Raw genomic sequence first — 144179 nt, 5'->3', positions numbered from 1 at the left:
ATTACAGTGAAAAGTGAATCAAAGAGAACAGACCCAGAATGGAATAAAGAAGGAACCAGCAGAATTAATTCCCTCTCTCAGATTCCAAAATCACTTTTCTTGCACTGTACATAATAAGTCTCAGCTAAATCAAAATGCGTTGCCAAGTCTATTACACTGAGGATCTCTTGGGGCAAACCTCATTTCAGGCTCTTCAGATCACTCAAGAAACCATTTTCTTCATCTAATGATAATGCTCTTCATTTCAGTTAATTTCTCAATTAGTTTGGTAATTTCAGGTAAGTGGTTTCAGTATGTTTTAGGATGCAAAGTGTTAAATGCATTAGTTAAAAAAAAAAATAGAAATCTGCTCCTCTGTTTAATTCAATGGCTCTAGCATCAAAGAGATGGATCACAATGAACCAAATATTTGGAAGTGTAGTTGTCCTTTGAGAGGCAAACATTTAAGAAAAAAAAGTCCAAGCTTGAAAATGTCAAGTGTTACTCATCCTCATCAGAGCTGTGTTTTTCTGAAGATTCTTTTTTTTTTATTCTCTTTGGCAGCTCCAGCAGGTATTACATGTTATTTGAACCTCAATGCCCAGGCACACAAAAGATGACTAATAGTATTTACTGGAATTTTACTTTTTCCATTAAGGCCCTATTTCCTTTTCAAAGTTTTCAGTAAAAGCAAAATAGCAACTAATTCTCTTTTATGGATTAACATGGTAACAATTTTGCCTCCAAAGAGAACATTTTGATGTCTGCTTTTAAAGTCAGTGGAAACTATGGTTCATCCAGCCCTTATTACTCTGTTCAGGCATTACCTTCATGTGTTCAGTCCAATATTCATGGAGTGGTGAACAATCCTCCCCCTTCCATGGTTGATATGATAATGTAAGTGAAGAGAAGGCTAGCTCTAAATACAGTTCTTTGCATGGGCGCTGGAATCTTCCTGATCTATTTCTGAAGATCTCAGACCAATTGGTTGGAGTAGAGAATCTGTGGTCTACCAGACCATTACAGACTCCAGACAATGGTAGCCTATCGAAGAGAGGACGATACAATAGAAGTAAGAAAAGATAAGCAGATCTGGGTCTGATCTCTTCCTGGATGAAAGAGTCCCAGCTCTTCCATTTATATTTCCTTGACATCCCAGGAAAAAGATGAAACAGCAAATTAAGCATCATTTCCAATGGTTCCTTCTCTATAGTCACCATTGGGCTTGCATATCAAACTCAGCTGATGGCCTGTCAGGTGGGAACGCTCTGTATTTTTTTTACTAACAGCAATCTTCAAATAATGATTGGTGCCCAGCCCAGTTGTTAGAGTCTAAATCACTTGGTTGACCCCACCCTCTGTCCTTTAAACTTTCCCACAATGGCTTGGATGCTTATGTCATCCTGAAACATCAGGAAGAAATCAATAGAGCAAGCAGCTTTGCAGACCTACTTAGAAGACCAATAGAGGACTGGAAAAGTGCATCGGAGGCACTGATATAAAAGATACTTCAAAATGCTTTAGTACTTTATTACATACTGTAGAGCAAAATTAATGTTTTAAAAATATTTATACTCTTGATGTTTCAGCAGCGTATACAGGAGAGATCCAAATTGGCAAGATGGCAGATGGAACCTTGCAATGCAAACCCCACTTCTTTTGTACGTGTCTGGATACACACATTTAGAAAGGACATTAGCCATCTAGCCAATTTTGACCCCATAGCCACTCTGTGGATGTCACTATTGTATTTTTACTTTAATTTATAGAATTAAACAGCAGTTTTTACAAAGGAATTTTTAGCTTCCCTCTAATTTTGCATACCTTTTTGAAATTGGGATTTGTCCACAAATTATCCTTTCATTCTTTTGGCTTTTTTTGGCTCTTGCCCTGTATAAGAGTATTTCAAAAACTTTTTTTTTACATGCAGCTTTCTTAACTGATAGTACTTTCCTTAGATTTCTCTCTAAGCTGCCCCTTCTTTCATTTCCTCCCCACTGTCCTTTCTTTATGTCTCTTCTCTCTGAGCAACTGTAGAGGACAGAGGAAATGGCTTTGAAGGACAGGAGGAAGAGCTGCATCCAAGGTAATGGTCAGGTAATGGGCCAAGAAAGTAATTTGAGTAAATGTCTCAGGCCCCTCCCTACTTCACACTAAGATAAAGTGAGGGAGGGGAAAGCACATTCAGACTTCTAAGATTCTGTTACTGTAGTTTTACAATAAAAATAGTACTGACTGACATGGCATTGAATTCCTAGTCCAGTCTACCTTGAAAGGCTGATAATACACGGGCAACAGCCTCCATTCAGTCCCCAAGTCTTCTGGTCTCTGGGGACATTGCTAATTTAAGCATCTTGGGTCCCAATCTCCCTCTTGCCATCACCATCTCTTTCTGCTCTTCTAACAAGTTTGAGAGAGGCATTACGCTCAATTGGCTCTGTTAAAAATGAACTTTGGCTGCCCTCAGAAAAATTGTGAGCATAGTATTTTTTGGACTGATTTTTCTCCTTGGTTATTAGAATGTTTATGATCATTCTGTGAGGGTGCAAGGATATAATCAATTCTGTCAGGAATTCACTACCTAAGTTAATTTTATCTCTTATGTAAGATTTGGAACAATAACAATCAGCTTTGTGGTCTGTTTATACTGTATAAATGTCTTTCTAAAATAAAGTACTCAATTTCATGCACTCTCAGAGACTTTCAGTTAGCTGCTATTTTTGGAAAACTCCCTGCCATGAGTTCATGGTGAAGGCAATGACAGGCACCAGTTTAACTCTAAAACTTAAAATCTGCTTTTTTCACTGAACACCTCTGAAAGCAGCCTAGACCCAACTGAAAATACCCTGTAAAATCACCCAGTCTGCAAATACCATTTTCAAGAATTACTTTTGTCCCACCACTGCCAAATTTTAATGCTAACAATTAAAATTAATCTCAAAATCTAACAAGACTAAAATGACAACTTCCAGCAGTAAACTAGGGATCCAGTTTCTTAAATTTTAAAAATAGTGAGAAAAATTCTAGTGTTTCTGTGCAGAAGGGTTTTACTGGGGAAGGAACTGAAGCTTTTTGTTCCATGGTGCATCTCCAACCACTGGAAGTTTTAAAATGAAGGACCAGTGCATTTCCTCAGACATCAGGCATGCCCCTTTGCCCACCCTTTGTTTGCATTCACTACAGCGGTGTTTCTCAACCTTGGCAACTTGAACATGTGTGGACTTCAACTCCCAGAATTCCCCAGCCAGCATTAATTCTGAGTGCCAATTCTCAGGGCAAGCTTCAATGAATTGATGAAACTATCTTTTAAGAAGTTGAAAGCAGGGTTATGTTTCTATCAAGAAGAATTTAACAAAGAAAACTGGGATAAAAGAGAGGGGTAAAAATACCTTTCAGAAACCAGGGTTTATTGCTGCCTAAAAGAAGGCAAAAGCCAGCAACTGATACTGTTTACCCTATTTTAGGATAGTTTCTCATATTTTAATATTATGGCCCATGTTCTTGGGCCTATGCCTGTGGGTGATTATGTTGTTTGCCCAATGCTGGTTCTAGATTTTTTGGGTTGTTCAGCAAGTTCCATCTCTTCTTTTTACCAGTCATCACAGCCATCCTTTCCCATCTGGATGTCCTCCACATGTGCCTGGAGTTGGAACCTAACACTTGAGAAATCATTCTATTAAATTTTACACAAGATTAAAAAAAACTACAGTATATCCAGAAATCACCAGTTCATTTTTATCCATTTTTCAAAAAAATCCATAAAGTGTTTTCAGTCTTTTATAAAAGTAATTATTGTTCCCTCCTTAATCATACAAGTCAGTTTAGCCATTTCTGCAACAATCCATTCCTCCATCCTGGGTGTTTCTGTATTCTTCCATCTTTGTGCATATAATAACCTCACTGCCCTTTTCCTCCATTTTTCTGAAGTTCAACAAGACCAAGGGCCAGAAGGTCCAAGCATCAACATGTTGATGTTGTTGATTTACTTCCCTCTGGCAACTAGGCATTCTTTAAATAGAATGGAGTACTTCTTCCATGGTGATCTTCTCAAAAGCAAGACACACAGATTGCTGGTGTTTCAGTTTCTAAAAGTGGTATTAGTTTGTTGCAGCAAAAATCAGCCAACGATTTTTATCTCAGGTTTATTTAGAAGGAAGAAAAATGTTCCCCGTTAAGCAAATCTGGTATCTCTTTTGCTGCTATACTTTCTTACTTAAAGCTGCTGACATTAAAACAACAACTGAACCTTGCTCTTTAAAGGAAAAGCTGTTATATCAACTCTGTTTTTAAATCCTTCTGAGTGTTTAACTCAGCATCTGGTTCATTTAACAATATTCACAAATTGGAAATTAAATGAAAGGAATCCTTTCTCTTGATGGCTACTTATTAACGTACACAAATGGATTACAGGACTCAGAATAGAAATGGCTTAAATAAAATAGAACTGTTTTTATCCTTGGAAATTGCCAACAAAACAAAACAGCTTTTGGTGCTGTGGAGTACATTATTTTGAACTGTGATGTAATTTTTTATCTGCAGAATGCTTAGGATCGTTATTAAAGTTGATTCTCTCCACTGTCCCTATTATGAAGTGATATTATGTCTATTTTGAGGAATGAGTGTGGTTGACCAGACCAGTTATGACCGAACCTTGAGTTTTAGGTCTGCGCTGCATTTCTCTGTATGTATATATGAGAGGCACATAAAATTTAAAAGAACAATGTAAAATTAAAAAGAACAATGCCTGCCATTGTTAAAGCAAGGATATATACTTACAGTACAAGCTGTGCCCATTCTTAATATGGGTCCCTTGAGTTTTCTAGCTGGATTTACAAAGGCACCATTTTTCCTACCACATTTCCTCCACAGTGTTATGGCTGTCCTTGAAATGCTTTTGTCGCACAAAATGGAAGGTGATTGGAACCTTGTCCTGGTGCCCTTAGGCAGGGCTGATAGCAACATGGCTCGCTAAGTCTTGTACCCCTGCAGGAGGCCCATTCCTGACCATCAGTGTGCTTGCACCCTTTGACGTTATCAGTGGCACAGTCTCTCTGTCCACTTGGCCTGGCAAGAGAAGAGGGGAATCCCAGAAAACAAAGCAATGCCATGAAGGCATACTGTAGTACTTGTCACGGCTTGCCTGGCTCATTCTTCTGCCTATTCTCTCTGAGTCACAGTTCATTCTGGGGCCAGAGGCACAGGTTCAATTTCCCCAATGTCATCAGAATGTACCCAAAACATATGGCTCTGGTTTTCCACAGCTGGTTAAAGCATGCATATTCTTTACGAACTATGTATAACGGGTAAACTGGATCCAGTCAAAGTCACTTTATTTCAGTCATTGGCCAGCCTTATAAACTGGACCTAAAACTCATTATTGTACGAATTCTCATTTTTGCACTTCTTCACTAATTTGGCATTGGGGGTCATTCCTTTTATTAGGGTTATCAGATCTGGGCTGCATAACCACTAGATAGCAACAACCAGATACAAAGAACTTTAAGTCTTTGCTGTCCCATATTGGTGGTTTAGAATTTGCAAGTCAGTCTTTGTTTGTTCGTTTGTTGTCATGATGTTATATATCCATTGTTGTTCTTTAAAGACAACCCAGAACTTTATATGTGCCTCTCTGTGATCTCTTTATTCAGTTCAAGACTGTGAATTAGAAATAAAATTTAAACAAAATAATGGCATATAATGGCCAGTATGCCTTTGGTGTTGTAACAAAAGAATGGAGAAATTCTTTTCATTCAGAATTAGCATCATTCTGGATATTCCAGTAACTCTGAAGGTTGTTTTGGAATACTGAACTTTATAGTCCCTAGAAACTTGCTTTAAAAGAATAGCTTGGCAGCTATAGTCCAGACAATTTGGGGGTGCGTGGTAATTGAAATCAGGGGAAAGCATTCCTTTGCAATGGTGGGGAAATCAGTTTAGTATTCCAATCACTGCCACCTATTCCATACTGAATTTCTTCAAATGATTAGTTCAACTAATTATCTTGTAATTTAAGTAAAGAACTCCATATCTCTTAATCCTGTTAAAAAGGAATGGTGATTATTTTTTTAAAGAGCTCATTTGGAAAAAATGATCTAAAGCTTGCCCTGAATCATTAAACAAAGCTCATAATTGAATTATGCAATCCTTGGAAAGAAGGCTCGCTTGCCAGCTAATTCAGTTGGTTTCCTCAGAGCTGCATCATTAAGCTAGGAGCATTAGAATTCAACTCTGAAAGGTATTTGTTACCACCAAAATAATGTACAGTTTGCATTATTTTGCAAACTTAGGGACCTTCTGAAACCTTCAAAGATCAGTACTGAACAACCACAGTGACCACCAGCCACACTTTTGAGGAGTGAGTCCTCCCACTTTCTGCACAACAGACTATTGACTAAATAAAGTTATGCAGAAAAATTCTGCAGTTTTTCTGTCAGGTTCCAGTCAATCTGATGAAAGAAAATTTGCCTTCAAATTTCTTTCAAACAGAAGAGGATTTCAGGGAAATTATGAAGCATGCAGTTCTTACATTTATTTAGCTATGGGGTGGCTGAGGGGTCCACGTGAATGTCTTGTCTCTCACAGTATAATCCAGTGGTCTGCACTATTTCTGATTTACAGATGTAGCTTGGAGTTTTGAAGGCAAGTGAGTCTTTAGTGAGTGGGCCTCCCTCCTTTCATTCAGATAAGGTACAGCAGCCCCTTCCCTGTTCCTTACTTTCAACCAGATACCCCAAATACATGTCCAAGACACTTGAGTGAACAGGCAGGAGAATTCATAATGGCTTTAAATGCAAACATATATTTTGGAAGGGAGGGAGAGATCTTGGGAAATTTAAATGCAGCAGGTGAGAAGGACAAGGACGAGGAGGAGGAGGAGGAGGAGGAGGAGGAGAAGGAGAAGGAGAAGGAGAAGGAGAAGGAGAAGGAGAAGGAGAAGGAGAAATAATGATTATTCTTGGTCAGTTTAAAATCCAACCATCATGGATATATTGTATAATATCATGGTAGGCCATGCAATGAATCAGTGGTAGACAGTTTTCCAGTAAATTTTGATTAATTATATGAGTCAATCAGGATGATTCCTAAACGTTACATAGCATTTTATTTGTATTAATCTATTAAAACATCTCATCATCAAAATAATTCTAAAGACCTTTTAAAGCACCTTGAGAATGAGGTAGAAAAATAGATACAGCATCAGTTGCAGGAAATTGGAATGGAGATTTCAGAATAGCATTGTTAAATTAAGAATTCTTCCTTTACTTAAGGCAACTATCTTTACTATTAAGTATAATGTAGCTGTTTCTTTTCTATTTATCATGCTTGCTACATGTTCTTCATTATTAATTCATTCCTATCCTTTCTCTTTTTGATCATATATCCACTGGAATGCCAGTAGCATATTATTATAGAAATATTTATGTAATGAAATACTGTAATTACTTCTGAGATAGTATACACACTGATTGTGAAATGCTTGTTGACTGTAGTGTAGTACTACAAATCCCAGAAGACACTGCATCAGGCAGGAAGAGAGAAAACTTAGGTAGAATAGGGAAGAAGACAACATGGAGGTCCAAGTTGGTGTTTCATCTCCAAATTTCATAGGACAAAGAGCTTTACTTCAGAGTCAGTGTTAAGAATCCTCAAAGAAAGAGCATGACACTAACAATGCTTACCCAGACTTTTTCACTGGTTAATTGGGAAATTACTATAAAATAAATACTATTACTAGAACATTGTACTGTTTGCTCTTAAGTCTCTTCTTGTGTGTCAAGTCTGAGACCATAATTCTGAACCTGTTCCTTTCACTTTAGAATTGCTCCTTTATTAAATGGAGGAGGTGAAATTGTTACAGCCCATTTTACTAGTGAAGGCCCTTAGGACTGATTTCTCAGAAACAGTTCTGCCAGTTCAACACAACAATGTCAGATTCAATACATCTAATAAGCTACTGTGAGTTCACTCATCCAGAGCTGCTGCTGTGTATTCCTGGTTTCTGAAGTTTGTTTTCTTTTGAAATTTGGATTGCTTTTCAATCCAATTTGACATGCGTTATTTAATTTGGATGGAAGGCTTTGATCATTCAGGGAAGAAAAAAAACATTTTCAGTTATATTAGAGAGTTGCAGGGTGATTTGATAATAAAATATGTATGTGTGTGTATATATATACACACATACACCACAGAATGAAAGTGGTAATTTCCTGCATTATTCCTTCAAAATGTCTAGCTTTTGGAAGATAATTGTTCTTAATAATGTTGTTTAAGATTAAAATAAGCATCATACAATAAGAGAAAGAGAAGAGAGTGGATATGCCAACTGCTCAATCAGGATAGCAAAATGCTAAGAGTGAACAAACAAACAAAAGGCAGAAATACCCAACTCAACTCAATTGTGATTCACATATTTCCAGGCACAGGATGTGTAATTCATCAGGCAATTGTGAAGAGTAAAATACAGGGCAGGGATTAATTGAGATTGATAAAAGCATAGTGAGGCATGCTGGCTGGGGAATTCTGGGAGTTTAAGTCCACACATCTTAAAGCTGCTGAGGTTGAGAAACATTGTCCTAGAGTATTGAATAATGTTAATGAAGTCTCTTTTATATATGATTTTCGAGGCATTCTGGAGCAGGGGTAAAGTGCCATATGATGGGAGGAGAACAAATATTGTCCCTATATTCAAAAATGAGGAACAAGGCAGACCCAGGGAAAATGTCAGACAAACTGAACAGATTCACAGAAGGAAAAAACAAAACAAAACAGGGGACCAGAAAAGAGACTGAATAGGAATGTTTAGCCTGGAGAAGACTGGTAAGAAATACGATAGCATTCTACAAAACGTGAAAGGATATCAAACAGAGGAAGGTCAAGAATTCTTCTGTATCATCCCAAACAGATTTTAATGCATTTAATCAGATTCCAATGGAATGTTAGAAGAAAACATCCAACAGAGAAGTTTAGCCATGGAATCAGTTGCCCAGAAGATGGTGGGCTCCACTTCCTTGGATGTGTTTAAGTGGAGACTAAGTGGATTCCTGAAATGAGACGGTGTTAGATTCAGGAGCCTAGATTACCCTTTCCAGTTGTATGAAATTATCATGTCTCCAGTGTGATGGAAAACTTCAGCTGTTCAGGATATGAATGGATGTGAAAAAAGTGACATGTAAAAATGCAGAGAGAAGCAACTGAGGTGCTGATTATTTATCCATGAGCAGTAGCAAAAAGAGTCATACGTGCTTTTTCAGAAGCATCTGTAACAGCTCAAAGAAGTGTCTCTGTGTACTGCATGGAGCAAATTGTTTACCCTCTTAAAAGATGGTATATGTATAAAATGATATAATAAATTCTATAGTTACATTATTATACACTATTATATAATATGATGCATCACATTTCCTCTTATAAGATATTATAATAATTATAAGATATTTTATAATGTAATGTGATGTATACACACACACACATACAGTACATACACACACGGACACATAAAACAATGAACGGTTACAAATAACTAAAATGAAAACCATTAGAAAAATTAAATTAAATAAAACATATAATTATGAACTACTGTTGGTCTCTACTATTGCTCTCAATGACCAGTAGCCAAATGGGAATGACTTTTAGAAGAAGGGAAGAACAAGAAGAGCTATTTGTCAAACAAATCATGATACCAAGCCTGAACTATGACCAGCAGTATGCCAATAAGAAAAAGGAAAGCTTTTGGTTGCCTTTTAAGAAATATTTCAGGCTTTCTTTGTTGTTTACACTGAAAGTATCCTCTGGAGAAACAGTTGAATTGTTTCTTATTTCCTTATTTAAAAATATTTTATTACACTGGAAAATGATAGAACTTTTGTTCTGTAAAAAGAAACCCCCGTTAACCACATTCTACCACATCTTCTGGAGTAAGCAACCCACAATAAACAAATATGACCCATAAAATTATTTCTGGATGTTTCCATTTTTCTTCAAAATAAGAGCATGAGATGTTTGCCAAATGTATGGATGCATTCAATAGCCTGTGGAACAGAGAAACATGTGCATACTTTATCTGGAAAAAAAGGACATGACATTAATCCAAAACTTTAATGCTGCTGGATAAACTAACCGTTCTGAACCCAACATACAGTACAGTGGTCCACATGGTATGTTATAGCACATTTACTGTATCCAAATGCCTATAATTTTGGCTTTCTGGAAAATTGACATGAGAAACCTCAGCTAAATACCATACAGTACTTGCTTTGCCTTATACAGGAAGCATGTTTAAGGCCAGCCAAAGACCCCCTTCAGCTCCTCCAGTCAAGCTGAGCTTTTTTACTGTATTGCAATCAAACACAGCCCTCTACAGTGAAGGGCAAGGGACAAATGATACCTGGGAGATTATAGCCACTATTCTTCAGCCCTGTGTACTGCTGAGACAGATTATTCCATTGTCATGTGCTGAGTACTATAGATCTATGGAACTTTTTTTTATCTGAGTTCACAAGACACGTTTTTGTAACCTGTAGACTGTTTTCTTTCCACATTTCCTAGCTAGTTCCCTACAGCAAATTTCTAAGGCTTTCTGACCTGAACTATACAACTAAGTGCTGAATTTTAAGTGGAGGATAAAGATCAGCATATTTTTAACTGGAGAACTGTAAATCCATTGCAGTTTTATTGAAAAATGTGTTAAATAAAGAACATCTTTCTATCTAGGATATTTTGTTGATTTCAGGGATCACATAAACTCTGACATGTTATTGTTTTTTGCTAATCCCTATTTCTCCTTGAACATGTATCATGGTAAACCAACTGATCTTTGGAAGGGAGGTAAGGATAATTTTTTTTTAATGATGTGGTAGAATAATTTGTACTATTATTTATAAGTACTTGCTATTTCTTGTAGAATATAAACATATATTTAGGTATTCTAATACATTGGCAAAAGGTTTAGTGGCTAGCTAAATTTCCTGGACAGTTTTAATACTGCTTTCATATTATAATTATACGTTTATAAATAATTATAAACATCAGCTTTTCTTTTGTAGCTATCCTTGGTAGATGATGGTATGCTGTTGTTGATGAACAAGTCTTTCTCGTTTTGGGTTTATTCTTGTAGCTTCCTTTTGGCAAAACAACACACTTATCATGATAAATGGAAATGTAACTATGAAACAGAAATATAATCAGCTCCTTAGACAAGTGTTTCTCAACCTTGGCAACTTTCAGATGTGTGGACTTCAACTCCCAGAATTCCCCAGCCAGCAAGGGGGAGTTGAAGTCCACACATCTGAAAGTTGCCAAGGTTGAGAAACACTGCCTTAGACTAACAGACTCAGCACAACCTCCCCCTGTTGGTATCTGAGGATTGGTAGTATTATCAGTGTTCTGAGGGGTCTAAGTCCATGAGGCCTAGTGTCTGGGTAGTCCCTCAGCTTCTCTACGGCTCCCAAATTTGCTCCCTTGCAAAGCTTAATATTACTGAAACCCTTCAAAATAAGTTCATTAAAGCCATATTGATGCTACCAAAAAGTATCAAAAATGCCATTCTATGGGTAGAAACAGGTATAGTTTCACTGGATGCCAGAGCATGGTTCCTTCTTCTGACCTTCTAGCTAAAGTTATTTCTACTTCTTATAGGTTTATCCCCATTAGTATTTAGAGATTGTTTTAAATCATCGTAGCTAAAAACTACTGCCTTCGCTCTCAGAGTACCTGTTGGGCAATGGTTCTCCTGCCATGTCTCTTTCCACTCTGAAAAAAAAAATTACATTGGCTCCAACAAGAGAAGAATCACTTCAAAGAATCTTTCATTTATATGATTTATATTCACATTTATTCCCATAGATAGCGTCTGGTCCACTGTTTAGAACCGGGGGGGGGGGAATTGGGGGAGATATTGCTTTGGAAAGTTGCTTCAGAAGAGTGCTGCGCACGAAGCTTTGCTGAAGTGAAGCATCCTTTGAAGAACTGAACAGCCTGATTATTGTGGCTGGGTTCATTCAACTTGCTAAACCAAAACCACATATTGTAGCTTAGCATGATATATGAACCCAGTCTGTATGCTGGAAACCCTTGATTTTTTAACATAGACCTAGACGGGTATTTTTCTCCCAATAAGCAAAGAAACATTCACCAGTCTGTGTCACTTTATTCACATTAGTGTCTTACTTATTACTGTCGTTTAAGGCATACAGTATCTGGTTCATCCTATTTACTTAAACTTCATCCACTCAGATAATCTTGTATGATCAGGTGACTTTTTCTAGCTCTCCATTTTAAGTATGTGTGAAGATGTTAACACAGATAATTGCTTTTATCTGCAGTGTTCAGTAGCAAACCATATAAGTCAGTTAAATAATACACTGGAGGAAAGAAAATTCCATTTCTTTACTTTGGAGTGTGTTTCTAGAACTATCAACTGGAGTATTTTAGGATTTTTGCAAGAAAAGAGGTTTTGCTTTTTTTTCACTCTCTTCATACTTTTTGCATTTGTTTCAATTGCTTTTGTTTTGTTTTCTTTTTTTAAAAAACCCCTCACCCAGTTCTTTATGCTTTTAATGTTTTGTGTTTCCTATCTAAGTGGTCTCAGAAGTTTTAGCTGAGGTTATCTAAAGAGATTTATGCATTCAGGAAGTCCAAAAATGAAAATATAGTTAATAGCCAGCTGATAGAATGTATTAAATAATATTTGGGCTAACCATATATACAGTTACTTGGTATTCACTAGTAACAGTTTGCAGGATAATGCAGAGATCTTAGGATAAACAGAAAATAATGGTCACTAGATTGATGGTAGGAAGACAAGTGGCTAAGGAAGAAGAAATTGAATATTAGGGGGGAGAACATGAAGCTTCAGCACTGGACTTACAAATTGTTCCTCTATTTCAAGATTAGTCTACTTCTTTCACATTCAACATCTGGGTATGCGTAATTGATCCCTTTCTTTGGACTTAAATAGGATTAAATAGAAGTTACTACTTCTATAGTTCTTGTTCTTAACCAATGTTTGTAATTTTATAAGTGAAAAAGAGAAGTGAAGCCTTAATACAGGTCACTAGGATGCTTGCAGATGCTTATGTACACGACTTGGGATATGCAGGGCCGCAACTAGGGGGGGCAGCCAGGGCATGTGTCCCGGGCGCCGCGCTGGTGGGGTGCTGCAATGAGTGCTGGGGGGGTGCCAAAATGGGCGTGGAATCCATGTTTGTCCCGGGTGACACAGACCCTAGTTGCGGCCCTGGGGATATGTCCGGCCTTGGTTTCAACAACGGAGAGGCTTCTTCTGTTCCTTTGCTGGAAGGGTGAGTCTTTAACAAGATTTATGGAAGCTTCTTAATAATTCCCTGTTTTGTTGGGAGGGGAACATAGGCATAGGGCAAGTGTTGCCATCATGTCTTTCTGCCCTGGATTTCATGCACTTGATGCTTCATCCATCAGGCAAAATTTATCCATCTCCTCATCTAATCACTTGCATGGCCAATACTGCCACGATGGGGTTCAGTGCAAGAGAGGGTGGGCTATTCAATGAAAGTTTAAACTTAAATTTAGATTAATACAAATCTCAAACTGCTCAGTGGCCAAAGCTATTTGCAATAAAACTCACTAAAAATACCATTTAGGTAAAAACATATACAGTAAAATCACATAGAGATTTTGGTGTAGTGGTTAAGGCACCGGGCTAGAAACTGAGATTCTGTGAGTTCTAGTCCTGCCTTGGGCACAAAGCCAGCCGGGTGACGTTGGGCCAGTCACTTTCTCTCAGCCCTAGGAAGGAGGCAATGGCAAACCACTTCTGAAAATCTTGCCAAGAAAACTGCAGGGACCTGTCCAGGCAGTCTCTGAGAATCGGACATGATTGAACTGATTAAAAAAAAATCAAATAAAAGGCAAAATGAAAACACCATGCAAACTAGATGGCAGCAAGGCAGTCATTCAAAGTCTAAAACAACATGAATTAAAAACCCATTTAAAACCAATTTAAAAACCTGGGAAAATAAAGGGGTCTTCACCTGGCACTGAAATGATGTCAATGTGAGTGCCAGATGAGCTTTTCTGGGGAGGGAATTCCACAAACAAGGTGCCACCACAGAAAAAGCTTGCAGAGACTCCATATCATTTCCTTTGGTGGGAGGACCCTATGTTACATATTACAGTACCTACAGTACCTTCTAGGCCCAGCCAAGAAGTTATCTTCTACCAAAAAAGATCAGCAGCTTTGGCTAAAATATGATTGCTTAATGATTGCTTTATGATTTAATCATCTTCTAATATTGTCTCTGCTCCTAATTATTTTAGCTTCAGTAGCTTTTGCCACAAGGATGGTTGAGAAAGATTTTAAGGGGAGACAAAGACCAAAAGCAAATGAGACCAGATATGGAGTATTTTATTTATTTATTTATTTATATTTATTTATCCCACCTTTATTTTTATAAATAACTCAAGGCACTGAACATACTGAATACTCCCTCCTCCTGTTTTCCCCACAACCACCACCCTGTGAGGTGATGGGCTGAGAGAGAGCGACTGGCCCAGGGTCACCCAGCCGGCTTTCATGCCTCAGGCAGGACTAGAACTCACAGACTCCTGGTTTCTAGCCTGGCTCTATTGAGGAAAGGTTGTTCTGTGATGTGTTGGCCCATTAGCATTTAGAAGTTTTTTTAAAAAAAACCATATTGTAGTACAAAAACAAGTACAAAAAGAATAATTAACAAAAAGAAACATAAATTGAATGGTCATATCCTGGGGGTACACAGGAGAATTCAGTGGCTGGATCAGTTAATTGCTTTCTTGCTGGCAGGAAAAGATAAGATGGTATTTGCTTACTTCCCTGAGTGTCAGTGGGAATTGCCACAAATCATTGATGTAGGACTGTTTCTGTTAAATCTGTCATTATTTTACTACATTCTGAGCAACTGCTGTTCTTCTATTTATACTGTTGATTATTTTACGTTTTGTAAACAGTCAATGGTTGAGTATTTTCTGCCAAATTTCAGGGAGATAGGAGAAAGTATACCCTTATATAAGCAATTTAAAAACAAACACGGGCTTTGTGGCTTCCAGACCTGCGGGGAATTTGGAAAATTGTAGACTTGACACATCTCATCTATGTCCCAAGCTGGTGTAGGCTTTTTCTTTGAGCTGTAAAATAGGGATCCGATGCATAAATCCAATGCAACTTTCTGCAACTAGCTGAACTTTCAATGTAAAGCAATTTAAAACACATAGAAACAAGTGAGGAATAGTGCTTTTTTTGCTTCCAATTTATTTTCATCTTAAAATAAAGGAAACTCGATGGAATTCCTTTCATTTTTCATTTTGTTAAAAATTTTGAAGGTATTGCATGCCTGATTTTACTGCATGTCCTTGTCAATGCAGGTCAAAGCAGTCTGTGCGTGTTCCAGGAAGACAGTGTGTGGATGTATTTGATAATTTTGAAATGTGAATCTGTCAGCAATAAAATTAACTATCTGCTTGTCTCCAAATCTTTTGGCTATCTTTTTTCTAGCATTTATGAGCTATCACAAATGCCTTCAATATCCGTGTTATGCCAGAGGAGGTTTCTGAATCATTTGTCTTCTCTGAGTTAAAAGCAAAAGCATTTTTAAAAATGGCCTTTATTCTCTTCCTACAAGGCATTTTAAAAGAATGTCTGTAATTTACTGAATTTAGATAACCTCTTGTCTAATTAAAATGACTTTGACTTAACTTGGAACTGAAGGTGGTGATTATGAAATGAGGCACCTTCAAGATTCTTATCTACGCTTTACAAACTGAGTAGCAGGAAATGGATACCCTTCAGTTTCCAGTTTTGCTGCTTCTTGTTTATCTCTTATCCAAATTTACTTGTCTACAGGTATCCTGGTCATTTTGACCTTGATTTTGCAATTTAGGTGGCTCAAATCCTGTATGTAAGCAGCATCCACTTCCTGCCTCCCAGCTGTGGTTCCTTTGTCTTCCCTGCCACTGCAGCCAAAAGAACTAGAAAGGACAACTGTTATTGGAGTCCATGGAACAAATACAAATATCTGCTTCAAGTATTTGGCCCTTTTAAAACATAATGTATGCAGTTGGAGAGAATCCATAATAAGCTAAACACAGTGTTGGGAGTGTTCCACTGGTTTCAATTTCATAACATTTGGAAACAAAAGCAGATGCTCAAATACTCCACTGCAGTGATCACTGCAATATTGTCTGCCTTCTCATGATATAAAGAGAAAAATAAATATCCACCAACACTTTTCTAATGTGCTTTTTCTTTTCTATTGCATTATGCAAGGGCTCTGTGAACTTTTCTCTCTCTCCATGGTTGTAAGCCACACAAGAAAAAGAAATTTGAACACAGGTAAAATTTCACAGGAAAATATTGCTTTACAACCCCTTTCTCTTGATTCAGTAAGATTATAAGGGAAATCTATAGATGCTCCATTTCTCCATTCTGTATTTTACTTACTTGTAAATAAGTAAGGGAAAGGAGAATGCAATACTATTCTGAACATGCATATACTCCATGGAGTGACTTTGCACTATGCCTGAATCAGTTCCTAGTAGTTCATTTAATGTCATCTGTGTTTGGCAGCTGAACTGATTTTTTTACCCAGTTAATTTCCATGTTAGATTTCACATGAAATTGGATACAGAAATGGCATTTCCATTTTCAGCATTGAAGCCCTGCAGGATTGCAGGTTTTCCAACTGGCGAAAATGCATGCCTTGGCCCAACTCCAGACTGAAGGCTGCCAGACTTCAGTTGACACAGTACTCTGTTTTCTTCCTGGGAGTATCAGATTGGGTCTTGGTGCTGAGCCTATGCACTCATTCTGGGCAGCCTGAGCTTGCTGGTCTCCCATTAAGAGGCACTGGTTTCCTGCAAGAAATGGAAGAGGTGCACTGTTCAAGCTCACTGTCATGAACCAGTGTGATGGCCCCAGGAGAAGCCCAGGAAGAGCCACGTAGAAAAGTGGGGGAAGGTGAGCCAAAGCAAGGACTACTTGATTCTGGCTGGATCATCTTGAGCAGCACTCAGGAGTGAGTTGGAGCTAAAGCAGGAGCTGATGCTGTGAGTTCAAAGGCCATAAAGGGAGAACAGATTCTGACAGTGATTTGCAGTGTTCCTGCTCTGTCTGGACAACTGAACAGGAACCCTGTCTGATGGTAGGAGGCCTATCAGAGGTCACAAAAATTAATTACACTGCAAAGATTGAGGACCTCACTTTACTGGGATATTTTAGGATTGCAACTGGGACCAGACAGGGTGCATAGCACCACTTGTCCTGGCGGAGATCAGAAAACATCCCTTCCTATGTGGAGCAAAAAAAAGGCAGTGGAGGTTGCCTGTATGCTGGGTTACAGGCCAGTTCAGAATAACATTGAGCATTTGTGTCTTGGAGAACAGTGGTCCATCCTCACACGAAGGACATATGAATGAGCTCTTAAATTCCCACCAGGTAAAATAAACTCAAGCATTATTTTGTTTCTACTTCAGTTTGCCTTTAGCAGATTTCGGTGGATGTAACCATGTTGCATACAGCCTCGTGTGGCGCAGAGTGGTAGGCGACAGTATTGCAACCGAAACTCTCTCCACTACCCAAGTTCGATCCCAGCAGAAGCTGGATTCTCGGGTAGCTGGCTCAGGTTGACTCAGCCTTCCATCCTTCCGAGGTTGGTAAAAGGAGTACCCAGCTTGTAGGGAGGTGACAACTGGGGAAGGCAATGGCAAACCACCCCGCTATAGTCTGCCAAGAAAAAGTTGCAAAAGCGGTGTCTCCCCAAAGGGTAAGACATGACTCAGTGCTTGCACAGGGGACCTTTCACCACAACCATGTTGTGCCCAACTGGGCTTTAGGATACAGTCCCACAGTTTCTGCTTGTACAACCTTTTGCAGTCTTGCATGGGATACATCCAGTCACCCAGCATCTAGGAATGTTCCTCTGGGTTTCCCACATTTAGCACCTGTGCTCTTACATCAGCTCTAACCTTCAGGCACATCCATCAGAATCAAGCAAATGAAGCCCAAGGATGTTTCTGCCATATCTGTGCTGAAAATACCATGAGAATTCCACTAGAAGGCTGATCCCCTAATACCCTACTTCTGTTTGGATATTTCTACCAAATGTAACCCTGGGAAATTTACAGTGATAATCACTGTTAATCTGGGCCCAAGATACCATGCATAGCTTGTCCAGTCCTCAGTTCCATTCCCTCTCAGCATGGTCATGCCATAACATTTAAGCCACAACCCTGTTTGGTTCTTTCAGTAAGCTGTAGCATGAGATCTAAGAATCAGATTTGTTTGTTTTTTAAGCTTTTACTTAAGTTAATGAACAGCTATAAAACTGAGCATTTAAAATTTCATAAACAATTGGAAAGCTTAGTGTCCTAATCTGAGGGAAGAGAAAAGAAAAAGCGAGAGTGGGATGGAGGGAGTGGTTCACCTCCTTCCTCCAGGGCTGGTCCCAATCGGTGGTGATAGGAGAGGAGAGATCTGCCCCTCAACCCCTCCACTGCGGGGTGCCGCAGGGTTCAGTTCTCTCTCCTCTCCTATTCAACATCTACATGAAAGCACTGGGTGAGATCATCCGTCACCACGGGATGAGGTGTCATCAATATGCCGATGATACTCAGTTATATATCTCCATCCAGGGTGAGGTAAGTGATGCGGTAGCTGCCCTCTCCAAGTGTCTGGGGGCTGTGGGGGTCTGGATGGAGAACAACAGGCTTCAACTGAACCCTGGTAAGATGGAGTGGCTGTGGGTTGATGGTTCCTCTGTATCCGGGAACTATCATCTTTAGTTCTGGATGGGGTTGCACTGCCCCATTCAGACCTGGTGTGTAATCTGGGGGTTCTCCTGGACTCATGACTCCTGCAATGAGCAGGCGGCAGTTGTGGCCAGAGGGACCTTTGCGCAACTTCATGTTGTGTGCCAGTTATGCCATTTCCTGGATTGAGAGGCCCTCCGAACAGTCACTCATGCCCTGGTTATCTCCCACATAGACTATTGCAATATGCTCTACATGGGGCTACCCTTGAAGATTATCTGGAAGCTTCAACTGGTCCAGAATGCAGCCGTGCAAGCAGTTATTGGTGCCCCAAGATCGGCACATGTGACACCACTGCTGCGCGAGCTGCACTGGGTACCAGTTTGCTTCCAGGTCCAATTCAAGGTGTAGGTTATGACCTTTAAAGCCCTACATGGCATGGGGCCAGGCTACCTGAGGGACTGCCTCATCCCCATAACATCGACCTGCCCCACCCGATCATGCAGAGAGGGCATGCTACGAACCGCGCCCATAAAGGAATTCTACCTGGCAGGGTCCAGGAGGCAGGCCTTCTCTGCAGTGGCACCCGCCCTTTGGAACATTCTGCCCCCAGAGCTGAGACAGGCCCATTCGCTCCCGGACTTCTGGAAGAACCTAAAACGTCTGGTTCTGCCACCTCGCTTGGGGTGGGAGGGGCACCAGTTCATCTTGGGGGTGGCTATTATAGATCTCTCCCCAACAAATAAGATCTTCGCTGCTGGATTTTATATTTTCTATTGTATATTTATTTTATTTTATAGAGTATTTATATTGTAATTTATGTGTTTTAACTTTGATTGTAAACCGCCCAGAGTCCCCTTTTTGGGGGAGATGGGCGATGATGGAAATTTGAAATATAAATAAATAAATAAATATGAAAAAGGGGAGAGTAGGGCATGGGGCATGGTGGCTCAGTGGTTACGACACCAGGCTTGTTGACCAGAAGGTTGCAAGTTCGGCAGTTCGAGACCCGAGCGCCGCATGATGGAGAGGGCTCCCGCACTTGCCCCAGCTCTTGCCAACCTAGCAATTCGAAAGCATGCAAATGTGAGTAGAGGTAACACTTCGGTAGGAAGGTAACAGCGTTCTGTGACTGTCATGCTGGCCACATGACCACAGAAGTATCTTCGGACAATGCTGGCTCTTCGGCCATGAAATGGAGATAAGCACCGGCCCCTAGAGTCAGACACGACTAAACGGGAACCTTTACCTTTTACCTTTAGGGCATGGGAAAACGGCTTTAAAGATGTTGAAATGTCTTCATTCTGATGTTGTTCTTGCCATTCCTTGTACTTCCTAGATCTCTCCAAGTGGAAAAGGTGAAGGAGGGTGCTGGGGAAAGCAGTGGGACTGATATATCCCAGAGGGCCAGTTGTCTTCGTTCTTCAGTCTCTGTGTGTCTCTTTTTAATCAGGTGTCCAATGTTCCCTTTCATCTCCCTTTAACTAGTTCCCTATCATACTTTTCTATATATGAATCAAACTTGTGTCATCTTTTGTCAAGACTCTATCTTTCTATTTGTGCAAGTCATCTTTTTTTCTGTCTGCACAGATATGTCTGCTTGCATCTGCTTGCCACTGCTTGTAGTTCAATACCATCTTTCTGTTTCTTGCTTCTTCTAACAGTTCAACGTCTAGAATCAGCTTTCCCTGTAAGATCTAGAAGTGGGGAAGGCAAGTGAATTAGAGCAGGTGACCTACGCCCTTTTGCAAAATTACTGAATATCAAAGCAAACAAGAATCAATGTTTCTGACATGGCATCTCTCTCTCTCTCTCTCTCAGGAAAGGGAGCAGAAATGCCTACCAATCTTCTAGGAATATTACACCACTGCAGGAAAAAAAAGATGGAATTTAAAACAACAGTACAAAGCCATCCAGCAACATTGTCAGTAAACAATGCAATGACATCATCACACAAATGCTGCCATTATATTTTTGCAACCCAATGTCTGGCACGAGAATGTAAGTCACAGCATTTTTTGTGATTACATTATCATGCATGTGTTGTCATTTGTCTCCTTCCAGTCACCACATGGATGCTCATGAGCAGCTGCCAATTGGGTCTTTAGTGACACTGCAGCATTGGTGCAATGCCTTGGACTCCAAGCAGATTATCTTCAGTATAGTTCTCCTCTGCATACTACTTCTAAAGGGAATGGGACTTTATTCTCTAGCTGATATTCATATTTACTGCAGGTGAGCCAACCTGATATTGGGAACCTTCTAATAAAGTGAAACTGACATACAATCTGACTTTTAAAGAGTTTTTAACTGCACCTCTGCAGAATGGCTTATATTCAGAGCCAAAGATAACTACACATCAAATTAAGTTCATTGTCTTTCAAAATGGAAATGTTTTACTCCCTTGCATAAATTCATTATAAAAGGAAAAGATGGGCTTCCTTCAGTCAGGCCTTTAGAGACAGCCATGTAAAAGATCCCTTCCTGAGTCCCAATTAATATCTTTCCAGAAATGTTGAAATGGACATTAAGATTCTTCATACGTGGAGAGCCTAATAGAAGAGAAGGAAGGAGTCATTTCAGAAACAGAAAATTTTTTCTCCTTCCCTCATGACCAAAATTTGTAGCCCAGGACAGTATTAACTGAGGTCCAAAGGACTGTTTTTCCAAGATTTACCTTTTCCCATCTGAATCTGCCTAGCTACCGATTTCATGACTTCCCATCTTGGTTTTGCCAGATGGAGCTTTATCAAAAGAAGAGCAAATACCGAGCGAAGCATTCTCAGCTCTGGGGAGCCAGTCTTTAATACTAGAATTAAAGTCAGAGTGCTACATAGAGACCTATAGAAGTAGAGGGTGCTAGACTTGGAAGAACTCCTTGGGGGTATGATATACTGTGCTTGGAAGTTATTGCCTATTCAGGAATAGGTTACTGCTCCAAAGTAGCCCAGTTTCTATAGCTAGCTATGAGTGGGACTAGCAGCATCTTCTAGAAGCATACAAAAAGGTCAAGATTGCTTTCAGTTGACTGTGCAATGAAAATGCCACCTCCCCCCCCCCTTTTTTTCACATACAGTGCATATGTGACACATGTAAAAAGGGCTGGGCCAGGTGCAACTACCATCTAGACATTTTCAATTCCCGCTGCTGATGCTCCTGATTGGGACCAGCTTTATTTAGATGAGGGCCTGGAGCTTCCACTATTAAACCTCTGCCAGAGAGCACTCACAATGGCAGAACCATGTTTAAGTACTTGTCTTAAGGACTTGTCTGACTAATGGTTAGGGTTAGGATTAAGGTTAGAAAAGCTGACCTTTTCTTGGCCCAGATGTTGTCAGACATTTATCATCTGCCAGTATAAACATGTTGTGTGTCTTGAACCCTGGATGGGACCATGGCTATAGCTTTGACCAATTATTCTAATACAAGGGTCTATTGTGATACCAAATTTGGAGTGTGTTACTGTGACAGAACACTACCTGTGATAAATACCTTTCCATTATGACCCTTGGTTTTGAAATATATCCCACTTCTACTCCCAGAAGAATCATCTCGTGTAACTGTGGTACCTTTTTTAGTACCAGGTGCTGCTACATTTTCATCAACCAGTTTTGATACAGAATCTTAGTCTGTCCTTTATTTTTTCCAGGATTTCAGGCTGTTTATGTAGATGCTGCTGTTTCATGTCTAGATTATGCTAGCCAATCTGAAGTCTCATCTTCTGAAGTTCTGTAAAAAGTTATGAAGCTAACCTTTAAGTCCAGACTGATTTTTTTCAAGAAGAAGAATTAAAACAGATCATTCAGAAAGTCAGAATACGCCCACACACAGACTGCTCAGAGCCTAAATACACTCCCCCCCGCCTTTTCTTCTTTTTTAACAGAATACCAAAGCTATTTCTGGTGATCTACAAATTTATACAGTTGAAAAGTTTTTGATAGGGAAAATACTTAAGAATTTAGGTTGGTCTCTATCAGCAGTAGAACAGGTCCACTACTTAGCATAATCTAATAACTAATTTTTTTTTAAAAAAACACCCAGATAATTGCTTTACCATATGGCTTTAACTTTCTCCCACCAAAACAGAAAAGGAACTCAGCTACATATAGAAATCATGGTAGTTATTTTCCTGAGGCTCAATTTCTGTGATAGGAATTCCATTTTGTTGAAAGAGATTTTGAGAAGTTGTATTCGTGGCAAACTCCTATTCATGCCTTATTGAATTCAGTGGGACTTAGTCCAGTGTCCAACAAACAAACAAACTCAATCACAACAAGCAAAACGTATTTTGGCTTTACTAGTACTGAAACGTTAGATTTCAGAAGCAGTCTTTTTTTCCTGGCCCTAGAGATTCTGGTCACTGAGTCTAGGTCCTTCAGTGGGTCCAAACTTTATAAATAAAAGCTACCTTTATAAGGGGCTATAACTTGTTTTGGGGAGCTAAAAAATGTTAAGAGAGAGCCAAGTGCATCAAAGCAGTGAAATCCTCCCTCCAATAAGGACTTTCACAAAACTACAAGATGTATCTGGTGAATATATGGACAAGGAGCAAGGCCATGTCCACATGCCTGTCACCACCTAAAATCTTCAAAGCCACACCTGCTTGACATTTCTGAGAAAAAGGCAGCCCAATTATGAACCTACAATTACTGTTGGTGGATTGGCAGAGCGCCCGTCCCTCAAATGCTTTCGGAGGTCCACCTACCAAATGCAACTCTATTCCTACCTTACCTATTCATTGGAAGGCTGGGTTTCTCACACTGCACAAAACTATAATATGATCTGGCTTTCCTTTAGCACCAACCTGGCCATTGGAAGTTTATTCTAACAGATGATGGTTAAAACAAAACTTAGTTTACATATTACATTAACTCAGTGTAAACAGAACAGTGTGAAACTCAGTGTGAACACAAGTTGTGTGAAGATTTCTATGAATTGAGTCAAATAGAAATTGCTCTCATCCCTTCATTCAGTGACCTTTCTGGCATGTTCTATACTGTTGTACAAAGAACTGCGTTAAAAAGCAAAAATGTATCAGAGAATCCTTAATATACAGTATGAACAAAAGCGTTTGTGCATTTCTAAAAGGCAGCTTGGATTTCAGTCTAGAGATATTTTTATAGCAATTAATAACTGAATGAGTGAATGAGTGAATGAATGAACGAAATTCACTGAATGCACAATTACATCATTGAGAAGTCAGACTGTAGTTTCTTAGTTTAACAGAGGTCTAAATACATTTGATTGGCACGTGTGAAGCTATAAAAATGAACTGGAACATAAGCACATGAAATAAACCTCACCTTGACCGGATTTCCACTTCATTAAATTTGTTGTAGCAAACTGGTGACACATCCTAGATAAAGAGGAACATATGTCTGTGTTTGAAAACAGAGAACAGATGGTAAGCCTACTGATAGAAGAACTATTATACAACAGCATTTTGTATAATTCAGAATGGCAACAGCCTTTGAAAATTAAACATGCTGGAAAAGAAACTTGCAGTAATGGAGAACTCAAAACTCATTTTGCTTTCTTGAGGTTATAGAGTTTACGGTATATGTCCCTATGTGTGCATGTATCAACAGCAAAGTGAACTGAGTGGGTAGAAAATTGTGAGTTCTCAACTGGCATTACATTTTCAGCAACACAGTGCAAAACTTATTTTAATTTCCTTACCATGTATATGAGATGCCAAGAGCATACTTCATTTCTCCATAACAGTGGAATTGATGATACGTAGTTCCTTTTACAGGTGTGAAAAAGCTGATTCAATCTAAAATTAGGAATTTCATACTTAGATTACCTGATTTATATGATGCTTTGCGGTACTTGTATACAAGAATACTGATCTTCCAGAACTTGCAGTGCAATCTGTCCAATCAACCGATTGCATTACAACCTTTTAAAAACTTTTTAAAAAGGGTTTTAAAACCTTTTTTCGATCTGCTACTTTCAGTGGTACTATTAAGCATAGCTCTTCACAGAATATCAAAGCAGAGCATCAAAAAATTGCTTAGGTTTGTTTACATTTGCTTAACTTAGGCTGAATCATGTACTTGATTTAGAAATTATTTGAACTGAATTCTTTGGACTGAGTTATTGCAACATTACGTAAAAGCTGAAAACTCAAGTCTGCAGGAAATTAGCTATGCATTCCAAAAGTGGAAATCTGGCATCTGCACTTTGCCTAATAAAAATATATTGTCCAATCAGACATGAAATAGAAGCTTTCTGATCTATCTTCAATATTCTCAAAACCTCAGATTTATGACATGAAATTTTTAAAATTTAATCTTCATTGCCGGTGATGGTGACAAACGTTCAGCAGGCAAATGTAGCAGGATTTGTATTTTGGAAAGTCTGTACAAGAGCAATGCGGGTGCCAATATAGAATTTGCAGTAATTCATTCATATAGCTTGAGGATTGCAAAAATGCAGGGGATTCTTTCCTATTAACTGTGGTAGGCCAACTCTGGTTCATTGCAGAACCACTCACCCATGTTAGATTTTTAAAAAAAATGCATCAGTAACTTGATGGTTGTACTCATTGCTCTGGACAGCACAGGCTTGAGTAGCTGCAGTACTAACAGAAATTCACACCATATGAGCGAAGACAGAATTCCAGTAGATAGCACAAATGGGATAAATTGAATTGACCGGCTGTTAATGCAATGGAGCCAAACTCCTGGATTATTGGCCACTGATCCAAGGCTCTAAGGCCACATACAGTGCCAACCATAACTTTTTAATTCAATAGAACTTCTGTTCTTCCTCCAGGGAAGGCCCCTAGAGAAATAAAGATGCCAGGGGTTACTGTAGCTCTACAGTGCATCCATACTATTTAAAACTTAAAAGAAAGAGAAAAAAGACGGTGGTGGTGATGCAGGAAGAAGAGAAACAAACATACACTGAAAAAGAATGTATGGTGTGGCTGGGGAGAAGTTAGAGGAAAGGGCAGAGTACACAACAGTGAATGTGAGGACCCTCAGCAAGGGAAGCTGTGCTTCAGGGTGGAAAAATGTCTTGGACCGATTGGAGCAGTTTGGGTAAAACAGATGGAATGGCCATCATTTAACTGGATCATGCTTAGATTCCAGAGTGACATTCCATGATCAACCATGTTGCATATTATGTATTGTTCCTTGCTGTTGCCCTCCAAAACTGAAAATATTTCCCCTCAGTTCGCTGTAACTTTCTCTAAAAAGCAACTGATAAAAAAACCTAACTACAGATTAGTGCTAGGATAGATGAGCATGTATTGCTTGGGTATCTCTCTGGATGCTAAGCAAAGCAGCCTTGCTTCTTTCCCATTGTGAGTCATTCCATAAAGATCTTCTAAAAATGCAGGGGCCAGTGAAACTCTGAGCACTCTCATTAAACTTGGGTCCAGTCATAGGCATCTTTTCCTAACTATAAGGACAACAGCATGATGAAGCATATGTCATAACAATTCAGGGCAAGCTCGGTTGTTTTGTACTCGTGTGGCATACAGGGCAAACTTTGCATTGCAATGGCGCAGTACACATTTCATGATTTCTTCCCACTGAAACCTATGTGGCCAGGTCCCAATATATGAAATAATCTCTCACAACTGTGTTGTTGTGGGCTTTTACCTTCTGATCCTATCAGCTGCCATGGCAGCGTCACAAAACAATGCAATTGGGACAGTTTTTGCACAGTGTCTCAGGCAACATGGAGTACTTGTGGGCCCAATTAGTGTCAGATGGCATTTTTATGTTAGAACATAAATATGGTGATCGCAGCCAAATGTTTAAAGGCATGTTTTTAAATCATCCCTTAGCTCTGTTACTTTGAGTTACAAAATGTCAATGTTGTTTTCAAGAGCAGTTTTCAGTTTCATGTAAATTGGCATTCATATGGTAGGGGACATTTAAAAAGGAACCACAGAGTTTGCCATTCTTGCTTTCACTGCTGCATTCAGCTGAACTCATAACTCAAGTTTCTCACCTAATCTCATCCAATATGAGAATTGTGATTCCTGAATATTGGGCCCCTTTGGAGCCAAAAGTGTAGTACATCTGGTTTTAAGACTGTGAAAATATGACCCTTCCCTTCACATTCTTCCCCAAGTCTGGCAATACATAATCTATGGGGAGGGGAAAAACTTAGCAGAAATAAGTAGTAACAACTGGAAAGAGCTTGGTTAACCACAAAAGTGGTTGATCTGAAAATTAAGAACTGTTCTCAAAGACATATTTTGTTCATAGAATGCAATAGAAAAATAAGGATTTGCAATCTGTGCATTGTTACTTTCCATTTATACTTATTAAATTAAAATAAGACTTATGTGGTCATGCAAGGAAGCAACAGAAAGCAACCTCTACTGCTATGCACAATGGAGTGCACTAACAAATGGTGAATAGCAGGAGATACAATTTTCATAAATAGCTGGTAAGCTGATGACCTTCATATGTCAGCATGGAACTTCTATCCTGTTGGTTTAGTTCAGCCTTTGGTAGTTTTTACTGTCCTGTGCATTTCTTACCTTCATTCCCCATGGAAGCCCTGCCTCCATTCCCCACCCTGTCCCATTTTCTGGTCCAAAATTCTATTTTTTCTATCTATCTTTATTTTCATAAATAGATGGTAAGCTGATGACCTTCATAAGTCAGCATGGAACTTCTATCCTGTTGGTTTAGTTCAGCCTTTGGTAGTTTTGACTGTCCTGTGCATTTCTTACCTTCATTCCCCATGGAAGCCCTGCCTCCATTCCCCACCCTGTCCCATTTTCTGGTCCAAAATTCTATTTTTTTATATCTATCTTTATCTTTGTATTTTGCTTTCTACCATAATATAACAAAACATTAATAATAAATAAGGAGATTTCCAGGGCAAGCCATCTAACATCACAGCGATCCAAATATACGCCCCAGCCACAAATGCTGAAGAAGCTGAAGTAGAGCAGTTCTATGAGGATCTGCAGCACCTACTGGACAGCACGCCTAAAAGAGATGTTATTTTCATCACAGGAGACTGGAATGCTAAGGTGGGCAGTCAAATGACACCTCGAATTACAGGTAAGTATGGCCTGGGAGAACAAAACGAAGCAGGACACAGGCTGATAGAATTTTGCCAAGACAATTCACTCTGCATAACAAACACTCTCTTCCAACAACCTAAGAGACGGCTTTATACATGGACTTCACCAGATGGACAACACCGAAATCAGATTGATTACATCCTTTGCAGCCAAAGGTGGCGGACATCTGTACAGTCGGTAAAAACAAGGCCTGGAGCTGACTGTAGTTCAGATCACGAACTTCTTCTTGCACAATTTAGGATCAGACTAAAGAGATTAGGGAAGACCCACAGATCAGCTAGATATGAGCTCACTAATATTCCTAAGGAATATGCAGTGGAGGTGAAGAATCGATTTAAGGGACTGGACTTAGTAGATAGGGTCCTGGAAGAACTCTGGACAGAAGTTGGCAGCATTGTTCAGGAGGCGGCAACAAAATACATCCCAAAGAAAGAGAAAACCAAGAAGGCAAAATGGCTGTCTGCTGAGACACTAGAAGTAGCCCAAGAAAGAAGGAAAGCAAAAGGCAACAGTGATAGGGGGAGATATGCCCAATTGAATGCAAAATTCCAGAGGTTAGCCAGAAGAGATAAGGAATTATTTTTAAACAAGCAATGCGCGGAAGTGGAAGAAGACAATAGAATAGGAAGGACAAGAGACCTCTTCCAGAAAATTAGAAACATTGGAGGTAAATTCCAGGCAAAAATGGGCATGATCAAAAACAAAGATGGCAAGGACCTAACATAGGGAAGAAGAGATCAAGAAAAGGTGGCAAGAATATACAGAAGACCTGTATAGGAAGGATAACAATATCGGGGATAGCTTTGATGGTGTGGTCAGTGAGCTAGAGCCAGACATCCTGAAGAGTGAGGTTGAATGGGCCTGAAGAAGCATTGCTAATAACAAGGCAGCAGGAGACGACGGCATCCCAGCTGAACTGTTCAAAATCTTGCAAGATGATGCTGTCAAGGTAATGCATGCTATATGCCAGCAAATTTGGAAAACACAAGAATGGCCATCAGATTGGAAAAAATCAACTTATATCCCCATACCAAAAAAGGGGAACACTAAAGAAAGTTCAAACTATCGAACAGTGGCACTCATTTCACATGCCAGTAAGGTAATGCTCAAGATCCTGCAAGGTAGACTTCAGCAGTTCATGGAGCGAGAATTGCCAGATGTACAAGCTGGGTTTAGAAAAGGCAGAGGAACTAGAGACCAAATTGCCAATATCCGCTGGATAATGGAAAAAGCCAGGGAGTTTCAGAAAAACATCTATTTCTGTTTTATTGACTATTCTAAAGCCTTTGACTGTGTGGACCAGAACAAATTGTGGCAAGTTCTTAGTGGTATGGGGATACCAAGTCATCTTGTCTGCCTCCTGAAGAATCTGTATAACGACCAAGTAGCAACAGTAAGAACAGACCACGGAACAACGGACTGGTTTAAGATTGGGAAAGGAGTACGGCAGGGCTGTATACTCTCACCCTACCTATTCAACTTGTATGCAGAACACATCATGCGACAAGCTGGCCTTGAGGAATCCAAGGCTGGAGTTAAAATCTCTGGAAGAAACATTAACAATCTCAGATATGCAGATGATACCACTTTGATGGCTGAAAGCGAAGAGGAACTGAGGAGCCTTATGATGAAGGTGAAAGAAGAAAGTGCAAAAGCTGGCTTGCAGCTAAACCTCAAAAAAACCAAGATTATGGCAACCAGCTTGATTGATAACTGGCAAATAGAGGGAGAAAATGTAGAAGCAGTGAAAGACTTTGTATTCCTAGGTGCAAAGATTACTGCAGATGCTGACTGCAGTCAGGAAATCAGAAGACGCTTAATCCTTGGGAGAAGAGCAATGACCAATCTCGATAAAATAGTTAAGAGCAGAGACATCACACTGACAACAAAGGCCTGCATAGTTAAAGCAATGGTGTTCCCTGTAGTAACATATGGCTGCGAGAGCTGGACCATAAGGAAGGCTGAGCGAAGGAAGATCGATGCTTTTGAACTGTGGTGTTGGAGGAAAATTCTGAGAGTGCCTTGGACTGCAAGAAGATCAAACCAGTCCATCCTCCAGGAAATAAAGCCAGACTGCTCACTTGAGGGAATGATATTAAAGGCAAAACTGAAATACTTTGGCCACATCATGAGAAGACAGGACACCCTGGAGAAGATGCTGATGCTAGGGAGAGTGGAAGGCAAAAGGAAGAGGGGCCGACCAAGGGCAAGATGGATGGATGATATTCTAGAGGTGACGGACCCGTCCCTGGGGGAGCTGGGGGTGTTGACGACCGACAGGAAGCTCTGGCGTGGGCTGGTCCATGAAGTCACGAAGAGTCGGAAGCGACTAAACGAATAAACAACAACAAGGAGATTTCACTTACTTTCTGCACTAATAATTCACTTCCTAAAAATGGATTGTTTTAACTAATTATTCTTAGGTAATCTGTATATACTTTCTTTCTCTGTACTTTCTTTAGGTTGGTAAAATGTATCGGGTAAAAATATTCACTGAGAACATATCCTTACTGATATTTATTGTTTTGTTATATCTTCCCTTTCATTACTTGATTTTTAAAATCAAGTCAACATAGCTCTATAGCTGTTGAGTTTTGTTATCTAAAATGACTTTTTCATTGCATTGTCTGTTGACATAAATCAGCGTCAATAAGTATAAAGATGAATATAAAGAATCTAAATATGATTCTTGGTATTATTTTGATTTATTTTGATTTGTTGATATTTAATATATTATCACCCAAGGTCAAATGGTTGATAGTGTTCATATATATAAACCTACTACCCAAATAAAAATTTCTTATGTTAAAATTATGGTACTAAGCTAATTCCCTATTTTTTAAATGAAATGCATGAACTTTCATTTCTTTTGAGTACTGTGCAATTGTACATAGGTTCCCTACTGCAATCACATGGAGAATTTCTTCTACATTATGTCTGAAAGGTCTCCTTCCCACTGCTACTGCTAGGTAGAATTATTTATTACAACTACACAGGAGATAGCAGGGATCACAAACAATCAACAACATATTTCAGCATAATTGATTTAAGATGTTTTCTGTTGTACAAATTATCTGCAAAACTGGGGATTTCAGCGATTGCAATGTGGACTCCTTTCTCCCCATCCCCATCTCCAAGAATGTTTGCTTGGGATCATGAATTTATTGCTGTACCATTTTGCTGGCTTTTTGCCCGAACAGATTTCCTCAGATACAAATGTTGTCAATTAGATTTATCATTTCTTCCAGCAGCAACTTAAAAATGCCCATGGGAACCAGCAGAAAGTCTGGCAAAAACTAGGTGATTGCATGGTTAGGAATGAAAACAAGCAAATGTACTAAATACATGTATGTATGTGTGCCATTCTTCCATGTGAACCTGCCTGAGAATTTGCAGCCTCTTTTCTATCTTCTCTCATTGTTTGAATGAATGAACAGGGGAAAAGAGTAGCTTGTAGCTAGGAATGGGAGAATTGCTAAAGATATGTCAAATGTATTATTTGCATTATTTTTCTAACTGCTATAATTCCACCATGCCCACCTATTTCCCATGGTTTCCTGAAGTCATACTATGTCTGAGACTTCAGAAATTTAAAACCAGTATGACATAATGCTTAGACTACTGGATGAGAGAGATCCAGGGGCAAATCTTCACTCTGTCCTGAAGCTCACTATATGACTTTGGCTCATTCCTGTCTCTTCATCACCAAACCTATTTGAGGTGTTGTTGTAAGGAAAAGGAGAAGTATGTGTACCGTCTTTGGCTTTTGGAAGAAAGGGGCAAAATTAAATAAGAATTAAAATATGCATCTGCTTTTAAACATGCTTCTGCATACATTATGATGAAGGTAGGAAGGAAGTGGCCAAGATGCTAAAGTAGTTGTTTTTACTATTGATTGTTAAACAGAGCAAAGCTATGCTATTATCACAACTGAGGAACAGCATCAGTTAGATCTAATAAAAAGATGCAGTCACTATGACTAAAAGTTAGCTACAAACAGGAGTAGTAGTATTTACAAAATATTTTGCATTAGGGGAATACATGTTTTGAAAACCTGCAGTAAAGAAATGAACGTATCACAGAACAAAAGCATCATCATGCCATTTATATTAGTCAATTATTTATTGATGTTAGGAGAAAGTATGTAAAAGGGTCCATGTATGAAGAGACTCCAGCAAAGGATCGTTACCTTGTCATCGTGCTAGAGCTTGAGCACCTCCATGACGCCATGAGTTAAACCATGAAGGGCCACCCAAGACGGGAAGGTCATGACAGAGAGGTCAGACTAAATGCGATCCCTCGGGAAGGTAATGGCAACCCACCCCAGTATTCTTCCGTGAAAACTAAAGGGATTGGTACAACCAGAGATATGTCAGTATACCATCAGAAGATGAGATTCCCAGGTTCGAAGATGGTCAAAATGCTATGGGGAAGAACAGAGAATACGTTCAACTAGCCCCAGATGTGATGACGCAGCTAGCTCAAAGCCGAAAGGACGGCTAGAGGCCGACGGTGTTGGTGGTGAACAGTGAATCCGATGTTCTAAGGATCAACACACCATTGGAACCTGGAATGTAAGATCTATGAGCCAGGGCATATTAGATGTGGTTATTGGTGAGATGTCAAGTTAAGGATAGACATTTTGGGTGTGAGTGAACTGAAATGGACTGGAATGGGCCACTTCACATCAGATGATCACCAGATCTACTACTGTGGATAAGAGGACCACAGAAGAAATGGAGTAGCCTTCATAATTAATAATAAAGTGGCTAAAGCAGTGCTCAGATACAATCCAAAAAATGACAGAATGATCTCAGTTTGAATTCAGGGTAAGCCATTTAACATCACAGTGATCCAAATATACAACCCAACCACAGAGCTGAAGAAGCTGAAGTAGATCAGTTCTATGAGAATCTGCAGCGCCTACTGGACAATATGCCAAAAAGATATGTTATTTTCATTACAGAAGACTGGAATGCTAAGGTGGGTAGTCAAATGACACCTGGAATTACAGGTAAGCATGGCTTGTGAGAACAAAACGAAGCAGGACATAGGCTAATAGAATTTTGCCAAGACAACTCACTCTGCATAACAAACACTCTCTTCCAACAACCTAAGAGATGGCTTTATACATGGACTTCACCAGATGGACAACACCGAAATCAGATTGACTACATCCTTTGCAGCCAAAGGTGGCGGACATCTATACAGTCGGTAAAAACAAGACCTGGAGCTGACTGTAGTTCCGATCACGAACTTCTTGCACAATTTAGGATCAGACTCAAGAGATTAGGGAAGACCCACAGATCAGCTAGATATGAGCTCACTAATATTCCTAAGGAATATGCAGTGGAGGTGAAGAATAGATTTAAGGGACTGGACTTAGTAGATAGGGTCCTGGAAGAACTCTGGACAGAAGTCCGCAACATTGTTCAGGAGGCGGCAACAAAATACATCCCGAAGAAAGAGAAAACCAAGAAGGCAAAATGGCTGTCTGCTGAGACACTAGAAGTAGCCCAAGAAAGAAGGAAAGCAAAAGGCAACAGTGATAGGGGGAGATATGCCCAATTAAATGCAAAATTCCAGAGGTTAGCCAGAAGAGATAAGGAACAACTGGTGTGGGCTGGTCCATGAAGTCATGAAGAGTCAGAAGCAACTGAACGAATAAACGACAACATGAAGAGACATTTTGGACATAGATATGAATTTTCTATGGAGTTTTTAAAGGCTGTTAAGAAAACTCTTGTCAGATGGAAAATCTGTCTTATTAATATAGATATTAAAACAAACTGGATTTTCACTGCTCAACAGATCCTTATAGAATTACAGCTCCCAGAATTCCCAGCTAATATGGCCTTTGCAGCTCATTTGGTGTGTTAAAGGTCAGGGAAGACTGGATTACAGACATGCCTAAACCCCAAATATTATTCTGTGTTAGTAAACTTTAATGACAACGTTGATTACGATCATAGGCCTTTACTTTGAACAAGTATTGTACAAATCACACTTATTTCCATCAGTTTAATATGTAATAAAGTCAATAAGAAGTGCCATTTCAACATGTTGCTATCACAGCCTTAAACTTTTTCAGGGGAGTGGGTGGGTGGGGGGCGTTCTTTCATTAGTTCATGACATGACCCAGAAGTCATAACCATTCTTGAAGTCCTCCATTGTCCCTGCATATATTCATATCATCCAAGGAGTAAAAAGCCACGTACAAGAACCAAGACCTTCTATTGGCATTTCATGGTCTGCCAAAAAGTCTGCTGAGACATGGAAGTGTCTTTCATTCCTAATCTATTACCAGTTTGAATTCTGACTCATATAAAGCTTTTTCTTGTTGACTGTAGACTTAACTTGCCTGAATGGGGTTTTTGTGCCCTTAATAGGGCAAATAAAATGCTGGTAAGTATTTACGTATATCATCTGAGCTTTGTTGTTTGAAAACCACACCAAGGTTTTCAAACAACCAAGAGAGCAACAAGGACTACACAGTTCAACCCTGAGCTACAGATATTCTCTTCTTTTGGTACATACATACACGTATCTTTTACAGAGTTAGCATGCTGGCTGTGGAATTCTGGGAATTGAAGTCCACCCATCTTAAAGTTGCCACATTTGAAAAACACTGCTATAACCATTCCAATAAAAGTAGTTTTAGACCTATATGGCACTGGGTTCTTAGTCTGGTCTACCCCATAGGGCTGAAACTGTCCCAGGCAAAAGGCGTCTCGCCCAGGATCTCCCACTCAGTCTGCACCACGGCAGCACCAAGCATGGCTGCAGTTAAGCCAAGGCAGTGAGTTTGTGCAAGACTTTTGCAAACCCAGAAATTTTTGGTGCCTAAATTTATTATTATTATTTTGGGATAACTTCATTTTGTGCATGCTCAACTTTTTACCAGGTATGTGGGTTTGACAAGTAGTGTGCGCGTGCACACATGCACACCTTAAAGGGAACTCAGAAATCTGCTGCAAGCTGCAATGATGAGAAAAGACCTGACTTTATGGCAGTGTGATGTGATGATATAAACACTGTATCTTTTTGTACCTGTACCCTAACGTTAGACTCAAGTACAGAAGTCATGAAATACCTCCCTTACCCCACCCTCTGCAGGTACCTATGTCCATTAGAAAGGTAAAGGTTTTCCTTGACATGAAGTCCAGTCATGTCTGATTCTAGGGGGCGGTGCTCATCTCCGTTTCAAAGCCAAAGAGCCGGCGTTTGTCCCTAGACACTTCTGTGGTCATGTGGCCGGCATGACTGAACAGAACGCTGTTACCTGCCCGCCGAAGCGGTACCTATTAATCTACTCATTTGCATGTTTTCGAACTGCATTACTTTGGCGCAAATTCACTTCAGCAGTGAATTAAAGAAAAAAAAAAACGCAATAGAGGCAGGGTACAGATCAGCAGTGGGGACAACCAATTTCATTAGTCTAGTTTACTGCCAACCCAGGACAACACTTCAGCCCAGCAGTGGAGATAGGCCCACTGGATCACAGCATTAGATACTTTCCCAACTAACATTTTACAGGGTCTTCTAGAGTTCTTCAACCATTGTTGTACCAAAGTAACAGTAATAAGGAGAGATTGTACATCACTTCAGTAACTGCTGGGTGATGCTCCGTAGACGTTATAAGTCACAAGTGGCTTATAGTAACCGATGTGGATGAAGGAATCCTCTGCGTGCAGATGCTGAACTCAGTTCAACTCATTCCTCTGTAACTTTGCATCAGAACACAACCTTAAATTAGAAGAACAACAACCTTAGCAGTCCCGTAGGGAAATAGAGCAGTCAACGTAAATTCTCCATTGTTAACAACAACAAAAAAAGAAAGGGGGTGGGGTGGGGACACAGGACCAGTCTACAATTAAAGAGAATGAGGCAATTGCGTCCCATGGCAGATGCTAAAGGGACTTTGGAAGCCAGAGTTTCTGTGACTCATTGCCAGTCTTGCATTCCCAAAACTCCTCTACTACTCTGAGCTATAGTAAAGAACCCTATCCTGCCCTATTGTTACTAGTAACTTAAGATTAATCTGTTGGCTCAGATGACTTCTGTACAAGTTTGAAAGAAAGTAACATCTTGACCCTTGGCCTAGGCAACAAAAAATTATTTAGTGTATCTTGCAATTAAATGAATATAGCTCAGGGACGAATTGCTATTTCTAATGAGCTTAGAAGGGTTTGTGGGGGGTTGTTTTGGTTTGTCTTTTGACAGCCTATGCATTTGATTATAAATGCATTTGTTCATAAACCAGGATTGCTAGGCGTGGGGGAAAAGAGAATCTAATTTGGTAACAATAGAAATTTCAAAAGCATACTGTAATGTTCATTATGCCACATCTCAAAGTTGTGGATTTTTTTCCTTTATATTAGTGTTAAAATAACCAAGAGGGTGAAAGGAAATGGATGGATTTCAAGAATCAAGCTATGAGATCTAGGATGCAAAAATTTGGGCAAATACCACATGTCAGCATAGAGTTAGGGTCTTCTGTATTTCTATGCTGCCATCTAGTGGGTGTCCATTTATTTGCAGCCCAGATTTGGTAGCCTTAGAAATGAGTTCCCTTAAGCTACTTAGAAAATAAAGCAGAAAAGGTTTTGATTATGAGGAAATTCTTTATCATGTATTAAAATATCTCATAATTTTGCATTGGAAAACAGTTTAGTCAGCCATTTAAGACCGATCATTTTATTATTAGGGATGTAATTGGACATCCTCCTAATTAGGCCTCACTGGCATCAATTATGTCAATATTGGCATTCTCCAAAGGTGCCATGCTTGCAGTCTGATTGTATGTTATCTGGCGATTGGCTTTTATTTAACCAAGGGATCAGTAACTTACAGCCAAAAGAAAAAAAATGCAGTAGAGGGTTTTTACTTGCTATTCTGGAATGTAGGAAAGGATACTAACTTAGTAGTAAAATGTTCACACTCTGCATTCAGAAATCCTTGGCACATAAAAGGGGCCTGAAATAAATCTGGTTTTCTTAAATTTTGACTTAGCACAGTTATCAATAACTAAGAGAGTGGCATTTGAAGAGTGGCTGAAACTGTAAAAAGGCAATTACTTTCCTGTTGTATGAAATATTCAGTTATACTGCAGACTTTGATCAGTTTAAGAGGTAGATTAATCACCTAAATCTTAATTGTTTAAGCCTTAAATTTTAATCCATTAATAAAAGGTGCACATTAACATTTTAAAACATATTTTTGCTTCTGATGTGGTGATGAAAAGATTTGAAAAAAAATGTCATCATCCTAATGTGGTAATTACATTTAAATGAATGGAATTGTTAAGTAATTACATTAATAATTAACATATAACAATCAGATCTATGTTTCTGGAAAAAAATCAAGGCATTTAACAAATTAAGTAGTAATGACAGTATATCAAAATAGCAACTAAATTGCTCAGAAAAGGCATCAATATGGATATGACATTATGCAGATTTATTTAAATCCAATTAACAGATTAATCTTTTGCTGGTGTAGACAGTTGATCATCATATTGCATTATCTGAAAAGTGGCAAATTATTCATGACAATTAAAATGTTCATCTGCAAAAGGCTTTGCATCAACTTGTCTGAAGAATCAGATTCCTAAGACTTCTAATTCCTTGATGAATATTTTGATGGAACCCATCAAAGGATACACGCTGAAAACATACAGTGGCCAAGTTTTCACATTTCATTAAGCCATAATGTTGTACGATCTTGTCTAGTAAACTACAATCAAACCGGTCAATGTAGTTTGTAAATAATGGTTTATAGCTTATTATTATGAGTACATTTGACCAGTATAGTTTGTAAGAAACCATAGTTAGAACAAACTATGGGTTATAAATGGGAACACAGACCATACATCTGCAGATCTGCATGAAAAATCACCTATGAATTTGGTATAATCCAGGGGTGAGGAAGTTGGGGGTCGTCCAGAGGTTGTGGGATTACAGCTCCTCCTTATGGTTAACTGAGTTGATGTGAGCTGGAGGGTCACAAGTTTCCCTCTGCTATAATCCATGTTCTTTATTATTATTCAGTGAAAATTAAGTTTTTTTGTATGGATAATTGTCATGATGGGTTTTTTTCTCAATATAACTGCAATTATTTTGTACTAAAAAATGATTAATGAATACCTGGTTCTAACAGAACAACCAGAGACATATTTATATAACTATATTTATATAATTATAGCCAATATTCAGTTTGGCCATCCTCTTGTCATGTCTCCTTTTATTTCCAGAGAACCATCACAGGAAACTATAATGTGGAATAATTCTGGTTATTTTCAGATCCTTTGCTAGGTCTGTCATTTGTTTATCTCATTCTTGGTGCTTATTTGTTTTTTTTTCAATTAGAGGAAGTAGCATAGTACATAAAATGTATATAGGACTCTGGTGGTTTCCTTCCTTTCTTTTTATACTTTCCATGGTATTATAAATTCCTCTCTCTTCCATTCTGTAGAAAATGTTGGAAATTTTCCTCCCTTGAAGTGTTTCTCTCCATGGAGGCCTGAGCTTTGACAGCACCTTTTAATAATATTGGAAACCCTGCCATAGCAACACAAATATTACCCTGGAAAAGGTAATGGAATGCAGAAAGTGAAATAATATCAGGATTGCCAGAAGAAGGGAAAAATCCTGATTAAAACTAGCTTTTCAAACTGCACCAAAGCTTGCCTACAAACATTTGCACTTGTTCCATTTAAAATGATTGAGGTGACTGAATTACTGTGCTTATTCCATAAGGAGAACAGGGATTCTGGTCGATGTTTCATGTTAAAAAGAGAGATACACAATATTATAGGCACTTCCTTGAGCTGTTTCTCAATGAAAATGTCTTATAACAAAATCTGTGTCTGCTTGGAAGTAAAGCCAAGTTCACCCAGCACACGCACCCAAAACCCAGCCTCTGAGTTCAGCGAAGCGTACTCCCAGGTCGGTGTGAATAATAGGTTTACTATGACCAGTGCAAATACTTTGACTTGAACAAATGAATATAGAATCTGATCTGATTCAACGGTGAATCATGTAAGTTACTTAAGCACAGTCCTCTACCAGTTATCTTAGAGGTAAAGGTCACTTCATGCAATGTAGCTTATATTCAGGCACTTTTGCACAGAACCGCCACTTCGGTAGTATCAGTATAGCTGAAGACTTCACATGTAAGGTCTGAGTCGTGTATAAAGAGGCTGAGCACTTCATTTCCTTGTCTGCCACCTTAGAAACTCCAGCTTTCTAGCCATGTGAGAACAATACAGATAGGATAAACACCTGGGAGACAAAATGCAATTCTCCTCTGCATTCAAAGGAAAAAAGGTGATTTGGGTGACGTATCACACCTCTTAGGACCTCCTCAAATCAATTGTGACTTTCCTGCGTTTGAGCACATTCTGCCACGTAAACCCAGGAAAAAGCAGTCTTTTTGCTGACAGAAACTGATTTCTTCCTCCCTTTACAATTTAAGTTGTGCCTTTACATAAGTTCAGCTGACCTTATAAACAACAAGGACCAACCTATAGGCCAGAACTGCATGCTGCAACTCCTGAGCCTCTTTTTACATTCCCTGGTGCCTCCTCTGACCGTAACTGCTGGAAACTGATAACAGATTCTTACTATTTTGAGGCAAGAAACACACAAAAACATTAATGTGAACCATACAATCTATATAGCATTCAGAGGGATCCACAGAATCTGATGTTTTCATCCAAATATGAAATGAGCCATCACAATGTTGCAATGCAAACTCTGCCACTTACGTACATACATGCAACCTCATGACACACACACACACACACGGGGCAAAGTTTGCACTGTGACATCATGGCACTAATTTTGTCAATTGCCCCTCTTCCTCGGACACCCATGATAGGAAAATCGAAAACAAAATACACCCCTCACATTTGCCCCTCTCAACAAGAGTCAAAATGGAAAATCCCCACTCTGCCCATGATCTGGCCCTGTGTCCTTTGCATCATTACTGAAGCCCTCAGGTTGGAGGACTTAGCCTGTAATAACAATGGAACCCTTTCAAAGGGTGAAGAGTGAGCCTAGGCTGCTAAAAGATTACCAGGTTGAATGGCCTAATGTTATGTGTATAATCCAAAAATGTAGCTGTGGAATTCCTGTGCATTGAACTGATTAAATATACGCAACCCCCCTAAGTTATTTTTATACTCCATGTTTAAACTATCAACAAACAAGATGCTATAGGTGACTGTTATCCGCATTTAACAAAACAATTACTGTTTGAGTGTTTTTATTGTCTGCCACTGATAATTGTTTCTTTTTTTTTAAGATTGGGATCAAAGGCTTCTTAGGATACACTATTATTTTCTTAGCCTTCAAACAGCATAGCTGAAAAGTGACAGTGTGACTCCTTAAATCTCAATCAGATTGTTGAGCCAGAAGACCCCTAAAGCTTGTCAGAGGCAGACCCACATAATGGTGGGAGAGACAGTGCCCGATTTAGGCATAAGCTAAACAAGCTACAGCTGAGGGCCTCACAATCTGCAGGGCCTCACAAAATTTCAGAATATCAGTTTTCTGATTTTGCAAATGAGTTCATTATTAATTATATTAATAGAAGTGATCCTGATTACTTATTTTGTCAGCATTTTGTATATATATATTAATGTATCTTAAAATCATTTTTAAAATTACATGTAAGTATTGTTTCCAAGGTATACTATATTCTAATCTATGAAAGAGATCAAGCCAGCCGAAAGATAAATATGTAACCAGTAAATGTATTCATTTGAAAATAATTTCTATTTTTCACTTTAAATACCTTGCTATTAAATAATTAAAAGTCATATATATGCACAGTATATATACTTTTTTGGTGATAACCCAAGGTCCTGTTTTGGTACTCATCTTAGTGAGACCTTCTGGTGTAACTTTTTAACAAGGAGCCTCCGAATTTCATATAGCTTGGGGCCTCACCAAGTCTAAATCCAGCACTGAGGAAAGTAGTTACGTTTCTCCTAATCTTGTTCGTTCTTCCTCTCTGCCCTTTGTGAACATTCTGATTACGGAGGAAAGGTTAAGCAAGCACAAGCCAAAGCAAAATAATCTGATTTTGAAAGAGAGTTTAACTGAAAAAAAAAATTATCTTTGAAACAAACAAGTTAAGAATTGGAAGGTGGTGGGTTTTATCTGTCTAGTTGGCAGACCAGCCTGAGTTTTAATAAAATGGCTCTACTATGGAAAGAGACCAATGTTGAACAATAGACGTGTAGCCCAACCCATGAACTTTATTCAGATGTGAGTCCATTCAGTTCAATGAGGCTTACAAAACTGCAATCCTATACTGTTTACTTGGAAATAAACTGCAAGGAATTTAGGGTTAGAGGATGTAAATGTACAGGACTGCAATCTTGGATTATTTTCTATGCATGAATCTTAAATTAGACCATAATGCAAATGTCCCGATCCACTGAATGAACAGATTTAATGCATTATTACATTAACATTGCAAATGTGGTTATATATTGTTATCACATTCTATTAGCAAGTAATATAGTACTATGCTTATTTTCCACTAATTTGTTTTTTTACTGTGATATGAGGAATTCATTTTACATGGATTATTTGAATCTCGAAGCTGATTTTCATCCTAATAATCTGAAAGTATAGTAGAAAGAATGTTTTTAACCCATCTGCTATGGAAACTTGCATCATATTTTTTTTCTATAATTGTAAGAGGAACAGGACTTGGCAGCAACATGCTGGATAAATGGTTCCCATAAGGCATTGTTTAAAAGTGCAGATAATTATAGCCTATGGCTGCAGGTGCACCAGGACATAGTTTAGCCTTCTTCCGTGATTTTTTAAAAAAATCTACAAAGCCTTCAGACAAGAACTGTCAAGAGGACAGCCATAAAATATACCATTCTAACTAAGCTGCACATTACAGTTCAGACAAGGCCAGCCAGCAGCCTTCTGTATAGGATCTGGACGACTAAGTCATTTTATCTGCCACTCCTTCCTTCTCCACTGACTGCCAAACATCAATCAAAGGGGTAGATCAAAAGAGTTCCCAGTTTCATTCATAAAGAAACAGTACTTCCAAGGCAGCTCCTTGTGGTTTTATATAATTGCCTAGACATGTTTAAACTCATGTACTATGCAGTGGTGGCACTGTTACTGCACTATCGATCCTGAGAAATCGTAAAGGGATTGAGTCCTCTAGCACCGGATTTCCAGATATTGGGCCACTGCTTGGAGTACAAACTCCTGAATATAGGAATTTGTAACTCAGGAGTTTTCCTGTTACCTTGATCAGCCCTTGCCAAGATACAGCTTGCAGCTTCATTTGTTGGTAGCCATCACCAAACTCAGTTTGCAAATTCTTATCAGATGATAAGCAGAGAGTAAGTAATTACTGGGTTCCTCTTTTCCTCTTTCTTGTAAGCAAAGGGGCTGAAAAAAAAAGTGTGCTAGGGCCACATAGTGTGCTCCTGCAGTTGCAGATTCCATATCCCATTGACTAGAATAGAACAGAACAGAACAGACTTTTACTGTCATTTCACTATTCACCAAGGTGTACATTAAAATGAAATTTCGTTGCAATTGGCTTGAGCAATAAAATAAGAATACCGTAATTACTATAATATGTAATATATATATATTCTTTACCCATTCCACTCCTCTAATCTTGATCCCTAATAAATGTCAGTCCTACACACAGCATGCGTACCCATGGAGTGAGAAGGGATTATTAAGAGTTCAGGAGTCTAATAGCCCAGGGGACAAACCACAATGGTGGAGTTCACAACCTCATTCTAAGGGCCTTTCCCCTTGTCTGAGTTGAAATGCTCTCCACCCATCCCTGGGTCAGCAGAAGACTATACTGGCATGAAATTTGCTGTTGCCATATTCTGCCTCTTTTGTCCCTGTTTCAAGTCATTCCAGTCACCTTCTAACGTCTAATTCTTCAAAGTTTATACACCTTGAGGCTGCCCTAGATGGTGCCATAGAAAAGGGAGAAATGCTATTTTAGAAGTATGGGCAAGGACAGTTACAGTAATCCTATCCTATTTGTGGCATGGAGTCAAGTTAAGGCAACCTCATGGGGACACAACTGAAAGAAGTTGCCAGGATGTGTTTAGGAGATGGTTGGGTGCCACTGATAAATTCCCTAAGCTTAACTGAACAAAAGATATAATGTGTGATCCCAGCCAGTATTAATTTCTAAACTGGGATGTGCGTTGATTGCAAAAGGCATCTGACGTATGTGTGTATGTGTTTATGTGCTTGGGGAGAGAGAAGAGAGAGAGGTGGAATGACAATTCATCATTTGGAGCCTCATGTAAACTGAGAATCAACATGTTCTGCAAGCACTAAATCTCCCTCCTAGGTATACATCAGCGAAGAATGAATTAAAGCTTATGAAAATATATGATTGGATTGGATAAAATTACTTAACGTTTCATCTAATGCTTAAACTGATTTGTTCTCTTCCAGCCCCACTGTATATTCCTGAACAGTGTAAACACTGGGCTCCAGAACTGCAATGAACTGGTTCTATTATTATTTCAACCTGCCCGAGCTTGTTGGGTGACTCAAGGCTTTCTTTCAGGATAAAGTGCCTAAGGTTTTCTTTGCCTGGGAAGCGATGGGGTGGGTGTATGCATGGATTTTTTTTTCCTAATAATCTGATTGCATTTCTCTTCAGGTAACATCTGTGCTGAGAGAGCAAGTGTTATATAGAACACTGGAGCCCACTCCCTTATAGTTATAAGAGCAGCATGTTCCTTGATCTGTGTATATTTGTCATTATGCTTTCTAAGAGGACATTTGGTGGGAGGGAATTAAGTGTTATTTTAATGCTAAATAATACAGATTCCCCACTTCCCCACCCCTGATTTTTAACAAATCTAGAGCAGGAGAAATGAATGTTGCAAATGCATAACTCTTACCTAATAAAGGATAATTTATACAGGTATTGTCATGTTAGTCTTTTGCAGTAAAACCAACATCTTCTAGATGAACTAGTTTATTACTGTATAAACTTTCATTGATCACTATGTACTTCATCTCAATAAGATGGTTTGTTATTTCTATTAAACCCAATAGATTTACTTTTTAATTAGCAAATGAACACATAATAATCTAGAGGTTTGAACATTACAGATTTTTTTTAATCTGCTATAACATCATGGAGTCTTGGTGCTCTCTGAGCCTTGTTATTTTCTAGAATAGTCTGGCAATGAAAGGTCTGCAAGAAAACAGCAAGGCTCAGAGAGCACCAAGGACTCCACAGTTCAACCCTGAGCTACAAATATTCGCTTCGATTGGTATGCTGTAACATTTCTGGAAATTTTGAAGCTACAAAGGGGGACCTGTCCCTCTTTCTGACTAGTGGTCCAATTCAGAATATTTCCAAAAAGGTCCAATATTAAGACTCAATTGGCTCATTTACTTACTGGCATTTATTTATTCTTCCCCTTTTGGGGAAAGACCCTTCCCCTAAATGGTTTCCCATTCTCAAGGGGCTTTAGGTTTGAAATGTTATTCCTTCCTCCCAATTCTTTTCCTTTGAGAAAAAAGAAAAGCAAAAGCATTTTTCTCCCATCAATGAGAATAATCTGCATGCACAAACAAAATGAGCAGAGAAAAATCTGCAGATCATTTGCATAATAAGCTGAGTTGTTTCTTTCAAAAAGATGAATAGACCTTCTTATATTCTTATGACAGACTATAAGAACTTGGATCTCATCCCCCCACCTCATATTCAGCTTATGGCTTTGGGCAAACTGCTCCTGTCCGTCTAGTCCAGCAAGATGTTTTCCATAGTAGCCAGTCATGCACTTGACGCCTCTGAGAGATTTAAAAGCAGAACATGGATCAGCTTTTGATATTCAGCTTTTGCTATCTAGAAAGAGAGCAGCCTCACAGATGTGTATCATACAGTTGGACAGAAGAAGGAAGTGCTATCCTCTAAATCTGGCATCCCTGTTGCATCCATTGGAATATTAGCTTCTTCAGCTGACCTAAAGTTTGCAAGGAATGCAGATAGCTAGAAAAGTCTGATAAGATTTCTATTTACATGCTTCAGATATGACTGATCTTGAATGGCAGGTGGCCACTGATAACTGTTACCTGGTGCCAAAAACTCTTAGTAGTATAGCCATCATCAAGCTAGTTTTGAGATTGTTGTCCTAAAGAAAGTTGTCCATTTCCTATGCGCTGAATCTCTGTATTAAACGCTAACCTTAAATCACATGTGAGAAAGTAATACTGAATAAAATCTGAAGAAATCTTTTATAGGGTTGCCTCTTACCACCAAGCCCTATCAGATATCTATGGAAAGCCCACAACTACAGCATAAGGTCAACAGCCTGTTTGAGGAAACAGGGCATTAGCAATCCTTAGGTAAATAGTAATTATTATAGGCACTGATAGCCTACCATCTATGGAGTCCCAGTTTCTTTTAAAGCTGCTTAAGAGCCAAGCCAGTTTTATCTAGTGGTTAAGGAACTGGACTAGTAGAAGAGAGACCTAGGTTCTAGTCCTGCTTTAAGCATAGAAGCCAGCTGGATGTCTTTGGGCCAATCACTTTTAACTAAAGAGTAGTTTGGTGTAGTGGTTAAGGCACCAGGCTAGAAACCAGGAGATGGTGAGTTCTAGTCCTGCCTTAGGCACAAAGCCAGCTGGATGACCTTGGGCCAGTCACTTTTTCTCAGTCCTAGGAAGGAGGCAATGGCAAACCACTTCTGAAATCTTGCCAAAAAAACCTGCAGGAACTTGTCCAGGCAGTTGTCAGGAGTCAACATTGACTTGAGGGCAAAAAAAAAAAAAAACTTTAAAACTACACATCTCAGAACAAATTTAGGCTCAAAAACGATGATCACAACAATACCACTAAGAAAAGGATTGGATTGTTATTGAGGAACCACACAATGAAAGCTTGTCAGTGGGAAATGGCAGTGAAGGAGAAATTAAGGATCATTGGAGAAGTAATATTCAGAATTACTAACAGTCTTGAAGGAATATCAATGAAAACATAAATAACATTCACAAAGCACTCAGTGGGGAACACAGCAGTCATGAGGAAATGGTAAGGGAAGGGAAAGGAAAGGAACAATCATTGGGAAATAGCATTTAAGCAGTAATAAGTAATGAACAATTCCTGGGGGCTAAAAATAGGATAGCAGGTGCACTGCAGTTTTTAGTGAAGAGAGCAAGCCTGTTGTATGATCTCTACAAGCCTTTTTCTTTGCCCTAGAAAGAAAGAGATTTTTAGATAAGGAGGACATGAGGTAGCATCATATGCAACTGTGTTTGGAGGAGTTTCCATTGGGAAAGGAGAAGAAAATGAAAAGGGGACTGAACAGCCAGTTTCTATGTAAATAGAAAGGGTGGGGGAAGAGAAGGCAAAAAAAGAAAAAGAGGAAAGGGCTGATAAACCAGCCTGCATGAAATGATAAATAAGGTACCAGGACTGGAGGTAGGAGTAAGGAGGAAGAATTGTGTACCTTTCAATTGTACAGTCCAGTATCCTTAGAACTGGAGGTAGATAGAACCTCCAGAAGTCCATCAAAGCTAGAGAAGGAAAGTAGGAGGACCTTTCAGTAGCTGCTTGTAGGCCAGGTCAGTTCAGTGTACTCCTTGGAGATGAGGACTCAGAGGGTAGGCCCTGGTTTACTGCTCTTTTGCCTCATCAGGCAAAACCAGATAGCTCTTCCTGTCTGTGAAATCCAGCTCTGCAGAGACCCAGGATGGCAATGTTTCTGAGGTCTTAAGGAAGCACTATACTTGGAGGGACTAAATTCAGTTTCTAGAACGCCCTGCAGCTTCCTTAGGCTTGTAACTGCAAGTCCAACTCAGTAGAAGACCTCAGCAAGCTTCTGCCCTTCTTATGACCACACTGGCAGACTGAAATGCAGTCCAATAAGGATACTGGGCCTCAGATGGCTCAAACAGGTTTTTCTCCAGCATGTGGGGAAAAGAGAGAGTTCAATGCTGGCACCAAACTCCGTGGTTTCCCTTGAATTTGTTCAGCTATTAATGGAGAGAGGAACAACATTAGATTTTTCTTCTCTTTCTGGTTGGCTTCAAAGTCAGATTTTTATACTGTATCTGCCCAGTATGAGTTATTCAGAAGGTCTGCAGAATTAGCTCTCTGCCCAGGAGTAAAATCACAAAAGTCTTCTTAAATGAGTGTGTTGGTCTTAAAAAATGCCCCCTTCCTCTTATATTCATGGTGATCAACGCTGATGAGATTTTTTAATCCAATCAATCTTTCTAAAGGACATCTACATTTTTGCTCCACTTTTCCACAATGGATGTTTTATCCCTATAGGCAGCATTGACATTAAACTGAGCAAAAGGTCACATTTCCAAGTAGGGATGAAGAATAAGGAAGGATTCCTCATAAGCATTGCCCTGTAGTAACCCCATGTCTCATCTAATACCTGCCATGGTATGAACACTTTTCCTTTTATATACTGTAAGCCTAAAATGGTGCTGAACACGGATTTCAGGAAGGAGTCTCTCTCATAACAAGCTGGACAGGGGAGGATTTCTGAACAAACTGGTCTTTTCATTACCACTAGCTGCTTGTTTAATTTGTAGTATGCAGCTACGTATCTTGTTTTTAGCATTAATCAATTATTGTAGATGGCAGCATATAGCAACTGGCAGCACGTTGAATGACCTCAAAAAAGCTAAATGAAGTTGGACCTTCTTTATACTTGGATAGGAGGCATCAAGGAAATCCCAAGGCAGTGGGCTAAGCTGGGAACTCAGAAGGCAATGGAAAACCACTTCCATATTGTCGTCAATGAAGCCAATTTAGTGGCCTGCTAGAACCACTGAAATGGAGCAGAGCTTATAACACAGCTGAGAAGCTGGCACAGAAAAAGAATATTATCTTAGATAGCTTTAATGAGCATGCCAGAGAAATACAGGTTATGGATCTTACACACTCAGCCCTCCCAAGCACAAAGAATCACATGCTTAGACAGATTAGGTTAAGATAAGTAAAATAATTTCTTACTGACTTTATTGTTGCTCGTGTTACATCCATCTTGGTGGAAAAGGTGAAGTTCTTTTGTTCTTCTTTCCTTTCTAAATAGTTAGTTTGCCCTAAACGCTCAGCCCTATAGCTGCCAAGAGCTGCATGGAAAAAAGGGGCAGAATTCTTCACCAAGGCCTGAGCACATGGCCCTGATGAAGAGAGCAGCATCCATGCTGCCTGCTTGATTGGTGGAAGAAGGAGAAAGAGGAAGTGGAAGTGGAAGTGGCAACAAATAGCTTCCTCAGAATTGCATTGTGGGACAACTCAAATTACATGCTAATTCACATGCTAATGAGGCATGCTGGATTTGCCAGGACTTCCAACAGTCAAGAAGGTACATGGTTCTGTCCTGGTAATCACTGGATTCTACTCATCACTGGATTCTACTCACCAGCCTTTAACTTTACAGGCATAAACCTTAATAAGAATACAGTTCTCAGGAGGCTTATGATTTTCATCCCTAGTAAGAAGGGTATTATAGTTTCTAGTTTACATGCAGCCTACCTAAATGCATTAACTTCTTATTTTATTTGTCTATATCGGGCTGTTCCATCAATGAATGTACCTTAAGTGTTATAACTGCAGGGAGGTTTTTCATTCTGTTCTAAACTTATTTTTAACAAAGGCAATGTGAAATATACATTTTATAAGTACATTAAAATAAATTCTAATCGCATTGCGGTAGAAAGGTTTAAGCCTCCCTACCATGTGGATTTGATTCTGGTAAGAATTCTTCACTCTTGCTCAATACCTGCAATTAGTAAAAAGAAACAGAGAAATGTTATGTCTAGCTTGATTTTAAGTTAGTGTCATAATTATATCTTCTGGGAGTAAATTCCAAAGGTAATTATGTCCTTCATGAAGAAATTCCACCATTCAGCTCCATGGGCTGATCTCAGTATTATGAAAGAGGGAGAAAAGCGTTTCCACCATTCACTTAGGGATTATCCCCATAGCTTCCTTGCCCAGCTTCCAAGATACTTAAACTTCCAAGATGATGATGATGATGATGATGATTTTCCACTTAGCTTCATAGTAGAAGCTCCACCTTGTTACTAGCCCACTGCTTTAAGCAAGCTGAAGCTGGCTCAACATCCTTCTGGGGGCAAGTTATGTTTTCCAATAGAAGATGTAAGAAAGCCTTCTGTGCCAACATTTGTGTCACATGGATCCATCCTTGGCCCAGTGGGGGAAGAGGCAGGCACCACAGAAGAAGAATCCCCCTTTCTGCTCTTCACTTCCCTGATTAGCTCCTCCAGCAGCTAACTGCCACCCCTATGTGAGGGTAGTAACTGCACCATTTCTGAAGTGCAGTAAAAAGAACATTGTAGGGAGTTTCAGATTGATAGACTTTCCTCTTGTCTTGAGGATGATCAGAAAGCACATCCATAGGAGTGTGTGGATGAGGTCACTGTCTGCACCATCTATGTCACGTCCCTGTTTCTTCTTGTTTAAAAGCATCAAATATTGTCACTTCCAGTCATGTTTAATCTCTGGGCCACAGAACAGAATGAAAAGATGATATGACTATCAAGCAATGTTTTATTCCCACTCAGAGCTCAGATAATGTGGCCTTTATGACAGATAGCACTCTAAGAAGCCAGTGCTTCATAGGATCTCTTTAACAGACGTTTAAAAGCACATTCGTTTTAGAGACCATTTCTAATTTTACTTCAGCCCAAATGTGACATTATCATAAACCTCTCAATGGATGCACAGCTTTGTGCAGTCTCTTTCATGGCATAGCTGTAGATTTTTTCCCCCTCATACATAGAAAGTGGAGAAAGAAGAGAGAGACAGGGTGTCAGTTTAGACAAACCTGTCCTCAGTTGCTCAAGGTAAGAGTGCTTGATACGCTAGTGAGGCCCACACTAGCTATCTCGTAACTATTATTTTTTAAAATTCAGAATTTTTGCACCATTCATTGCAATTTCCATTCATATAAAGTATAATGTTTAGGGTGGTCACAGAATATTACATTTTGAAATTCTGTTTTAATATGGAACTTCTGTTATCCAAATGCTCTGGGAGGAAAAAAAAATTAAATATTGAAAGTATCAGAGTAACAGAAGTAACCCTAAATTTGGAGGTGGAGAGAAAGGGGGAGAGGACACGGTAGGTAGGCAAAGCAATCTTCTACTTCACTCATGGAAAGTAGTATAAGATCAACATGGGCAGCTAAACTGAGGAAAATCACCACCACCTGTTGTGTGCTAAGTCCAGGAGGGAGAAACCCATTGCTCAAAAAAAATTAAAAACAAGATAAAAATGATCAATATACCCATACTGCCTGTAGATATATTACTGCTCCCTCAATTAGTGCTTCCATTTCCCCCCCCCCCCATTGCCGAGTCAAATATGGTCACCCATTATTATGTGAAATGATCCTGGTATATGAAGATCAAGAGGTCTTGGCCTTCATTATCCTTGGCTAGCTGGCTGGGTCTGTCCTGAGTTGTAGACAAACAACATTTCAAGTATAACACAACCCTTAATCCTGCTATATATTATAGAAACATAAAAACAAAGTAGCATGACATCCGTGGGAATTGCATAGAACCTATGATGAGACCCGGCTGTACTTACTTCTTAATATTAAAGTCTTCCCCCAAAATAGTTCTGACTTTATTCTTCTAGAGCTACCCCTCTGTATCACTCAGATTATTTAAAAGTGGAAAGAGCCTCCACCCTCCCAACTCTGTTCTATATTGCATCCCTTCTGGGAATCTAAATTGCTTTCAGAAGATGAGAAATCAATTATTTCCATTTTGGGAAAGGAAAAAAAAATCTGACCGGTTAAGTGATTTGTGCAAGTTGTTCCATTGCACAAATGTTGAAGCAATGATAAAAACTCCATCATCTTTGCCTTTCAAAATTCATAGTATGTTTTTAACCTCAGAAAATATTTTGAAAGAAAGAAAAGGAGGGAAGGATGGAGGGAAAGAGAAGGGCATTCCTGGCTTAGCATGACATGGTTCTTTGTAGCTTTTTGGTTTCTCTCAAAACCGCAGGCAAGATCCATTTCAGTCTTACAATTTAATACAGTATCTCTTCCCTCCATGTAAGTTTTTGCAGATTCAGCTGAGATTTCCACAATGTTATTAGCATATCCTCTTCCTGAGAGTGAGTGGCGAGGGGAGAGAAAGAGGATAAATAACTGTAACCTCACAGTGACTCTTGCATTCCTTTCAGAGAAAGAAAATAATGTACAGATCCCTTCTGGAAATGCTCTTGTTTGGCTGGTGTGATCATCTCAAGCGTGGAGGGTTAACCAAGGAATATCATGTGGGCACACTACATTATTGTTAGAATCTCTCTGCTTGGTTCTCTCCATCCTTATAAATGCACCACTGCACATCAAAGGAGTGGACATATGATACTGTGTATAGTTGTGGCTTTTTGATAATCTCTCCCGTTTCTCCATAATCCAAAAACATCTTCAGTACGATGCACATAGACGTATACTTCAAGAGATAATGACCACTGTTGGTTAACATTGTTGTCTCCTAATCAGATTGGGAAATCTAATACAACTGGAAACCCTCCAACTGTGCATTCCAACCTGCTTTGATGGGCTTCTTTGTGTCTGCTCATAATAGGTCTTATGCTAAGGAAGGTCCAGCTTTATCAAGTTCAAAAGGGTGTGCAGAAAGGAATCCTTTATGGCTGCCTCCCCTCATACTTTCCAATTCAGACATTTCTTCTGTTGGAAAATCTTTAAAGGCTCAACCTGTGTGACTTGCAGGAGCAGTATACAAATTCTTTTTTTAAGGCCGGCTGTTGGGGGACAGTCTGTTAGAGGCTAGGATAAAATCATTAACATACCAGACAGGTCTCAAGCCTTTGGAAAATAGCAGATTTTAGGTCCTGTAAGGAAAGAATTATTGTTAATACCCGTAAGCTCACAAAACCTTCTTGGAAGATATTTATTGTATTTTCTTCCCATCAGTCAAGACTTTTCATCAGTTCAAATGGGAAAATGACCTTCAATGCAGGAAATCTTTTCTGAATACATGTAGTCCTTGCTTAGCAACCACAACTGGGACAGGCAACTCCATCACTAAGCACCACAGTCACTAAGCAGAAAATCACATGACTTTGACAGACGTACAACATCACTTCCCATTCAGTTGTTAAGTGAGTCACCATGGTCATAAGTGAAACATGACATGACTGAGACTTGCGATTTTACTTCCGTGTTCTCCATTAATCCTGCTTGTGGCAAGCTGGTTGGGAAGCATGCAAATGGTGATCATGTGACCATGGGGCACTGCAGTGGTCATAAATGAGAGGTTTGGTTGCAAAGCTGTTTTTTTTTACCCTGTCGTAACTTTGAGTGGTCACTAAATGAAGCAGTCTGTAAGTGAGAACTACCTGTATGTCTGAATAGATTTGGATGCAAAGAAACATTAGGCACGATCCCACTCTATCTCTCCTGCTTCCTCCCCCTTTCTCTCTGTCTCCCTCCCCCATTTCTGGGTTTATCAAGAGAGAGTAAAAATAAAGGAATGGGCTGGAATTTACTGTCATGTACTCAGCACAGCTTGACTTTCTCCTGGATCTTCTCTGCTGAACACCTACTGCTTTGCTGTTGGGAGAAGAGCCTCTCTCAGGCTCTTCTGCCCTCTCCTTTTCCAGAGACTAGGGCTTCTCCATCCACAGCTGATCCCCTTCTTCCCCCTCTTGGGTCTTGGGTGAAGCTGCTGCCTGAAAGCCAGCTAGTCCCTCCTTCCTGTTCTTGGGTCTTGGGTGGAGCTCTTGTCGCTCTGGGTCTTCCCTTCTTCCAGAGAAGCCACTCCTGGATCTTCCTTCTCTGTTCCAGACTAGGAACCAACAATAGCTCCACACACTTAAATAACTTCACTCTCCAGCCACTCCATTTCACACAGATTTTTTCCTCTCCTCCTCTCTCTCCAGTTTTGGGTCAGACCAGCAGCATGTCCACCAGCACAGAGAAGGTGGGTCTCCCCCACCCTCCCGGGCTCTAGTCCCCAACACCTATATACCAGGCTGGACCAATGGGACTCCTGTCTCTACATCTCCCCTCAACAATCCTGGCGAGCAGCCAGGTCAGCTCATCAGCCCTTGTGACAGCACAGCTGCCCTTCAAGACCAGGCCACTAAAACCAACATGCCACAGCTGAATGTGGAATACATACACACAAAATATAGTAGATATTGTGCATGTAGGTTGCATACACACAAATATACAGTACATACATACAATAGAGATCTACACTGACATATACATACATACTTATACATACATACCGTAGCGATATACACACACATATAAACACACAATATAGTTTTAAAATAGAATGAGAAGAGGATGGATGATGTGAGGAGAATGCTTATTTTTAAAAATGGGTGGCATTTGAGAAATTCTGCTTTTTATTTGGGACACAACCATTTTCTCTTAAGTCATGTACACCGATACCACATGCTCCCCCAGCTTGAACAAACCTGTGGCCATCAGCTCAGGAAAAAACTGTGAATTAATGCCTTACATTCAAGAGTGCATTTTAAAAGCATAAATATAAAATAGATAAAACATCACATGCTGTTTCCAGTTAAATATACTATACCAAATATAACTAACAAAAATAAATATATTTTAATATTTTAGTGAGAAAACATTGATTTATTATTTATCTTGTTTCCCATCAAAAATAATGATTATTTTATGCTGCAAGGTATTACTTGAGTGTTTTTCAAAGACCAACTGCAGCATAGAAAGGGAAATATATATGCATATTCTAATCAGAACAAGAGGTTTACATGTTTATATAGTTCATATGCTTTGAAATTTTAAAGGTGATCAAAATAGTTTGGCAAATTGACTGTGCATATTGTTTAATGTTTGAATGTTTTGGAAAATATACACAGCTGAAGAAATTGGGCTTTCCATGTTGTCTGCATAGTACCTTCATAAGAATGTATTTACAACAGGTTGTAGTTAACTTATTTTATGAGAAATGTATCCTAATGTTATGAGATCTTTTGGATAATCAGATTAAGGAAGGACCACCCCTCATTGTCCTACTTTATCAAGAAGGTGGCTATGGTCAAGTTTATCAAATGTCTTACTGAAATCTAAGAACACTACATCCCTTGGTCTTCTAATTTAGTTAGTTTGTCCCCAAAACAAAACAAAACAGTAAGATTTGTCTGGCATAAACTATTTTTAACAAACCCATGCTGGCTTCTAGTAATCACTTTCTAAGTGCTTGCAAATTCACTACTGACCTTTTCTAGTATTTCCCCAGGTACTGATAGCAAATGATTGGTCTGTAGTTACTGGATTCATTCCCTCCCGGCCCCCCTTTTTAAAAGATGGAACAACCTTAGCTTTTCTCCAGTCTTCTGGCACTTCCCCCATGCTCAAGGGGTTCCCAAACACTACGGTCAGTGGTTCTTAGATCAGTTCCTTTGGCACTCTGGGATGTAATCCATCTAGTTCTGGAGACCTGAATTCACCCAAAGCAGCTAGGTGTTCTATCATCAATTCCTTACCTATTTTGACCTGCATTTCTCTTCTGACCCCAGGGAATGGCTTCTAACAGTTTGGATCACTTTTTCCTTTTGAAAAAGGATAATGCAAACTGGAAATTAAGCAATTCAGTCTTTTCCCTGCTGCCTTTAATCATCTGGCCATCTCTAACCAGTGGAACAATCACCCACTTCCTTGACAAAGGAGGCTTTTTGTTATTTTTGGCAATCATTGCAAGTTCATTCTTGGCCTTCCTGCCCTCATCCCTACTGATTCAAGCTGAAATTCCCTGAAATTCTGTGTTTGTTATATAACCTTCTTTCCATTTTTAAAGCTTGCCTTTTTGGTTTCTCAGTTTATCAGAGAGTTCTTTATGTAACCAGACTGGTTTCATAGGATGTCTCTTAGGTATGTTTATGTTTGGAACTAAATTATTGTATTTTTTTAGAATTTGTCAACCCTCCTGAACTGTTTCTCTTCAGGATTTCAATCCTTGGAATCCTTCTGACTTGTTTTCCTTTGCTTACTGAAATCAGCTCTGTTGAAATCTAAAACAATCGTAGTTCTCTCTTGTGCCCTTTCTTCTCTGTTAGTAAGTATGAAGTCCAGTAGAACAGATCCCCTTGTTCTCTCCTCCACCTTTTGTATGATTAAGTTGTTTGAAAGGCTTGTAGCTCTCCCAGCTTGCTACAAAGTTTGATTCCCATTTGATGCTGGGATAGTTGGAACCTCTGTTATGCTCTGAACTCATTTGTCTTCCTGCCCAGCTCCTTGCTTGATCCTCTTTGCAAGCCCTTTCTGACAGTGTCATTTGTTCCAACATAGTAGGTCAGTAGGTTTGATTAGTCACGTCAGCCTCTCCGTCACATTCTAAATCTTCACACCTCGGAGACAAACTTCTCTTGATAAGATGTCTGGTTTGCAGATTGCTGTTCTTCTTAGCAGCAAGTCACCCATCACTACACATGCCTTTTCCTCTTTGGGAAAGCCATTGGATTCTTCAGCACCATGAATGTCTGAGCTTCCTTCCTTCTGTCCTTGAAACACTGGACAAAACCTCTTCTTCAGTAGTCTGCAAGTCCAGTGACAGGGATTGTCACTTGCTTCTCTTCGTTACATGCTGTCAGCTCTCCTCCTCTAAAGGTCCTGCTTAATTTGTTCTAATCTCTTCTTTCCTTTTTGTGTCCTTTTTTGGAGACATCGTTCTGCCTTGTCCAGAAACTCCTCATGTTCCTGATGAGTCTAAATGTGACCAAACCTATCTCCAGACCTCCACTTGGTGCAGGTATGGTTAGTGTTCTCCTCAGGCAGGAATACAAACATGACACATATCCTGCAGATCACCATGCACTTGCTTCCTTGTCCATGTCTCCAAACAATTTCTTATTTTATATATTCCCTTGTGTAGACTTTCCTGGAAAAAAATCAAAATCAGGAACAAGAAAAATGTGTTTTGTAAGTTGAATAAGAAAAAAGGAAAAAGGTAAAAAAGAAAAAGGTAAAAAATGATTTGTTATGTTTTGTGTGCCTAATGACATGTGGGCCGCTAGCTTGAGCCGATGAGACAATGTCCAGTTTCTCTGCTGTTCATGTTGACCTTCTGCTCACTTCCCAGAACACTCCAGCAGTATGCAAAACATTTGAATGTGTTAAATATTATCCCAATGAATCCAGTCCATTTGGTTTGAATAATCAAGCAAAACTCAAGCAGTAGGAGGTTGTTATTAAATTTGTCAGAGCATTCCCTGGCATAATATTTATTAATGTAGACAGATGCCACTCATTCTATCTGTTTGGAAGCCATCTGATGAAATGGAAACTGAGCTGGAGGATTAAACCACCTGTCATTCATCATCAACTTTTGCAATGGAAGAAATAGTGAATACTCAGTCACTAGAAATAGTGAATACTCAGTCATAATGAATCTTACAGAAAACAGTTGATTCATTTATGGTGAAGGAAGTCCCCTGCCATACAGCAATTTAATGTGCACCAGTTAAAAGTGATGTGATGATCGAACAGCTCTCTGTCCTGCTGACCTTCTTTCTGGCATGACCTCTGGCAAGCAAGTTAGTTTTAACAGGTCCTGATTGAAAAGTAATATCTTTCATACTTGTATAGCTAAGTACAGCTGGACTGTTTACAAGCTAGGTAATATAATATGCATTATTTTATTTGTCTAGCTTGGAATCATCTGCCAAGATAGCAGCAGTTATGGAAGTTTGCCAAAATTATTATTGTTAGATTTTTATTATTTTAGTACTAGAACTACCTGAACAATAGTAGTAATAACAGCAGCAGCATATAATCTTTATTTTATATCAGCCTCAGAAGTCTTCAAGCAGTGGTTGGATAAGCGAATGCTGAGGATGCTTTAGTTCTGAATCTTCTGCACTGACCAGATGATTGGCCTGGACGGCTTACAAGGATTCTGCTAGGTCAATGATTCAACAGTCTAAAACTTGTTTAAAATTAAATTACATTAAAATATTTTAGGAGAAAAGGTTTTATTTCGTAATAAATACCGCAACCTAAGTATCTCTTCTGTTGTTCTCCGGATCTGATAAACATCCTGTATTTGTAAAAATTTATTCTGAACTATGTAAGGAGATGAAGATGGCATACCTCAATGATACTGTTTATAAGATCCTTAGCACAGGTTCCTCGTGAGCTTTTCCAGTTCTCTTTTAGCAGCAGTAATTTGGGAAAATTCATTTCATTTTTATGTTTCCCTTGTTTCTGTGTCCAATGGCATTCTAAAGTTACATGTTTATTAAAAGAAAAGCTATAGGGCTTAGTCAAAATATGCTCCTCACAGATACAAGTTGATTCATTTTGGCCCAAGGGTAGAATCACTGAAAATAAATCCCTCTAAGTACTAAAAATCAGAGAAAATCAGAGTTACAAAGCAGACAAACAAGAGCATTAATCTGGAAGTGCTATATAAGCTGTTTTATAGTGAAGATTTTAATGGCTCATTCCATGGGAAGGAAAAAATAAGCACAATAGGCACCCACATCTGCTTTGCATTATATTTGTGGAGAAGAATTAAGTTGATTTCAACCACAGTGTAGAGATAGAAAACCAGTAAATGGTTTCTGGGACCTCTCTCAAAATAACGTTTGATAAGAGTATAGAAATATATTCTGGACTGCTAGTTTACAATCCTAAATGTAACAGGGAGAAAAATAAATGGCAGTTTTTCAAAACCATTTCAGTCGCTCTTTATGATGGTAAACTGACCTCACCCTAACTTAGAACAGAACTCTGCCAACTCTCCGGAAACAATTAATATTGTTGAATTATTCCTGAGTATGTGTAAAGTAAATTCCATGAATAAGGCAACTCTGATATGGTGCTTCTTTCCCTTCATTTCACATCATTTAAATCTGATTTACATAAATCTTAGGATTTATTGGGGAAAAGAAATATGTTTATACATTTTAAAATTATAAACATATCAGATTCTACTTCTGAGCCAAATAATTTTTCAGCTGCATCAAAATCAGAGGTTAATTTCTATTCACAGTTCAACTCTATATTCAGAAATACAGAATATATTTCTGGAAAGATTCAGAATTCTAGATTATAATGGTAACTTTATTCTCCTAATCTTATAAACAGAAAAACCCAGAGCTCTAAGGAAGTTCAAAAATATCTCTGCAAAATAAATCATGACTTACACATCATAATGTTTGGGTCCATATATCACGCAGAGGCAATATCAGTCAAATTCCATTATTGCTTAGCACTGAGTGTCCAAAAAGGATTTTTGAAACAAGTAAGTGAATAATGTAACATCATCTCTAAATGTTAGGATATGCTTCTTTCCACCTAATGTTGTGAAATGCATTAGCCCACAAATGTCGCTGTTCACTTGTTCTACTAGTTACTTTGCGTCTTTTTCTCTCCTCTCCACATACATTGAGTTAATGTCTTTGGTCTTTATACAGTATGCACACTTGGACTGATTTACACATGGATAAACTGTCCAATTTTCTGACAGCATCTGGATCTCTGTGCCATATTCTCCATGGCCATAAATATACACAACTGTTGTGATTGCAACTGTTAGCTGCTCTTGCTTTATAGCCTGCAGTCTAAATCTAAATCAAACAGTTCATTTTTCTGGAGAGTGCCTTTTATAATCAATTCTTCATACTCAGTATTATATTCATGGTTGCCTTTAAATCTGACATGACTTTCTATTGGATATGTTTTACTGAGAGCAGACTTGACTCCAGGTTTAGGATATGTAAGGTATCTTTAACTGTTAACCTGAGCATCTCTACTTTGCCTATTGTACAATGGAATCTTGAAGAGCTTTTTCCAACTTTAGAAACTTGGCGCCACTTATTAGAAGGGGCTTCAAACCCCTTTGAGGTCTGGACTGACCATAAGAACCTCGAAGCATTAAGCACCAGTCGAAAACTCAGCCCCAAACAACTTCGCTGGGCTGAGTTCTTCAGCCGTTTTGACTTCACCCTCAAATTCATACCAGGCAAGAAAAACTTTTTAGCTGATGCGTTGTCACGCAGACCCCAAGATGCTGGCCCAGGGCCAACCGTTCAAGGTACGGTCTGGATGGAAAAACAACTGGGTCTAGCAGCAGTGACACGCAGCCAAGCACGAGTGCAACAAACTCAGCCTCAAGCCGCTCCGCCCCCCTCCCGGTCACCGCACTTGCCAATTCCATCAGACTTGCAACAACAGTTGCTACTCCACCTTAAAAATGAGACTTGGTTGCAAGCCAATCTACACACTAACTTTCACTGACAATTTTGCCTGGCGCAACGATCGACTCTATGTACCTGACGCTTTGCGGAAAACGATCCTCCAGCGTTGCCACGACGACAAGTTAGCTGGACATTTCGGATACCTAAAAACACTTCACCTAGTTCGGCGTCAATTTTGGTGGCCAACTTTGCTAAAGGACCTTAAAGCCTATGTCACTGCATGCCCTGTCTGTGCGGCTACAAAGCACAAGACAGGCAAGCCTCAAGGTCTCCTCCAACCGGTTGCCACCCCGTCCTTCCCATGGCAAGACATCTCCATGGACTTTATTGTCGACCTACCCCCCAGTCAACGAAAAACTGTCATTTGGGTGGTGAAAGATTTTTTTTCTAAACAAGCGCATTTCATCCCATGCGCCTCTATCCCCACCACGCAACAACTGGCACGCCTCTTCCTCGTTCACGTGTACCGCCTCCACGGTATCCCCGCCCGTTTAGTGAGTGACAGAGGCACACAATTTACGTCACAATTTTGGCGGGCATTTTTAAAACTGCTTGGCACCAAGCAATCCCTATCCACCACTTGGCATCCGGAAACGGATGGATCTACTGAGGCAGTTAATTCTACTCTTGAGCAATACCTGCGGGCTTTTGTCAATTACCAACAGGACAACTGGGTGGACTTACTCCCATTTGCAGAAGTCGCTTATAACAACGCCGTACATCAAAGTACTGGTCAAGTTCCCTTTAAGGCTGTTTTCGGGCGGGAGTTCGTCCCGATCCCTGAACTCCCGCACCCGCAGCCCCTACCAGCCTCTCTCACTGACTGGGCTGACACTCTCAAAGACTCGTGGTTAAACATTCAACAAGCTCTGCACCATGCCCAAACCACCTACAAACGTCATGCTGATGCTAAACGCTCCCGCGAACCTACTTTTGCTGTGGGGGAGGAGGTGCGTGCTGATGGGTGCTTGGGGCGGGACTGGATTGAAGGCAAGGCTTTTAAGTTTGTATTTGGCGCGCTTTTGCTCATTCTCAGCTTTCTCTGTATTTGCATACTATTCCTTTAATAAATCAGTTATCTTTAAACCTGAGCTTGTGAGACTGAGTATTTGGGATTAGGCAAACATTACAGTGATCTTTTACCTTTTTTGCCAGTAAATGGTAGAATTGTTTTCACTGCGTTCAATAAAGCTAACTTTCTTTTTAATAAAATGAGATGTGGCCACAGAAACAAAGAGATAGCAACTGATGTCCCATTTGCTCTGAGCATTCATTGCTCTGCCTTTCTGGCTTTTTCTTTTTCTGGGCTAGAATGATTCATTTACATCTGGAATGCAGTCTAATGAATTTATCTGAATTCACTTTCCTGAGCCATTGCAAATGAAGCATTTCCTTTTTTTTATCCTGGCCTTACAAGCTGATACTTGTTTTCTTGCTCCTCAGAGTTATGGTGATTATGACCCTGTAAACACTTTACCACAAAATTAATATCTGCTTTCTTTTTCTTTCCTGTTGTAGATACCATGGCTGGGTAATCTCTAGACCAGTGTTTCTCAACCTTGGCAATTCTGGGAGCTGAAGTCCCCACATCTTAAAGTTGCTAAGGTTGAGAAACCCTAGTCTAGGCAACGATTGAAAATGAAGGCAACCAACATTTCTCCCTATATAGACATGTTTTGCTGCTCAAGCTGACTTGCAATATATTTATTTAATTTATATGTGGATTTAGATTCTCACCTTACACTGATACTTGTTGGATGTTTTTTTTTCCAAGGATGCACTAGAGATTTGATCTTTCATCATATAAATCTGAGAGTTTTCTAAATGTCTTAGTTCATTTAAATCCCTTAAATGTGCAAGAATGGGATTACTTGCCACCAGGCAGATTATCCCAATTGTTTTGTCATTTCCAGCAACCCAAGCTGTTTTTTTCCTGCCCTGACCCTGTAGGCCTCTTCTTGTGACTTCATTTTCATCTTGAATTACTACAGAAAGATTTCTGGTCATTCCAGTTTCTCCACAGGCTGACTCCATTTCTGAAGTTTTCTGCTTTCTTTTTTCATCAAATACTTACCCTTTCTCTCTCCTTTATGGAATATTTTTGCACATTTACTTTAGTGGCCAATAATCCTGTTGGGGGTTTAAGTGTTCTATGTGTAAGTATTCCTGAGAGTAGGAATCTGGTCTGAGTATTAATTACTGAAGGAAATTTTATAACATTAACAGAAAGGAGATTTACGTATAGGACTGTCAGCCTTGTGAGGTAGTCCAGACAGGAACCACACCCGATGAACTAATCCTACTCTATTATAACGTTACATGAACAGAATCTTGCAAGTCTGAAAATACATTTCTCCCCCATCGCCATTACAGCCTAGGAAACTAGGGAAGGTCCCTTCTGAGACATTTATCATGCCCATAGTCCTGCTGCAGGCTAAGCTGCCTCTTATCCGTTCCCCTGGCTGTGGCTCTTCCCGTCTCCCAAGGTCATTCCCACACACACCATTACAAGGACATACCATACAATACAGGGATAGGCAAAGCCTAGCACCTGAATAACTACATCCTACCAGAAGTGTTAAAGAAAATGTATTCTGTGCCTGTTTGCCTGGGAAGAAAGGCAGAAGGAAGTGGCCTAGATTATCATTCTCTTAGACAAGGAGCAGGCAGAGTGATAGGCAAAGAGGGGATTCAGTAAGTTATGAGGTGCTAAACAGCTTGAGTTGCACAAAGTAAGCACTATTGGGCTGTTCCCCGCTTTTCTCTTTCATAAATTTGTATTCCTCTGATTTTCATTTCCCCTTTCCACTCCATTATTCTTCCTCCACCTCCAACAATCTTCTTTCTCCACCACATCATTCCTCATTCACTCAAGATTTTGCAATAAATAACCTAAACTAGTGTTCTAGTTAGCACTCAAGGAACTAAAATACTTGAGCTAAAACCTCCAGCACTCTCTAAATAGGTATGGGAGGAGGGGAGAAGGAGAGGGACAGAAAGTGTTGAAAGCTTAATCCACACTTCCAGTAATTCTTCATAATTGTCCTTGATTATAAATCTATTGATAATTTATTTTTATTTATTTATCAAGTGTCATCACCGCCCATCTCCCCCAAAAGAGAGGGAGATGCTAACCTTATAGCTTTATTGGAAAGAAATAGGTTTTATTTATGCTAGCATTCAGTTGCATGAGAAATCATTTGACAACAGCATTGTCAAAACATTCATTTGGTAATGTGACTAAGGATGAATCTGTAAAGACTTTGGGGACATCTACTACAGATGGCTAAGGTTATTTCATCCCACACAGCAGGCGTTGAAGAACTAATGTTTTCACTCAGTGCGCACCCTGGGTGGAAAAAACATTTTTATACTTGTATGAAAGTTTCATAGCTGAACTATAAATCTGCATATGCAACTATTTATACTGTTGAAGGTAATGCATAAATTCTTGGCATTTCTTGTATGTTATACTGTTTATTTTACATTAGATTGCCAAACAGAGTTTTTGAGTTAACAAGCCATTCTCTTAGGCATCATAAATATTAGTCTCTTTGTAAATGTCTGGCATGTATGCATGGGAAGGAGTTTGCCCTATGATATCACAGTGCACATCTGGTGAAATTTTGGGTTGCTGTATATGACTCTGACACTTCCCATTTCTTATTGATCTTTAGAAAAGGACTAACACTGCCTAAGGCTCTTCAACAAAGTGCCTCTTTGATGTAGCTACGCACAAAGTAGCAACCAGCTTCTAGGCACTGCGTCAGAACCGCTGCACAGCCTCAGTGCTTTCGATTGAAATGCAGACTGCCTCTTTTGTTGATGAGGAGGCACTGCCTCAAAGTGGATTACCTGAGGCATCCCACAGCTCTAATAAACACTGGATATATTATTCTACTGCAAATGTTCAATTCTGCTATTGTATAATCTCTTGAAAGTAAGATTTGAAATGATCCCCATTTGATCAGTTTTTAATCAAAAATGGTTGAGGCTTTCAGAGTAGAAATTTGGGGCAGAAAATTAGCAGGGGACACCGGAAGCCAAACACAAGAAGACTGATTTACTACATTTGGAAGTGAAAGAAATAAAATTGGCTGTCATTTGAGGAGATTGGAATAAGATCATTACAGTCAAGGTCTAAAATTACTAAGTATACTACTGATCCATAACTTTGAATATTACATTTTTAAATGGCCTTGGAAGGATTAAAAAGGGACTTTATGTAACCAAAGCCAATTTAGAAATAACATTGGTAACTTCATTAGCTCTTATGTGTTTGCTTTTTATTCTTTCCAGAAATTACATGAAGAGTCAGGACTCTCTATCCATCAGCACAATAACTCTCCAAAAAGTCAAACGAATGGCACAAATCCAAGGCATACTGTATGTGTAGACATCTGTGCAAAATGCATAGATTGAGGTCTTAAGGATGTTGACATTTGAACAGCATTGAGCATTCACTTCTTGGAAGTATTCATACATTGAATATTCCTGAATTTTTGATGCACACAAAAGGATGCGGTGTCAGCATAATTACCATTTTCCGTAATTCCTGTGCTGAAAGTCAGCATTTTATATATATGACAGACACTATAAAAATATCATTTTATCTTATCTAATTTGTTTATGGTCATGATGTCCATTTGTATATCTTGATCCCTGTGATCAAGTGATGCTACTGATGTGCTCTCCCTGTGTCTGGAAGCTTTTATGATCTGAATGGGGAAGATCAGGCTTAGACTCACCCCTAGCAAAACCAAGTGGCTCTCAGTTCATAGATGAGCTGTGTCTGAAGACTTGCCACTTGTAGTTCTCAATGGGATTGCACTTCCCTTGGTGGAACCAGTGCACAATTTGACAACTCCCAGCTATTGCTGGAAGAGCAAGTGGCAGCTATGGTTAGAAAAGCTTTGCACAAATCCATCTTGTACACCAATTGTGCCCCTTTCTGGACCACAAACCCTGCTGAAGGTCACTTATACTTTACTCACCCCATGTTTGGATTGCTGTGATTTTTTCCACATGAGTCTGCCCTTGAAGACTACTCAGAAGCTACAGTACAGCTGATCCAGAATGTGGCTGCACAAGCAGTTATGGTACACCTATGTAAAATCTCTGCTCCATGAGCTGGACTGGTTACCTGGCTTCTGGGTGCAATTCAAGGTGTTGGTTGTCACCTATAAAGCCCTGGATGGCTGGGGCCTGCTTATTAATGGAACTGTCTTTTTCCAATGAACTCTGCCCTTCCTATAAGATCAGACAAAGGGGGCATACTTGAAGTCCCACCAACTGAACAGCGCCATCTTGTGGGATCCTAAAGCCATGCCTTCTCTGTTTCCACCCTTGCCCTCTAGAATACTATCTCTCTGAAGTTTCATTGACTCCAGTCTTGGTGTCCTTCAGAAAAGCTTTAGGAATGCGGTTTTTCAACAGGCAGATGTAATTTGTGATCCCACCAGTAGATCCTGGGTAGCTGGTATTTGTATATTTATTCCCAGTGTGTTGTACTTGTATCTATGGTTTGATATTTCATTTTTATGCTGTTTTAACTTTGAATGCCACCATGAATCTTTGGATTTGGTGGTCAATAAATCTGAATGAATGAATGAGCAATTTTTGTATACTGCACCCAATTACTAGGTCTTAGAGTAATGAACAAGCAAAACTAACAGAGTTGTCTAGCAATGATACAATGGGCCAAAGGCTTGTTAGAATAAAATCATCTTCAAGGCCTTTCTGAATGCCAGGAGAGTTGAAGCAGAATGTTCCATATTATCCCGATGCCCTGCTTTCTTGAAGTGGTGTGATTCTCAGCAGGCTTTCTCAAGATATGTAGGTGGATGGACAGAATCATGTTTGGTAATGCAGGTCCTGATATATCCCCGTGCCACACTGCATGGGCTGTATATTACCATCCATCTTTCTCTTGTTGTCTCGCTCTGCTCCCCTCCAATCCATAGTTCCCTGAGCTGAGCCCCAAAGTCTGCAAACCAAAAGAGGAACCTAACTTCCTTATCAAAAGCAACCTTAAAAAACACAATTATGGTTATCCGGCTACTGCTGCTGCAGAATTTGGTAGTGTGTACTGGGAGTGTGAAGTACTGAGATTTGATCCAATGATTCTCTAAATCAGAATGACTTTCCAAAACAGGTAGTTCATTTTTACAAGATTGTCATATCAAATCAATGGTCTTTCAGCATGTGGAGAAACACTTGTTTCTGCACTGAAATGTCTTTCTGAATCAGTTTGATTTGATAATCTAATTCAGAAATCTAAATCAAGCAGGAGTCTGAACTGAATCAATGATTTAAACTGAATTGATTCAAATAGGATCTGAGATGATCTGCAAACTCCAGTATGTGCTGTATGTGTGTTAGTAGCTAACAAATACTATGCAGCAGAAGGTTTTTTGAAGTCTACTGCAAGCTCATGCTGTTTGTATAAAAGACACCAAAGAGCCAACTAAAAAAATCTGAACTATGCCTCTGACTGAGACCACGCCCAGTTATGTGTAAGTGCACCAATAAACACAGCTGAAGCCGAATACTCTTTTTAGGAGAGCTTGATATCAAAACTTGCTTTGGCTTAACAACGTCTATCTGTCTCTAATTATCTATAACTAGTTCCCTTTGAAAAGTGTTTTGTCTGCTACAAAACTCATTGAAAAAAATGCTGCCTCGCTTCTTTTTTTAACTTTGCCTCATGAATAAACTCTCATTTTAAGATGGCTCCCAATTTAAAAGCTTATACAATATGAACACAGAGAAATGCTACTCATTATTAACATCATTTCCCCAATTACTTCATTTATTTGATTGACGGTGGCATTCATGAACATCTATGATATGATCAGCAAAACTGCATGAGTTGCCATAGCCAATCAAAAGGAATGGCAGTGTAGGGACAGAGCAAGTAGGGCCAGCCAACAACCATGAGAGAGACAAAAAAACATAAAACAATACTGAAATCCAGCCCCTAGGACTATAAACACAGAATTTTTAAATAATATCATACCAAGGATTTGCTGTGCAGGAGATCTCAGCCACAGCAACCAATTACTATTCCTTTTAAGAGAGCCCTGAAACAAATCGGGTGAAATTTTAGTATTTTATCTGGAATATCTGAAAAATTTCTTGTGGAATTATTTAGCATCGTTGGAGTAAATAACAAGTCTATCTGTTTTGTTTTGTTTTTTTAAATCCATTCAATTGTGTCTAATTCTCAGAGCCTGCCTGGACAAGTTCTTGCCGTTTTCTTGGCAAGGTTTTTCAGAAGTGGTTTGCCATTGCCTCCTTCCTGGGGCTGAGAGAGAATGACTGGCCCAAGGTCACCCAGCTGGCTTTGGGCCTAAGGCGGGACTAGAACTCTCGGTCTCCCAGTTTCTAGCCTGATGGCTTAACCACTGCACCAGACTGGCTCTGCGGGCTGTGTACTGGTCCCAAATTATTATTCTATTGAAGAACTTAGAAGATGAAGTGGCAGAAGTGGTGCCTGGAGTGTCAGTGGAGAAGACTAAAAGTGAACCTGATCAAGCACAGATATGGGCCAAAGTTCATACCATGCTGGTAATGGGGCTAAATGTTAATTTTTTGTCCCTTACTTTGTTGGTTGACTGTCAACTGGTGGCATTGTTTAGGGTACCTGTTTGTTAGGAAGAAATTAACAGGTAGTTCCTGCTTGGCTTCTGTGACCCATTTCACAGCATTTTGCCAACAAGGATGCTGTGATTTACCAAAGCCTTGACTCTTCTTGGGTGGACTTCAATGTGGTGACTAAGGAAACATTTTGCCACATTACAGTGACTCCTTCTGGTCTTTGATGAAGTGGATAGGGTCATCTGGTTATCTGAGGGACCCCTTTCCCATTTCTGCTTGCCCAGTATGTTTGAGCAGATTGGGTTCACACCAGCTCCCTTCTATGCCCTCTTGTAGGATCTAGGAAGTCTGGAACAGCATCCCCCAGACACATGGATGGTGAAACCTGGCTTTGGTCCCAGGCCTGGGGTTAATGTGTTTGGGGGAGAGGGGTTGCTATGTTGTCTTTTAAAGTAGCTGTTTTAGTCCAGGCATTCTAATTTTGCTTTTTAATTAACTTTGTGTTAGATTTTGTAAGCCTCCCAGAGTCTGTTGGAGTGGGCAGCCATAACAAATTCAATAAAAAAATAAATAGGGTGCTCTCTACCATGATCTCTGTCCCTCTTACCACGTGTGTGTGTAGCATTGGCTGGAGCCAGAGACTTGTCAGTATCTCTTTATGCAAGGGGTGAGGTCTGTAGCACTGAAAAAGCTTATACTGCATCCTTTCCTTAAAAGGCTCTCCCTTGATCCATTCATTTCCAAATGTCCGTTTTTGGAGTAGGTTGCCAAGAAGGTGGTAGGACTCATCTACAGAGTTCCTTGGAAGTGGATTACCTGTATACTTTTCAGCTGAGGCTTATGTGACATATGTCACAACAGCAGGCTTATTATATGCAGACATTATAACCTTTTGAAGTTGGTGGCACTCTGAATACATATTCAGCACCAATATAATCCTTTCCTGACCAAAAACCCCACACAAACAAAATGGAATATAAAACCCAAACAAAAACATTTTTCCAATATTTTTCCCTACCACAATTTTTAAAGCCAATCTTTTTTACAGCCATATTTTTTATCCTGTCCAACTTTGAATAGCATGTTTTATTTCTTTGATTTATATAGCTGTTCATCTCATATATGTGACTCTGGGCAACTTACAGAGTTAAACACACACACACACACACACACACACAGGAACTACGAAAAGAACCAAAATCGAAAAACAAAGGACCATTACAACATAACCTGAGGGAGACCGCAATCAATCTCACTAAGAGTATCGCCATTTTGTAGGCTTCACACCACCACTACTAGACCCCAGGCCAGAGGGTAAAGGCATGTCTTCAACCCCTTCTGGAAGGCCAGGAATGTTGGTGGATGAAGGTGTTAGGAAGCACAAAGAGAAAGTTTCAGAGTCAATAAAAAAAGAACTTTATTTGAAACAAACTAAAATACAAACAGAAGATATTACAATTGCAATAATTAAACAAAGAGACTAATCAGAACTGAATTAATCTCTATTGAAATACAGAGCAAACTCTCTCCCCACACAAACCCAGTCTATTTATTTATTTATTTGATTTCTATAGCCGCCCATCTCAGCGAGTGACTCTATGGTTTCTCACCCAATTCCTTTAAAACCAAATGGTTTCCTCTTAACTGATTGTCCTCCAAGTCAGAAGGGAGTGAAGAAAGAATTCACTTCTTCGCAAGGCATACAGGGTTGGGTTTCCCATTCATATCATTGCCCCACAAATGGTTCCTCCTGCTACCTGCACAAGATCCTGGCAAAAAATTGTTGGATGACGTCTCACTGTTCTGAACTAACAATGTTTCCTATTAGTCTCCTGATTCAAACAGAGGTTTTGGCTTCATTATTTTCCCCTCAAATTACTTTTTCCATTTTTCTGCATTTTTTTCTTTCTTTTTCCAGATTTTATCTCTTTCCTTCTTGCCCAGGTGCAACTATTTCCTTTTATTGATGCTCCCTCCAAACTAGCTTTCAGTTTGATTGGTGGCACAAACCTGAATCCAGCCATTTTTAACTCTGAAAGGGCCTAATAAATAGCTTTGTTAAGTCTGCAAAGACCTCAAGACCCCCTCTACAGCTCCAGGCTGCTCTTCTAAATGCAAGCCTCAGAATAATGTGCACAACCAAAAAACCTGGTATATTTTGTTCTAGCACAACTTCTCATCCTATGTACAGTTGAGGCTTTACTCTTTTTTTTGCTTGCTTTGGTATTACTTTTAATGCAAAGCTGGCTAAAATGCATTTAAATAATTCATTTTATAATTTAAAGAACTAAAACTAACTGTTAGAGTATTGTGAGAGAGGAATCCCATACATATTACATATTCCAAATATTACCAGAATGTGGTAATAGGATAACACTTTGAAGAACGTATGGTCCCAAGCCAAGGATTCTCACACACAGAATAACTGCCTCCACCAAGCATCAGCCGGATTTACATTCTATGATGCAGGAATTCAATAGCCAGCATTGTTGTGAACAGATTTCAGTCTAGAATGGAATCAGTGCTATTGCCCTTAAAGGCAGCCTAGAAGTATTTTAAACATATACTTTCATGCACATACATAGGCTTTACAAAGCATTTTAACTGAGAGTTGATGCTAGAACAATGTTCAAGAAATAGTCTTTTATGCTGCTGTCCACCTGCCCAGTAAACCAATCTAAACAGCAGTACATAAAACATAGACCTCTACTTTATTGCTAATTATTCCATTGTCTTTAGTCCTGCTTGGAATTCTAAGTGCTTCTGTCAATAAAGTGATAAAAGCATCCCAAACATTTGATGTGTCTGGAAAGAATGTTATTACTGGAAAGCAACACATAGTCACCCAGTGGTTTTGGTGTTAGTAGCCACAGTGATCTAAGGGATTTATGCAAGGAATCACTAAAGCGACAGCATTTAAGAATGTAGATTTTGTGGTTTATCTGACCTTAATGTAGGATGCACTTCTGAAAACAAAGTTTGGCGATATAGTATCAAATGTCTGTATTTTTCTCTAATAATGTGTTTTCTCGTAATATAAGCCAAATATGTTGTGTTGTAAAATAAATTATGGATCAGTATATTCAAGTGATATTTTATTACCATATATTAAGCTTTACAAGTTTTACTGAAGCTCATTAAAAGCGCTATAAAATTATAACCTTACACACAAGAAATTAATTGTATAACATAAAACATGGACAAAAGGGGAATGGGGAATGGAAGGAAAAAGTAAAGACATAATCTACAAAAGGTGTACTAATACTGATTAAAACTAGGCAATAATTACTTTGAAATGGGGAGAAGACAGGTAAGTTTTCAAGGGATGAAGTCAGAATTTCATTGCTTTTTAAGAGTATGGTATAGATCGACAGTGCAACACCAATACACAGGTTTGTTGGATATAGGCACAACCTAATGAAGAAAAACAAGTTGATGTTATGCATAACATAAACTAACTTACAATAAGGCAGCACACAGTTTGTATTGCAAACTTGGCACTTACGTGATCGGATAATATTTGGCTTAGCAGTGAAATGATACACATAATTTTTTGTCGTGGTTTTCCCCACATTTTTCTTTTTATATAAAAAATTATGCTATCCCTTTGAACCTTGAGTTTTTAAAGTAGAGTTTCTGATTGTTAAAATTACCCTTGTAATGATAATAGTAATCATATACTGTTTTTTAAAAAAGCAATAGAAATCATTTAGAAGTGAGACCACATGAACTTTTCAGAAATAATTAAGTTACTACTGAACTAATACATTTAGGAATGGCTCGAGCAAAGTCCCTAGTGCCTTAAGAGACAATACGACTCCAAAATTGTATTTATTTATGAATATTATTCAAATGAAGCATGCAATCAAAAAGTACTTTTTAAAAGCTCTTTAAAAGTTGTGCTAGTTCTTAAGTTCAAAGTTGTACAAATTGCCTAACAATTTTTTCCAGAAGGTCAACATTACATAAATTTGGGAAGTAATTTTTTAAAAAAATGTAGTTCATCTGAGTCGCTTGAAACGAAACAACAACTATGCTTCTACAAACATTCCTTGTGTTCTTATGTTAAATTTGACTGAAACTGCTTTTTCATCAAAAATCTCAACACACTCCTGAGGCAGTATTTTCATTAAAAAAAAAACCCACACACCATTCCGTCATTTGCAGTACACAGTTATGCAATATATGTTATAACTGCATGGGATAACAATTTAAAATTAACTTCTTTAAAGTATTTTACAATGTAAATGGTACTTCTTACATATTAACTATACATCATATATTGGCATTCATTTGCCTGTACATGTATATTTCCTGCCCTCATTTAAACTACTATGAAACACCAAACATTGGTGCTTACATTTCTAAAAATCTTCAGATAAAAAAGAACTAAGTTTTTTTTAATTTTTAAAACAAAGTTTAAAGTATCCTTTCTCTTGCAAGGATAATTTCTTTCTAAATTTGAATTAAAATAAATTTTAAGTTTCATCTGGTGAACAAAGACATTTAAAGTGAATTTGCAAAATATAAAGATAGCTTTTTCCTTCAGAGTGCAATCATCAGGGACGTTTAATGTCAGTGGACCCTTTTCCCACTGAAACAGAAGGAAACAGCAGCCAATCAAAATGTGACACTTGGTGTGGAAATGTTTACCAAAGTAAAAGTTAATGGTATTTACTACTGAGACATTGTTTGCACTAATTTTTAAAATTAACCACTCAGTAACCATTTTAAATGGAATTAATTGCATAGAACAGCTTTATACTTTTAAAAAAGACCTTTGAATAAGCATTGTAACACAAGATAAGGCACATGTTTTTTTTTCTTTAATATCTGAAATTCAGAAATAATCTTTAGGAGATGAACACCCCTACAAGATGTCTGTTTTACCCTGTTCTACCTGAAGAATGCAAAAAAGCAGCAGAACATAAAACCAAGAATCTTAATCTCTTACAAGAAGCCCCACCTGAAGCCCTAAAAATTATATTTAGTAGAGAAAGAAAGCTAAAGGTAACATCCTTAGCTTTCAAACAAACCACAGCAACAAAAGAACAGTCATAAAATATGGACTTCTAGTTTTTATAGTGAATATCCTTTCCTTTCCTACAAGCGCCTTTCAAAGATAAGGAAGCTACATTGTGAGGCACTTAAGGCTAACTGTAAAGAAGGAATGCAATGGATTTGGTTGTACAAAACCTAAAACTGCACATCATTTTTTCTATCAAACTTTCTATTAAAGTGCAAGAACCTGAAGTGTAAAATAAAAGGAGAAATGGAAAATCATATGCAAGTATGCAATTAAACCATATGCTTTACTTGCTCTTCTGACTAGAACATCAGTTTCAAAAAAGCTTGAAGTAATGTATGAAACTTTTTATGCCATTCCAAACAAGATACTCACAGTATCCATTTTATTTTCAAAACAATAAAACCATTTGCCTTATCTTATGTTCTGTAATGTGATGCAGCAATTATATTACAATGGTGCATACTCTCACTGAAAATTACATGTGCACACTTTTAGGCCATAATAATAGCTCCAACTTCCACATATAAATAGCAAGTTTTGAATGACATACTCTATATGCATGCATATTAAGTGCAACATCTGATTTTCATTCTCCACTTAAAGAGTCCTGATCATATTCTCTATTTTGCTGTTGAACTACACAAAACCACTGGATGCTAAATCTGAGAAAGATCTGGATTCTGTTGAATGATGAAGAGGCTGAAGATGTGTTCCAGGTTGAGTGCTGACAGCATCTAATTGCTGTAGATATTCATCATGCAAGTTTCCTCCAGCAAAGCTATTCTGGAACTGGAAAAAAAGGTAAGTTTTATTAAATAGAAATCACCTAGTACATCTCAATCTTCATCCAGGTAAAAATATATACAACTGATTTTACATCCAGAAAGGTTCATTTTACTGCTTAAAGAGGAAGAATTGAATTTAGCCAACTGTCCCTAGGTTACACTGAAACCAGTATGAAGTTATTCATTACCAAAGGTTAAGTTGCCCTGATTTCAAAGCCATTAACTTAGGGCTGACCTTCATGTCCCACTTATCTTGCCATGAAAACACCTGTTTTTAAAGTACATGTCCTCTTGGACAGTGCCTCTGTGTCATCCTCAGGACACTTTGGAGGCAGCCTTAAGTTATCTTCAGTTGTTACACTGTTAATAAAGAGGTATTTCTCTCTTTTTCCAACAAAATCTTTCTGTATAAACTGTGACCCCTTGATGATGATGCTGTCTGGTCACTGGTCACTTCCCTTTATTGCCATCACAGCCAGAACTTCAACAGAGACTAAACTGGCCTGCACAGAGGCATTTCACCATGTAAAGTCTGACCAGCATTTTGGAAAACAGCTGTTAGGCATTATGCAGGCTCCTCATGTACACAGGTTTACCAGGCTCTGAGACCAAGAGATCTGCTGTTATACTCTGGTAAGTAGCCCCCCGTAGGCTGTTACACCTGTCCATAGGGAAAAAAAAATGCTGCCTGACTTAAACAAGGGAAAAGATGATTCACTGGCTACATCTCAGTTGAGTTTGTTACAGGTTTTTCCCTGGTCCTGACAAACGTGGGTTTCAGAAAATGCATTTCCTACAGCTTTTATTATTTACTGTTGGAGGCGGTGCCATTTGGAGTACTCCAATACCATTTTGTCTACTTCATGTGCTATTTCTGGGTCCTGCTGGGTGCCACTTGCTGTTAGCAGTGCCATTTCCTTGGGTTAGGCCAAGGTTCTGAATGAATGAATGAATGAATGAATGAATGTCCTACCTGACAGATTAACTGGATGTAGCAGGGAAGAATTCACAGAAACATCAACAGACCTCCCTCCCAAATCATCCTGTATCCCTCCTACACCCCACCAATCTTTCAGGCAGGATAACAGATATGTTATTCTCATGACACAGGAAACTGAACCTCTGAAAGACCAGTATTCTTGTGTCAGGGAAAAACAACATAATCTGACAGGTAAGTGAGGTGAGGGAGAAGCAGAGTATAAAGCAGGAAGGGACTGTGTTAATATGACTGTGAGCAACCTCCGAACTGACAAGTTTATCTTATTGACTGGGAATACTGATCTCCTAGAAGGCCAACATTTCCAAGTCAAGAAAATGACTTTAAAAGCCAGATGACAGGTGGGTATGGGAGGCAGATACAATGTCAATATATGTGAGCTCAGTCCCAGGTCACCCTCCATTCTCCTTCACCATACTAGAATATTAGACAAGATAGATCGGCAGAAAACAGATGACTGGAATACCACTCTTCCAAATGGGTATTTCCAAGTGAGAAAATAAAGTAAAATTGATATGGATGGAACTCACAAGCACATTGACATTCTCTCTCTCTTCATCTCACACCCCTACCATACCCCACTGTTCTCTTAGCCGAGGGTGTATGTATATAGATATGTGTTTGTTCATGATATGATACGATACTATGGGGATGCTAGCTTTCATGGAGATTTATATTTCTGATAGATCAATTATCACCCAGGAACATAAAAGGTGGCTAAACCCTTAGTCTCAGGCACACACCTAGTGTTCCCACCACAAGCTATGGAAAGTGACTAGTGATTATTTATCTCACCAGCGAATGATGGAGGGAAGGGAAAGAAAGCCAGGAAATTCATCCCTGAAACTGTACCCATTAAATCTGTATGGACAGAAAAGCTCACCCCCTTCACAACTGAGGAACAGTAAAGCTCAGCCATGGGTGCAGCTTTACATCAATGTACATTTCTGCCCATCCAAGGAGAGGGGAAATTTGTATTAATGCACCTATAAAGAAGAGCCCTTAGTCTTCTTCCAAAACAGTATCTTCCTTGAAAAATGAATAAGGACTAATCACGGTAGAAAGAGAAATAAAACAGGAGGAGTCCACACCAATTTCCCTACCACCAACATTCTTTGCATTTTGTACTAAAGCATTCTGAACAGCTTCTCACAACCTGAAAGGAACCTCATAATCATCTAATCCAATTCCTACGAAGAGAAGAAATACATAACTTTATCCATCTATGTTACCATTCAGCTTCTCCTTAACATTTCTTACTACTACCTAAGAGGTATCTATATTACGTTTAAAAAAAAAAATCCAAAGGGCTGCCAAATAAAGGGCAGGCTAAAGAGGTCTCTCCACACTGCAGGAGTTCATGTACTGTCACTTATATCTCGGGCCCTGCTTACTGTAACATGAGTCCAAAGATACTCCACGCTTTTGTGCTATGCTTCAAGAATCTTTAATAAGTGAAGACTTTTTCTGATCTTACAGGTCAGGTTGGGATCCAAAGAGCTATTTGGTATCATGTGAGTTCTTTTTAATAATTATTTGACTACTTGGATGACTTTCTTCTCAGGCATTTTAGAAAGTAAATTTGAAAGACAATTTTCAAAAGAAATTTGCCACCTGGAAAGGGTTTTATGTTCCAAAAACTAAAGAATCACTCATGGTTCTGAAAATCCAAAATAAGAAATACTTTACATGTTTTTCCTCTAATGTGATATTTGCTATCATCTGCCAGTAACGCCCCTCATGATTCTACGTGGACAAAAAGGACAAACTTTGTACAAAAGAATTAATGGACACAAATTTGACACCAGGACTCAAAACAAGGACAAAGTAATATTGCGACATTTCAACCTTCCAAGACACTCTGTGGCAAATATCAAGGTGACTGTTTTGAAAAACAGGACTTCGACAGCAAAAAACTATTGAACTCATATTCATCAAAAGGTTTTGGGTAATCTCAGAAGATCTCAACAAACATACTGGGTTTTAACACATTAAGTTATTAACTGATAAGGTTCTTGTAATCTGTCCCAAATATAACCTGTGTCTGCATAACCAACTTATCTTCCCCTTCCTCTTCTCCCTGCCCTCCCTCCCAATTTAAATCCTACATCAGTGTTACCACTCTATGCATCTGATGAAATGAACTACAGGTCACAACAGCTTATGCTTTTAATAAAATGTGTTAGTTGGAAAAGGTACTCCTACTGATTTCTGGTTCCTAGAACTTACTTTAAGAATAAAAAATTAACCTTGCATGAGCCTGACTAATATTTTCAAATATAGCTGCCATGTTCGCCGTTCCAATGTTGCTGGTACATCGTAACGTTTCGCATGTCATTTACCTGATACGTGTTTGATCTGGGAAGGGAGGAGGATTCCATCTCGGGGAGTTGTTATCTGTTGGCTGTTGGTTTGGAATGTGTTTGGGTTATCTCATGTGTTCAAGGTTACTTTCCCAGGGTCAGTAGAAAACGGTTAACAGCATCTGGGGGGGTGGGGAGTTTGCTACGGCCGGGCGAGGGGAGGGATTACGTTTTGAGCCGAGGGTTTTTAGTTTGTATTTGGCGCACTTTTATTCATTCTCAGCTTTCTCTGTATTTGCATATTATTCTCACAATAAATCAGATATCATTAAGTACCTGCTTGTGAGTCTGACTCTGTTAGGATAGGCAATCATTACAATAGCTCTGAAACAGAACCCAAAATGACACTTCATATTAAAATTAGCGAACTACATTCACTGTATACATAGAAAAAGCAATCTCTTACTACATTGCATGCACTTTAGCCTTTTCTAGGTTGTTATATAAACGTATTTGGATTTGTTCAACAGTGAAAGACTCACAATGTGTTTTATCAAATGCATTTTTGTCATGGATGTATACTTAATTCACTATAAAAATGGCCTTCCCTGATTTTAAAGAAATCATTTATGTAGAAGTAAAGGCACATTATGTGGACTGAGTAACAATTCTGGACAGTTTTAATTACATCTTGACAGAATGTCCTTATAATTAGCAAAGCATTTGGGTGCAGAGCATTTGCTTACTATATGTATATATTGTTACTTATACTAATCAATATTAATGCCACTATATAAAAGATACTAATGTTTTGAACCATCTAACATCACAGTGATCCAAATATACGCCCCAACCACAAATGCTGAAGAGGCTGAAGTAGAGCAGTTCTATGAGGATCTGCAGCACCTACTGGACAACACGCCTAAAAGAGATGTTACTTTCATCACAGGAGACTGGAATGCTAAGGTGGGCAGTCAAATGACACCTCGAATTACAGGTAAGTATGGCCTGGGAGAACAAAATGAAGCAGGACATAGGCTAATAGAATTTTGCCAAGACAACTCACTCTGCATAACAAACACTCTCTTCCAACAACCTAAGAGACGGCTTTATACATGGACTTCACCAGATGGACAACACCGAAATCAGATTGATTACATCCTTTGCAGCCAAAGGTGGCGGACATCTGTACAGTTGGTAAAAACAAGGCCTGGAGCTGACTGTAGTTCAGATCACGAACTTCTTCTTGCACAATTTAGGATCAGACTAAAGAGATTAGGGAAGACCCACAGATCAGCTGGATATGAGCTCACTAATATTCCTAAGGAATATGCAGTGGAGGTGAAGAATAGATTTAAGGGACTGGACTTAGTAGATAGGGTCCCTTCTGGACAGAAGTTGGCAGCATTGTTCAGGAGGCAGCAACAAAGTACATCCCAAAGAAAGAGAAAACCAAGAAGGCAAAATGGCTGTCTGCTAAGACACTAGAAGTAGCCCAAGAAAGAAGGAAAGCAAAAGGCAACAGTGATAGGGGGAGATATGCCCAATTGAATGCAAAATTCCAGAGGTTAGCCAGAAGAGATAAGGAATTATTTTTAAACAAGCAATGCGCGGAAGTGGAAGAAGACAATAGAATAGGAAGGACAAGAGACCTCTTCCAGAAAATTAGAAACATTGGAGGTAAATTCCAGGCAAAAATGGGCATGATCAAAAACAAAGCTGGCAAGGACCTAACAGAAGAAGAAGAGATCAAGAAAAGGTGGCAAGAATATACAGAAGACTATAGGAAGGATAACAATATCAGGGATAGCTTTCACGGTGTGGTCAGTGAGCTAGAGCCAGACATCCTGAAGAGTGAGGTTGAGTGGGCCTTAAGAAGCATTGCTAATAACAAGGCAGCAGGAGATGACGGCATCCCAGCTGAACTGTTCAAAATCTTGCAAGATGATGCTGTCAAGGTAATGCATGCTATATGCCAGCAAATTTGGAAAACACAAGAATGGCCATCAGATTGGAAAAAATCAACTTATATCCCCATACCAAAAAAGGGAAACACTAAAGAATGTTCAAACTATTAAACAGTGGCACTCATTTCACATGCCAGTAAGGTAATGCTCAAGATCCTGTAAGGTAGACTTCAGCAGTTCATGGAGCGAGAATTGCCAGATGTACAAGCTGGGTTTAGAAAAGGCAGAGGAACTAGAGACCAAATTGCCAACATCCGCCGGATAATGGAAAAAGCCAGGGAGTTTCAGAAAAACATCTATTTCTGTTTTATTGACTATTCTAAAGCCTTTGACTGTGTGGACCAGAACAAATTGTGGCAAGTTCTTAGTGGTATGGGGATACCAAGTCATCTTGTATGCCTCCTGAAGAATCTGTATAACGATCAAGTAGCAACAGTAAGAACAGACCACGGAACAACGGACTGGTTTAAGATTGGGAAAGGAGTACGGCAGGGCTGTATACTCTCACCCTACCTATTCAACTTGTATGCAGAACACATCATGCGACAAGCTGGCCTTGAGGAATCCAAGGCTGGAGTTAAAATCTCTGGAAGAAACATTAACAATCTCAGATATGCAGATGATACCACTTTGATGGCTGAAAGCGAAGAGGAACTGAGGAGCCTTATGATGAAGGTGAAAGAAGAAAGTGCAAAAGCTGGTTTGCAGCTAAACCTCAAAAAAACCAAGATTATGGCAACCAGCTTGATTGATAACTGGCAAATAGAGGGAGAAAATGTAGAAGCAGTGAAAGACTTTGTATTCCTAGGTGCAAAGATTACTGCAGATGCTGACTGCAGTCAGGAAATCAGAAGACGCTTAATCCTTGGGAGAAGAGCAATTACCCATCTCGATAAAATAGTTAAGAGCAGAACCATCACACTGACAACAAAGGCCCGCATAGTTAAAGCAATGGTGTTCCCTGTAGTAACATATGGCTGCGAGAGCTGGACCATAAGGAAGGCTGAGCGAAGGAAGATCGATGCTTTTGAACTGTGGTGTTGGAGGAAAATTCTGAGAGTGCCTTGGACTGCAAGAAGATCAAACCAGTCCATCCTCCAGGAAATAAAGCTAGACTGCTCACTGGAGGGAATGATATTAAAGACAAAACTGAAATACTTTGGCCACATCATGAGAAGACAGGACAGCCTGGAGAAGGTGCTGATGCTAGGGAGAGTGGAAGGCAAAAGGAAGAGGGGCTGACCAAGGGCAAGATGGATGGATGATATTCTAGAGGTGACGGACTCGTTCCTGGGGGAGCTGGGGGTGTTGACGACCGACAGGAAGGTCTGGCGTGGGCTGGTCCATGAAGTCACGAAGAGTCGGAAGCGACTAAACGAATAAACAACAACAATGTTTTGAATGTATTCTTTACAAACTAGTAAGATGTAAGGTAACTAACAATCTAAGAGGCACAGGATCATATGCATTACTGTTGCACACAATGTATAGGGCCTGAATCTTAAACTTTCCCAGGCTGAGGAGAAAATTTTTTATGCAATTGCCCAAATGCAATTAGAAGCCTTGACATGACCAGGAAGGTCTGCTTTATCATTCTGGATTGAACTTTCATTGCACAAATTTTAAAGCATACACACCAACCTTAGCAGAAGTGAAAGTAAAGCTTTAAATTCTGTTGAGGTGGATGTGTTTTTTGTGACTGCAGTAATCCTTGGGTGTTGGGGGTTGTATGCTGTGGTTTTATGTTTTAATCTTTGTATGATGCCCAGAGTCACTTTTGTTAGATGGGTGCCTATATAAGTCATTTGAACAAATGAATAAATAAATTCAGCTCCCCAAGTCATTAAGAGCTTTAAGAACAGGACACCTAATCTGAGAACTGTATCTGAAAACTCCATATATGAAGCTATGCTTCTAATATGCCAGCCCAGCTTTACTTTTGTGCAGATTCCTAAATGTATTAGAGCTGCAACTGTTTCCCCAACCGTAACAACTTCTGTCAGTACCAAGGAAAAATTAACCAAACCAAGGACACCAGACATTGGCATCCTTCCATACTTTATCTTACCAGGTCAAGATTCTAATTTTTATATTTCAGTGAATTGTAACATTTTGGAGTTGGCACGTCCAGCTATCAATTTCAACAAATGACACTTAACATATGAAAGATGTTTCTGTTGTTTATATAACTGAAATTGCACCAGCTCCTGCCTGAATTATTCATTTCACTTTTTTTTTTTTTACTGTAAATTTATTTCATTAAAAACTTATTTCTAGTTCAGTTCAGGTCAAAAAGGATTTTTTCTGAGGTCTGAGTGTAATACTATTTAGAATAAACATATAATGAATCAGAAAATATACAAATGCAGATAATGTAGCTCTCTTTGACACAAAGTAATAAATAAGGGGTATGTCCACATTACAAGAAGTATACTTAAAAGGTATACAATACTGAATGCAATCCAATTAACGTGCTTTTTTAAAAAGAATATCACAGAGGATTGTACAAGGCCTAACTGTATACTTTTAAAAATGGTTTTGGACAATGCAGGGGGAATCTTTTCAGCTCCATTATCTGAAGGAATGAATTGAAACCAACAAAAAAATAAACTGATCATTCTATTCTAAATCATTAACAAATTCGGCTTAGTGCCAAAGCTAACCTTAGTCACAATCAGTGATGTGGGAGTGGAAAATTCCTTACCATTATTTTGTTGTTTTTTTTAAATGCATTTGACTAAGTCTATTACAGACCTCTTCTCATGCAGTGAGTGGTCTGTTCTCTACTGGAATCCCACTGGATGCACTGGAAATATGCTTAGGAAAATCCAATAATGTCTGGAGCAGATCTAGAGTGCATGTAGAGAGCTAAACAGAAGAGGGGCAATTTGAGCTGTCAGTGATGCCCATTCTGCTGATAAGATGTTACCATTTGTTCTAACTAATTGCTTAAATTCATTAACCATGGGCACAATGGCAGTTGAACTAGGAAATGGATACTACATGACAGAGATGGTAATTTTATTGTATGTAGAAGCTACATTTCAACTTTCCAGAGGTGTGAGGGGCCTGGCTGAGGACACTGTGATGTTACAGAGTGGGTGAGGCCAACCATTTAAGCTCATTTTTTTTGTTTTAGTTCTGAAATGGCAGTTTCCTCTAAATGAAGAAATGACCAAAAAAACAAAGCCTTTGTTTAGACAATGAGCAAAATGGGTGCCTTACGCCTTTGCAAAGCTTAAGGTTTTAATTTTTTTTTATTAATCTGCTTAATCTGATTTTGACCCCACACACTTCAGGGAAGTTTTTGGTGTGTTCATTTGACTGCACAATAGATGCAAGGGACTTTGTGTACCTCATAGCTTGCCTAGCCCTATTATAACATCACTGGATTTAGCCCATTAGTCTTTTTTTCCCCAGTGTTATGCATATTGACAATATGCCAATTAAAGAAATATTGCCAGTATGCTAATTAAAGAAACTTATCAAAATTAAACTTGCCATTAAAGAAGCAAATTGTAGTTTTAACCTTGTTTAAATATATAGGATTGTAAGCCACTCAGAGTTGGGTGACAACTAAAAGAATATAAACCAAGTTACATAAATAATAAATATTCTATACCTCTTCCCATGCTTTAATTTTTTAATTAATTTTAATTATTATTTATTTTTTAATTTTTTGTTGATAGTTCACATTCCGTATTTATAGCCACTATTTACCAAGTGTTAACAAAGATATAAGCTTATTCTAAGCATCTATCTCATTGACAAGATCTGGAATTTGAGAAGTGACTCGCGAACACTGAATGAATTGATGTAATTAAAGCATGCCTTTGGCTCCAATACAGGAGTCCAGAATAAAAGCAGAAGAAGAGAACTCCTTGTTATAAATAAAAAAATAGCTTTCCATTGTTTCAGACTGGCCCACTAAATAACCCAACAGGCAGAAGCAGAACAAATCAAATGAAATCTCCAAGCACAAATTATTTTATGGACCATCTGTAAAGCAACTGTTAATTTTGTACACTACACTTTTAAGATTTAAAATGGTTAGGTATAGAGACTTTCAACTTTGACAGGACTGCTGGCCTACAAATCCCAAGTAGTCAGGAATCAGAAGAGAACCCTGATTGTTCAGGCGTCCCAATCTGAATATAACACAATGTTTTATCCCTGTTGTGTTTCTGCTATTTTAATTGGCCAAGTGACAGAAGTTGTTGATAAACCAGAATTCTTTACATTTTGGCTTACTGTAGCAGTGAGCATATGTACCGGTCAAAAATACAGGACTGTTTTATAAGTTTAAGTTCCATACCTTGTTTAACGATGGCTGTTGTCCTGATAACACAGGATTATACTGTATTTGCTCCGTGCAGTTTGGCTGGGTTTCAGACACACACTGATACATTGACAAAGCACCAGCATAGCATGCCTGCGGGGTTACTGTAATTTGCTGAGAGTTCTGCCCATGAGACTGACTTTCAGGGACTTGTAAACAATTGAGGAAATCCAATTCAGAAGAACTTGAATAAGTTGATTGATTAAAGTTTCCAATGGGAAAGTCTATCTGTGTGAAATCTGTGATTTGTGGCACCATGCTGGTAGGCTGCTTGTAAGGAATATATTCCTGCCTACATGCATATGATGCTGCACTGACTTCAGATTTGTAAGGAAATTCCTGAGTTAGTTCTTGCATGCCAGAAAAGACATAGGGTTGCATCTGCTGTTGTGAAGTATTAAGAGTTGTGCTGCTGACAGAGTTCCAGTTTGTGAACATCCCATTAACCTGCATGTGCTTCATCTTCTGGCACAGCTGCTGGTGCTGTGGCAGTTGCTGTTCCACCACTGTTGATATCTGCTCTTGATTTAGTTGCTGCTGCATTAAACAAGCAGAGTTCTGAACCATGGGCAGCTGCTGCTGGCAACCCGAATACAAAACATCTGTCTTATTTAAAGACTCCTGAACATAGGTCAAGATTTCATCGGTTATGTCAATGTCTCTAATGTCATCCACACCAGAAAGTTCATTTTTAAAAAATTCCTCATCCTGCTGAAAACATTTTATATCATCAAAGTCAACCTCGAGCATTTTCATGATATTGTACAATTCACTGTTTTTGTTATCCTGAAAAAGCCCTATACTTTCTTCAGGATGCATCAAGGTACTTTCTTGAGGACAGTCGGTCAGCTCTTGTTTGAGGATACTATTATTCCCTACTGATAAAATAGCATCCTGCCAATTTCTGCCCATCATGCTGCTCAATTCATCTCTGGTGTCTGAAAAAAAGTCCTTCTCAAAGGAGATTTTATTTGAAGCAGGTGGACAGAGATACACCGATTCATCCTGCTGCAACATTGCCCCCAAAAGCGAACTGGGGTCAACAGATTCTTTGCACAGTGAAGCCTTAGAAGCAGCGCCTTTTCCAACACCACTTTTAACCCTTGTCTGACATGAATCCATTAAACCAGGGTGAGGAAACATGACTTCATACAACACAGCCTCACCTGTAGCAAACATGAAAGGAAGTTTCATGTTGCGCTTTCGTAAGTGCTCTGAACCCTCTTCATCTCTGAATTGAAAAATACAAAGAGAGGAAAGTTAACTGAATTTCAGTGTTGAAGTGTGCAGTGAAATACATAACTATGCACAGAAAGGAGTTACGTAGAAAACCTAGGACTTCACAAAGAAACGGGCTTGACTCTATCAAAATTGTATAGAACAGGGGCTTACTGAATTCTATGTAGAAGCTATCACTTCTGAAATGTAACCTAGTAAAAATAACATCGGCAGGATAGGAGACACGTCATTAAATTGATCTCAAAGAATTGTATCACTGGTTCCATATTCCCAAACCGAGTTTACAATGTTTGGTTCTTTTTGGGTGTGTGTGTGTGTGTGTGTGTGTGTGTGTGTGTAAATGTTGATTCCTCTTCCTCCAATACCATCATAGGGGATTTCTTAAGAAAATCTGTGATTACAAGAGTAGATTATTATTCAAAAGGGGGAAAATGACTGGGCATGATTATAGTTTGTGCATATCCCCCTTTCTTCACATTTTTTTTTACTTTGGTTGGAAATGCATCTTTATTCACTCATTTCTTAATGTGATAAGGAACTATTTTACCAACATTTATTGTTTGGATGTTCCTATTGATAAGTTTATTATGTTTTATCCTGCTTTATTTTATACAAAGGATTCTTTTAATGATTGATTTTGAAACACTTGGCTGGGCTTCCATGAAGCATTTTTGTTTCAAATCTACAGTAATAGAAAAACATAAAATAATAGTTTACTAATAGTAGGCAGAAATAGTTTTACTAATAGTAGGGGGGAAATGCTTTAAAATGAATAGCAGTAAATCTTATCTTCATTACTTGGAATAGTAAAAAAAAACCCCTGAAAGATTGCAACCATAAAGAGATATATGAAATATAAAGTCTGCAAGCAGTATTCTTAATATAACTAATCTGCAACTGCATTTCTATAAAACGTAAGAGCAATTAAACACCAAGTGAATGTATTACATTAGTTTGTCATTAATGGAATGATATTACAGCATTATATTTAAATTTCCTTCTTTAGGCCAGGATCTTAAAAAACATTAATTTTTAGTGGGTTTTTGAATAAACATTTTATTTTATTTTATTATTCAAAATAAGTCTCTATGATAAACATCCAAGCAGAGGAGAGCTTAAATTATTCCTATTTCAATGAAAAAAGAACAGGAAATAGTTCTACTGGATTTGCGCAAGTTTATTGCATACAAGTAAGGTTATATTGAGGGACGCGGTGGCGCTGCAGGTTAAACCGCTGAGCTGCCGATCGGAAGGTCGGCGGTTCGAAACCGCGCGGCGGGGTGAGCTCCCATTGCTAGTCCCCGCTCCTGCTCACCTAGCAGTTCGAAAACGTGCAAATGTGAGTAGATCAATAGGTACCGCTTCGGCGGGAAGGTAACGGCGTTCCGTGTCGTCATGCTGGCCACATGACCCGGAAGTGTCTACGGACAACGCCGGCTCTAAGGCTTAGAAACGGAGATGAGCACCGCCCCCTAGAGTCAGACACGACTGGACTTTACATCAAGGGAAACCTTTACCTTTACTAAGGTTATATTTGGATTTGGATGTAAGATTTATTTATTTTATTTATATTTATGACTCACTTTAGCCCACACACAAACTTATTGAGAATCCAAATGGTATCAGCAGAATATATATATAATTTAGCGCTTCATATAGAAGCAGGATTCACTAAATGCAGTACATGGATTTTTACAAGATCATGCTGATAATTTAGTATCCACTTAGAAACAGGTGAATATGAGTTTTCCCCATCATCTCTGAGGGAACTGGGCTATGACAAAGCAGAGACTGGCAGACTGTAAGAGCCAGGCAGAGTCTGAGATCTAACCCACAGATATTGGAGTAAACAACCATGGCTCAAGGACTCAACTTGCCCAAATACATTTATTTGTATCATTTAACATACTTTCTTCTGCGGCAGGAAGTATGTCATTGTATCTTCTACAATGACACAACCTACCCTTGGGATTCAGATACCATTGTAATACTACTTGTTTTATTTTTACCTTTTATAAAGAGAAATGTAACAACATAATATTGTCTCAGATCAGGGATACTCCTGGATGCCGTGATGAATTCTGCAAGTTTATGGCCAACTAGATTATAGTTGCATTAGGTATGTCCTGCTCATATGGTCTTTTACTGTAAACTATGGGTGTCAATTTCTCCCTCATATTTTTGGTTTGTGACCATAATAAAGTCATACCTTATCCATCCATCAATATATCTAATATATACATACCTCTGGGTGTATGCACAAATGTATGCATATGCACAAACATATACGTAGTTTTAAATAATCACACTAAAGATCAAATTTAATGCTGAAACTAATTAAAGAAATACTTTAAGGGGGAAATCTGATTAAATAATTCCTACTTACTGATTTTTGTTATATAGCAGAGTTCGTTCCACCAAAATTGGACAAAATTCGTTCCACACTGGCTCACATATAGCACGCCAGCCCCCCTCTGCAGTGCCCAGAACACTCTAAGCTCATATGATCAAAATTTGATGGCAATACTATGGTTTTCCAACAGTACAACTTTAAGATTATTTATTTATTTTATAAGCAAACCATAAGAATCATGAACATTTTGGACACTCATCACCAAATACACCTCCTTGAGCCAAAGAGGAAAAGAAGCCAGTCCCGATGTATATTATGCTGGTTTATCTGATTTAGGAGTTGGTAGTTATAAAACCTGTCTTGGTGGCTACTTACGTAATAGGTCTCTGTGTAGCAATGATGTAATCTGGTCTTCCATTTTTATAAACCAGGCGGGCATTTGCTTGAACCCAGGCCCATCGATTTTCCTTGGTCAGAAGTCTAAACACAGTCATACCACTCTCTCCAGTCTTTATCACTAAAAACAAATACAAAAATATTTATTTTATCCTAATTAGATTTAGCATTCAGATTGATTATTATATTACCATCAAATTATATATCTGAGCTAAACCACAGACTGGTGAAAACAAAATACCTGAAGCTCTTAAAACTCTTAAAATATCCTGATAATTATATACAGTAGCTCCGGAACCCAATAGCTCAACCACCGTAGCTTGGTTACAACAATATTTTCCACCATTTATTAGAGGAGCTAAAAAAAGATGTATTTTACTTGCTCTTGTTTTGGCAAAACAGAGTGCTGTTTCTCAGAACGAGTGAAAAGCAATGACCCCACTTCCACTAAGGAAAGGGGAACATGACAAAACATGTGCACAACACGTTTTCAGTAGAAGATCAACCAACCAATATAAATATTTTGATTTAAAAAAATATTTAAATACAGCAAGATACAGCAAACATTCTAAATTTAGCCTTGGGAAAAATGCTTTAAAACACATATTCTAACTGAAAAACTGATCTAGTGGCAGAAAAGAAAGAAATGCAGAGTGGGATGTGACAGGAACATGTAGATTCAGGCAAAAGGAATCCACATGGGGATATTAAAATACTGCTTCTTCCAGCATAAACTCTTATGTTTAGTATAAGGACGTGTCTAAAGGAAAGTGCTTATTCGAAAAGCAAAAAGGCTATCTTAGGATACATTTAAGAACTTATTCGGGCATGTATTTCTCTCCTTATCAAGACCACTCTTACTTCTGACATGGTTCTCAGCACAATAAAGCATATCAGCTGCGTGGATAAACTGGTAGCCCGATCCTCTCATGCAAAGTTCTGCTTCAGTGTAACCCAGCACAATTCTTCCCCTGCAAGATATATTTGACACAATCTTTACACCAGCTTAAGTTGCCACACAGAGTAAAAAAAAATCCAATAACCACATCCTAAAGCATCAGCATTCACAATAAAACCAACAGAAAAGATCGGCTACAAACAAGAATATCACCACAAGTGCTCTTCAGAACAGCCAGCCCCTTTTCCCTTCCCACATGAGTGGAGATGGACAAAATAAGAAACATCACCTGTTCAGACAATGAGAAAAAGTTAAAATGCGCCATACAGTCTGGCTGTCTGCTGTACCTCTGGAAAGCAATTTCTTCATGGGATCAGCCCTCGAGCTACGCTCAACCAGGAGAGGCTGCTCTGCCCAGGATTTTACCACTTTCCTAAACTTTGGGTGAAAAGGAACATTGTTCTGGAGGCGTGTCACCATCAGCATCCTCCTCTAAGCAGAGACTAAGACAACTGTTTTACCATGTCCCCAGAAGGAAATTACCTCCCAGGGCAGGAGGGGGTTGCATTTAATTCTGCTCTCCCTTTCAGTGAAGCTGAGGGGGCAACTCTAAAAGGGGACGCACCTTTTAGGAACCCTCAGGAAAGGCCTTGGGAGCACGGGCATCCCACTTTTAGTTTTGCATGTGCGGCAGGCATGAGAAAAAAGGGGAAATAATGCATTTTGTTAACTAGTTGTGACCTGATGTTGAAATTGTCTGGAAATACTTGCTGGAGAAAAGCAGGGTCAATATCAAATAAATAAGCAAATAAAATAATAATGCCTGGCAGAAAACTGAATGTAACATAATTTAGAAGATTTTACTGATAAAGTATGGCAATAATACTTGATAGAGAAAGGTGACCTATCCAAATGCAGCTAACTTCCTAAATATATGGCCTTAATCTATTCTTTGAAATGTATCAGTGGATTATGAATGCAATTATGATTATTCTTAGCAGTAATTCATTATATAACAAAGAAAATAAGGTTGAAAAGCAATTGGTACTGAGGTATTAAAGATCTGTATTTACATGTTGAAGCTGTAGTATAGAACATGAACAACATTCATTATTTATCTTTTTGAACTTACTTGGCATCACATCCTATTGGCGTGAAGTCCAGCTTATGTTTACTTCTGAAGATAAAGTTCTTTGTACGAATTTCAAGAATGGAAGGTGACTGAAGTGGAGTAGCTACTGCAAACAGAGCCAGCTGAGGAGATATAACAGTTCCATCTTTCCCTTTCTTGTTCTGACCATGGAGAAACTTTAACCGCCCTTGAAAATTCATGGCCTTCAGAGGAAGAAACAAAGCTATAACCATATTCTTCAGTTTTAATCCACATTTAATTCTTTGCAAAAGAGAAAAGCAGATAGAGAGATTTACTGTATATTTTAAAAATCATGAAAAACATTGAGGTATGCTAATCTTAACATTCCTTCATACACTATTAATTATTACTCCAAACTAAAATATTTCATGATAGTTTCTGGCTGCAGGTCAAATATGACAGCCAAAGCAACCTGTTTGCTGAAATCACAATTCAAAAAAGGGTCAAAGCAAGGGTTTATCTGGGTTCTTCTTCTTTTCTTTTCAACTCTGTGGCACAAAGCAGCATCACAAGTGCAGTTTAAAATCTGACCATTCTCTCTTCTATTCAGACTTGTAAAAAGGAAAAGCTAGTAAAATGGAAGTTACCGACTTCTCAAAAAGTATAGTGTGACATAAAGACAGAGACACAACAGAAATGCCTTAAAGCAACTTAGGTCCTTCAAAATCCTGGAGTTACTTTTCAGTCCTTTGACATTTGGAGAGAGTGACCAAGGTTTCCCCTCAGAATAACAAGTAAGGAAGTTTTATGGTTATCCTAAGCTTCCTTCTTCTTTGTGGGTGGCAATGAGATATCCTTATAACTTTTTAAAGCCAAGATAATCAGCCATATATTCAATGGCTCCAAAGTGAAAGTGTATAAAGATTTTGGACTACTGGAAGCCATTCAATCAGCAATTTGAAGGACTGCACGCACAATCTCCTGCTGTGTTCCTAATGCATATTTAAGACAGGAATTAGAAATAACATCCTTTGAGGCATAGGCATGAGCATACCATCTTAAGGCTTAGCTAAAGCAAACCTTTTTGATTACATCTCTGGTCTTCATTGTATTCTTATAGGATGTGTTATAATATCCATACAGTAAAGGGCTCCTTGTGAGCCATCCAGGATTATCTATTTAAGATATATAATATATAATTTTCCTAAAGCCAAATATTCATTTAACATTGCCTCTGTATCTCAGTAGCCAGGCTAAACATTTTACCCTGTTTCAGGATAAGAAATACTGTAGTAATGCTCATATCAGAATGGATTTGTCCATGTGAAGTCAAGAAAATAAATATGAATACATGTACTGCTGTGCTGCCCCTTTTCTATAGACTATTGTTCTGTCCTACTAAAAATGCCTCTAACTAAATGGCATGGCAAAGGAGAGTATGATTATATAACTCATCTACTATCAGATCAATCTTCAGTTATCATAATGAGGGTTGTTAGATTATACTCTATTATAGCCATATCAGCAATATTCCAATATATGTTTTAGTAGTAATTTTCAGTTTTGATTTCTTGCCAGTGCTAAAACATTCATGGAAGATGTTCTTTTTAATCCTTGTTCCAAGCTTTAAATCATTATTTCAGGTACTGAAATGAGCTCAGACAGAAATACCTATGTTCTGAGATTTTTGTCTCATTTCAATCACTTTATTGTTATTTTTATAAATTATGATTGGCTGGATTTTTTTTTTAATTATTTTAGAAGCATTCTCCAGATCTCCAGATTTACCTAAGAAAAGAGCAGGCTCTGGATGCATCCCTGTTGCTACTGGCTGGAGAGAGTTGAGAAGAGGAAAGATAGGGCTCTTGTTAAGATACTGGGTGGCATAAAACATTTTATTACATTTGGCAATGTTAAGGGGGAAGTAGAAGGGTAGGACAATGGGTAAGGAGGGTAAACAGAATAAAAGAAGTTACTGAAATTCCCCTGGAAGAATTACAAGTTAGTACAATACAGGTTCAGAGAGCGAGCATTTGTCCATACAGTCACCAAACGCTGAACCCGACTCGATGGCACCTAATTAACAGTGATTAAGAACTGTTTTGACTTAAGAAAATGTGTTTTTGCCTGCCTAGTAAGCAAGCTATTACTATTTTTATTCTTTTTATTATGAAAAACGTAAAGTTTAATTTATGAGTTAATGTAGTGGCATTCTCTGTCTGCTGCTGTGCTTTATTCTTTTGCAGACACTGAAGATTAATAAATGCCAATGTTTGCAGTATGTGCATTACAAAGGTTACTAATGCAGCTGATGTTTCAGCTATTGCTAAATGGAAGAAATAAACTATATTTGCTTTTGAATGTTGACCTTTGATAGTTTTAACATTTTGAAAAGCAAAACCATATGCACTGCTGCTATTCAGAGCTCTGAATGCAGCTAATGCACTATGAAACAGTGCTTGGGTTGTTTTCTGAGAACTTCTGCAGGCAGATCACATTTATAACATAAGACATATGGACTCATGCGCATTAGAAAGAATTCTTTCTCAAACATACAGGCCAGGTACAAATTTTACTTAGTTTTTGCTTTGCTGTTCATTGTGGACTGTGTAGAAGAGAATCTGATTAATTATTACTGTTATTTGGTAGTTCAGGCCAAATTCATAGAGCAAAAGTCAACAGATGTGTGAAGAGAATCCTTCTTGCACACAGCATGTCTGTGTATTTGATGTTTCCTATGCAATTTAAAAGAATATGTTCAGAAATATTTCAAAAAACGTTTGCAACCTTTCTGTAGATTGCTGTGATAGCCAGTGTTCACCATGAACCACAGCTCCATCTACTTTTCTGGCCGTGGGGGAAAATTGAGGGAGCAAGAACTTTTAGGCGTTCCAATGGCTATGATGGAATGCTTTTTCAGTTTTACACAAACCCTCATTAAACACTTTTTATTGTTACTCAATATTTTTTCAAATATAAAATACCACAAAGACATTTTAATTTTTTATATATTTGAATTGTTAAATCATCTCCCTGAGAAATTCTGTTTTAACTGAAAAGGTTTGTAGTGTTTTACCACCCACAGTCCCTCTGGGGGGAGGAGATGGGTGGTGATAGATAGATAGATAGATAGATAGATAGATAGATAGATAGATAGATAGATAGATAGATAGATCGATCGATCCTTATTTTGGGGCAGGGGTGGGATAATTACATAATGCTAAGAAACTGGATAGTGTAGATTTTACACATATACTGAATCTACTGCAGATTCTAATTTGTGACCAATTGCCATTCACTGCTAGTACAGTTCTTTATATGTACAGAATTCAGAAATGGTAGTAAAGATCTGTATTCCATTCATGGAAAGATGGAATCCAAATTCTTCATCTCTTGCAATGAAGAAAGAAGGAGGAAACTAGAACACTAAAACAAGTTTCAGAACTTTTAATAAGATAACATCTTCTGTGAAAGCATTAACTTAAAAGGTTGCAAACTGATCCTCATACATTTTGTTAAATATTAAAATTTCTTGGGTCTTTGGACTCAGAAGAGGAAAGATGTAATGTAATTTTTGTCACAAGAATGACTACTAAAATTCTTTTCAAGTTTTTTTCCTCCTTCTTCTTCTTATATGCAGTAGAGTTTAAGGTTTCTGCTAGTAGTATGCAACAACTACAAAACGTCGCAAAAGTGGCATCCCCCCAAAGGGTCAGACATGACTTGGTGCTTGCACAGGGGACCTTTCACCTCACAGGTTTCCTATGGAACACAGGAAATTATACTTCATCCACATTGCAACCTAGTCTTGAGGCATAGTAAAACTTATCAGATTTAGCTACTTCCAATCTCTCAGTATGGTGTGAACAGTTAAGTAGCACAAGATTATTTATTGTTTTTGTTGTAACAGGCTAACAACAATCCCCTGGAAAATTGTTCACCAAAAATATAGTGTTTTCAATATCGAATTAATTATAAGACAACTGTGATTGCACAAATCTCATTTTCCTGTATTCAGACATAAAAGGAAACTGCAGTGTATTCCTAACTGCAAACAGCAGCTTTGACTCTCTCTTCCTTCACATGCGTAGGGTGATGAAAGTGTAATGGGGAGGATATGAGCCAACGATTTGCCACAGAGCATTGTCATAATGAGATATGAAACCATACATTTAAAGCACGTAACTCTGTACTCACCAAAAACCCAGATGAATTATCCAAGAGACAGCGTAGCCTACAAATGAAGTTTCGTTCCATGAATGATGAATTCTCTGGAGGTAGCTGTTCTGGGTTGTAATATGTTGCTGATGGCGAAAAGCCATTATCTCCTATAGGAAAAAAAAATAACCTTAGAACCTCTTTTGAGAAGAACATCTATACAACATAATGAGCAATTTTTGTTAGGGTAGTCTCTGCCCTACCAGCCTTTGAATGGCATGTTAATGGCAGCACTGCAAAAGGGGCTGAGGCAACAAAGAAGTTTCAGAAAGTGGGCAAAGAACAAAAATTAAGTGAAATATTAACATTGTTATATTCAATTAATTTTATTGTTTAACTGTTACACTTTATTTCTCACACACATAGCTTCTGATAGTGACAATATTTCAGATTTAGAAAATGAGATTAAGTTTCATGTGGCAAGGTATGTATTCTTAGCCTTTCTCTCTTTCTCTTCTCAGCTTTTCCTCCTTGAAAGTAAGTATAATCTTTTTGTTCAGAACACAAAACTTCCATTGTTTTCACACAAGGTTGGTTTCTTCTGTTTTCAACATTGGCTTTTAAGCCTGGTCAAAGACGGTAATAAAGAGATTTGGTTTGATCTGATTTGAACATTGGCTTTTGCTTGCTCACTTCTAAACACACAAACTGTGTATATTCTGTGTATATTTAATTTTAATTGTGTTTCTGTGTGTGTAAACACTGTGGAAATTCAAACTAATTTACAGTTATTGTCTGAATAAACTAAACTTTTAAATTTCATATACCATACATAGGTTTATGAGCAAATTAAGCTATATATTCTATTCAATTGACATATATTTAAAAATAAGTGTTGAATATTACTTCCATTTCTCCCAGATCATGCTTCCTCTTGAAGAGACTGCAATTCTTAAACTTTCCTTCAAAAACTGACACATCAGATTAAGGACATTGTTGTATGGATGTACCCCTCTGTTCCAAGTAGCAAATACATAATGAATTACCCCTTCAGTTATCTGTAAATTTTAAACTGATTATCTTTCATTGAGAGATATGTCATTACTGGCAGCTATTAGATCCTCACCTTGAATCATCTGTCCAGAATCTGTGGACTGTACAGGATTAAGAGCCCAGTGAAGTTGGCGCTGGAATTCTGGTCTATCTTCTGTATGAATTAATTCAAATACACACTGGTGTATAATGTCAGACTACATCCAAGAAATAATGACAAAAATATTTCAGGCATTTTATTCACCAAGTCTGATTACTATAATGGGTGCTACAGTTTATCTCAGTATAATTAAGTAACACACAAGGAAATAATGCAGGAAAAAACTCATGAATCCGCTAAAGGATTTTTTTTAACATTTTGGAACAATGTTACTAGTGAAAAAAACATAACAGATGATAGACTAAACATACCTAGAGATACCTGGAACAGAAATAAGCCTGGAGTGTGTCTTTTGAGAACAAATGTGAACTTGTCCTACCAATCTATTGCCAGCCCATTCATCCATAGAAGAGGATTACAGTACATAGTTTAGAATCAAAAGTTATATTTATTTAGTACCTTAAGTACTTTAATATGTTTTAAGCCACCATGTTCCCTTTAAAATAAGAGTTCTTAATTTTGTAAGGATTCCAATATTCATTTGGATTGCTTATTATCTGTGCAATCAGTAGATGACTTTAAGGATCAGGGAGAGACATATGGGTGGGGACAAGCCCTAAGTTACTATGCTCCAAGAACTAAACAGCTCCGGAAAAAAAAAAACAGCATTCTGAACAGAGAGAAAAATGAATAGGTTTCTTTAAAATGAGTCTCACAAAAACTTCCTGAATAGTTTATGCACTGCATCTTTTCTTTAGTTATCCAAGGAAGTGACATTAAGAAAGTTGTCTTTCACGAAATAACAGCAACAATAATAATAATATGGACGAAGATTTTATTTTTAACCTGGAATTAAAGTGCTTACCTGCTGGAAACCCAAATAATCCTGGATTGTAGAAGACACATAAAATATGAGGGCATCTGATGTGACCACTAGTACAAAGCCATTTAATGCCTAAAGACAACAGCAACAGTTTGAAAAAAAGCACTGGTTTTAAAAGGACTTTAAATGATCATACATAAAGAATATGTCAGTAGACAAAATATACTTAGCCATACATTAGAAATACTAACTTAATCTTAACAGCACTTTCTGAACAGACCCAAAATCTGTGCTAAAGGTTTTATATATGTACTGTATGTTGCCATTAAAAACACAGTTATAAAAACTGGCACATGATTTACTACCATGTAAGTACTAATAATTTTAAATCTTTAATTCATACAAAATTCTAATAAATGCTAAAGTGCTTCTATAAATCAGCAGAATTGTCTTCCCAACTGTAGCCTCTCACTCTAAAGTGAAGCTTTAGAAAGCACTCTGGATTTTATAAGTAGTTGTTTCTTTTTAAAGGACTGAGGGGATGAAATAGAAAAGGGAATCTGCAAAAAAAAAATTGTGATGTTTATGAAAGGCAAGTAATTTTAATACTGGCCCAAGAGTTTATATAAATTGACAGGCAACCAGAACTACTATAGGATTCCAGGAGTGATAGAGGTTTTGTTTTTTTTAATGTGGGACATCTAAGAATGTTTAAATTATTGACATACAGTGGCTAAATGGCACCAAAGCAAAATTTTTCAATCATGGATATTCAGAAAGCCACAGCGGACATATAATCTTAGCCACAGTGGGTGGATTTATACATTGCACAAAATCAGAACCAAGCAAGCCACACAGTATCTTAGCTTCAGCTACAGAACAGCAATTTGTTGCCAGAAGGATTACAACCAAACTATTCTCCACACCTTTGTTTGATTGCCAGGCAAAATTTAGTTACAAATCAAAATTTAGTTACACTACAATAGCCGGTGCTGAGAAAGAGAATGCTGTCCTGTAAAACCAGTGGAGAAATTATGGATCATTCCATCACTCTTCCTCAGATAGCAAACAATTCTGCTCAGAGATTAGTAACACAGATGTTCATGACAGTGGTGAAGGGGCCAGAATGGAATTGCTGGGTACAGCTTCTTAGAAAATTAGTTAATGTTTTCAGTTAAGATATGGTAAGTAAATAAACAACAAAATAAGAATCTTTCAGCTCAGCTCATTTTACTGAAGCAGGAAAACAAATGAAAGGCAAGGAAAAGCAACAAAAAGAAACGAAGGAAACCCAGTACGCCTCAAAAATTGTAATAATAATAATTGTTGGGCAGACCCAAGTCATTTCGAAATATAAATGTACATGGCTATAAGAAATTCCTTCAGATATATTCAAAGTAGCAATGGCAATTACCTGCAGTAAAAGTTCGCCCTCTAGCAGGTGCACGCTTTCTCTAGGCTTTGTGGTTATACTGCCGTCCTGAATGCTATTTCTGTCAGGCTTTGTAGGACTACTTGATTTCAATGCAACTAGAAGGAAAAAATGAAATAAACTATTAAGATGTGTTTGAAACAATGTCTAGTTGAGTAATCTCTTGACAGATGCATTTTGGATTTTTCTGAATAGTTGTATGGAGATCTCCAACTTCTTAAAAATTAAATTAAAACACAAATAAAAGTCAAGTATCAAAAAGGCACTTCGTAGACAGAGGGGGAGTGGGGACTACAGGTAGTCCTTGGTTAATGACTGACCTGTTTAGTGACTGTTCAAAGTTACGACAGCGTTGAAAAAATGACTTTACAACCAGTCCTCAAACTTACGGCTGTTGCAGTGTCCCTGCAGTCATCTGATTGCCATTTGGGCACTTCACAACTGGTGTGCATTTATAACTGTTGCAGTGTCCCACGGTCACGTGAATCCCATTTGCGAGCTTCACAACTGGCATCCAACAAGCTAAGTCAGCAGGGAAGCCAGCAGTAAAATTGCAAGTCATGGTCATGTGATATCTCACTTAACAACTGTGGGTGATTTAGTTAATGACCGCAGTGGAACTGGTATTGTAAGTCTGGCATGGTCATGTGATGTTTCACTTAACAACCTCACTGCTTAGTGACAGAGTTGCCGGTCCCAACTACAGTCGGTAAGTGAGGATTACCTGTACAGACAAAATAAGGCTTATTCCACAGTTGGATAAAATATTCAGAAAGTATTATAAGCATTTCACATACATTAATTGGATTAACTTATCCAATCAAAATGTAATTCTGGAAAGAATTTATGATAAATACTTTAATCATATCCATACTTTACCATTGTGTATGGACGATACGCAATATAAAGGAAACTGAAAGTAATACAGTCCTTGGCTCTAACAAAAGTGCTATCTAGCCATCATACGCAAACAATTATATTGGTGTAAAATGCACAGATCCCTATGCTGCCTCTATTCTGGTTTGCCACCAAATGGTGGTATCCTGATTCTGGGCGTGCAGGGCTCTGGCTTTGCTGACTCTCCCTCTTACACCACCAGCCAGTGGAGAACCATCTGCCCATCATAGCACTATTACAACTGGCAGATTGTTTTGACAGGTGGGCTTAGTCATCCTCCCTCTTCTCCAGTTTGGAAAGAAAAAGACAAGAAAGCATATTCTAGTTGATTAGAAATCTAGAAAGGCAAGAACCAAGCAGTACTCCTTCAAGTATTAAGACAGCTGTAACCTTAGGAAGGTTCTTGTGTCAGTTTCATATGTGGTCCCCAATTGCTGCATAGGCAGTGCTTCTTCTAAAAGTGCTGTGCATCATGTGCAGTGAAGCAGCCGTGCATCATGCATGGAGATTTCCAGGGACAGCCTTCAAAACAGCCATGCCCATCTTCCAAACAGCATTTCTGCTTTGAAGTTCTGAGGAAACCTGCTTTGGTTCTCCAGCATGCTTTGTAAAACATCTATTTTCAAATGTCTTGTACAGCCTTAATGGAAAAGATTAAAACTGTTCAGCGAACATCCCCTTGCTTCACCAAAACAACACACCTCTAGTTATTAAACCCAATCTGTCTGCTCAAGTATAAGGTTCAAGGCAGCACTACTGGTGACTGACACCAAAGCTGATTTTATACATTTTAAGTCTCTGTTGGTCACTATAAAATAATATATACTTTGGCCTATAGAAATGATGCTGTTAACAATGTAATTTTGACAGCTACCTGATATTTGCCACTGCAGACATCTACAACAATGATCCTGCAGCATTTCCCAAAGTTTCCAACTTTTCCAGAGTGGTATGCAATTTTCAGATGATAAAATTGACTAGAAAATGAATTCTTGAAAGAAAAATTCCAGTATTTACTACATTTCACAATTTTACAGTACAGTTCATCCTTTAATTATTAAACACACTAGTGTTGGAATTACAATAGTAGTAAAATAAATTTCTGTATGAATGAAAGACCATCTGTACAAAATACCTATTTTGGAAAAGCCAAAGAACACTTAATGCAGTTAAGCAGCAGCTACAAATTATGTTGAACTGGGTTTGTACAAAACACTACAAAATTTGAAAACTATCTCTTTGGTAAGTAGTAGATGGTACAAGTCCTAAGAGCTGCAAGTCCTTTTATTTTTGTCATGGAAATTTAGCAGCATCTTGGCCAATGGCAGCATCTGGGTAGCCTAGTCTGGGCCAGGAAATTAAGCATGGTCAGATCTAGTTAATGCTCAGATGAAAGATCTCCAAAGAATATCAGGGCTAAAGGGCTTACTGGATGTCAGAAAACCACTCTGGAAGAACGCAATGGCAAGCCACTTCGGTCATTGCCAAGAAACCACATGGATGTTTCCATGAAGTCACAAAAGGTTGAGCACTATTCAACAGAGATCCTAATTTAAAAGTAGCCACAGCAGCAGCAGAAAAAAAGATTACTGTATAACTTTCTGAGTAGTAGTTGGCTGTTAAAAACATTGCATTGTTTAGCTACTTTTTCTGATATAGTTAGAGAGTTCTTTGTACCTTGTTCTACAAGAACATGAGTAATGTAAGTTGGGAATTGAGATACAATTTTGTTTATTTAGTTTACAATGTAACTAATTAATTTCCTTTTTCAGGATGAATAGAATGAAACACCTCCTCTCTTTCGAGTCAAAGAAAAATGCATGAAATATAGCAAGAGTAATTTCAATGTAAACCTACTAAGAATTTTGTTTAATGAAAGTTGAGAAGTGCAAGTTTTGCTATGGTAAAATCCTTTTTATGGGGCACACTAACAGGTATGATACAAAAATAAGCATCTCCAGAAATGTATTCTAGACAACTATTTCATGAAAGCAACAAACTGTCCCCAGAATTGACAGAAGAGCATATTCTCAGAGAAAAATGAACTGTTTTGGGAGACACTGAAATGTTCCATGATTATCAGGATGTATCTTATAATCAGGAATGAAACAAGACAAAAACTTGTGATATCATAGTCAGGTGCTCAGTTCCCAGGCAGTGACATCCTTGATAACTCTGTGATGATTGGGTAGCTTGTAGCAATAAAAATATAAAAACAATAAACCAAGCATAAAACAGACCATAGACGTCCAAAAGGTACATTATCTAACTCGACAGAAAAAAATCCTTTTACAGGGTCACCTCCCTAACCCAAGGCATAGGGCAAGAAACATGTTTTTAACAACTTTTTAAATGAAGGCAGGGTAGGAGCCACATGAATCTCTGGAGGGCTGCTGAGAAGCCTGATCTTTAGAAAGAATTACTAATCAAGCCTGCCAGTCTCTGTCCTTATAGCTCCTCTGGCCCCATTTCTTCTTCATGAGCAGAGGTGAGCATTGCCCTTCATACTCCTTTAAGATGCAACAATATGTGCCTTTGCAGAGAATTCCAAAAATATGAGATTGAACCCCTGACTATGAAGGAGGTTGATAGCCAATACCAAAGTGAATTAGATAGATAGATAGATAGATAGATAGATAGATAGATAGATAGATAGATAGATAGATAGATAGATAGATAGATAGAAAGGAGAGGCCCAACTGGGAGCAGATGAACTTGGGCTAGCCCTAAAGGACCAGCTCCCAAACATTGTCCTCATTATTTAAAACTGCTGTATTTCTGCCAGACCTCATCCAATCTGCATCTAATTTTAACTACCACCTAACTCGGACTGACTTGACTGTGTCACAAATTTAATGATGCTGGCAGACAGATCAGAGCAACAGCATTTTCAGAGAAATAACGGAGGGACACCTTCACTCAAAATATATCTGGTCTTAGTTTAATGAGTTGTAAGTCACCACAGAAAATTTTGATTGAAAGATTGTAACTCTCTAAAAGACAGCAAGTAAACTTTTTAAAAACTTCTTGGGAAAGATTTTAGGCTCCCCAAGTCTCTTTTCTCCCTGAAAATGTTCCTCACATTCAGCTTAGCCCTAGGAAATACAGCATTCTGGAAACAAAATAAATATTAGGTAGAAATCTTGGCATCATCAAACAAGTTTTGGATTTGCTCCTAAGTAATTGTGTATCAAAATATACTAGTCTTCTAAGATACAGATCAAAGTTGGTACTATAGGGAAAAGTACAACATTGTTATAATTGCAAGTGGAGCTCAAATAATTTTAAGGGTACAATTTAATCTTAACAGAAAATCATTATCATCCCCCCCCCCAAATCATAAATTAAATAAAAATCCTGGCCTGGAAGTGAAGAACTGGAAAATTCCCTTTAGTGTGCATTTAAGAACAAAGATTACTTAATCAAAAATGTGCTGTAAATACACACTTGCAGATAATCACAGACAGCTGACTATACAAATAATCCCCCCAAGTGATGTGAAACTGAGTAATACCGAGCAATTTTGCAGCATACATTCACTTTAACACAAAAGAGAAGTGGCTAGAATTCTATAATGCATTTCAAATAAGGACTACTTTCTTTTAGTGAATCTTAAATATGTTCTTTCTAAAAGGAAGGAGGTAACACATAGTTCAACATTCTTTTTGTATGCAAAATGTACAGCTGAAAAAGATTTCTGTCTAAAATGGGAAAACTAGTGGAAGTCTGTGTATGGACCACTAGTCCAGCAGACTTCTAATTCTGGAATGCCTAATAAAACAAAACCATTAGCATAGAAGCACACTAGTTAAATATGATCTTAAAAGATCACAGGAACTATTGCATTGTAACCCACATCATTCAGGCAGGATGATTTCTTCTTCCTTCCTAGAGCAATCCGTTCAGCCTTTAGCAAAAGATTTCTAGCTCAGAGAACCTCTTCAATGTACAGAATGTGAGTTGAGCTCTTTATAAGGGAAGGAGAATGTAATGGTTGCCCAGCCCAAATACTCAGACTCACAAGAGGTTGCTAAATGAAATCTGATTTATTAAGGAACTTAGGACAAATACAGAGAAAGCTGAGAATGACAGAAAGCGCGCCAAATACAAACTTAAACCCTCCGTTGCACACGTAACCCCGCCTCCCTCCCAGCAGAGCCGCCCGTCCCAGGTGCTGGCAACTGTCAGATCTTCTAGCCTGGGAAAGTAACCTTGAACACAGGAGATAACCCAAATACATTCCAAACTCACAGCCAAGAGATAAACCCCTCCCAACAGGAACCATCCTCCCGTCAAAGATGAAACACGCATCCAGCTAATGACATGCGAAACATTACGATGTATCAAACACATTGAAACGGCGAACATGACATACCGCCTCCCCAAAAACAACCTTAAGGACCCGGTTTAGAGGGGTAGGTAGAATGGAAGCGGGCAACCAGGGTAGGCGAAGCCACATCATAAGCTGCGACCCATTCCGGATGAGGGAAATGCTTCCAACGAACTAAATACTGTAGAGTATTGCGAAGGCGTCTAGAATCTAAAATTTCTTTAACTTCAAAGTGTTGTTGACCGTCAATCATGATGGGGGTTGGAGGTGGAGGCTGATCATGCCATCGGTCAGAACGAATACTTGGTTTGAGCAAGCTGCAATGAAAAACAGGATGTAAGCGTTTAAGGTTATGTGGCAAATCAAGCTTAAAAGTCACAGGGTTAATTTGAGCGGTAATGGGGAAAGGACCCACAAACTTAGGTGCCAACTTCTTTGAAGGTTGCGAGGACTTAATGAACTTAGTTGATAAATAGACCAGGTCACCGACTTGAAAAGCAGGATGAGGGGCACGTTTCTGTTCAGCATAGTGTTTGTAATCCGATTGTGCGTCAGCCAATGCCTGTTGAATCATCGGCCAGGACTCTGCTAGTTGTGTGGACCAATCCCCTGGCGAGGTCGGTCCGACAGAGGGTTGCGGTAGATCTGGGATGGGCACAAACTCCTTGCCATGTGCAATACGGAATGGGGTTTGACCGGTGCTTTGATGAACGACATTGTTGTAGGCAACTTCAGCAAAAGGGAGGAGGTCCACCCAGTTGTCCTGCTGATAATTTACAAAAGCTCGAAGGTATTGCTCCAGCGTTGAGTTTAAAGCCTCTGTGGCCCCGTCCGTCTGTGGATGCCACGCTGTGGACAGGGCTTGCTTAGTTCCCAAAAGTTTGAGGAACGCGCGCCAGAACTGCGAGGTGAACTGTGTGCCCCTGTCCGAAATCAAGCGTGATGGACATCCGTGTAGCCGGTACACGTGTACTAAGAAAAGGCGGGCCAACTGTTGTGCGGAAGGAACTGACACGCATGGGATGAAATGGGCTTGTTTTGAGAAATAGTCTTTGACAACCCAAATCACTGTTTTGTGCTGGCTGGGTGGTAACTCTACAATAAAGTCCATGGAAATCTCATCCCAAGGGCAAGCTGGGCTAGCCACAGGTTGCAGGAGTCCCTGAGGTTTACCTCCCTTGCGCTTTGACATAGCACAGACCGAACAGGAGGCGATATACTCCTTTACATCTTTGCGCAAGGTGGGCCACCAGAACTGCCGCCGGACAAGGTGCAAAGTTTTTACGAAACCAAAGTGTCCCGCCACCTTGTCATCATGTGCATGGAGCAACACGTCTTTTCGCAACTTCTCAGGGACATAGAGACGGTTAGATTTCCAAGCAAAACCTCGGTCAAATGTAACATTGTCTTTGTTTGCGAGTAACCAAGTATCAGTTTTTAACTCCTTTAGAAACTTTTGTTGCAACTGGGAAGGAATTGACAAAGCGCTTGGCGGTCCGGAGTCCGCAGCGGCTGGCTGCTGCGCCCGTGTTTGGCTACGCGTCACAGCCTGCATACCCAGTTGTGGCGTTGTCCACAGAGTGCTGACCACTTCGGGCGCTGCGCAAGAGTCCTGGGGTTGCCGTGACAACGTGTCGGCCAGGAAATTATTTTTCCCCGGAATAAACTTCAATTGAAAATTAAATCGATTGAAGAACTGAGCCCAACGGACTTGTTTCGGGCTCAATTTGCGGGGGGTGCTGAGGGCTTCTAAGTTCTTATGGTCAGTCCACACCTCGAAAGGGTGATTCGCCCCCTCTAATAAATGTCGCCAAGATTCCAAAGCAGCTTTTACTGCGAATGCCTCCTTCTCCCACACATGCCAACACCTCTCTGTCTCCGAGAATTTGCGGGACAGGTAGGCACATGGTTTTAGGCACCCTGCCCCATCAGCTTGCATCAATAATGCCCCAATGGAATAATCAGAGGCATCAGCCTGAACCACAAAAGGTTTGGAGGGGTCAGGGTGTTGTAAGATTGGCTCTTTGGTAAAAGACGCCTTTAACTGCTCGAACGCCGCCTGACAGGCCGGCGTCCATCGCAGCAGCGCCCCTGGATTCTTTACTCTTCGCGTATCCCCCATTCCTTTGGTTCGAAGTAATTCCGTTAGTGGCAAGGCAATTTCAGCAAACCCCCTTATGAATAATCTGTAGTAATTACTGAACCCCAGGAAACTTTGAAGTTGCCTGCGGATGCGGGGTCTTTCTCAATCCACGACAGCCTGGACCTTGGCAGGATTCATTTCAATACCCTTATCTGAAATTCTATACCCCAAATAATCAATTTGTGTCTGGTGAAAGGCACATTTGGACAGTTTGGCATACAATTCAGCTTTCCTGAGCTTGCAAAGCACTTGTTTAACCAAGGATACATGTTCCTCCATAGTTTCAGTATAAATCAATACCTCATCCAAATACACCAATACCCCTTTAAACAGATGTTCATGGAGTACCTCATGGATCAATTACATAAACACCCCAGGGGGCCCAGCCAGCCCAAAAGGCAAAACCTTATACTGGAATGCACCCAATGGGCAATTGAATGCCGTTTTCCACTCATCACCCTCCTTGATTCTTACACGGTAATAGGCTTCTCTCAAGTCAAGTTTGGAGAAGATTTTTCCTTTGGCCAGATGAGACAACATGTCTTTGATCAAAGGCAAAGGATATTTATTGGAAATTGAGACTGCATTTAGCCCCCGGAAATCGGTACAGAGTCTTAATGTCCCATCCTTCTTTGGGCGAAAGAGGACCGGTGCCCCCACCGGCGGGTTGGCTGGCTCGATAAACCCACGAGCCAAGTTTTTGTCCACAAAGTCCCTAAGCAAAGTTAATTCCTTTTGCGTCATGGAGTAGATTTTTGGCTTAGGTAATTGGGTGTTGGGCACCAGCTCAATGGCACAGTCCGTTTTCCGATGAGGGGGCAGTTGATCTGCTTCCTTTTCTCCAAACACATCAGCAAACATCTGGTAGTCCACCGGCAGGCCCTCCAGAGGAGGGGCCGGGCAATGCGGAGTCGCAGCTGCCGCTACCCCCACCACCTCCTCTGGGGAATCCCTCCCCTCCGGTGCTTGATAGAATCCATCCTTAAAGGTGATAGTCCGATAAACCCAGTTTATTTGGGGATTTTGCTGGACCAACCAGGGCACTCCCAAAACCACCAGGGGACCCCCCACCGGAGCCACCACAAATGACAACCCCTCCCGGTGGCTGCCCAACTGTAAAGCCATTAGCCCCGTGAAATGGGTGACCGATTTGCCACCTGCCATGGACCCATCCAACTGCGTAAAGGCAATGGGTCGTTGCAAGGGAAATGTGGGTAGCTCCAGTGCCACTACCACATCGGGGTGCATCAAACACCTGGAACACCCCGAATCAATCATGGCCCACACTTCTATGGTCTTGGATCGGGAGCCCAACTTTAACTTCACTGTGAGAATGTGGTAACTGCCACTCACCGATGTAGACTTGCGCCCTTCTTCCACCACCTGCCCTGCGGCGCCCTTTAAAGCAGGTGGCTGCCGTTTCCCGCCGGCTGCAATAATTCCGGTTCCCCCTCGTCTTCGTAGAACGGCATGCTGTCTCCCTCACTTTCGGCCACCGCTGCTTTCATTTTCCTCGGCAGGGAAGGGGACTTCGTCGTCGACTTCCCGGGTCGTTCCTCACCCTTTGCCTTCGGGCATGCCGCCACTCGATGTCCCTCTTTGCCACATCACAGATACTGCCCCTTCGCATACCGCCTCTCTCTCTCCTCTTCCCAGGATCTTTGCCCGGGTCGTCCCCCGGTACTCAGCGGGCGACTAGGTTTCACCTCTCGCCCCGACTTCGCAGTTCTCCGCTGGGCAAATACCTCGTGTGCATGTTCAGCTCTCCCAGCAAGCTGGATCCACTCGTACAAAGTGTACGGGTCGTCCCGTCCTAAGGACCAGCGCAGCACTTCGGTATTCAGGCCATCCTTGAACAGTTCGATGATGGTGGCTTGAGACCAGTCGTCCACCTTTCCTGCCAGCACCTTGAACTCCAGCGCGTAATCAGCCACCGATCTCGACCCTTGCTTGAGGTCCTTCAGGGCACACTTCGCCCTCTCCTTCACCAAGGGATCCTCAAAGTGCTGCCTTAGAGCCCAGAGGAACTCGTTGAATTTCTCCAGTTCAGGCGCTTCCGACTGGCACATCTGTACATACCAGTCTGCCGCCCTCCCTTTCAGCTTGGTAGCAATGGTGATGATCTTCGCTTTTTCCGAACGAAAAAGCGACCCCCACTCCTCCATGTATGCCTTGGCATTTGTTAGGAAGAATGAGAGTTTGGCCGGATCCCCATCGAATTTGACGGGGAAGTCCCTCAACCCGCCCGACAGGCTGCGCCCTCCTACTGAGGGTTCGGTGGGTTCAACTTCTCTGGCCGGCCGCCGCTCGGGAGCGGGTGGCGGCCTTACAGGCGGCGACGCTACTTCCATTCGGACAGCCTGGTCCCCTTCCCACGGACGTGCCGCCCTTCTCTGCTCCGGGGACTGCCCATGGGATGAAGGAGTCGAATGCCGTTGGCTTGACCCCTCCCGTGTTTCCTTCAACGAACTCAGGTCCAGACTCATCTGTTTCAGGATCGTTTCCAATGAGTCCATTTTCGACTCTAACACTCGGATACGGTCTGGAGTAGGAGAACCCTCTTTCGGCGGCACCTGGATCACCGTAGGGGACAACGGGTACCTCTGCCTCCAGGATGGGCCTCCCACCACCGAGACGTCCCCCCAAGTTTCATCCCAGGTGACCAGTTCGCCCGGGGTGGTTACGGTGGTTTCCGGTGCGGTTTTCATGCCTCCTGCTTCGCCCTCCGACCCAGAACTTGCCTCTTCTAGGATCGCTGAGAGCTCCCCCAGTTGGGGAGGTCTGTCGGGGCGCATCACAGTCGAGTCCGGCTCCCCTTCACTCGACTCCTCGCTTTCCAGTAGCATGATGTCAGGTTCAGTCATCGCTAGCACTCTCCCTCACAGGGTTGGACAAACTTGCCTTCTCCTGGAAAGGGGCCAGCGGAATTTTGAGTTTTAAGATTCTCAGCTTTATGTAATGGTTGCCCAGCCCAAATACTCAGACTCACAAGAGGTTGCTAAATGAAATCTGATTTATTAAGGAACTTAGGACAAATACAGAGAAAGCTGAGAATGACAGAAAGCGCGCCAAATACAAACTTAAACCCTCCGTTGCACACGTAACCCCGCCTCCCTCCCAGCAGAGCCGCCCATCCCAGGTGCTGGCAACTGTCAGATCTTCTAGCCTGGGAAAGTAACCTTGAACACAGGAGATAACCCAAATACATTCCAAACTCACAGCCAAGAGATAAACCCCTCCCAACAGGAACCATCCTCCCATCAAAGATGAAACACGCATCCAGCTAATGACATGCGAAACGTTACGATGTATCAAACACATTGAAACGGCGAACATGACAGAGAACAACGTTTGGTTACATCCTGCCTTGACTACTGCGACACATTCTATTGGGACTACACTTGAAAAGTACTCAGAAGTTGCAAGTGGTGCAGAACAAAGCAGCTGTCCTGCTAAATAGTGCAAAATACAGAGATTATATGATGCCTATATTGAAAGATCTACCTTGATCACAAATTGTTTACCAGACCCATGCTGTACATTCAATCAGGGATCTTTCATTTTATAAAGCATTCACAAAATAAAGTCATTGACACAAAAGTAAGGTCCCAGCCTCTTTTGATGTATTTATTTATTAGCTTTAGAGGCTGCCCAAGTAATGAGACTCCCATGTTGAAACTGCTTCACAGGATTCGATTGTGTGCAGTTTAATGAGATGAGAATGAACTGTTACAGTTAAAATCACTTATTATAAGGATATCTGAGGGACTGTCCTTGGCCTGAATTGGCTTACAAATTACAATTTTTTTTGAAGCTGTCCCTGCACTCTGGAATACATAATGGAATTACTCCTTTGTAAATTTGTGGGTTTTTTTAAAAGAATCATTTAATGTATTAATGTGTCATGAGTACTGATGGTGAGCAGGAGGGGGCCCCTGTCCAGGGGGGAAAACGTGTGCATAGTTTAGAGACTTTGAACTTTCGTTCAAAGAAACTCAGAGCAGACCCGCCTTGAGTTTTGGGTTTATCTATGTGGGTTTCCCATGCTCTTTCAGTTTGGCAGGATTTTCTATCTACTAGAGCAGTTCAATAAACAATAGAGACCTAGTCACTGTCTCAATGTGGTTCTTCGCTCTAAGTTAGGACAAATGTGTTGTTTCAATTTGCCTATTTTTTTTTTAATAAATATCTGTACTGCGGTCAAGTTTTGGCTTTTTTGTTGCTTTTTTGTTTTTAGGTAAGTTACTGACTTGCTTAGAAGCCTTGAGATACAGTTAACATATCTGAAAATTAATTCATTAATGAGTTCTACATGATCAGAATTCTATCTAAAACATTATATGTTTTTTTTGGCAAACTAGAGAACAGTTAAATGCGCTCCCTTCAAGTAACGTATGTTCACGTAAAATTATTACATTTATATCCTGTTTGGATAATGATAGAATTAGTCTATCTAACTGAACTATATGCTACAATTAAAAAAAGACAAGATATTTTACAAATGAATGTTATTTTTTACTGCAATCTGTTTACCAAGTTTATTCTATATATATTTTTAAGTTCTGTAATAGCTTATTTTTGAACGATCTACCAAAAATCTTAACTGAACATTTGTTGGACAGTTATTTTTACTTTATTTTTGGCACAGATGTCCTTTAAAAGCTGTAATGATATGGTATATTCCAACTTAGCAGGTGTTCTTTAGTTGACAGCAATAAATTATTAATATACATAAAATACATTTTTCATTTTGTTCTTTTAAGAAGATCAGTTTTCAAATTTACCCTGAATTCTAAGTTTAAATAAAAATGAAGATATCTCTTCTTACCTTAAGAAGTAAATTGTATTAAATTTAATTTTTAACTAGATATAAAGAACTTCAATCTATTTAAAGTACAAATACAAGGAAAGTGAGCTAACAATTTTTTTATTTTAAAATATAAATCAAATTTTAAGTGTTTAACTACATAAAACATGAATATAACTCAAATATATAATCCTGAATTTACTATACTCTCCATATTAGTCTATCTAACTGAACTATATGCTACAATTAAAAAAAGACAAGGTATTTTACAAATGAATGTTATTTTTTACTGCAATCTGTTTACCAAGTTTATTCTATATATATTTTTAAGTTCTGTAATAGCTTATTTTTGAACGATCTACCAAAAATCTTAACTGAACATTTGTTGGACAGTTATTTTTACTTTATTTTTGGCACAGATGTCCTTTAAAAGCTGTAATGATATGGTATATTCCAACTTAGCAGGTGTTCTTTAGTTGACAGCAATAAATTATTAATATACATAAAATACATTTTTCATTTTGTTCTTTTAAGAAGATCAGTTTTCAAATTTACCCTGAATTCTAAGTTTAAATAAAAATGAAGATATCTCTTCTTACCTTAAGAAGTAAATTGTATTAAATTTAATTTTTAACTAGATATAAAGAACTTCAATCTATTTAAAGTACAAATACAAGGAAAGTGAGCTAACAATTTTTTTATTTTAAAATATAAATCAAATTTTAAGTGTTTAACTACATAAAACATGAATATAACTCAAATATATAATCCTGAATTTACTATACTCTCCATATTTGCTAATACAAATGGAAATGGGAGATAACAGACTGTCTTTTAAAGTATCAAGACAGAGTAGGTCAACCAGAAGATAATTTGAGGTGGTAGAGTTAATTGTTTGAGGAGAAATCTGGATACAAATACAAGGAATAGAGGAGAGGAATAGAAAGTGGGGATAATAGTGAAAGGAACACATTCCTATAATCCTAAAGATGTAAAGAATAAGTGTACCATCTTCTGATTAAAACCAAATTGTAGTAGCTGCTGTATAGGAGGTCTTATTGGGGAATATTGTAATGAACTTCCTATACTTGTTGGTAAGATAGGCAAGTATGGAAAATGCAAATAGTATGTCAAATAAATGAAAGGATAAATGTTGTTGCTGGGGACATGTCACAACATGCAGGATATTCATGTTAATAACTATTCTTTTATCATGATAGTCCCTCCCTCCTCCCCCTTTTTTTGTCTTTTCTAATATACCTTTTGAATGGGCTTTTCAAGTAACTACTAGAATTCTATACTAGAATAGGTTTAAGCAACAATTAAAAAGACCATAGCTGCTAAAAGAAAAGAAAAGAAAAGAACAGGAAAGAAAACTCCATCGTGCCAGAACAGGCATAGATAACCATATAAACCAATTGATAAAAGACAATTTTGGTTTGTTTATACAGCAAACATTTTTTCCCTGAATGGCTGAGAAATATATTTCACTGGCTTGGCTCAACCACTTTAAATGACTAGCAGTTCATAGATGACACAGTGAAAGAATAGCTAACACCTCAAGTAGCACCATCAAGTAGCAGCCAATGCTGCGCAAACGGCATTGAGCAGACAGGAAAAAGGAATCCATTAAAATCTAGAGAGAAGGGGGATTGGTTTTGATCTGATGGAAATCTAAAGCAGCCAATTTCTTGGTCTCCCTGTAACTAACAATGGCATGTCTCTGGTTTCACAGGATGGGTATGCCCTGATCTCCCCATCTCATGCAGATTTCAGAGATGAAGTGTTTTAATGCTGAAACTGCTGCCCCAAAGGCATGCACATTCCCCATCCTCAGTTCTGAGAATCAAGCAGAAATGGTGGTTATCTGTTGACTTGTAATCATTATACAATCTGCTTTAGCTGAGTGTAATTAATGTTACTGATGTCCTTGTCTAGGCACCCAGGTGTGACGCTATTCATGCCATGTTGTTGTTGTTTATTTGTTTAGTCGCTTCCGACTCTTCGTGACTTCATGGACCAGCCCATGCCAGAGCTTCCTGTCGGTCGTCAACACCCCCAGCTCCCCCAGGGACGAATCCATCACCTCTAGAATATCATCCATCCATCTTGCCCTTGGTTGGCCCCTCTTCCTTTTGCCCTCCACTCTCCCTAGCATCAGCATCTTCTCCAGGGTGTCCTGTCTTCTCATGATGTGGCCAAAGTATTTCAGTTTTGCCTTTAATATCATTCCCTCCAGTGAGCAGTCTGGCTTTATTTCTTGGAAGATGGACTGGTTTGATCTTCTTGCAGTCCAAGGCACTCTCAGAATTCTCCTCCAGCACCACAGTTCAGAAGCATCTATCTTCCTTCTCTCAGCCTTCCTTATGGTCCAGCTCTTGCAACCATATGTTACTACAGGGAACACCATTGCTTTAACTATGCGGGCCTTTGTTGTCAGTGTGATGTCTCTGCTCTTAACTATTTTATCGAGATGGGTAATTGCTCTTCTCCCAAGTATTAAGCGTCTTCTGATTTCCTGACTGCAGTCAGCATCTGCAGTAATCTTCGCACCTAGGAATACAAAGTCTTTCACTGCTTCTACATTTTCTCCCTCTATTTGCCAGTTATCAATCAAGCTGGTTGCCATCATCTTGGTTTTTTTGAGGTTTAGCTGCAAGCCAGCTTTTGCACTTTCTTCTTTCACCTTCATCATAAGGCTCCTCAGTTCCTCTTCGCTTTCAGCCATCAAAGTGGTATCATCTGCATATCTGAGATTGTTAATGTTTCTTCCAGCGAGTTTAACTCCAGCCTTGGATTCCCCAAGCCCAGCATGTCGCATGATGTGTTCTGCGTACAAGTTGAATAGGTAGGGTGAGAGTATACAGCCCTGCTGTACTCCTTTCCCAATCTTAAACCAGTCCGTTGTTCCGTGGTCTGTTCTTACTGTTGTTACTAGGTCGTTATACAGATTCTTCAGGAGGCATACAAGATGACTTGGTATCCCCATACCACTAAGAACTTGCCACAAGTTGTTATGGTCCACACAGTCAAAGGCTTTAGAATAGTCAATAAAACAGAAATAGATGTTTTTCTGAAACTCCCTGGCTTTTTCCATTATCCAGCGGATATTGGCAATTTGGTCCCTAGTTCCTCTGCCTTTTCTAAACCCAGCTTGTACAGCTGGCAATTCTCGCTCCATGAATTGCTGAAGTCTACCTTGCAGGATCTTGAGCATTACCTTACTGGCATGTGAAATGAGTGCCACTGTTCGATAGTTTGAACATTCTTTAGTGTTTCCCTGTTTTGGTATGGGGATGTAAGTTGATTTTTTCCCCAGTCTGATGGCCATTCTTGTGTTTTCCAAATCTGCTGGCAAATAGCATGCATTACCTTGACAGCATCACCTCGCAAGATTTTGAACAGTTCAGCTGGGATGCCGTCGTCTCCTGCTGCCTTGTTATTAGCAATTCCTCTTAAGGCCCGTTCAACCTCACTCTTCAGGATGTCTGGCTCTAGCTCACTGACCACACCGTCAAAGCTATCCCCAATATTGTTATCCTTCCTATACAGGTCTTCTGTATATTCTTGCCACCTTTTCTTGATCTCTTCTTCTTCTGTTAGGTCCTTGCCATCTTTGTTTCGGATCATACCCATTTTGGCCTGGAATTTACCGCCAATGTTTCTAATTTTCTGGAAGAGGTCTCTTGTCCTTCCTATTCTATTGTCTTCTTCCACTTCCACACATTGCTTGTTTAAAAATAATTCCTGATCTCTTCTGGCTAACCTCTGGAATTTTGCATTTAATTGTGCATATCTCCCCCTATCACTGTTGCCTTTCGCTTTCCTTCTGTCTTGGGCTACTTCTAGTGTCTCAGCAGACAGCCATTTTGCCTTCTTGGTTTTCTCTTTCTTTGGGATGTATTTTGCCACCTCCTGAACAATGTTGCGAACTTCTGTCCATAGTTCTTCCGGGACCCTATCTACTAAGTCCAGTCCCTTAAATAGATTCTTCATGTCCACTGCATATTCCTTAGGAATATTAGTGAGCTCATATCTAGCTGATCTGTGGGTCTTCCCTAATCTCTTGAGTCTGATCCTAAATTGTGCAATAAGAAGTTCGTGATCGGAACTACAGTCAGCTCCAGGTCTTGTTTTTACCGACTGTATAGATGTCTGCCACCTTTGGCTGCAAAGGACGTAGTCCATCTGATTTCGGTGTTGTCCATCTGGTGAAGTCCATGTATAAAGCCGTCTCTTAGGTTGTTGGAAGAGAGTGTTTGTTATGCAGAGTGAGTTGTCTTGGCAAAATTCTATCAGCCTATGTCCTGCTTCGTTTTGTTCTCCCAGGCCATGCTTACCTGTAATTCCAGGTGTCATTTGACTGCCCACCTTAGCATTCCAGTCTCCCATGATGAAAATAACATCTCTTTTAGGCGTGTTGTCCAGTAGGTGCTTCAGATCTCCTAGAACTGCTCTACTTCAGCTTCTTCAGCATTTGTGGTTGGGGCGTATATTTGGATCACTGTGATGTTAGATGGCTTGCCCTGAATTCGAATTGAGATCATTCTGTCGTTTTTTGGATTGTATCCAAGCACTGCTTTAGTCACTTTACTATTAATTATGAAGGCTACTCCATTTCTTCTGTGGTCCTCTTGTCCACAGTAGTAGATCTGGTGGTCATTTGATGTGAAGTGGCCCATTCCAGTCCATTTCAGTTCACTGACACCCAAAATGTCTATTTTTAATCTTGACATCTCATCGATAACCACATCCAATTTGCCCTGGCTCATAGATCTTATGTAGTATTATGTAAACGGATGTTTGGAAATGTTTCCATTGCTGTAATTTGCCAAAGTTTGTCAAACTAGCTGTTAATAGTTAAACCATTCAAATCTCATACCAGTATCTGGCAATAACCAGATTATAATCCAAACAGCTATAAACAGGTCCTGTTTGTTTTATTATAAATTTGTAATAAACCTGGCTATGGCAGTTTGTACTTGCTGAGTAGTGCTATATAACAGTTAATTAATTATTAAGTACATTAACTAATCATCACATAATGTGAAAGGGCTACTTAGCTGCTTATTATTATAAAAGGAACTACTTTAAAAGAGTAAATAGGGCGAAATGAGATATGATACTCATTCTGCAATGTTCAACACAAAGATTCCTCAATAACTGTATTTTTCTTCCATCTTGATCTTTGTTTTAATATAGCAACTGAACTAACAGGATAAGACAAGTTTAACCTCTGTTTTTAGTACATTTGTATGCCTATCCTTAGCTTTAGGAAATCTGATATAATTAAGCATCAAATTAAAAGGCAAACACACAGTTCACAAAAAAGTACATATCTGTTTACTTAACATTTTAAATCCATCTCATTTCTCAAAAGCTCCATACAGCTTGATGAAAAATCTACAGCAAACTAGTATTTTTATATCTTTATTTATTGCAAAACATACACTTCTGTTCCTATCCTTATCTTTTACATGCAAATTTCTTGTCTTGGCAGCTTTTAGCAGCGTTGCTGAGGCTAAAACAGCATAGCAAATTAAGGTAATGCCAAAAAAATCAGTTTCTAATCAAAGCTGCCACAGAGAAAAATTCCATTCCATACCTACTGCAAAATACTATATTGACATAGACAAAGGAAGTATCCAGCCCACTGTTCAAGTTCAGTGGAACCTCTCAAGATTGTAAATCTCCAGTTTTTTCCTGTCCTAATTTAGTGAAAAATTACATTACTATTAAATTGGCCTCTAAGCAACACTGAATTTAACTGCACTACTAGGATACTTTCGTTGTATTAAAACAGCACAGGAAACAACCTGATCAATTTCTCCTTCACTAGGCTTGTAAATTTCTGTGATCTCTTTCATGCTGAGCATACCTTCCCTAAATTCAATTTCTCTCAGTTGATGCCAGTTCTACATCCTAGAAGTACCACAACATCCTCTGGAGCAGTGTTTCTCAACCTCAGCAACTTTAAGAGGTGTGGACTTTGACTCCCAGAATTCCCCAGCCAGCCATGCTGGGGGAGAATTCTGGGAGTCAAAGTCCACATCTTTTTTTTGCTGAGGTTGAGAAATACTGCTCTGGAGGTTCCAACACAGCAATATGAAAGAAATCAGTCTCTTTCAGCTGTTCCTCTTCCTTCCCTCTCATTTTTTCTCCAAAGACAAACGCTATTTCACACAGCTATACCACTCAGTACCTTAACCTACTCCTTTTCTTTCATTTTCTAAGAAGGTTCCAAGTTAATGAATTAACTGATATTTTGTAAGATCTGTTTCAACAAAATTCATGTTCTGAAAATACTTCAACTTCATCTCTACTGTCTTCTTGTATCTTCTAAGGGCATTTCCTTTTCTACACTAAGCATTCCCAATTATATTTGGTTGGCTTTCTAAATTTTCGCCAAGAAAAATGCTAGTTCGGATATTTTCTACTTATGAAACAGAACCAGGATTGCTCCAGGAAGCTGCTTCTGAAGCACACATTTTGCTAGATTCTCCTCAGGCACTCATGTCCCAGAAGGCTTGTTCCTTGAACACAGAGCAATATTCTGCAAATATATTTAAAAATATGTGTCAAGTATTATACCATCAGAAATCTGATTTTCCTATGAACAATAGCTGAATCTTAATGTATATTGGCACTCTACACTACTGTTTAATTTTTCCAGACCAGCAAAATGTTGAAAAAAATATTCCATTTTCCATCTAGCCCTCTGTCCATTAGTATGGTAACTTTCTGAAAACTGAAATGAATAGGACCAATAGGAACAAAAGCCTGCAAACGTAAGATCAAGTCTGAAATTGGGCCAGATGAGAGACAGAGAAAAAAAAATCTTGATGTATCCCTACAGAAAAGGCAGTGGCCAATAGCTTAGAACGTAGCTGAGGGCACCTTCCAAAGGTCCTTTCCTCTCTCCTCTCCACTGGTCACATGATTCAGAGTGGAGCATACACAGCCCACTCCATACTTCCAAGTGCACACAAACGCACACAGATGCTTCATGAGGTTAAGAGCAGCAATACACTCCCATCATTCACAGGTATTTCATTTTGTTACACATAACAAAATACAGATGATTCCTATGGTCACTGTTGGTAAAAGACTGGAAAGAAGAATTCCAGAAACCATGCTCAGCATGTCCTGCCTGACCTAGTTTAAATTTTACTTGTTTGTACAAACATAGAGATATATAGAGAGTGAAAATTCAGTATTACTAAGTATCAGAGAATATTCCTTGTAAACTTGCTTCCTTCAACTGAATGATTAATACTTGAATCTCAAGAATAGCAAATATTTTAACATTGCCATTTGACCACTTTATAAAACAGATTGCTTAAGGTGTGCTCATTTCATAATAAGCTCTCCCAAGTAAGCCTGATCTTGTGCTAGATTAACCAACTTCCTAACTGGATTGTTTAAATCTAGAAAAAGGCAAGTGTTTTCTTTGGGGAAGAAAAATCTATTGTTTCAGATAAAGCTTGGGTTTCCTCTTAAATGTGATCATATGATTACAGGTTTATATTTTAACTTTCCTCAGGAATTCACACACCCCTCATTTGTATCCTGTTATTCATTTAGCATTTCCCTTTTACTTCAACAAACTGTTAACAAAAGCATATTGACTAAATCCACAAAGCTGACGAGAACATTCATTTCTACATTTACAAGATATGTTATGATTGAACACTAGTGCTTATATACTAGAACCTGCTCCATTTACAAAACTGTATTTCTCTTTCTTTTCACTAATTGTGCTCTCTTTCATGCAACTCCATGATTAGCTATAGCAAAGGAGGCCAACAAGGAAAAGAGGCACATACATGGCTGCCAGCTGACCACAACTTCTTAACCTTACTGGTTATTGCCTCCGTAAAAAGCTATTACTATACTGCAGGCTACAGAAGCCTGGCATGCTATGAACAGATGAAGTTATATCTGCATGGGGTGGGGATGTACTCAGAAGAAAGGTGAGCAGACAGCACTACATCATACAGTTGTGGCTTTGTTCTGATGCCCAAAATCAGCTCATAGATATTTCTAACTTCTCGTCCATTATAAGCCCTGAAGACTTTATACAGTAGGAATGCAAAATGTATGTTGGTGTATGAGGTGTATAGGCCATGCCTGGATCTAGACTAAAGTATTCTTAGAATAGACTCACTGGTATCAGTGGCACAAGTAGGACTGGAGCCATCCATTATTTTAATATATCCTTATACCTCTCTATATTTTTCTCTTCTTCCAAACTGGACTGTGAAAATAAAAATCTGAAACTCATACTTGGTGCCCTGCTTATCAGCAACCCTTCCATTTTTCTTTGCTCATCATCTCAGAGGTGGAGGGCTTGTCCAATATAGCTCAAGTGCAGCAAAATGGATCCTAATTTGTTCCCAATGTATGAATACATACAGAAAGCTCAACCCGCTCTTCTTCTTTGCTTCATAGACTCACAGAACAGCCTGATAAATAGGCTTACATGAGCAAAGAAAAAATGCAAAGAGGCAAAAATACAGGCAAACTGAAATAGCACTAAGGCTTTGTCTGCACAACCTCACTGTTCTGCTGGTGTCTAGCCATCTTTCAAAACTGCAAGCCTACTTATGAGCTAGCAGGTACGTTTACAAGCACTCTTGAGATAAAAAGGAAAATAGGAGTGAAGGAGTTTGCCTGTGGTCCAGACAGGGGCATTCCAGGACCAACCTGAAGTAGCCAATAAACACTAAACTGATCCTGCCATCTACTAATCACCCAACAGTTCTCCTGGCAGAATAGCTGGCAAAGTGTGTCAGATTTTAACACATCTTGAAACTGATATCCATTGCTCTCTGCTGGAGGGAGAAAAACAGCACTTTAGCATAAGAACAGTTACGGGTGACTTAAGGTATCTCACACATGGAAAGGGGACCAGAGAGAAAGCATCATGTGGATGCATAGAGGAAAAGATGTAGCTAAGGCACATATGTGCTGCGATGAGGTGCAAGTGGAGAAAGGTCCTTGGAAGGAAAACTTCCTAAGCAGTGAGAAGAAATTAACAAGATGAGAAAGCTCAGCATTTTACACCTACCCAACTCTCCTCTACTGTAAATCATATTCTACTCAACCCAATTCTCCAAGAATTACCAAAAGCTAAAGTCTGAAGATACCAAGTTAATTTAGCATGCACGTTCTGCCTTAGACTCTTGTTTTTATTAGGATCGACATATCGACATTTTTATTAGCAAGAGCCTATTCAAGCAAGTTCCACTGTTAATGCTCTTGAACTCACAAGATCAAAATTGAACAAAGCCATAGATTCATTTCTCTGCCTATACTTTTGGAAAGGTATCCATACTTACTTTCCTGTATATTTCTTAAAAATATGCACTGAGTCTGTTCTCCTGGAAACTGTGGGGAGTGGGGATGGAGGAGGGCCAGAAACATCTTTTCCAGCCCAAACCTGCAGTGGCTCCTGACAAGGATTCTCAAATCTAATCAAGTAATGAATTATTATTTCAGAATTGCCTGCAATATTGTTTTCACAGGGGAGATTATGTATATGGTCTATGATAGCCATTCTGTTGCCCTATCACTACTAGATATTTAATTCACTAGCAGCGAGAGACTATATACTTCCTTTCTAGTCTCTTGCATTCCATAGGACATTTTTAGCAACAGTACAATTACAAATGTTGCATACACAACTCCTCAGTCAAGCTTTCACTTTACTCTCTAACTATCAGAAACAAAGGATTGTTTAAAATTATGTAAGTGGCCTTAATTAATAAATATATAGGGAAAGTAAATGATACCAGATACTAGGATGCTAGAAGCGCATCAATACATTGCCAAACATTTATTAATTATTGCTTAAAAGAACTGCAACTCACAAAAGGAGCACAACTTTCATTTTTAAAAAATTCACAACCATACTTCCTTTCAGTTCTCAGCTTTAAAAAAGATGAGGAAAAAAAGAGGACTTAAGTTAACAGAATACTAATATTACAGTTAGTCAGAAAAATAAGCTCAAATTCCTTACCATCAAAGAAACTTTTGGCTCTCAGGTAACTCACACTGAGTCTAAGCACAGACAGTTTATCCAGTTTGGCAATAACATCCTGAGGGAATGGCAGAAGACCAGCCAGACGATCCAACTCCGCATTCAGTCGATCTCTATGCCTTTTCGATGGGTTTGACTTCACTCCTTCAGGAGGGGAAGGCTTTAATCTGCCATAATAATAGGATATAGTGAGATCACATTTTAAAACACATTCGTATTTCCACTGATAATGAGTATCATTCACAAATATCCCAAAATAATGTATACATTTCCTTAGTGGTCCTGTGAGTTCCACTGAAATACGTATCTCCCACACAGATTTTTCTTTTCAAAGGTGGGTCTTCTATTAAAATGAAAGCTGTAAGAAGAGATGAAGCAGGGGGAGGGAGAGGAAGAGTTGGAAGGTATTCTGATCACACTTCTGGGTTTAAAATGATAATATCCTGCAATTATCCTATAAGTATATATTGTCTATAACTAACAAAGAAACTTTATATTTAAGACTTCATACCATTTTTTAAAAAATGGTACACATTATTATTACTGATGGTGATGGACTATAATCCACTATGCTGGTCCAGTACAGCTTGGTAGATTGATATTTTTCAATTGCCCAGTCTAGACTCAGAGTGATTGGTCCAAAGTTATCGAGCTGGCCTCTGTGCCAAAGGGAGGGCTTCAACCTGGGGTTCTCTGCTCCTAATCGAGCACCTTACCCACCATACCATACTAGATTATGCCAATTTTATAATTATATGTGTGCCATCTCAAATGGCACACATATAATTATAAAATTGATATGCTACACTTCCAGAAATCTTCAGGATAGCTCATACAGTTATAAATACACATTATAAAAAACAAACAGTCATATAACTGTTACATGCAATCAGAGCTATAACATTTAAAGCCCTAGACTAGAGAATAAAAATATATTCACCAGGAACTGAAAATACATGTATATAATATGGTATAATCAAGAAGGCTCAGTTGCCACCCACGACAGATAGCACTGTCATGCAGAAACTATTGGAACCTTAAAACAGCAGGCTTAGTTGCTTTTATTTATTTATTCAATTTATATAGCCACCCATTGTAAACCTGTGACTCTGGTGGCTAAGAATCATAAAAACAGTTAAACAATTAAAACAGTAGAAAAAGAAATTAAATACATTTTTAGGGGAAGATGGGCGGTGATAGAAATTGGAATAATAAAATAAATAAATTTTATGCATATGTCTCTATGCAATTGAAACATTTTTCATTTGCAGCTGCACAGTTGAGTCTACAGAATTACACAGTTGCATAAATAGTTTGTGAAACAGGTAATATGCACATAGTTGCTTTTCAAACATCCACCCACACAACAAGGTTAGTGTGTGAATTGGGTCATGGAACCAGTAGTTGCAATTCCTCCTGCTTTGTTGAAAACATACTATGTGGCACAAATAAATTTAAACAAATGTGTATTGTGTCCACTGCAGAAACTTTTAATTCATCTACCTACTGAGTTCTAGATCAGGTATACTCTGTCCCAGATAAAATTTAAGTATTTCATCAGAAATGACTTCTACAATAGCTACAGGTTCTTCTGCCTACAAAAACTTAATTGTAAAACTCAAGCAGATATCCAGATATTGGGCTTTTAAAAGAGTGAATCATAAAATGGTGCAGGGCCCCTTGAGTGTTCTCTGTAAATTGAAGACTGTAGTCATGATCACAAAACCAAAACCAAACCAGTCATTGCTTTCAAATAGTCTTCTCCAACTTGGCACCTTCCAAAAATTTTGGGACTATTACTTCTGTACCATGTTATTGCTATTAGTTCTTTCTGAGTATTATAGTAAGCAGTATTTTTTTATATTATTCAAGTTTATGTTTATTTATGTAGATATTACAAAATTAAATTTCAAGGTTTTAAGATATCTGTTTCCTATGTGCCTTGTGATAGGAAAGAAAGAACTTCCATTTCATTTAGCCATTCAGCACAGCATAAAACTTACAGGTAGTCCTCACTTAATGACCACTCATTCAGCAACCATTCAAAGTTACAATGGTGAACAAGGGAGACTTACAACCAGTCCTCTAATTTACAGCCATCACAGTGCCTCGGTGGTCATGTGATCACATGTGACCTTCACTGCCAGATTCCCACAAGCAAAGTCAATGGGGAAGCCAGCAGGAAGTCACAAGTCACAGACACGTGAGAACCTTACTTAACAACCCATGGTGATTCATTTAACGACAGCAACCAGAAGTGCCAGAACTGCCATCCTAAGTTGGCACAGTCATGTGATTTTTTGATTTACGACTGTGCTGCTTAGTAACGGAGTTTCCAGTTCCAATTACTGTCATTAAGTGAGGACTACCTCACTTAGGTAGTCATTTTGCACAAGATAATATTCTTAATCATATCTGAACCCCTTTCAGTTGGGTTTGAGACCTGGGTATAGTGCTGAGATGGCAATAATTGCACTAGTGAATGATCTCTGGCAGGATCAGCATGGTAGTAATGCATACCTTCGGGCTCTTCTTGATCTCTCAGTGGCTTTCAATACCACAGATCATGAAATCCTTCTGGATTGGCTTAGGGATTTGAGACCAAAGACCACAGTGTTGTAGTAGTTTTCCTCCTTCCTCTGAAGTCAGTTCTAATTGGTGTTGGTGGATAGGAGAGGTCAAATCCTGAGCCCACTCTTTGAGGAATACTCTCAGAGGAATACTCTCTCTCCAGTCCTATTTAACAACTATATGCAGCTGCTGGATGGGGTCATCCTGTTGTAATTGCATGTGGGAATGACCTTGGGAGACAGGAGGGAAAGTCACAGACTGGACAACCAGCATGTAAAAGATATCTCAGCCCACATAAGGAGAGAGGGTGTGGGAAACATTTTAAAAGGGACCCTCCCTAGTTTTCAGGAAACTAAAAGTGAGGGACTGGAGGGGTACTTTCAGGCTTGCAAGATTCTGTTAATGTAACCTTACAACAAAGATAGAGCTAGTACTCCTGGTTTGTTTATTTATTTGTGCTTCTTGTCTGGACTACCTCCCAGGGCTAACTCCTGTGCAGGGAATTAGGTATCATCATTATGCTGATGACATCCTTAAGCTTATGCTGCCTTGAGACCCTGAAGGCAAGGTAGGATATAAATCAAAAGAATAATAAATATATACTATACATAAACAAAGATGTCCCTTAAAGGGAAAAAAAAGAAACTTAAAGAAACAAATTAAACAACAGCTAACTATGAAGAAAAATATAGAGACACATTAAGATCAATTCTTTCCCTTTAAATTATTGTTTCACAAAGTAAACATTTAAATACTCCACTGTTGTAGATTGTTGTCTTAAAATAACCATGTTAAGTGTGTTTATGAACATCAATATGGGAATGAAGAAGGAACCATATAACATTTCCAAATCTTCGTCAAGGAAATGTGCCAAAAATGACAGCTTGGGCAGAAAATAAAGGACCTGTTAAGAGCAGAATTTCCAGATCTAGCCTGCTTCAATTAGAATGATCAAATTAGAAAAGGAGAAAATTAAAAATAAGCTTCCTGACTATCACAGATTCTCATGCATCATCCAATCATATCACCTTCTGAAGCCTTTGTCATCTTGGATACTAGGTTACTGCAGACAACAAATCTAGTAAGCCAATTATAGTTCCTTGATCGCAGCCCATCAGCAAGTCTCACTGCCTTCTGAATGATATGTGGTTTATCAGAACTGTAGAAGCTGGCACCTTTCTTAGGCAAAGCTAAAAGGTACCAAATAGCTTCTCTCCTCTTGCATACGATATACGGTCAGAGAGGTAAAGTGATGCCTTACACCCTAAAAGTGTTTCATATTCCTGTACAGAACAAATTTGGCCCATACTATTTCGATTGTAGGTCTGAAAATGTCATCTTCAAAGAAAAGATACAAAAGGAATTCATTGTAAACTCAAACTGTACTTCACATCCCTAACAGAAGCAAAAACACAAACCAGAGGTTTTACGATTTTTCTCAATGATTCCCTGCTAATATGCCAATGAATATTAGCAGGGAATATGCTAATGAATATTCCCTGCCAATGAATATGCTAATCAATATGCTAATGGAGAAACAAAGCAGCATATACACAAATTACAGTTCAAATGTGTATAGAAAGCTGTTACGTGCTACTTAACTATATGGGCTGCTTTGTTTCTTATGTACTATACTACGTGAGACAGATTAAAAAACAGAAAAAGAACCAGACAAGACTGCATCAGCTCTCCCTAGTCAAACATACTTTACTATTCCAGTAACAGAGGGAGGAAAAAGCCCAAATAATACTTACTTAGGCATCATAAATCAAAACATTTTCTTGTAAGATTAATGTATACCAGACAACTTTAAAAAGGGGGTAGCAATCCACATCCAAATTTTTATTTACACAAACACACACACACACAACTCAAACAGTATTCAGTGGGACTTATTCCCAGGTAAATTTTCATAAGAGTTACCTGGGAATAAAGCAATCTACTTTAGAATACTAAAGATTTTAAAATATACAGCTGAATTTCAGTTCAAGGAAGTAAATACAAAAATTAAGCTAGAAATCTCTATTGCTATCACTCTCTACTGTTCTTTAGTCACTTTGTAATATACTTTTCTACAGTTTGGGGGAGGGGATGGTTTGCATAAAACTTCCAGATGCTTCAAAAACAATCACATCAATTTTTAATAGCTTAAGGATGCAAAAAGGTTGTTGGCAGGAAGGGGAGGGAAAATCATTTATCCTTTCTTTTGAACTGTTTATATGTCTATATAGCATGGGTGGCATATAGTGGTCTATCTGCAATAATAAAGTCAGAAGTAGAGATTCCCTGTCAATTTTAATCCTGCAAAAAGGAAAGAGTTTGTTGAATTGCCTCCTTATGTCAAAGTCAGTTCAAAGCCCACTTGCTTGGCTTGGCTGCAAATATACTTATTCATTTCAGGAATCTATTGCAAATAAAACTCTAGAAGTTTTCAAAAGTTTCTCATTATTCATATGCAGAACTGACGAACTAGCAAAAAAGGCAACTTTCTAGTTACTATCTTAAGATAACTATGTTATGCTAGGAAATAACTGAACAAGTTAACATTTTAAAATCTAGTTGACTACCAGTGAGTCCATTATTGTTTACAGAACAAACCATATAACTTAATAGTAAATATTGCATAACCAACAACTGTCACCTCTGAAGTAAACTTTGAGAATGTAGTTATTCATTTTATGGGTATGTGCTACTTTTATACAGAGCCCAGAAACCAACATATAATACATCTCCCCTCCTAAGACAGCTTAATAAGTGTAGATACTCATACTGCAAAATTTGCAGTATTCTAATCAACCTATTTTGAGCATTAACAATACATAGCATATGGATTTTCTCACTAGGAAGGAAAATTGAACTATGACAAACATTTTGGTCTTAGTGTATTCACACCAACACTTTAAGAATACTCTCATTCTACCAGAAAGTATACAGTTGCATTTTTGCCAATTATTCCAATGCATTTGTCCAATGGGATAATCAGCACAATTATAATAAGAACCAATTCTGACAGGAAAACTCACAACTAAAACATATAAATCAGAGTCCTGTAACAATTATAGGTGCAATCCACTGTGAAACTGGCAATTTGGCATGCACCTCTAACCATTCCACTCAATCTTTTTTGATACTCTTTGGGAAATATCACTGAACTCAATGCAGTTATTTTTTGCTGCTGAATTAATATTTCATCTGCAATCTTACTTAGACAGTAAACACTTTAGTAATTAAAGATCACACCCAAAAAAGTAGTCATATGTGACATTATTTAACTTAAAATAATCGTAGCACTCAAACCTAAATCACAAATCAAGTAAGACACGAAGTTAATTTTACTCATTTCAGTGAAGTATTCTATTTTTTTTAGAATTTACACTTCCATTAACATTTTTTTTAAAAAATCCCAATGCCATCATCTATCTATCTAGTTAATTTTGCCTTAAGTGATTTTTCAATGTGCTGTGACATGTAACACCTAGAACATCTAAGATTTCATAAAACAACTCTTAAAACCTGATGCAAGTATTGCAGAAGGAGGCAGTCTGGTATAGTGGTTAGGCAGCAGGCTATCAACAGGGAGAATGAGCTGCCTTAGGCACAAAGCCAACAGGGTGACCTTGGGCCAGTCATTCTCTCTCAGCCCTAGGAAGCAGGCAATGGCAAACCACTTCTGAAATCCTGCCAAGAAAACTGCAGGGGCTTGTCCAGGCAGTTGCCAGAAGTCGCCACTGACTCAGGGGCATAGAAAGAAAGAAAGAATTGCAGATCTTAAAACAGCCAAAAAAGAAATTTATAGATTTGCTTCATTACACCTTTCTTTCATTCTGATTTCAATACTAACACATTGTACAAATATAAAAAGTCTCCCAGTACACTTGTATTTTGCCACAAAATACTTTGAAAGGCAGACAGAAAAGAATTAAAACTGCATCCACCTTAAAAACCAAACCTTCAATCTGATACAGAAAGAATAATAATCTTCAGACCAGAGAGAAACCCCCTGCAGTATAGTTAGATTACAGCCTGCACAAACTGGCTTTCTGCACATGTACACTAAACTGTAGTCCTAGAATACTCTCTGCACTACTGCAATCTGTTAGATAACAGAAGTCAGGGCCCACAGCCAACTTTAGCAAAAAGCTACATTAAAAGCCACAGACTTTCAGTACAGTAATAATTTAAATACCAAAAATTGCAATACCTAAAATTCTTGATTAGAAAATCCAGCCACATGAATTTAAAAGACTGTCTTCATCCTTTCCCACCCCTTAGGCTTCTTCTGACCTTAATCAGCCCGCTGGCTTTAATAGAGCCATATAAAATCAGGGCTCCAAATCAAGGCCTGAATTGTACTTATTCTCAGTCGGGCAACCGATACCATACCAGGACTAAGTTTAGGTCCATATACTTTTAAGGAACCTCTGTGCATGTTTCAAGTGTTTCCCTTCACCTACCGATCTAAACAGCAACGCCCGATCCTCAACACTCCTTTCTTTAAAAAATATTAATCAGTGTTCTATGACTTAAAAGCAAACTTTTTATACAGCCCGAAAACAGAGTCTCTCACTAATTATTTACAAACATCCCAGGAGTTACTAGAAGCGACTGCGAGAAGGAAGGAGGGGAAAGATGAACAGAGATTGCGCAAATCTCTTATTCAGGCCACCGAAAACCCTTCCCGAGTAGGGTCGCTTGCTTTTAAAAAGCACGGCCCGGGTTGTTCTTGGTTTAAAAGATGGAAGTAGGAGCGCACAGAGGAATGAGGCCTGCAACCCTGAATTCTCCTTGTCTCCTTAAAAAAAGCAAAAAACAAAGCCCTTCAAAAGGAATGAGAAATAAAGTAAAATACAAAGCTGCGAGTAAGGGAGGAACTCTTAAAGAGGGGATGAGAGCGACCCGAGGCACTTCAAGGGACATCGAAGAGGGGCAGAAGTGTCACTTCGGAAAGGAGGGGCGAGGCCAGAGCTTCGAAGCGAAGTGCGAGAGCCCAGATGCACGGCGAAGAAATGCCAAGCGCTGCGCCCGGCCACCCCCTGCCTCAAGACTTCCTTCCTTCAGCGCCCAGGCAAAACATTCCCCTTACATCTTCTGCACGGGTTTCCGCCGCTTGCGGCTGGCATAGGTGACATTGGGGTTCATCCTGCCGCCCACGCCACAGCTCCTCTTCGGCCACCAGGGCTTCCTGCAGAGAGTTTGAGTTTTCACTCCCGGCGGCAAACGGGAAAGCAAGAAAGCGAGGGCTCCGGGCAACTGTGCCAGACAGCGACAGCTTCGAGGGGGCTTTTTCGGCGAAACGAGCCGCGGCTCCACCCGTCGCTGGCCCGGCCCTGCGTGTGATTCCTTCCCGAGCCGCGCAGACCCCCGTCTCCTCCCGCGACACGGAGTCCCCCGAGAGGCGGCCGACTAAGGAAGGCGAGAGACGAGCAGAAAGGCGGAGGGCAGAGCCAGGTGCTCAGCGCCGGCAGCACCCTCTCCTCGTTGTTGTTGTTGTCGCCGTCGCCTTCCTCCTCCGAGCGGGTGAGTGCCTCTGGGCAGCCGCAGGGCGGGGTCTCCGAAACAGGTGCGGAGGCGGCTGCCGACCGGCCGACTGACTCTCGCCTCCCCTTCTCGTCAGGAGCAAAGTGGCCGAGGCGGCTGCCACGGCTGGAAGCGAAACCTCCCTTCCCCTCCGCAAACCTCGCTTCGCCGCTGTCGTCAGCAGCGGCGTCCTTCGAGGAGCCAGCGGGCCTGGTTACGTTTCGTGTTTTCTCCTCCCACCGCCGAGCTCTAGCTTGCTTCGTGGGCTGCAACAGCTCGCAGCCGCGGGCTCCAAGTCAGGCAGCGACCCAGCGGGCGGCCGGCCCTTTGCTCTCCCCGGGGCCCGGCCCACAGCCCACCGAAGAGGCCCCAGTGCGGCTCGGGCAGCGGAAGGGAGCCGAGGCCCCGCCAGGATCGGAAGCCAGGCGGAGAAAGCAAGGGGCGAAGCAGCAGCCTGAAGCGACGGCGAAAGACAAAAGCGGGTAGCGGAGTTCTCCCTCGGAGCCGCAGGACGATCCCCGGATCTCTATCGCGCACGGCTGTCTACCTTCGGGGTAGCCCTTGGGGGCCTTAGAAAGGCAGATTTGCTGCTTTGTAACTCAAGCGCAAGAAATATAGGGGCGACGGAAATAGTTAACAGAGGGAATCTTGGCGCGAAAGAAGGCCGTCCGTCCACCCCCCGTGAGGGTAGAACACTATATCAGCATAACATGGGCTGTCCCCACTGAAATTTGCCTCTACTTCGACTGGGGCCTCCATAACTTCTGCTGGAACTGCCGATCATCTGACCTCCCTCCGAGATAATGGGTGACAAAGCCTGGCAGACTTTGTAAATCTAGACCCTGCCCTTGAATGGTGTTTTTTTTAAATAAAATACTATTTTAATGCCGATACAACTAAAACATGTTAAAGTTGTCTCATTCTTCTGCTAGGGGTAAGAAAACTTCCATAGCCACAAAGGAGAACGAGAAAGATTGTGCCAGGGCATGCTTGTGCCATGATTTCAAGTGGAGAAAACCCATGTGGATAGCAAGCTTCTCCAGCCTGGTAAATTGGACTGCAAGCCCCAATCAGCGCAACCAAAAATTCCCAGGTTGAAAATGGTTGGCATAAAAAATACACACCTGTTACATTTCTACATTTAAACTACTGTAGTTTTTTAAAGTTATTGGCAGTAGGTGTCTCCTTATGCCAGTACAAAGGAGAATGGTATAATTGATTTGGACCTCTGATCTTAAAACTACTGGATCCAAATGAATTTAGAAATCTGAGGTGTGCAAAGATATTCTTAAATAAGGGACAACATGTATTATTTTTATAATGTGGATGTGTTCTGGAAAGACTTCACAGACAAGTCTTTAAAATGAGATATTCTATAAAATAATTCTATTTTACTATGAAAACACATGTCTGCTTAAAAATATTTTTCCCATGGCAGCTTAACTAAAATAAAATATGATCCAGAAAGCATGTAATTAGCTACAGATCAAACAAAATAAACATACCAAAGGGCATCAATTCTACATTAGAAACTCTCATATATTTTATATTATGGAGGCATGAGCTGTATTTTTCTGAAACCAGCTTTCTCCAAAATCACTGTGCTGTGCTTTCCTTGGTTTATCTAAAAAATAAAAATAGGATAGAAATTAATTTCTTGAGCATATTATATATAAGTCTTTAATTTTAAAATATAGTAAAACCTTGATTTAACAGACTTTTAAATCCCAATGTTTTACTCAGTTTACTACTTTTTCCCATAGCTTCTAGTAATATACGTATTTTATATATGAGGTGCAAGCTCTAATAAGTTCACTGATGACTCTTGTAATACATTAAAAATTCTAACATGTAGGCTCCAAATTATATCTACTTATTTATCTCGGTCTTAATTCAGAATAGAGAGACTTGTTCTAGGAAACAGGCTGTTTCATCAGTTGCTTTTAATCTACACTTCTAAGCACCCACATTTCAAGCAAAGGGTACAAAATAAATGTGTAGGCATAACTCTTTAGTTCATAGGACAGATACAGGTAGTCCTCAGTTAATGGTGTGATTGGGACTGGCAACTCCATCACTAAGTGATGCGGTTATAAAACATCATGTGACCGTGCTGACTTAACAGCAGCAGTTCCATCAGTTCCAGCTGCAGTTGTCAAGTGAATCACCCTGGTTGTTGAGTGCAATGTCATGTGACTGTGACTTGCAAACTTCCTGCTGGCTTCCCAATTAACTTTGCTTGTTGGAAGCTGGCAGTGAAGGTCGCAAATGGCGATCACATGGCCACAGGACGCTGCGACGTAATTGTGTGCCAGTTGCCAAGGGCCCAAATAGCGATCACGTGACTGCAGGGACACTGTGACAGCCGCAGCTTCAAGGACTGGTTGTAAGTTTCCTTGTTCAGCGCCGTTGTAACTTCAAAGGGTAGCTGAACAAGTAGTTGCTAAGCGAGGACTACCTGTACATATCTTCTTGTTACTGCTATATATAGTATTATACATATATGCACTTACATTTTATGCATTTTAATTCTAAAAAGAGCTGAAACAATTCATGTAGAGCACGTGTTTGTATGCACATGTGCATGCACACATATACTGGGAAGGAAACTAGGCTAAGATTCTTCTGATCAATCAAGAAACCAAGATGTATGGTGCCATAAAGACTTCAGGCCTTGGGCTAGGATGGTTAGTGCCCCCTTCACTGGAGATTAGTTGCTGGTGGGATGTTTTGGATTTGCTGTGTTTCCCATCTTGCTGTTCTTGTCTTTGTTGCTTGTTTCTGTTGTACTGTTTTTATGTTGTCTGATACATTGTGAGCCACCTAGAGTCATTTGGAGTTGGGTGGCATCAAATTGAATAAGTAAGTAAGTAAATGTACACAATCCTGACAAGATCAGAGTCAGTGGATCAACAGTAAGTTTTAATAGTTCTCCTTCAATAGAACTGTATTTTTTCCCCGGACTCGGACTATCAGATCTGGGCTGCAGAAGTCCAGCTGGCTGCTTGAGTTGAATGTTTCTTACTCTTTGTTACCATCTCATGGTTGCCCACTTTTTGCAACCCAGCACTGACAATCTATCCTTTTGTGAGGACTTATTAGCAAATTAAGAAACCCACATGCATACACACTTGAAGTAGTATATATCTAGTAGTACACAAACAGCAGTAGGTTCTATGCGTTTATAAGAGACTGAGGTCAGGCATGCCGTTAATCCTAGTCCCATGGAAAATAACACATGAAGAACTGTATGGAAGCCAGGAAACAGTTATTTTTTTAATCTAAATAGCAAATGAATTAGCAATGAAGTACAAATATTTCTACATTACAAATATTTCTACATTACAAATATTCTCTAATATCCAACATCTCCCTCCCCTATCATTAGACAAGCCCAACAAATATGAGGCCTGCTTCCTTGGTTTTGCTGGAAGCCAAATTTTGGGGAGCATTGAAATCTATATCTAGCAGTGGTACACAGAGCAGTTTCCAGCTGCAAGAATTTCAAATAGGTAACAATAAGCATTCAGCAAACAGTAGTAGGGCGATTTTTAGAGCTGTCTCTATTGTTCCTAGGCTATAAGTATGACTAGCCAGATGCAACTCCTTGAAATGAATCAAACAGGGCAGTAAAACTACTTCACGGTGTCCTATCCTGCCAATACCTGTTAATGTCATTCAGGCCCACAATGTATGTCCTGAAGCCACAGGATCAATTAGGGTTCTTCAGCAAAACCACAGAGAAGTGAAAAACAAAAGTGTCTTAGTATAAAGCACAGCCGCCTTTTCCCTCACAGACAGCTCTCATTCCTCTCATTTTCCACACAAGATTTCTCTGGGATAACCACTGCTAGATTAGTGTGTTCTTTCTTTGGCTTTGCATTCCTCACAGCAGTGTTTCTCAACCTTAGTGAGTTTAAGGTGGGTGGACTTCAACTGCCAGAATACCCCAGCCAGCTTTCCTGGGAGTTGAAGTCCACTCTGCTGGAGTTGAAGTCCACCCATCTCAAACTCACCAAGGTTGAAAAACACAGCCTCACAGGGTTGTAAGTTAAGCTTGATCTCCTGTGCAAAACCCAGGATGTAAATCTAATAAATGATCCCAATTGCATGGAAGCAACGCAGGACTAACAGGCTGTGTGATTGTGATATCTGCTCCAATGTGCAAATATATAGGAAACAATTAGCAGGATAGCCATTTTCCTTGTAATGAGAGGACATGTTTCTATCAGGGATGTCATCGAAGTGGCACATAGAGTCTGTAGGTTGAGTCATGGCAACTGGATTTCTTTCTTTTTGGTTGAAATGTTTCACTGCTTGTCCAAGCAGCTTCTTCTTGGACAAGCAGCAAAACGTTTCAACCAAAAAGGAAGAAATCCAGTTGCCATGACTCAACCAAAATTCCACCTGGATGACTGAGAGTCTTCATTGGCACATAGAGTCTTTTGAAGGGAACCCTCTCACTCACACCACCTGCGCTGCTGAGATTTGATGTGGTTTCCCACTGAGAATCATCACTGCACTTTAATCATTAGCCAGGCTCTGGAAAGCTGATACCTGGTTTTATTTTAGTGTAAAAAATACTTGGTTGGAAGTTCTACTTTTCTGTATTTTGAGATTTTACCCTGACCATGACCCACTTTGCATCTTTGCTTGCCAGCTGAAGCCAACTTTTTTTTTTTTGGTGAAGAAATATTGTGAAGTTTAATCCTCAGTCAAAAGGATATTCACATCTCCTGTATATGGTAAAGTCATGATGTGGGAAAGTAAAGCTTCAGTGTTCAGAATAAATAGGCCAAGGGAGTAAATCTTGTTGAATCTAGTAGAATTTCAAGTTAAATAAATACTTAAAATTGCATAGTACTGGATCCAAAAAGTTGGGGGTTTTTTTCTAGTTAAAATTTGATTTAAATTCCAGTCTGTCCCTGTACAATGTCTAGAAAGTAAAATATATGTTCAAATTTTGTCAAGCAATGATCAATTTTGAGAGTTGGAATCCATTTCTTTAAGAAGCAATAATAAAGGTAATATTGCATCTTAATTCACAGATACTTAGTAAAATAATCTGAAATCCCTTTGTCTGCAACCCAGTCTTTGAAACCTTTGGTTAGCAATCTGGTTTAGGGAAATTGCCTATAAATTTTACTAGAAGTAAAAGCAAGTAATTGGCTTAAAGTTTTTAAACTTTATATCTTACCATGCTTTTGTATGGGAGGCTTCAATCATTTCTGTCTCTCGTGGCTTAATCTCTCTCTCTCTACTAAAGTAGACAAGAGACCTGGATAATTTAGCTTTCATACTAGGCATTATATAGTTGAGTATGTGAGTAATTTCTTAGGACGTAAGCATGAAGAACATTGAGGAAATGTCAGTAATTATCTTTCAGTCCAGTACGTTGGACAAGCATGCTAAAGACCTGGAGGTCACACAAGACCTGGTTATGCCAGCAGGCCTGGGGACCCCAGGGGACAGGTGAACTAGTGAGGTGGCTCCCTTATTTTTAACATCCCTTCTTCTATTCTTCTATGTTTTAATTTGGTTTATTATAGCTTTTAATGTATTTATTGATTGTTTTTATCCCTTTTGAACACCACCCAGAGTTGCTTGTTTGTGAGTTAGGTGGCTATATACATTGGAAAAATAAACAAAATAACTATTGTTCCACTTAGTAGACCTGCCCTCAAATAAAGGATTTCTTCATTTACATCCCCCCAAAAATGTATTTCTAAGAATATTCTGGATCCAGTCTTAACAAGTTAGATCTGGGTTCCATCATTTTTAAATTAAAATAAAAACCAGAGGGATTAGTTATCTTTGAAAGTGGAGAAAAGTTTAAGCAATTAAAAAAGAAAGCCCTTGGATTACATGTCCAAAAGGCTGCAGTCAATCTAAGTAACTATTTCTTCCCTTTTTTCGGTTTTGTTTTGTTTTGTTTTATTGTTTTGTTTTGTTTTGTTTTGTTTTGCTGGAGAAGCATGTCTGCTCCCTTTTTGTCCTCAGTGTTTCAGTCATATCATCATCACAACACAGTTTCTGCATAGAGAGGAATGAAGAAGTGTTAATTTACCCCATCAATAGTACCACAAATGATCTTGAAATCATGTGTTTAACCAATAAAGTGAAGAAATCGAATAAAACATTTTTGAAAAAAATGAAGTGAGAAAAACATATTTTTTTATCTATTCTTGTCCTGACAAGCAGGAACCACGCCAAGACAAGGAATAAGTCTCTAGGGTTTTATTACTGCTACAGTAGACAGAAAATCCTACCAAACTGAAGAAGCGTGAGAAAACCCATACAGATAAACCCCAAAGGTCAAGGCAGGTCTGTTCTGGGTCTCTTTGAATGACTGCTCAATTCCTCGCTGCTACGCATGCGTTTTCCCCCCTGGATAGGGCCCCCCTCCTGCTCACCATCAGTGCTCATGACAATTCTTAGTTAAACCTTCTGATTGCTGTATAAAGCAAGTAGCCCACAAATGTTGACATGTTTTATTAAAAGGCACAAGCTGCAGTTTGTGAAAGCTTATGCCTTTTAATAAAATTAGTTAGTCTGAAAAGACGCTATCAGAATCCTTCTGATTTTTGGCTACCGTAGACCAACATGACTTTCCTCCCACAATGTCTACTTCATCCCTTTTTGTAACCTCTAAACAGGACTTCTCTCTCTCTCTCTAGCTTTCTCTTCCTTCCCAATTCTATTACTTTTTCCCTTTACCTCATCTCCATCCCATTTTGTTTCTTGTTTTCTTTCTCCTACCGTTTCCAGTGGTGCTATGCCTTTCTCTTACCCCTTAAAACAGCTATTAAATGAATGTAAATTTATATTTTCTGTCATGTTTTTGCCCTTTTTTTGGAATGTGGTTTTTTGTAAAGTAAAATATATGGAGATACATGTACAAAGAAGTTATGGACAAACATGTGGTAGTTGGAAATCTCCAGGGTTTGTCTCAACAGGAGTTGGCTACTATAAGAAGCTTGACAATTTACTCTTCCTTTTGGGGAGGCAAGTGGGAGATCATGTTAAACTCAGGGTTGTCTTCTTTTTGGATATATGACTTTTTGCAAGCAATTATCAATAACCTGTGATTTTTACTGATGTACAAATTGCTATGCACACGTCTGTAATATATATGCAGTTTAAAAAAATAGAGAAATGCAGTGCAGCTTTTGGAAGACTGCATCTATTGAAGATAATTGTATTATAGGTCATTATTTGGCTCAGGAAGGATACTAGGAAATCAGTTCAATATTTACTTAATTGGAATCATTTTGAAATATAATATGTTTCAGTAATGCAAAAACAATAACTTCTGTGTTTTTCCAAACAGTTCTAATATGATTTGGCTAGGCCAAGCTAAATCCCAATTACACTTACAATCTAGGTCTCCCAAAAAATATCACGGTAGAGAAAGCCATACATTAACAGCTTTACCTCTGAATCGAAGCCAAATGACTGTACAACTTTTATACAATCCTTCCTTAGGAGAACAATTGTGTATATTACCATGTTTGCATGAAAACTTCTAAAATCCTGTTAATTGTAAATAAGATTTCTACTCAAGTTCCAACTTTTTTTAGAACTTGCTGCCCAGTGGGGTAAGGTTTGAAAGAGTATTCTGGATTGTATAGATACCCTAAACTGAAAATAAAAGCAGTGCAGATTTATCCTAATTCATTTAGCCTCAGTCAAATAAAACTGACTGATCATGGCTGATCCTGAAAAGCTAAGCAGGTTCAGACCTGATTAATTTTGGTTGGAAACATCAAGGCTGTAGACTACAATGGGAAACTGAACAATCTGCTGGAAGAAAATAATGGCCAATGATGTTCATTTAGTTACCAAGGAAACTAGAAATCTGTGCCCATGAACTCTCCAAAAGTTAAACTCAGATTGAAGGCGATTGGAGGTAGCTTTAGCCAAAAGGTATGCCAAGATGATTTCACACAAGGAAATGAGGTACAGCAAAAGCACAAAAATTAATGGCAAGTAATTAATATTCTGTTTTAGTTTCCAGCTTTTAAGTGTGTGAACAGTGTATGCATGTACACTGCATGTACCTCCATGTTGGTGAGATGTGAACTACAGTATGTTGACTTGCAAGGTATTCTTTAGATCAGAAATCTAAGCTTGCATAGAATAGCATGAGCATGCATAGAGTAAAACTGGGCTTTGTCTTTGTGGCATACCAGCCAAGATGTGTCCAGAATTAATTCCTTGTTATTATCCAGAAATATTGCATGTGTAATGGGCAATGGAAAACATTGCATGTTGATGGCTATGGTATATGGAAGGTTGTAACTAATTATGCAAGATGAGTATATGATATAGACTATAAATTAATGAATGAAATAAAATTTGATATATTCTAATGAAAGTGATGAAATGATTTAGGATGAAACTGAAATGCTGGAATGCTGGGAGAAATATTCTAGAGATTTGTATATGAATGATAGATATGTTGAAGAATTGGAATAAATGCTATAAATGCTTGTGTCCAAGAGAAAAATGGATAAAAAGAAAATCACAAATGTTGGGAAAACATTAAAAAACAGTTAAGCTGTAGGTACAGATGGTGTCAGCAGCATGATGGAATTATGCAAATGTTGCAGTTATTTCCCTACATCAGGACATCTGATGCCAGTACGTAAGTCACAGCATTTGCATGAGTACAGTGACTGTACATGTTATTATTATTCCCTCCCTGCAGATACTCAAGAACAGTATAACTGGAGGAATGTTAGGGTTGGATTGAGTTTGCATTTGTTTAATACGTATATGAAAAATGCATCTGTGCTTGAGGATTGGAAGAATGCCATTATTGTTTCCTTATGTAAAGGGAATGGTAACAAGAGTGAATGTGAATGAAAAATTATTGTAGGACTAATGTATTAAGTCTTCAGCAAAGGATCGTTACCTTGTCGTGGTGCTGGAGCTTGAGCACCTCAATGATGCCATGAGCTAAACCGTGAAGGGCCACTCAAGATGGGAAGGTCATGACAGAGAGGTCAGACTAAATGTGATCCCTGGGGAATGTAATGGCCAGCCACCCCAGTATTCTTGCCGTGAAAATTAAATGGATCAGTACAACCAGAGATATGTCGGTATACCATCGGAAGATGAGACCCCCAGGTCGGAAGATGGTCAAAATGCTACTGGGGAGGAACAGAGGATGAATTCAACTAGCCCCAGACGTGATGACGCAGCTAGCTCAAAGCCGAAAGGACGGCTAGCGGCCGACGGTGCTGGTGGTGAACGGCGAATCCGATGTTCTAAGGATCAACACACCATTGGAACCTGGAATGTAAGATCTATGAGCCAGGGCAAATTGGATGTGGTTATTGGTGATATGTCAGGATTAAAGATAGACATTTTGGGTGTCAGTGAACTGAAATGGACTGGAATGGACCACTTCACATCAAATGACTACCAGATCTACTACTGTGGACAAGAGGACCACAGAAGAAATGGAGTAGCCTTCATAATTAATAGTAAAGTGGCTAAAGCAGTGCTTGGATACAATCCAAAAAACATCACAGTGATCCAAATATACGCCCCAACCAGAGATGCTGAAGAAGCTGAAGTAGAGCAGTTCTAGGAGGATCTGCAGCACCTACTGGACAACACGCCTAAAAGAGATGTTTTCATCACGGGAGACTGGAATGCTAAGGTGGGCAGTCAAATGACACCTGGAATTACAGGTAAGCATGGCCTGGGAGAACAAAATGAAGCAGGACATAGGCTGATAGAATTTTGCCAAGACAACTCACTCTGCATAACAAACACTCTCTTCCAACAACCTGACGGCTTTATACATGGACTTCACCAGATGGACAACACCGAAATCAGATTGACTACATGCTTTGCAGCCAAAGGTGGTGGACATCTATACAGTCGGTAAAAACAAGACCTGGAGCTGACTGTAGTTCCGATCACGAACTTCTTCTTGCACAATTTAGGATCAGACTCAAGAGATTAGGGAAGACCCACAGATCAGCTAGATATGAGCTCACTAATATTCCTAAGGAATATGCAGTGGAGGTGAAGAATCGATTTAAGGGACTGGACTTAGTAGATAGGGTCCTGGAAGAACTACAGACAGAAGTTCGCAACATTGTTCAGGAGGCGGCAACAAAATACATCCCAAAGAAAGAGAAAACCAAGAAGGCAAAATGGCTGTCTGCCGAGACACTAGAAGTAGCCCAAGAAAGAAGGAAAGCAAAAGGCAACAGTGATAGGGGGAGATATGCACAATTAAATGCAAAATTCCAGAGGTTAGCCAGAAGAGATAAGGAATTATTTTTAAACAAGCAATGCGTGGAAGTGGAAGAAGACAATAGAATAGGAAGGACAAGAGACCTCTTCCAGAAAATTAGAAACATCAGAGGTAAATTCCAGGCAAAAATGGGTATGATCAAAAACAAAGCTGGCAAGGACCTAACAGAAGAAGAAGAGATCAAGAAAAGGTGGCAAGAATATACAGAAGACCTGTATAGGAAGGATAATATCGGGGATAGCTTTGACGGTGTGGTCAGTGAGCTAGAGCCAGACGTCCTGAAGAGTGAGGTTGAATGGGCCTTAAGAGGAATTGCTAATAACAAGGCAGCAGGAGATGACGGCATCCCAGTTGAACTGTTCAAAATCTTGCGAGGTGATGCTGTCAAGGTAATGTATGCTATATGCCAGGACATTTGGAAAACACAAGAATGGCCATCAGACTGGAAAAAATCAACTTATATGCCCATACCAAAACAGGGAAACACTAAAGAATGTTCAAACTATCGAACAGTGGCACTCATTTCACATGCCAGTAAGGTAATGCTCAAGATCCTGCAAGGTAGACTTCAGCAATTCATGGAGCGAGAATTGCCAGCTGTACAAGCTGGGTTTAGAAAAGGCAGAGGAACTAGGGACCAAATTGCCAATATCCGCTGGATAATGGAAAAAGCCAGGGAGTTTCAGAAAAACATCTATTTCTGTTTTATGGACTATTCTAAAGCCTTTGACTGTGTGGACCATAACAACTTGTGGCAAGTTCTTAGTGGTATGGGGATACCAAGTCATCTTGTATGCCTCCTGGAAGAATCTGTATAATGGCCAAGTAGCAACAGTAAGAACAGACAACGAAACAATGGACTGGTTTAAGATTGGGAAAGGAGTACGGCAGGGCTGTATACTCTCACCCTACCTATTCAACTTGTAGACAGAACACATCATGCGACATGCTGGGCTTGGGGAATCCAAGGCTGGAGTTAAAATCGCTGGAAGAAACATTAACAATCTCAGATATGCAGATGATACCACTTTGATGGCTGAAAGCAAAGAGGAACTGAGGAGCCTTATGATGAAGGTGAAAGAAGAAAGTGCAATAGCTGGCTTGCGGCTAAACCTCAAAAAAACCAAGATTATGGCAACCAGCTTGATTGAGAACTGGCAAATAGAGGGAGAAAATGTAGAAGCAGTGAAAGACTTTGTATTTCTAGGTGCGAAGATTACTGCAGATGCTGACTGCAGTCAGGAAATCAGAAGACGCTTAATCCTTGGGAGAAGAGCAATGACCAATCTCGATAAAATAGTTAAGAGCAGAGACATCACACTGACAACAAAGGCCCACATAGTTAAAGCAATGGTGTTCCCTGTAGTAACATATGGCTGCGAGAGCTGGACCATAAGGAAGGCTGAGAGAAGGAAGATCGATGCTTTTGAACTGTGGTGTTGGAGGAAAATTCTGAGAGTGCCTTGGACTGCAAGAAGATCAAACCAGTCCATCCTCCAGGAAATCAAGCCAGACTGCTCACTGGAGGGAATGATATTAAAGGCAAACTGAAATACTTTGGCCACATCATGAGAAGACAGGACACCCTGGAGAAGATGCTGATGCTAGGGAGAGTGGAGGGCAAAAGGAAGAGGGGCCGACCAAGGGGAAGGTGGATGGATGATATTCTAGAGGTGACGGATTCGTCCCTGGGGGAGCTCCCGGGGGGGGGGTGTTGACGACCGACAGGAAGCTCTGGCGTGGGCTGGTCCATGAAGTCACGAAGAGTCGGAAGCGACTAAACGAATAAACAACAAAAAATGTATTAAGTGTGCCTGGAAAGGTGTTTGGCTGAATTCTGATTGAAAGAGTACAAGAGGTATCAAGGAGCAAAGTTTAGAAAGTATAGTGTGGCTATATGCCAGCCACAGAGAGTGCAGATCAGAGTTTTGTTCTTCAGAGGGTCACTGTAAGAAAGAAAGATTATGTATGTTTGCTGATTTAGACAAAGCATAGAGTTTATTCATTTACTATCCCACCTTGATTACTTTTATAAATAAGTCAAGGTGGCAAACATACCCAATACTCCTTTCTCCTCCTCTTTTCCCCACAACAACAACCCTGTGAGGTGAGCTGGGCTGAGAGAGAGAGACTGGCCCAAGGTCACCCAGCCGGCTTTCATGCCTAAGGCGGGACTAGAACTCTCGGTCTCCTGGTTTCTAGCCCGTTTCTATTATAGAGTTAAAGGTTAGTTGCTGAATGCATTAAAAGTATATGGGCTAGGGTTAGGGTACATGCATATATGGATGTAGGACAGTGTTTCGCAACCTCAGGAACTTTAGGATGTATGAACTTCAACTTCCAGAATTCCCCAGCCAGCATGTTTGGTTGAAGTCCACACGTCTTAAAGTTGCTGAGGTTGAGAAACACTAATGTAAGGGATGGAGCTTGTTTCTCAACACTGTTTTTGTTATTCTGATGAAACTTTGGATTCTGTGGTTGCCTCTTATGGATTGTACAAGACTACAAAAAATATGGGTTTGAAAATTACTGTATTGAAGACCAAGGTACTTGTGTTTGAAGAGAAAGGAGAAGTGAAAAACAATATATTATGCAAAAGTGGCAAAAAAATAGGATGTACAAATGCTGGTAGAAAGGAGGTAGGTAGAATTTGGTTGGGAGAAATGAATTTTGTTATCAAAGTGAAAATGGCTAAGAGTGTGCTTCTGCCTGCTTTGTTATATGGAAGTGGGAATTCAGCATATCAGGAGAAAACGTAAGTTGAATGTATAGGATACTTAATATGTGTGTAGTAAAACAAGAGGAGATAAAGGAAGAATGGATGGCTAATGAATGAATGAATACAAACATGAGTGACTGGTATGAAAGAAGCTCAACCATTTTTATGGTTTTGTCATATAGAGACAATGAACAAAGATCATATAGCAAAACAAATAATAGGAGGACAGAGAAAGGGGAAGATCTAGAAAGTTATGAGACCCTCAAAAAGAGAAAGGCGAGAATTTTAAAGAAGAAAGGGCGATATAGGAATCAGTATATAGATGTCGTTGAAGCAAGGATAGCTTGCAAAGATAGAACAAGATGGAGAAGTATAATGAATGGTATTGTATAAACTAGATCTAGCTAGATTTCCTATTATTCTTCCCTTATATCCTGTTTTAATTCTTTTGCTTGCTGGTGTTCTTCTTAGTTTTTCTGCACTGCAGAACAGTGCTTACCATGAAAGGAAATAGTGTGATGGCTATGAATGTATTGCATAGTGAAAATAACATGGCAGTTCTCGTGTTCATTAAATTATAGCTATGTAAGAAGTCTAAAACTCTGGTTATTTTTATCTTTTTCAAGAAATACATCAAGTGGTAATGATGTCCAAAATCCCCATCTCTCCATCCACTACAATAGTGCTCAGTGGGAATAGCCTATCTGACCCTTGGTACTCTATCATGCCATTCCCCACATTATAGCTAGAAAATGCACAACATCTTGCTAGTCCAGCCTGTTCAGGTAATCAGTTAAACACTGATCAGCCAGTGTTGTTGTTCTAATGGCTGTTGACCTTCAATGATCTTGGCCTATAATATTTGTTATAGCTCCAAATGACTGGCTAGTACCCCTGAAACCTAACCTAACATCCCAGGATACTAAAGGAAGTAATATAAGTGTTTACAAAATTGCTTCTAGTAACTCTACAGATATCAGAATACTGGAGGAAAGCAAAGGTCATCTGCACCATCAAAAAAAAGCTATCAGCTTGACATCTATACTGGGCAAGGTCTTTCAACAGATAATCAAGCAATATACTTGTGAGCATTTGGATAGCTTTGCTATAATTAAGAGGAACTACACTTGGGAAAAAATCATGCTAGATTAACTTTATCAGAGTAACTTTGTTACTACCATACTAGATCATGGGAATCCTGTAGCTCTAGTGTACCTGGACCTTGAAAAAAACTATCAGCAGAATTGCTCATGATATTCTTAATAAAATATTAATAAAATATGGGCTAGATTATACTAATTTTAAATGGACCCATGGTTGGCTGAATGACCACATCCAAACAATGCTCATTAATGGCTCTACATCGTGGAAGGAAATATTAGATGGGGTACCAAGGGCTCTCCTGGGCCCTCCGCTGTCAACATTTTTATCAATGACTTGGATGAAGGAGTTCAGAAGACACCAAGTTTGCAGATCACACAAAGCTGGGAGGAATAGCTAATACTTTAGGTGAAACAGAAAAGATTCAAAAATTTCTAGACAGGGTTGAGTGGTAAACCGAATGAATCACATGGAATTTAGCAGGGAGAAACATAATATTCTGCAGGTGAGTAGAAAAATGTAAGGTACAAGTATAGGATGGGTTAGATATAACTTGGCAGTAGTACATCGTGAAAGGAATTTGGGTGTCCTCAGGACCACGAATTAAAGATGAGCTAGTACTGTGATGCACCTGTGAAAAAGGCAAATACTACCTTGGGGTACAGTAACAGGAATATAGAGCCCAGATTACAGGAAGTAATTATTTACTCTTCCCTGATCAAACCTCATTTAGAGTCTTGTATCCAAATCTGAGCAGCACAGTTGAAGAACACAGTGACAAATTATAGGAAGTTCAGAGGATGGAAGCCCTGTGATGAAAGGTTAAAGGATCTGGGTAAGTTTAGCATACAGAAAAGCCTACAGGAAATATGATATCACTCTTCAAATATCAGAAAGATTCTGTTAACCCGTGATGCAGGACCAGAACCAGTAGTTTAAAACTACGAGGAAGTAGGTTCATGCTAGACTATATTAGCTCTCACCAATGGAATAGGCTGCCACATGAAGTGGTGAGTTCTTTTCACTGTAGATGTTCAAAGAGAGGCTGGATGATCATTTGTCAGAGATACTGTAGTGGTTCCTGCACTAAGTAGGAAGTTGGATTAAGTTCCTTATAACTATGATTCTATAAGGCAAACTGAAAAATTGTTTGGATTCTCACATTTCATAAATATCGTTTCCATGAATCATGTATACTTGTACCTAGTAGGAAATAACCTTAGTTACAAACAATAGTTTAAAATACTAATCTTACTAATAAATAGTATGACAGTTAATGATTGAACAGCAGTTATGAGGACAGCAGTAGCTTTCACTAAGAAGGAAATGTCATGCAAAAATATCTGCTAAATATCCAAATTCAATTTTAATTTTAAAAAAATTAATTAGTATGAATTCCAGAAATAAATACCTTGCTTAATATATAAATAATGAGTTATCCTCAGCTTATTTTGTTACCGTAGTATCTTCAAGATTTTATTGTTGTTGTTGCTGCAATTCACTGAACTTTAGAAGTGGAAGATCATTTAGCCTAACTACTTGCCCAATGCCAGAATCTTGCAGTATCCCTTTAGATAGATGCCCAATCTCTGTTTGAAGTCTCCAGAAAGCAGATGCCTATCTCCTATATCAGTCTTTCCCACTAACAGTTCTTAGCACTGTGTATGGTACTTTGTTATAAAGTTTAGCTAAAATCTCCCTCTTTGCAATTTCCACCCATTAGTTTCATCCTGACTTCTGGAACATCTAGAAATAGAGCCTTTATGTTTTTCCTTATGGCTTCAGATATTTTTTAAAAAGCTATTCTATCTTTTCTTAATATTCAGACTAAACCTATCCAGCTCCTTCAACTGTTATTCATAAAATCTTGTTTTCAAACTCCTCACCTCCCTACTTGTCATTCTCTAGGCTCACTCCAGAATTAGACATGGTTGTTCAGTTGTACCTTGTTGAACAGTGAAAAATAAGGTACAGTGATTATTTCTCATGATCTTGTTCTAATGGAGCCTAAGCCTGCTCTGTTGTTTTAACAGCTAAATCATACTTCTGGCTCATGTTTATCTTGTCTTCAGTTATGTAGTGTTAATTTTTTCACATGCCATACCAGGTCATCCACATTTATTACTTTTTTTTCTTTTGTTTTTTGGATATGAAACATTGAATTGCTCTTTATCTCTGTTGAATTTCATCTTGTGCTTTCAAGCCCAGTCTTCCAACTTAACAAGATCATTTCTTCTATTGTGTAAACTATCTCAGCTTCATGATCTTTGCAGATTTGATAGCATCCTTTCTCCACTTCCACCAATCGTTTATCTGAAAATCTTACTTTATAAGCACAGCTCTTTACCTGTATCTGAGATTTGGCTTCAGACTCATACTGAATTATTATTGAGTAATGGCTGGGTCAGGTGTTTAGCTAGCTATGAGTATACTTAATGATAGCCTACTCCACTCCACACTTTACATTATTATCAACTGGATAGCATGAGAACATTTGTCAAATGTTTTGCTGAAATCCAGATGTATTATACCCACATCATTATCATGATGTACCAAATTAATAACCCCCAAAAGAGTTTTTAAAACTCGATTTTTCTCTCTCTTTCTGATAAATTTATGCTAGATTGTAATAATTGTTGTGGTTCTTTTAGAACTGGTTGATCTAAATCTTCTTCACTGTTGACAGGGTAACTAGTCTATAATTTCTTGAATCTTCCTCTCCCACCTACCCCTACTGATAGTCAGCCCACCTATCCTAAATGTATCACTTCAAATAGCATAGGTCAAAAGTAGAACCTATTCTTTGTATGCAGGTGTAATCTTTGGTATCACCAGGTAAAGCTGAGAATGATTGACTAAAGCCTATCAGAAAGCAGTCCATAGTCTAGATGATGATGAACTAGATAGATTGGTAATGCAGCAAGTTATGTTTCTTTAAATGAAAATTAGGTTTAAAAAAATCCTAGCATTCAGGAATTTAATCTGGAGAAATATTAGTTAAGACTAACAACTCTTCAGAAATACCACATTCACTAGACACCTCTAAAGTTTAGAAATGTATCTTCTTTAATCACAAAGATACGGTTAAATCATTTGTTTCCATATAGCCATGAATATATATAAACACAGCCATATTATATGTGTCTTTTAATCCATGGGGCTATAGATATGCAGGCCAAGATAAATCCAGTCCATTTTGCCATCTGTGGGAGATAGTATTGCAGTTAATTTTGTTTTATGGGCTATTTTTTAAAAATCCTTTTTTAAAAAGGGATCTGTTTCTTAATATGAAGAATTTAGTGTGCAGTTTCCCCTCACATGCTGTACATAGTTTTTAACATTAATTATCCTAGATATCGTTTATGCAAAGACCGCTGCAGCAATCACACGGCTTGAGTGCAAAGCAGCTTTTCAATGACATCACCAGCACAACTTAGAAAGGAGAAGGATTTTTTACACTCCACATGTGTGGTATTGCCTGCAGGTGAATGTATTGTCTAAACAGGGCTCATTTTCGTAAGTAAGGGATATCAGTCATGTGAATATAAGCATTTCAGAGTTGGAAAGCTATCATTTTTTAATCATTTTGAAATTGTATTTCTAATGGCAGTTTCCTATAGGTAGGAAACCAGGGATATGATTAACTTCCCTTTTTAACAAGGTAAAGGTGAAACAGATCAGTAATTCTATGCAGATCCACCAGACACAGTGATGAATGTACCAAGACGAAGAGAAAGTAGCTAAGCTGTTATAGTCAGTCCATGCTTATAATTGATGACTGAATAACCAAGACTCATCTCTTCTGTACAAAGGCTGACTATGAAAGTAAATTTTATAGTAAAAGAAAATGGTGAAGAAGAAAGAGCAGGAAGAGTGTGCCAGCTACTGTACCTGTAAAAAGCAGCAATTAAGAAATTTAATTTTTTAATTCTTTATTATAAATATTCCTTTTAGTATCTCTTGATAATCTATGAATACACGTTATAAGTGGTTATGGAATTGATTTCTAAGAAATTCTTGTTTGGACACTCTCTGAGTTGGCCTAATGTGGTTAGGAGTTATGGAAGTTCTGATTACTTCCATTACCTGAACAGAGATGAGAGTGCCGACATCCATGAGAAATCAGGGTCAGATTACAAGTTATATCCATTAC

General features: G+C 39.1%; 1 protein-coding gene across 2 annotated transcripts; it reads right to left on the bottom strand.

Annotated features, from left to right (window-relative positions):
- Positions 1-68058: 68058 nt before the first annotated feature.
- AHR (aryl hydrocarbon receptor) lies at positions 68059-126083 on the bottom strand. Of its 2 annotated transcripts, none has more exons than XM_063303729.1 (11): positions 125497-126045; positions 117822-118009; positions 95606-95721; positions 94234-94323; positions 93342-93465; positions 92255-92385; positions 88097-88299; positions 86928-87037; positions 86046-86187; positions 82055-83309; positions 68059-72476 (listed from the first exon to the last, which is right to left on the bottom strand). In XM_063303729.1, the coding sequence occupies exons 1-11, from the start codon at positions 125550-125552 to the stop codon at positions 72324-72326; spliced, it is 2568 nt and encodes an 855-aa protein (XP_063159799.1). In that variant the 5' UTR covers positions 125553-126045; the 3' UTR covers positions 68059-72323. The 2 variants fall into 2 exon arrangements, with proteins under 2 accessions (XP_063159799.1, XP_063159800.1); XM_063303730.1 differs by having other exon boundaries at positions 72335-72476; positions 83245-83309; positions 125497-126083.
- Positions 126084-144179: the final 18096 nt, after the last annotated feature.

The sequence above is a fragment of the Candoia aspera genome, chromosome 4 (assembly GCF_035149785.1).
Source record: "Candoia aspera isolate rCanAsp1 chromosome 4, rCanAsp1.hap2, whole genome shotgun sequence".
NCBI lineage: Eukaryota > Metazoa > Chordata > Lepidosauria > Squamata > Boidae > Candoia > Candoia aspera.
The sequence above is the reverse complement of the archived record's forward strand: the minus strand, read 5'-3'. Positions and strand labels throughout refer to the sequence as shown.

Bases quoted from the DNA above. Each gene is read 5' to 3' on its own strand.
- AHR (XM_063303729.1), bottom strand. From the start codon at position 125,552: ATGAACCCCAATGTCACCTATGCCAGCCGCAAGCGGCGGAAACCCGTG. The intron at 118,010-125,496 runs GTAAGGGGAATG...TTATTATGGCAG, and splicing joins CGGAAACCCGTGCAGAAGAT to ATTAAAGCCTTCCCCTCCTG. The intron at 93,466-94,233 runs GTAAGCACTTTA...TCTTGGATGTAG, and splicing joins ATTATTTGGGTTTCCAGCAG to TCTGACATTATACACCAGTG.